This window comes from Panthera pardus, unplaced genomic scaffold, assembly GCF_024362965.1.
Source record: "Panthera pardus isolate Hobbes unplaced genomic scaffold, ASM2436296v1 HiC_scaffold_6, whole genome shotgun sequence".
NCBI lineage: Eukaryota > Metazoa > Chordata > Mammalia > Carnivora > Felidae > Panthera > Panthera pardus.
The window spans coordinates 9,755,802-9,880,386 of NW_026526991.1; the positions used below are offsets into that span (position 1 = coordinate 9,755,802).

General features: G+C 58.0%; 4 protein-coding genes across 16 annotated transcripts in view; 2 read left to right on the top strand and 2 right to left on the bottom strand.

Annotated features, from left to right (window-relative positions):
- Window positions 1–12,300: 12,300 nt before the first annotated feature.
- On the bottom strand, window positions 12,301–54,956 carry BRD1 (bromodomain containing 1). 7 transcript variants are annotated; one of them, XM_053895245.1, is made up of 13 exons: window positions 54,841–54,953; window positions 50,189–51,569; window positions 37,307–37,463; window positions 31,373–31,504; window positions 31,009–31,137; window positions 30,247–30,559; window positions 28,295–28,498; window positions 22,463–22,567; window positions 16,087–16,222; window positions 15,616–15,743; window positions 15,060–15,169; window positions 14,616–14,770; window positions 12,301–13,483 (listed from the first exon to the last, which is right to left on the bottom strand). In XM_053895245.1, the coding sequence occupies exons 2-13, from the start codon at window positions 51,553–51,555 to the stop codon at window positions 13,300–13,302; spliced, it is 3,120 nt and encodes a 1,039-aa protein (XP_053751220.1). In that variant the 5' UTR covers window positions 51,556–51,569; window positions 54,841–54,953; the 3' UTR covers window positions 12,301–13,299. The 7 variants fall into 7 exon arrangements, 6 of the variants coding, with proteins under 6 accessions (XP_053751220.1, XP_053751218.1, XP_053751219.1 ...); XM_053895243.1 differs by having other exon boundaries at window positions 22,463–22,960; XM_053895244.1 differs by having other exon boundaries at window positions 28,238–28,498; window positions 54,841–54,952.
- A 57-nt stretch (window positions 54,957–55,013) lies between these two features.
- Window positions 55,014–97,620, top strand: ZBED4 (zinc finger BED-type containing 4). Of its 2 annotated transcripts, none has more exons than XM_053895248.1 (3): window positions 55,014–55,065; window positions 67,408–67,517; window positions 92,466–97,620. In XM_053895248.1, exon 3 carries the CDS (start codon window positions 92,813–92,815, stop codon window positions 96,314–96,316), a length of 3,504 nt encoding a protein of 1,167 aa, XP_053751223.1. In that variant the 5' UTR covers window positions 55,014–55,065; window positions 67,408–67,517; window positions 92,466–92,812; the 3' UTR covers window positions 96,317–97,620. The 2 variants fall into 2 exon arrangements, with proteins under 2 accessions (XP_053751223.1, XP_053751224.1); XM_053895249.1 differs by lacking the exon at window positions 55,014–55,065 and adding an exon at window positions 76,291–76,387 and having other exon boundaries at window positions 67,325–67,517.
- Window positions 97,621–109,861: 12,241 nt separating this feature from the next.
- Window positions 109,862–120,905, bottom strand: ALG12 (ALG12 alpha-1,6-mannosyltransferase). 6 transcript variants are annotated; one of them, XM_019447256.2, is made up of 10 exons: window positions 120,784–120,905; window positions 115,464–115,688; window positions 115,260–115,392; window positions 113,811–113,984; window positions 112,962–113,156; window positions 112,529–112,632; window positions 111,900–112,123; window positions 110,733–110,902; window positions 110,555–110,630; window positions 109,862–110,429 (listed from the first exon to the last, which is right to left on the bottom strand). In XM_019447256.2, exons 2-10 carry the CDS (start codon window positions 115,629–115,631, stop codon window positions 110,192–110,194), a joined length of 1,482 nt encoding a protein of 493 aa, XP_019302801.1. In that variant the 5' UTR covers window positions 115,632–115,688; window positions 120,784–120,905; the 3' UTR covers window positions 109,862–110,191. The 6 variants fall into 6 exon arrangements, with proteins under 6 accessions (XP_019302801.1, XP_019302797.1, XP_019302802.1 ...); XM_019447252.2 differs by lacking the exon at window positions 120,784–120,905 and adding an exon at window positions 119,139–119,248; XM_019447257.2 differs by lacking the exon at window positions 120,784–120,905 and adding an exon at window positions 119,139–119,199 and having other exon boundaries at window positions 115,464–115,679.
- Window positions 119,495–124,585, top strand: part of CRELD2 (cysteine rich with EGF like domains 2) — a 9,439-nt gene continuing 4,348 nt past the window's right edge. Inside the window, 6 exon segments of the mRNA XM_053895252.1 lie at window positions 119,495–119,783; window positions 120,306–120,388; window positions 120,926–121,036; window positions 121,512–121,603; window positions 122,515–122,691; window positions 123,495–123,596. Of these exon segments, the coding sequence (XP_053751227.1) occupies window positions 119,652–119,783; window positions 120,306–120,388; window positions 120,926–121,036; window positions 121,512–121,603; window positions 122,515–122,691; window positions 123,495–123,596 (697 nt within the window). The 5' untranslated portion in view covers window positions 119,495–119,651.

Sequence of the window (124,585 nt, forward strand, 5' to 3'; positions counted from 1 at the left end):
GAGGGGTGTGGAGGGGTGGGGAGGGGGTGGGGAGGGGTTGGGGAGGGGTTGGGGAGGGGTAGGAAGGGATGGGGAGGGGGGTGAATATGGGGTGGGGGTGGGTGGGGAGGGGTGTGGGGGGTGGGGAGGGGTGGGGAGGTGTGGGGAGGGATGAGGAGGGGTGGGGAGGGGTGAGGAGGGTTGGGGAGGGGTGGGGAAGGGTGAGGAGGGGTGGAGATGGGTGGGGAGGGGTGAGGAGGGGTGGGGCGGGGTGGCGGTGGGTGGAGAGGGGTGGGGGCGGGGTGGTAATGGGGTGAAGCCGGTGTGGGGAGGGGTGGGGAGGGGTGGGGGGGGGTGGGGAGGGGTGGGGGGGTGGGGAGGGTGTGGTAATTGGGTGAAGCCGGTATGGGGAGGGGTGGGGGAGGGGTGAAGAGGGGTGTGGAGGGGTGAGGAGGGGTGGGAAGGGTATGGGGAGGGGGTGAATATGGGTGGGGGTGGGTGGGGAAGGGTGGGGAGGGGGTTATATGGGGTGGGGGGTGGGTGGGGAGGGGGTGAGGAGGGATGGGGAGGGGTGGGGAGGGGTGAGGAGGGTTGGGGAGGGGTGGGTGTGGGGTGGGAGGGGTGGGGCGGGGTGGGGATGGTGTGAATATGGGTGGGGGTGGGTGGGGAGGGGTGAGGAGGGGTGAGGAGGGGGTGAATATGGGGTGAGGAGGGGTGAGGAGGGGGTGAGGAGGGGTGGGGAGGGGTGGGGTGGGGAGGTGTGAGGAGGGGTGGGGGAGGGAGGTGAGGAGGGGGTGAGGGGGGTGAGGAGGGGTGGGGAGGGGTGGGGGAGGGGTGAGGAGGGGTGAGGAGGGTGTGAGGAGGGGGTGGGGAGGGGTGAGGAGGGGTGAGGGGGGTGAGGAGGGGTGGGGAGGGGTGGGGAGGGATGGGAGGGGTGGGGAGGGGTGAGGGGGGTGAGGAGGGGTGGGGAGGGGTGGGGAGGGATGGGGGAGGGGTGGGGAGGGGGTTGGGGAGGGGTTGGGGAGGGGTTGGGGAGGGGTGGGGAAGGGTTGGGGAGGGTGGTGAATATGGGGGTGGGGGTGGGTGGGGAGGGGGTGGGGAGGGGTGAGGAGGGTGGGGAGGGGTGGGGAGGGGTGAGGAAGGGTAGCGAGGGGGTGAATATGGGGTGGTGGTGGGTGGGAAGGCATGGGGAGGGGTGGGAGGGGTTGGGGAGGGGTAGGAAGGGATGGGGAGGGGGTTGAATATGGGGTGGGAGTGGGTGGGGAGGGGTGGGGAGGTGTGGGGAGGGATGAGGAGGGGTGGGGGAGGGGGTGAGGAGGGGTGGGGAGGGGTGAGGAGGGGTGGGGGAGGGGTGGGGAAGGGGTGGGGAGGGGGGTGAATATGGGTGGTGTGGGTGGGGAGGGGTGGGGACGGGGTTAATATGGGGTGGGGGTGTGTGGGGAGGGGTGAGGAGGGATGGGGGAGGAGTGGGGAGGGGTGGGTGTGGGTGGGAGGGGTGGGGCGGGGTGGGGATGGGGTGAATATGGGTGGGGTGGGTGGTGGGGAGGGGTGAGGAGGGGTGAGGAGGTGTGGAGACTGGTGGGGAGGGGGTTAGGAGGGATGGGGAGGGGGTGGGGTGGGGTGGGGTAGGAGCCCCCACCTGAGCCCAGGAGGGCAAGCACTGAACTGTGTGGGTGGGCTCGGAGGCGGCTGGGCCCGGAAGGAGGTTCGAACCGCCAGCTGTCTGGACTCCGGGGGGCAGACGGCTGGATACTCAGAAGACGAGCAGGGATGGACAGGGATGTAACTGGACACAACTGAGAGCCGGCAGCCAGCAAGCCTGGTGGCCCCCAACAGGAGGAGACCAAGTTCGGTGCCGTGGGACCTTCCAGTGTCGGGGTGCGGGTCAGGGAACGGACCGTCTCGGGGGTCCCCTGGCTCCCCCAAGAAAGGTCGTCTTTCTGGTTATTGGGCTCTGTGTGTTGGCGTCCATGCCTCAGGAGGGCAGCCACGGTCGCCGGACACTGAGACCCAGGTCGGAGCCGCGGCAGCCGCAAAATGAGCAGACAGCCTCGTGGCCACGTTGTGTGTCCTAGAGACGAATTCTTTAGGTCTCATATGTCTACAAAGTCTTTCCTTCGCCTGCAATTTCGAGAAATATTTTGACAGGATAGAGTCCTAGGTTGGCAGCATTTGTCTTGCCACATTTTAATAACGTGGCGCCGCTGTCTTCTGGCTTGCGTTGTTTCTGAAGACAAATCGCCTGTCGTTTTTACCTGCGTCCCTCTACCCGCCTCTGGGATTTTCTCTTTAGCATTTGTTTTAAGCAGTGCACCTTGACATGATTTTCTTCATGTGCTTGGAGTTTATTGAGATTTTTAAATGTGTGGTTTTGTAGTTTTCATCAAATTGGGGAAATTTTCCACCATTATTTCTCTAAAAAATTGAAAATACCAAGTGCTGGCAAGGAAGCGAAGCTGCTAGAAGTCTCTTCCATCCTTGGCAGGAACGTAAAATGAGGGCAGCCAGTTTGGAAAACAGATTGGCGGTTTTTCCTGAAGTTCAACATACACTTGCCATATCAGCCAACAGTTCCTGGGTGTTGACCCAAGAGAAATGAACACACGCACCCTGCACGTGATCTGTACATGCACATGGCAAGTGCTGGAAACAACCCAAAGCTAATGAGAAAATAACCCCAGGTGTCCATACGGTGGAATCCAGCAGAATGAACTTCCGAGGCAAACAGGAACGTGGATGCGTCTCCGAGGCGTCGTGCTGAAAGAGAGAAGCCAGACTCAAAAGGCAACGCGCTGTATAAATCCCTTTATGCTGTGTTCTGACACCGGTCAATAAACGTCTTAAATTTTGCCCCTCACCCAGATTTGGCTCCTCCTTCCAAAAACTCTTTGCCTGGACTGCCCTGCAGAACTGACCTCATTCCTCTGGGGTGGCGTCACCCCTCCTTCAGCACACATTTGCTGCACAGAGTCCCCCGCCAGGCTCAGGGACGGCGAGCCCACCATCAAAGAGCTCACAGCCTAGAGCAGCAGCGGACATACGGATGACAAGTCGCCGTGGACCCCAGATGAGAGGCCCCTCACTCGAGGGAGAGGGAGAGGGGTGTCCAGAGCCTTCCTGGAGGTGGTGACTCTGCACTGAGCCTTCAAACACAAGTGGGAAAGCGTCTAGTCTCTCAGCATCAGGGATGACGCTCCCTGTGGGTTTTTTGTCCGAGTTGGGGAGGATCGCTCCTATTCCTGTTTTGCTGAGAGCTGTTGTCATAGTGGGTGTTGGATTCTGTCAAATATTTTTCTGCATCTACAAGTATGATCGTGTGGTCTTTCTTCTCCAGCCTGACGATGTGATGCCGTACATTTATTATCGAATGTTGATCTAGCCTCGCATGCCTATGAGTTGGGTTTGATTTGCTCATATTTTGTTAATCATTTTGCATCTATGTTGGTAAGAAATATCGGTCTGAGTTTTCTTTTCCTGTAATGACTTTGTCTTGGTAGTAGGGTAATGTGACCTCATAGAATGTGTTATAAAGTGTTCTCTCTGCTTCTATTTTCTGGAACAGATTGTAGAAAACTGATAAAAGTTTCTTCCTTAAATGTTTGCTAGAATCTACCAGTGAAGTCATCTGGAGCTGGTGCTCTCTGTTTTGGAAACTTATAGGTTATTGATTTAATTTCTTTAATAGATATAAGCCTATTCAGATCGTCTACCTCTCCTGTGTGCCTTTTTGTAGATCCCATCCTTCAAGGGATTAGTTTATTTCATCAAAGTTCTCGAAACTTGTGGCATAGAGTTCTTCATTAACATTTCTTTATTATCCTTTTAATGTCTATGGGATCTGTAGTGATGTACCATCTTTCTGATATTAGTAACTTGTGTAATCTCTCTCTCTTTTTCTTAGTTGGCCTGCCTAAAGGCTTATCAATTCTATTAATCTTTTCCAAGAACCAACTTTGAGTTTCACTAATCTTCTCTTTATTTTTCTATTTCTAATTTAATTAACTTCTCTGTTTTTTGTGTTTTTTTTTTTTTAAGATTTTATTTTTAAGTAGTCTCTACACCCAACACAGGGTTCAAACTCACAACCCTGAGATCAAGAGTCACATGCTCCACCGACTGAGCCAGCCAGGAGCCCCTCTGCTCTGTTTTTTGTTGTTTGTTTTCTTCTACTTACTTTGGATTTAATTTGCTCTCCTGTTTTCTTCTACTTATTTTGGATTTAATTTGCTCTCCTTTTTCTAGGTTCCTGAGGTGAAAGCTTAATTATTGATTTTAGATCTTCTTTCTTATCTAACATGTGCTTTCTTCTATAAAAGTCCCTCTAAATACTGCTTTTGCTGTATCCTACCAATTCTGATAACTTGTATTTCCATTGTCATTTAAATTTTTAAATTTCTCTTGAGACTTTTCCTTGACCTATGTGTTGTTTATTCCCCAACTATTTGGGGACTTTCCAGCTATCTTTCTGTTACTGATTTCTAGTTTAATTTCATCGTGGTCTAAGAACAAGCTTTGTGTGATTTCTAGGCTTTTGTTAAGGTGTTAAGGATGTTGGTCAATCTTGGTGAATGTTCCATGTGACCTTGAGACAAATGTGTGTTCTGCTGTTGTTGGATGAAGTTGTCTACAGATGTCAACTATATCCAGTTGATTGATGGTGTTGTTGAGTTCCACCCTACCCTTACAACTTTCTGCTCGCTGGTTCCGTCCACTTCTGGTAGAGGCTGTGGCCATCTCCAACTCTAACAGCAGACTGGTCCATTTCTCCTTGCAGTGTTGTCAGGGTTTGCTTTATATATTTTGACCCTCTGTTGTTAGGCGCATACATGTCTACATTTGCTGACAGGTAGGGCAGTCAAGGAGGGGAAGGCATTATAGGGAGAGACATCAGGCCCAGAAAGTGAGGCAGGGCAGGGAGAAGGAGCTGGGCAGGGAGCGAGGTGCGGTTCAGGCCAGTTTGGCAAACCTAGCAAGGGGTGCCATGGCCTTTCCATCCCCAGGAGGCATATGGAGCTGTGCAGGGGGCTCAAACCACTGGGTGGTAAGCCTCGCCTGAAGGAGCCTGGCAGACAAGCACCAGATCCTCACATCCTGGTGTCTATGCCTTTGTGTGGCTCCCTCCCCTTGAGTGTGGGTGGGACCCGTGACTTGCTTCTAACCAAGAAAATATGGTAAGAGTGATGGGGGTACACGGATTTGTGCGCGTGGTCACATTATGTTGGACTGCAACCCCATCTTCCTGGGTTGCTCTCTCCTCGGCTGAGGGAGGCAGCCTCACTGGGAGCACCACATGCTGGGACCAAGGAGCAGTCTCTGGCCAACAGCTGGCAAGAAACCACAGCCACCGTCCTACAACAGAGAGGAACTGAACGGGGCCAGCATCTTGAGTGAGCACGGAGCCCGTCCTCCCCAGCCAAGCTCCCAACAAGATGGCAGCCGCGCGAGTCCTGTGCGGGGGACCCAGCCTGTGTGCCCGGCCGCCCCGCCCGCAGACACCCCGAGACGGTAAGCGAGCGTTGCCCGAGCTGCTGCCTCTGTGGCTGTTTGGTTTCATAGCAAAGGACAGTGAGCACCACCACTCATGCAGCTGGTGTCTAGGTCCAGGGCTCCGATGGCCTTTGAGAAACCTCAGTGGAGTCGAAGACAGCCTGGCCAATGCCACGGGGCACCTCGACGCTACTCGACACTCACAGCACCAAGAGCCATCGCGGACTGCGGCTGGGCTGGCTTCTGAGTCCTTACGGGAAGGAAGTGGGAGAGAGAACGGGTCCGGGCCATCCCCGTGAGTGGAATGACGCACGTGGGGTCAGCAGGGTTGGTGAGGGTCCCACGAGGCCGCGGCGCCTGGCCCCCCATCCCCAGCCACCCGCGGCCCCACCTCCCAGCTCCCAGAACCGCGTCCTGGGACAGTCACTGTAAGCCTGACAGCAAACGCCACCCCCGACATGACTTAACGAAGGCACAGCGACCGTGAGATGGAGAAGTGCGCCGTGTGGGGGTGCCGGGCTCTGGCGGCCAAGGCGTCCGCGTCGCTCCACGTTCGCCACACGAAGGCGTCACGATGCACATCGTTTGGGGAATTACGATCGCTTTCAAACGCCTTCAAGCGTATTCTCCACCCGCGTCTCTGCGTTGGCTCTGGCCCCACTGCTGACCAGCTCCAGTTAAACCTGCCTTTCCGGTGCGCCCCAGTTTCTCACACTGCCTGGAGTCGAGAAGGGGGGCCCCACCGGGCCTGCCCTTGCACCAGCCGGGCGCACACCTGTCTCCAGGCTGGGGGAGCCATGCGTGTGCGCAGGAGAGTGGGGGAGGGCCCATCACCGCCTCTGTGGCGGTGCTCTGCCTCCCTGCTCTGCCTCCCGGCCCGTCCCTCTCCAAGTCAACCCGAGGACCCCCTGCCCCGCCGCCGCCAGCAGCACGTGGCCCCCAGGCGGCAGGGCGGCTCGCAGAACCTCGCCGTCCTCCGCGAGCCCCACCCTTCCACACACCCGTCACACACCGCAGCCCGGCAGCCCCCAGGCGCCCCCGAGCCCCTGCCCTCCGGAGCCATCTCTTCGTGGCCACGAGGCCCCCACGGAACTCAGATGGTGTCACCCTGCTCGGGCCCCGGCAGGTGACTTCCCGGCCTCACCCCGCCAGCCCCTCTCCCTCTCCGCCTGCCCCACGGCCCCCTCGCCGAGTGCTCCGAACACAGTCCCCCCTGGGGTCTCTGCACCTGCCTGCCTTCTCCCCAAGACTGGCCACGTGACCAGGTGCAAAATGAAAAGGTCCCTGGCTCAAAAGTTATTAAGAATTTCCAGATGCCTACCCTCATAGCCCCACCTGGCTGGTTCCTCCCGCCCTCATGTGGTTCCTCTGCCGCGTTGTCCGAGCCCCTCTGCCTCGGGACCCCGTGGTGGCAGGACGGTGTCCACTGCTGGGGCGGCCTGGTGCCCCACCCGCCTGTCTGGGGGCCTGACGGCCTTCTCCGAGGGGCTCCTGCCACCCAGCCTCCCTCTGTCCTCCTCAGGCCGGTCCACTTGCCTCAGGCCGTCCGCCCAGGAGCAGCCCTGGCCTGCACGTGCTGTAAGACGCCTCCTCCAGGCAGCCTGCCCTGCACGCTGGCAATTCCTTCGTTGCTCAGCTCTTCTCTGGGAGGGGACAGAGGACGCTCACCCTTTGTCCCCATCTGCTGTCCTGACGCAGAGCCTGGCACACAGGAGGTCACAGGAAACACCTGTGGACCCGCACGGATGCGTGAAAGGAGTGAGCGAGGGAGTCTCGGGATATAGGAGACTTGAGAAGGAGCCAGAGGTGGAGGTCAAAGGGAGAAGACAGAGACAGAGCCACCCGGGCAGGAGGCAGGCCAGGGGCCAGACTATGCAGGATGTGGGCCTTACACAAAGCCCAGGACAGACAGGCGTGGAGGGTGGGCAGGGTCGGGAGGGAGCTGGGGCCGGTGGCCGGCAGGGACAGTGTCGCTTAGCCCCCCCAGGAGAAGGAGAGACAAAACCTGGGACCTGGCCGGCAGGTCTGGGGAACAGTGACTGGTGTCCCTGGTGCCCCCAAGCCAGACGTGGGCTCCCTCCCGGGTGACCAGTGTTCCCCCCCCCACCGCCCTCGTCCCGCCCATCCACACGGCTCCGCTGCGGCCAGTCCCGGCCCGTCTTCCCCTGCCGGCCCCTCCCGACCGTGAGCTCGCTTGTCGCACACACGAGGGGAGGTCCCCGACAGGGGAGGCCCGCTCAGGACGAGGGCACACTGACCGACCCTCGGGGGGCACGACCTACGGGCGTTGGCCACCGAGAGGTCAAGACGTGGGGGGACGTGGCAGCGCAAGACCGGCCAAAGCGATAAGACAAGAAAAACACTAAAAGAAGTACAGATTTGGAGGAAAAGACGGACCCGTCATTACACACAGGACGTGGCAGGTTTACACGGAAAACCAACGGGACCAATTAACTGTCAGAACAAAGAGCTTGGGGGCTTCTAAACCCAACACCGACCTAAGCAACGAACCTGTGCTTCTCTACGTCTGGAAAATGTCACTGAGAGGATGTGGGCAGCGACCCACATGGGCCCGAGGGCTCTCGGGGGCCGCGCTGAGCTCGGCTTAGAAGGCAGGGGTCAGCACGCGCGCGGCCGTGGGAGCCCTCGGGCTCGGCCCCCGCGGGGCCGGGCCTGGAGGCTCGCTTCCTACAAAGAGAATACGGCCAGGTGACATGATGTCACTCCCACAGAGAGCTCACTGGACACCGAGGTCCCCCCACACCCCTGAGCACATAACCTCACCCGCTGGCCCCCCGTTTCTCATCTGGAACACGGGGGTGATAACACCAGGGCCGCAACGGTTAAGGCCTTAGAGGAAATGAGGTGACCCGTGTGGCGGGCTCCCGCCCTGGCCACCGCCCCCAGCCCCTCCCCCACAGCTCAGGCCGGCCGAGGCCTCGGCCGAAAGCAGGCGGAGGCGGGCGGCCTCTGGCAGCGGGCTCAGGCAGCGAGGGGCTGAGTCCCCATCGCCGGCGCCCGCCACCGTTCCGGCTCGTACCCCAGCCCACTGAGCCCCAGGGCCCCCAGACGGCCCAGCCCGCTGCCAGGGCCCGCAGGCGCCCTGCCCAGCGGCCTCGCCGGGCGGGCAGGCCGTGGCGGGGCTGGTCAGCGGTCTGTCGATGGCCTCCTGCCCGCTTCCCAAGCCCGGCTCCCCTCTGCGGCTCCCAACCTGCACCGCCCCGATGCCCCGGAGCAGGGGGGGTGGGCAGTGGGGCCAGGCGGGAGGGGGTGTCCAGGGCAAAGACGATGAAGGGACCACCCTTGGAGGCAGCGGGAAGCCTGTGGGCAGCCGGGGGCCCCTGGCTTGCGTCTGAGCGGGGCACGGGGTGTGCGGCCGTGTGGGGGCAGGGGCCAGGGGTGGGACCGCGACGGGGGGCAGTAGATGTGCCCAAAGGGCCGAGTGGGAGCATCTTCAGAAGCAGAGTCCGTAGGTCCTGGGGACGGTACAGCCCAGGGGGCTGAGGGGCTCCAGGAGGCCAAGGTTGAGCATTTTCTTGGATGTTTGGGGCCATGTTAGATACTTTTCTGTGGAATGAGTCCGTAGTTGCCCCTTTTTTTCTATCCTTTGAACACTATTTGTAAACTTCTATACGTTAAGGAAAGCCCTTTTCCAGTGGTTTGAATTGCAAACACTCTTTCTAATTGTCTTTTGACATTGTAAAAGATTTTTGGAGGGCCATGCATGCACAAATTTTTTGATTTTACCTTGCTAAATATATTACTATTTTCTTTTATAGTTTCTGGAGGTGCGGTCATATTTTAGAGGATCGCACCCCCTCCACGGTTATAGACACTTCATGATTTTCTTCTGGAATTTTAATGATTTCATTTTGACCCATCTGAAGTTTACCTGCTGTAAAGAAAAATAATCGCGGCCTTAAAGGGGTATACATGTACGTTTCTATCACAAAAAGAAAAAAAAAGTCTCAGGACCGGTAGGAAAGCTCTGCGTGCCTCCCGAAGACCCAGGCTCTGCCATTCTCCATGGCCCAAAACAGCGGCCCCAGCGCCTTCCACCACGTCCACATTCCAGCCAGTAGAAAAGAAAAACCAGTAGGGAGGAGTACTCCTCCTCCTGCAGAGGGCATTTCTCTGAGGTGACGGGGACGCTTCCTCGGCCTCACCTGCTACAAGGGAGCCTAGGGGGATCTAGGCATTATTCCAAAAGGCTTCACTAGAGAATGAGGGGGGCGGGGCGGGGAGGATCAGTTGGGATCTGGGCCACAAGCATTGCTATGGTGTTGTGGGAAGGAGAGCCTGCTCCCACCGAGGGGGAGACCCCAGAAAGGACGGAGCGGGGGGTGGGGGGCTCCCAGAGAGGGCACGACCAGGGGGAGAGGAGACACAGGGATCCCCGTCTGCCACGGGGAGCTGGGGAAGGGGCCTGACCAGGGCAGAGGGGACGCAGGAGCCCTAAGCCACACGGTGAGCATCGCACACACCACCGCGACACGAGGGGCTGGGCCGTGGTTCTGCTCCTTCGCGCTCGGAGCAGAGCCTCACCACCCGGCGAGGAGAAGCTGAGTGGGTCCGGGCGTGACTCCAGATGCCCCCGTGTCCAGCCAGTGTCCGCTGAGACCGCAGGACCCTGCACCGGGTTAACGGGAGAGCAGGCCAGCAGGGCTCCCAGGGGAGGTTGGTGCCTGCATTTACCCACCCCGGGCTGCCCAGGCCCCCGCCTTCCAGGGCTCCCAACGCGTCCGCTGGGCCCTTGCACACCAGCACACCAAGTCGCCCCGGGGGACTCCCCTGCCCGCTCGCCCAGAGGTCCTCCAGCTCTGGCCACGCCCCCAGCAGCAGCTCCCAGCAGCCCACCCCCAACCGCCCCTGCCCAGGCGGGGCCTGTCTCCACCGGCCAAGGGTGCGGGGCGGACCCGGGACCCTGGGGCCAGGGAGAGGGCCCGACAGGGACTTGAATGCCTGGACACCAACCCCCTTGGCCCTGAGCCAAAGGAGACCCCGACACGGGTGTCCTCGCCTTAATCACCCTGCAAGAGATACGAATCCAAGAAATGCCTCAAATCAGCTTGAAAAGTGGGTCAGAGATAACACACACACACACACACACACACACACACACATACACACACCCTTGTGGAAAAGAGCAAGAACCCGTGGAAAGTGCCACTGCCCCCCACCCCCGGGGACGCCTGCAGAGGGACCAAGGAGCCTGACACCCGCACACGGGTGAGCACGATCTCACTGCACCTGCTTTTGCGTCTGTATCATTTCACTTTGGGATTCATGTCTGAAATAGTAACAAGGTAATGAGCAGCTGAAGAGCGGACGCCACGATCCCATTTTTATAAACTCCAGGAGGGGGAGAAGGAACAGACACATCGTACCTGTGTTGTAAAACAGCTCAAGAAAGGAAGAAAGAAAAAAAAGCCACAAGAGCCCAGGGCCCCTTGGTGCTTCACCGAAGCAGGCAGTGGGGTCCCAGAGGTCCCAAACGGTGCCCTCGGCCCTGGGCAGCTGGTCACCGCCAGTCCTACCCAGCCCCAGGTTTGGGCCAAGGCACAGCCACACCCCGCTAAGGGCCCTCCGGGAGGCTTCCAAGGAGACGCCGCAAAAGGTCAAAAGAGCCCAGGCAGGAGAGTGCTGCCTGCTGGGGGTCCCAGGTGTGGAGGGACCAACCACCCGAGTGACCTGGGACTGAGGAGGCTCCCAGGATGTGGTGCTGATGCCCAAGTCCTGGGCAAGCAGGGCAGATGGTCCCCCTTCCGGTGGGTGCAGAGCGGGCCGCTCCCAGGAGGTGGCCCGGCGGAGCCCCAAGGAGATGGCAGGTGCCAGCTCCAGCAGGGGGCAGGCAGGAGGAGCCTCCTCACCTCCCTCAGCCCCGTCCCTGACCCCTGCCCTGAGCGTGGCCCAGGGAAGGGCTCCGGGGGCCAGGCTGGTTTCTAATGAAACCTTCAGAGCAGCACCCGGGGTGGGGCTGGGGGTGTCTGGGGCACGGCCTCACGGGGGAACCATCTGCCCTCCTCCCTGACACCCCTGCAGCCTGTCCCAGGTGACCGGCCAGGCGCCAGGAGGCAAGAGTCCCTCCAGGAGATGCCACTAAGAAAAAGCTCCCTCTGCTCAGACTCAGGGACCTCCAGCATGACTGGGACCGGGAACAGGACCGGAACCGGGACCGGGACCAGGACCAGGACCGGAACCCGGATCAGAACCAGGACCAAGATCAGGACTGGAACAAGGACCAGAACCGGGACCGGAACCAGGACCAGGATCGGGACCAGCGGGCCGGGGGGGGGGGGGGGGGAGGAGGTAGTACAGAGCAGTCACTCCAGGCCACCAGCCACCATCACCAGTGGGAGTTCTGGGGCAAACCCCAGCTCCTAACTCGACGGCAGACCCGGCCCTTCCCTGACCGCAGCCTGGGCCTTGTCCACAGCGACACCCCCCCCCCCCCCCGACAGGCTCTCCACAAGGGCCGGTGGTCCTGGGGGAGCCGCTGCTGGTAGAAAGCGTCTGTCAGACACAGGACAAGACTATCAAAGGAAGACATTTTATTTTTTCAAGTTTCTATGGAGATGTTACAAACAATGGAGACTGAAGGGGGGCGGGGCGGGGGGAAGACATTTAAAAATTTTAAACTACCAGTTTAAAATAAAAATATGATTAGATAAAATAATAAATAATGCCATCCATGACAATTTTAAGATGAAGGCATGTCACGTGCCTCAATGAGGTGGCCGGGGACAGGCTGCTGGGACCCTGACCCTCACCTGGCCTCCGGGCTGCAAGCCCGCCCCGGCATCCTAGCGATGGAGGAATGAAATGGCCACACCATCCAAATCTTGACTTTATTTTTTAATATAAAAACTGCATTTTTGGAAACCCACCCTACCTTTTCCCCTAACATAATGCTTTACCTCTTAAAAATAAAAATAAAGTACTAATTCTATATACATCACATGTACCATACAAAAATGTATCCAAAGTTTCTATTGCTACCAAAGTGTTCTAAATTAAAACAAGTTACAGAAAGCCCCTCATTGTAAACAAAAGATTACAAGTTACAAAATCAAAGAACACACAGCCAGAGTCATTTACACGACAACCAACACATCCTGCTCCCAAAGCAAGTCGAATCTGTATGTGCCTGTATAAAAATGCATATCAATATACTTTTGCAAATTTATTTTTCATTATAAAGCAAATGAATACACTTTCTACAATAAATAACCCGCTGGAGGCACACCCGTGGAAAGCTGGGGCAGACGGGCGGAGGCGGCGGACGAGGACGGTGAGGACATGGGGGAGGGGCGGGGGGGGTGGTAAGCGCCTGCCCCAGCCCCCACAGGGGGGGCGGAGTGTTTTTGGTGATTTGCAAGTGATGTACACAGCATAAATCTATTCTCCACCTCTTTCCACAAAGTACCATTCAAAATAATGTCATTTTCTTTCTTAAAATACACATTTGTCATTGTAAATTTACATCCCGTCTTATTAAATAGTGGTACTCCGTGTAAAGAGTATGATTTACAAAATTATTAAACATTCAAAAGTCTTTAAAAAAAAGCTACAGATCAAAGAAAGTGACGCAGGTGCAGCCTCCGGCGTGACCCGTGCCGGGCACGGGAGGAGCTCAGCAGACGCGCCCGCGCCATTCACAGAGCGCCCAGACGGGGACGGTTTCACAGAGAACTTGGAAATAAAACCTGCCCTCCCCGGGGAGGGGGAATTAAAGAACCAGGCCTAGAGATCAGAATAAGTTAAGTCTGGAACAATATACACGCATATACAGCTTATCCACACTATGGACAAGGCCACGGGAAGGCGGGCAGGTCAGTCGATGTCGCTGAGGTCGCTGGTGGGCTCCCCGTGCACACGGCTCAGGTGGCTCATCGCGCGGTCGAAGGCGACCCTCACGGCCTTCCTGATGCTGGAGTTTCTCCCCTCCATCATTTTCAGTTTGTCTATGGTCTCGTCCATGCCGAGGGGGACCATTTTGGACTTGGGGAGCCATTGCCTTTTGAAAAGAGAAAAGCCGGAGTGACCGGAGCCGTCCGCACGGCTACTCGGACGCACTTGACACGATGCCCTGGCAGCTCCGAGCCCCCAGTGGGGAAGAGCAGCCGACGTCAGGCGCTCAGCGGCCAAGGGAGGGAAGAGAGGCTCGTGCCCCGGAACCCGCGCCCCCCCCCCCCCCCCAGGGCGCGGCCCCATCGGCCAGCCCTCACGGGCCAAGGACAGGGGCACGGCCCAACCTCCTGCCAACCCCGGGAGAGTCCGGGGGACTCGGGGAAGGCGTGAAAATCAAGTCGTCCCCACCTCTCATCCACAACACTCCCCACAGGGCCACTGGATCCTGGAGGCTGGCGGGAGACAGGCGCCACCCAGCAGCCTTCCACGCCTTCCCTGAGTGGCCACCGAGGGTCACGCGCAGGAACGCTGACGCACGCACACGCTGCAGGTGCACGCACGGAGTGGGGGTGGGCAGGGGGCCCGGCCGCGGGGCAGCCGACGGGCCTCGGACCAGACAAGGCAGGCACAGGCCTCCACGGGGTCTGATCGGGAGCGCGGCACGGGGCAGAGAGACACGGGGCGCGGAGCGCGGTGGCCGCGCGTGGCCGCACACACCCGACCCAGCCGTACTCACCAGCGCCGGGGGTGCCCGGGGCGCTGGGAAGGCCCGCGCCCCGCCACCGGGCCCCCACGGCCACCCACACCGGGTAGCCCTGCTTCGGGCACCGCAGGGGCCGCGGTCCTGGGGGCAGAGAGCCTACGCCGGGGTCACCGGGGGCCCCTCATCAGCACAGCAAGCTTTCAGACCGAGAAACGGGGACACGGGCCACGCGCACCTCGTGAGCGCTCGGGGGGCAGCACCGGAACCCGGGACCGTCGGGGTCTGAAGCAGGGAGGGCCTCCAGGCAGCGCGCTGGGGTCCGGAGCCCACACCCCACAGCAGCATGGGGACCCACACACACACAAGAGGCGAAGAGACCGGGCCGGGCCGGCGGCAGAACCCCACGGGCCCGGCTGTTCGCACGCGGCTCCGTGAGAGGCTCACAGGCGGAGGGGGACGGCCCCCCGTGCCCTCCGCACACCACACGCGCCCCACGGCCTCTGAGCCAGCTCGGCACCCGGGCACCCGCACTCACCAGCTTCTCTTGTTGTCAAAAAAGAGAACGAGGAACAGCCTCTCGTCAGCCTTGGTCTGCATGTGCTCGCCGACCTTCAGCACGTCCAGCGGTGGGGCCGGGATGGTGACCCCGTTGTGGTGGCCGGGCACGCGCGGCATCTTGGGGTCGATGATCTGCCGAGGGAGGACACGTGTGGGTCACGTTTGAGAGCCCCCCCACCGTGCCCCCGGAGCTCTCTCCCCAGGCTCCGACTCGAGGTGGGTTCTGAAGCAGCTCTCCCAACACCAACGCCCTGTGCGGGCGGGCTCTCGGCGGGCGCTCACGGGACACCTGTCCCACGAGGGCAGCGGGACAGCCCCGGACCTGGGACAAAGGCCACACCGCTCGGTGCCCCGGCTCCCCAGAGGGCGGCCCCACGGACCCCCACACCCAAACCCCACGCCCTGCAACCCCGAGGCTCACCAGGGCCGGATACGAGGGGTAGCCGCTGCACTTGGCCCACACGACTTTCAGAGGCTCGAGAACAGAGGCCGCGGCGTCGGAGGAAATCCACATGCTCTTCTGACCGACCTCTGGGCAGAGAGAACGGGCGCCGTGAGGGACCTGCCGGCCCGACCACGGCCCGGGGCTGCCTCCTGCAGTGAGAGCTCCCCCCACACTGACAAGCCAGCACCAGCCCGTCCTCGGTGCTCCTCTAGGTGCTGCAATTGGGGGAGCCACCCCGCCCCGCAAGGTCCCACATCCGGCTGCAAATGACAGGCGAGCCTCACGTCGGGTGCGGGTGGCCTGCACAGAGGAATGGAGCATTCCACACAAAAAATGACAAACCGCGGGATGAAACTCTCGCTGTCCCCCTGTGACCGCTGTCCCCGTCGGGGGCGGGGGAAGGGGCGTCTCGCACAGACACCCCGGGATGGAGGCCCAGGGAGTGGGGGAGCCGGAGCCCTCCCGGCAGAACGGCCCCCCCACACCACGGCCACCTCGCGGAGACGCGGACACGGAGGGCAGGCGGGCTCACCTGCGGCGATCCTGGCCGCCTTGGCGTAGTTCCCGTTCTCGATGCAGGAGATCAGCTCGCTGCGGTCCTCTAGCGTGTGTCTGCGCACCAGAGCGGGCTTGCCCCGGCCGCACTTGGGCACGCTGAAGCTTTGGGAACAAGAGTGGAGCCGGGTCACAAAGCTCTGCCCCTTCCCCCCCCTCCGGCGGCGGCCCCGGAGCCGGGCCCTGCAGAAGCCGGGCCGAGGGCCCCCCGGCGACCCACACGGGGCCCCGGTTACAAAGAGGTGTCCACGGGGCGGACGGGCAGGGCCGCGCTCGCCACCCTTCCGGTAAGGGAAGACTTCGGGAGGGAAAGACAGAATAAACGTCACCACAGGCTGAAAATCGATTAATTTCCTCCGTGGTTGCCCTTCCCATTTCTGGTGAAGAGGCACAGGGCAGTGCCCCAGGGACGGGGCGGGTGGGAGCGGGCCCCCCAAGCCGTGCCCACCTGGAGTCACAGAGAGGGCTGCTGCTGGACGAGATGCTGGACTCCGAGGCGCAGCGTCGTCGGGGCGCAGCTCTCCTCCCCGGGGCGCCCCCCGGCTCCTGCTCACTCCGTGCGCCCCCAAAGCCGTTGGTGAGGCCTGCAACACAGGCACGCGGGCCCCGAGCTCAGCACCCCGGGGCCCACGACGCGCCACAGCTCTCCCCGTCCCCCGACCCCCCGGCCCCGCGGCGCCGACGACACGGGACACGCACGAGTGCTCCGCGGCACATCTCGCTCGGCGCTCAGAGCAGCCCGGTCTGAGGGTGGTGCTCCTCCCAGGAAACGGAACGTCCGACAGGCCCCGCAGAGCTAAGAGCGTGCGGTGACTCCTCCCCAGACCCGCAGACTCGCCTGACCGGCCCCCGCCGCGGGGGGACCGGCCCCTCCCGGGGCAGTGACGCCACCACCGAGAGCGGGTTCATTCGCGGGCGCGTCGCCAGGAACACAGGAACCTCAAACGCCCGAGACCCTCCAAAGCAGAAATCGCGCTCTCGTTAGCCGGGGCCGCCCTCGTCCCAAAGCACCGCAGCTACTAGCATGCGGTGGGGGGGGGGCGCGACCCAGGGCCGAGGCCACACGTCCCGGCTTCCTTCCCACAGCCCACGGGAGCGAACAGAACCCGTCGACTCACGATCTGGGAAGTGTCTGAAACTCAAGGCACGTCTCAGAGTCCAACCACTTCCTCCAAAAGAGCCCCGCCTCACGTCGGGCAACGGAAGGCGTCTGTCCACGCGCCCGCCCTCGACGCCGGGATGAGCCGGGCCGCCCCCTCCGGGTCCCACAACCAGACAGTCGTGCACGTTTCTTTCCCCAAAAAGAATCCCGTTCCCACACTTAAAAAAATTTAAACCCAGTTCTTTAGAAGTTGAGGCCAGATTACAGGATTTTCTCATCTGCCTCACGTGCTTCTCTGTGTTTTCTCAGTGACAAAAACGCATGTTAAACGAGGGCAACGAACCAACTCTGACGGTGGCTAAGAAATGAAAACGCGAGCAGTGGCTGAGCGCGGCGGCTGCTCACAGACTGAAGCCACGTCTTCCTGAAGTAAATTCATCAGACATCTCGCTCCACTTGTTAGACTCAACAGCACCCGCTTTAAAGAAAACTTACTATTTTTCACTCGTAAATCTAATTCACATTTTTCTAGCAGAAACTGTGGTCGGCTGGGGGTGCCACACTCACTTGTGGAATTTGGACATCCGTGGGCCCGTGAAATGCAGCAGGTGAGCAGATGGCCCAGGGCCGAGAGCCGGTTCCAGCCACACTCGCCAGCAGGCCGGGGGACCAGAAAGAGGTACAGCGACCCCCAGGGTCCCCCAAGGCCAAGAGGTCTCAGGAGACGCAGAAGGCGGCAGGTCCCCAAGAGCAGACAGACCCCAACTCGGAGGCAGGCAAGTCAGAGACAGCCCGCCCAAGCCAGACACGCCGACAGAAGGAGGGAGCCCGGGGTGCAGGATCCAGGTCCGAGAGAAGGGGCAGCAGTCCGGAAGGCGCGTGTCCAGCACCCAGAACCAGCGAGGCTACGAGGACGCAGCCTGCGCCCTCAGGGGAAGCCCAAGGACGGCACCGACTGGCCGGTGCAGACACACCCTGTGGCAACCAGCAGGCTCGGCCGCAAGGCCACACCTCTCGCAGCATCAACTTGGAGCTGAGGCCTAGTGGTTCTCGATGGCCTCACTCCGCGTCTAAACCCCCTCAGCCTTCTAGGGGCAGCTTCGCTTAGCCGGCAAAGCCGAGCCTTTCCGAGCAGAGCTGGCGGAGGGGGGGGGGGGGGGGGGAGCGGGGCCCGGAGGAGACCAGGTGCGCCAGGAAGAGTCCTGCAGGGGGCCTCTTCCTGTCCTGCCGTGAGGACGAGCAGGCGGCACCCAGAGCGCACCTGGCAAAGGTCCGACTAAGGCCGGGAGCCCAAGCAGCGGCAGCCACGGCCAAGGACGCCCGGCACCCACGGAACCAAACCACGGAACCTGGCACCTGCACAGCATGCCTGGCGAGAGCCAGCTGAAGCCACTCTCCCCACGCGCCGCTAAGGGGGAGAGATGAAAACGCGGCTCAGTGCTCGGTCCGAGAAACCAGAGAACGACCACGTCTCCCCCGACTTCCCTCAGGATTTAGGAGGACACGCACATCCACGGTGACTAGTTCCTACACACGGTTCTTCCCGGTGCCCAGGAAACGTCACCGAACACCCACTAAACGGCAGGCACCACAGACAGACCCAAAGCGGCAGGCCTCACGGTGGCCGGGGCGCCCCGACGCCTCCCTGCCCCCTCACTGGCCTCGACAGGCCGACAGGCTCCCTGTGCAAACAGACTCCTCCTGCCGGCTGCGGCCCAGGGAGCCCACCGGCCCCGCCCTGGAGACCCTGCAAGGACTTGCATCAGGTTCTGGGGGTCAGCACAGAGACGGGCCCACGGGTCACGTGCAAACAGCAGGCATCCGTACGGCGCCCGGGCCCCAGCCTAAAACCTACTTTTACCAAAACTATTTCAACAAGAAGTAATTTTTTCAATGGCGTAAGTCAAACTGGTACACCACAAAAACCAAACTGAAAGACAGGTGGCCATCTGGAGGAGGCCAGTGTCCCCGGGGCACCCGGGCCTCACGAGGACCTCTTAGGAGGCAAAAGACACGCTGACCTTCCCTCTCCGCCCCACAGGCACCACACCCCGAGCCAGGGGGGCCCTGGCCCAGCCGCTCCCCACCCAGTCGAGGCCTTCCCAGGGGACACCTGGGCTGGGCCGCGTGGCGAGGGGGGGCCCCAGGGGCCTCCTGAGACAGCCGACCAGCAGTGCCAGAAGCATAGCCCTACAGAAAGCTTCCTGAGGCCGCGAGCTCTGCTGTGAAAGGCTCACATCAGCCAGGTGGCAAGAAGCCGCTGGCGGCTCCCCCGGTGAGAGGCAGCCGAGACCCACACCTGCCACAGCCTCGCTGCTCCGTAAGGAACCTTCCGGCCGGCACCCGGTGAGAGGCCGAGCAAGCAGGGTGGGGCCGCACTCGCTGCTGTCCACTACAGGCCGTGCAGCGTAGACACCAGTGATCTCCCCGCCACCACCCAGGCTACCGCCTGGCTCCCCAAACAGGACGATCGGGGATGCGACGCAGGACCGGCCTCAGAGGCCGGGTGGGCACGGTGACCGCACTGGGCCTCCTCAAGTGCTGGGGCCATCCGTTAACCTGTTTCTACATCTTTATCCTCACTACTGGCGACACAACTGCATTTCTGTGCATTTTTCAACCTTTCCGTGAAAACACGGCAGATAAGATGCCAACCACCCTGCTTCTGCCTAGACCAACTCCTCGAAGACACAGCCGCGGCAGGGGAAGCTCCCACAGGACACCTCCAGGCCCCACGGGCAGGACTCCCGCTCGCTGCAGCAGCAGTGGGCACGGTGACCAGAGACCGAGCTGCCCAGCTCGCTCAATTCTCCCTGAGGGCCGACCAGCCGGAAGGAAGGGAAAGAGAGAGCGAGGGGAGGGGGGAGGCCGGGTAGAAACCCAGAAAAGAAAGATGCTAACGAGCGAAGGAGGCTTCACACATCCTCCAGCTGGGCCGCGCGCCTCGCACAGGGTTCCTTCCTGCGCCCGTGCCCGGCCCGAGACCCCCGGTCCTTTTGGGCCGGTACTGTGCCTGCCGAAGGCGGGATCGGAATCTCTGTCCATGTAAGTCATCGGCAGGTGCCGCAGGCGAAGCACCCTGCCCCGCGGCCGCCCTTGGCATCGTTCACACCTACCCACGGGGCCGGGACGGGCAGGGAGGCGTCCCTGCCAGCTGCAGCCAGCTCCAGGAGGGGCACCGGGCGGCTCCTCCCGGGGCGTCTGGCTCGGACTTACAGGAGGGGGTGGGCAGGGTGGGGCACATCTCCTCCACGTGTTGGTGTTTGGGCTTTTGTTTGGAAAAAGGCTGAACCGATGCTTCCAGCTCCTCCACAAGAGTTAAGCGACACACAAGGGTGCAGCGATCTTTCTGCGTTCCAAAATGACCGCTTAGCAGAACTCCGTCCGAGGTGAACAAGAGAAAGTGATTAGGGTCCAAAGAGTGAGCTACCCAGCGTGTTAGTAGTTAGAGTGAGAACCTGGAAAACAGCGAAAAAGCCATTTAGTCTGACCGGGGGCGCCGCCCTGAGCGGCCGAGGAGGAACGCGACTCCCTCTCGGTCTCTCTGCGTCTCTGTCTCTGTGTCTCTCTCCTGGACTGTCTGTCTCTCCTTGTCTCCGTCTCTCTCCGTCTCTGTGTCTGTTTCTTTGACTGTTTTTTGTCTCTGTGTCTCTCCCTGTCTCGTCTGTCTCTCCTTGTCCCTCAGTCTCTCTCTCTCCTTGACTCTGTCCCTCTCTCTGTCTCTCCCACGCACACACACACCACGTGCACACAGCGGGAGTCTCGGGAGCAGAGACCAGAAGCAGGAAAGTGCCGGCCCGGAAGCCCGTTCTGGGAATCACAGAAGCGTCAGGGAAGAAGGAAGCGGGGGACGGAGCGCAGGCCCCAGGCGACGTGGCACCGGAAGAGCGGAGTCGGGGGCTCTAACCCCGGCCCGCGGCGCCGCCCACAGCTCAAGAGCAGGGAGCCCCGGGGGGGGGCCGAGTGTCTCCAAACGAAGGGATCTGTGTTCACTCTAACTCGGAAATCTTGCGGCGTGCTGTGGGACGCCAGAAGAACCCCTACAAGGCAGAGCGCACGGATGAATCTTTGGGAAAATCACAAGGTTCAGAACAGTTCGAGTCCTCAGATGGCGGAGAGCGCCGCTCGGAGCGAGCGATCCGGGGCGCGCAGAGAGCACGGAGGCGGAGGTGAGGTGGAGCCAGAAATGGGAGCCGGATGCGCAGCGTCAGGCCCGCGTGCGGAGCAGGTCCTGGTGCTACTAAGACTCCCGGGCCGCACGGGAGGGCGACAGGGCTCATCCCGCGTCCACCGTATCTACTGCCAGTCTGGAACAAGAAAGCAAACACCCCCGTGTCAGTCAGGCTCCGGACCGCGGCCGGCTCGCGGACGCTCCTGCGGGAGCCGCGGCAGCGCCAGAAACCTGCGGGGCCCCGCTCAGAGGCCGGCCGGCGGAAGGAGGGGCGCTCCGCGCCGGTGCCCGCGAAGCCCCCGGCAGCGCGGCCGCGGCGGGACCCGCCTGGCACACGAGGGCGGCCGCGGGGCCCCCGCGGACCACTCCCCCGACGGCGCGCCCGATCGGCAGCTCAGCCCCGGGCCCGGCGCGCTCCCGGCTCGCCTCCTCGCGCCGCGACCGGACCCCGGTGCCCCCCCCCCCCCCACACCGCACGCGGGAGACGAGCTCCGTCCGCCGTCCACGAAGCCCCCGCGCGGCCGCACGTCGCTCAGAAACAAAACAGGCTTTGACAAATTATTTTCAAAGGACCGGCTCGGTATCCACCCATCCAAATACAAGCACGTGAACACAGAATTTCTATAAAATTAGTTAAAGATGCAATCAAGATAGAACTTACAAACCATCACTCGGGCAACAAAAAGAATTCAACCGTGCGCCACGGAGCAGGAAGCGCGACCCCTCGCCCGCACCAGAAACCACGCTGACGCTCGGGCGGCCGAAGGCGCTCCCGCGTCTCGATGTGACGGGTGGACCAGCACGCACCGCAGGCCTCGGTCCGCGGCGAGAGCCCAGAGGACAGGCACGTCCAGTCCCACCTCCGGGAAGAGGCGACAGAGGCACAGCCAGCGTCCTCGCGCGACGCAAGGGTGACAGCGGTCTAGCGGAACTGGCGGGGCCTCCTCGGCTTTCATCTGGAGGGGACACGGAGGCTGTGCCAGAACACAGGCCGCCTCCCTCCAACCCAGCACAGGGGAGACCCCGAAAGAGCCACTACCGCGGCACGTGAGCGGGAACCTCCCGGTGAATTCGACAAATTTAAGTTGCAAAAGCTCAGCAGTGACGCGACCTCGCGTCATTTCCGCAGACAGCGGTCCTCCCCCTCCACGCGCCCACAGAGCCACAGAACAGTGAGAAACGTCACCACGTGCTTTGAGCAACTGCCCAAAGGGGCGCCTGGAGCCCACGGGCAGGCCCCTCGCAGCCCCGGGCGCGCGCCACCGGCACCCCCCGCGCACGTCCCTCCGGGCGGGCTCCGTGAGCCAGACGCCGCCGCGCACGCACCATCGGGTTCCCGGGGTGCACGGGGCGTGCAACGCGACCACGCCGGGCCGCCCCCGCCCCCCCCCGGCCAGCCCGTGACGGCGCCACCCTGGAGGACGCTGCGGCGTCTGGCTTCTCGTCTGGGGATAAAGAGGCCCCTGGACGGTCGGCTGCGAACGAGGGCCCAGCCGCTCCGCGACACCCTGGGGGAGAGAAGGCGGCGCCGTGGCGCTCCGTGGCATTTACCTGTGTCCAGGCGCTTTCCCGGGGACCCCTCCTCCACCTCGGAGTCGCCGCAGGTGCTCCGCGACCTTTTTCTTGGCTGCAGAAGAGTCTCCAACCTCGGAAGGACTACAGACAAAAAGGTTTTGGTCCCTAGCTGAGGAGAAGTTGGCTGGGTTTCAGTGTTCTTGGCAGACTTTGGGGGGCTTACACTTTTCGATTTGCAGAAGAGAACAGAAGTGCGTCTGTTTACATCGCTTGATGGCTCCGCCACCGCGGAGGCCGCCGCCGCCGGCGCATCGCCACTACTGGCGAGGGTGGGCTCTGGAGGGTGTCCGATTACCAGTGCGCTCTGAGTGCAAGTGCTATGTGATTCATTATCAAATGTGACTCTTTTGAATAGTTTACTCTGCTCTGGGTTCAGTTCTACTGGTTTGAGGGTTGGTGGTTCTGAATTAGTCTCCGAGTTTGAAGGAAGAGGTAATGCATCTGATGGTTCAAGTTTAGGGGGAGATTTATCTCCTGAAAAAATTATAAATAAAGTGATTTTTGAAAACTGATAATTATAAAATCTATTATAAAACTTACTACAAATGTGAAGTCCACCAAAACACTAATTCAATTAGGAAACAAAGCATCACACATACTGGCTGCAAGCAGTGAAGGGCCCGTCGGGTCACACTGTGTGCGCTTCCCTAACACCAAAGACTGCGGTGGCCTGGCGCCCCGGGCCCGGGTGCGCAGGTGTAGAAAGCTCCTCTCTGAAAACAACTGTGAACGACTCCGTCACGTATGTCGACAGTAACACATCATTCGAGTTCATGACAATTTCTGCGACCAACAATTCACTTACCTTGAGGAAGAAAAACAGTTCACTCAACCAGGGAGCCTAACGCGGCATTCCCACACAGTCCTGACCTGGGTCACGCGGTCAGCAAACAGGAGGACACGAGCGTGTCCGTGTGATTTCTGACCGGCGTGTCCTAAGTCGATGACAAACCCATCTGACGAGTGGCGAGTGGCTGTGAACGGCTCAGGGAAGCAGGAAAACCCGCACTCAGCTCTCCAGATCCTTCACCCTCTATGCCACGTTCTGCCATGTTCTACTCTGGGCAGTTTTTCTAGAATCTGACTTTAAAACTAAGAAGTCTTTAGAAGATGACTATTTTAGCCTCATTTAAAAGGCTTCTTGACGCTACCGACATAAACACAAGAAGCCTGAAAAGCCCAGAGAACACGACTTCATCACCTGGCCCTGGGAGGTCGGTCTGCTGGCCACCAGGGCCCGGAGAGGAGGCCCTCCGGCGGCGGCGAGGCAGGCTGGCCGGCAAGGGCACAGCCTCTAGGACCAGCCGCTGCCTGGGGCTACAACCAAGAATAACAATTCATACGACCTAAGTCGATATATTATCACTAGGTATAGTTTTTATTTCGTTGAACCTGCAAACTGCCCCAAGGCCACTTGAAAAAATACAAGTCAGTACATCCAATCCAGTCATCCTGAAAACGGGAAGCTACTAAGTTCCGCTTCCGTCTCAGAGCAAACGTTTTGAGAATCCTCCCTTAACAATGTGACAGGTGCCTCAGCTCTGCGGGGCCACTCGAAGCTTGCCGGGCACGTCACAGGTGACCCAAACACCACGGGAGCGTGTCCTCAGCAGAAAGCCGTATTAAGGGTCCGTGGCCGCACCGCTGCCCAGCAAACCGCGAGGCACGCTGGCGTGAAGTGAGAGCCTTCCTGCTCGTCACTTCAAAGTCACCAACAGGTTTAGGCAAACAGCATTTACAAACCCCCCACCCGCAGGGGGCGCTCAGCAAACGGGACCCACATGGCACAAAGAGCTGCTCCGGGAAAGCTGCTCCCACAACCGGGAGCCGGGGTGGGGCACTCTCACGAGGAGCCTCGGCCACCCCTTCCCCGCGCACCGCCTCGGCTCACCCGCCACCTCCCGTCCCCGCCTCCAGCCTCTCCTGGGGCCCGCACACCAGGCCCCGTCCTGACCCTGCACCAGAGCACCTGCCCCCTCCCTGCGGCCGATGTCCTCGGCGACACCAGGCGGTGACCGCTAGAGGCCGAGGGAGCGTCGTCCCTCGCCAGGCTCTCCGGGCCCCTCTTCACGAGCCATCTCCACGCTACCAGTTGGGACTCCCATCCTGGCTCAGGCCCCCGGCCTGCCTGCTCCTGCCTGGGCAGCACCACCCCAAGTGCCCACGTCCCTGCCAGGCACACAGGGGCCCTGGACCGCCGAGGTCACCCACCCCTTCTCCAGCCTCTCGTGCTAGGCCCATACTGGGCGTTCTCCTGCCCTCGCGTCCCTCGCCAGGAGCAAAGGTCGAGGCCTCATCAGAAGGGCCTCCCTACCCCTCCTTCTACCCAAAGGCAGCCTGGGGCACAGCCATGACCACTCTGCTTGTCCATCGTCCCTGCTCTGCGGTCGGCCTGGGCAGCTCACTGGAAGCATCTCTGGGGTATGAACGGGGCAGGCGGAGGGGGCCAGGGGTCAAGGGCTACTCAGATGACCAGGTACAAACACCGCCACCTCCAGCTGCGAGACCCAGGTGGGTCGCTGAGCCCCTGAGCCTCACTTTCCTCATCTGTACGGTGAGACAGAAGACAGCACCGGTGCCTGGTGAACCCCACGGCACCCCATCAGCCAACACCTTGCGCTGCCCGGCCCTTCAGAGGCGGCATCCCAGTCAGGACCCTGAGCAGAAACCATACTGGAGTTCGTAACAAGTATGAACGTGGGGCACCTGGGGGGGTGCCCAGTCAGGTGAGCGTCCGACTCTTGATTTCAGTTCAGGCCATGAGCTCCCGGTTCGTGAACTGGAGCCCTGTGTCAGGCTCTGTGCTGAGATTCTCTCTCTCTCGTGCTCTCTCTCAAAATGAATAAACAAACTTTTGAAAAAATAACAAATACGAATGTTCTCACGAAAGCTCACGGGCTGCTAAGAATTGTATCATCTTACTGCATCTGAGAGATGCTCAATTACCTTCTAGAATGAACTCTATCCACCTCTCCGTTTGTAAACCTAAGCGACCACTCATTCACAACACAACGGCTCCCCGTTCAGGACGCCTACTTGAAACTAGCTACTCCGGAAAAATCAGCAAAAACGCAGTTACGTCTGCAAGACCAGCTGTTCCCCGGCAACACCGACCGAACGCGTCTGCATCGAAGCCACGGGAAGCTCGGGAAGACTCCAGTGTGAAGCATCGGCCGCTTCCGACCCACAACCGCGCGCCGCCTGACCAGCACCCCTGCCTCGGGCTTCCTCCGCTCGCGATCCCAGAGGGAGAAAGCGAAAGACACAACACCGCAGACCAAGGGAGACCTCTCGTAAACGCGACGGGGCCCTCGCACGCTCCAGTGTCACTCGTGTAGGGAAAGCAGGGCCCCGCAAAGCGCAACCCCGCGGCCGAGCAGAACCCCGGCTGCATCTTCGGGAAGAGAGAAAGGCACGGCCTTGGCCCGTGACGACAGAGCTCAAAGTACGGCCTAGATCCCAGTGACGGGACACGAGAGCCCCGGTCGGCGGCTCGGTGACAGCGCCCTGAGCCCTGCCAGCCCCACAGCTCGTCCTCCCAAAGCCGCGGTCTTCACTGCTCTGCACCCAGCCAGTCACCTGGAACCAGACTCCGGGTAGAAGCGGGCCAAGCGCCCCGAGCAGCTCACGAGCCCACCGGCGCCTTGACGGGGCCTGCGGCGGGGACGGGGCCCACCCAGCTGCGCCATCGGCACGGAGAGCCGAGGCCGGGGCCCTGGCCCCAAAACGGGGGGTGGGAGGAAGGGCTACGCCCCCGGGGACTCCCTTCAGAGGGGGCGCCTCGGCGGGCCCGACCCAGGCACGACCCCCGCCCAGTTACGACGCAGACCGCGTCCTGAGGTGTGCGGATGCCACCGACGTCCCGCACCTGGTCTCTCGGAAGACGCTTGCTTCTGGCCTCACGGGAAGGATGGCGAGCTGCCCTCTACCCCCGCTCACGGTGTCTGCCCTGCCCGTCTTCTCCAACTTCCGCGGGAGGACCCCCCCACCCCCGTCCAGAGGCCCTGCTGCTTCCTCAGGGCCTCCCTGAAGGCGGCCTCGTCCTCCCCAGCACCCTTCCCCCCAGCCACGAGGGAGACACCCTTTCTGCGTGTTTACGCACTTTTAACAAGAGACCTGATGCTCCACACGGATTCCAGGCCGTCTTTTGTTAGACCTCACCGCCGTCTTCCTTCAGAATGACCCCGGCACCACAGAGCAGCAAACGTGGGCTGCAGTGGGGGGCGCCCGCCCGGTGGGGACCCCGAGCCGTGCACCGAGACGGCCGGACGACTGGGGAAGACACCGCGTCCGGACCAGCCCTCCCGACGACCGTGAATGACCAGTCGACCAGCTTTCCCCCAACTCACTCTGTTCAGGGCAAGTAACGTGCCAAGAGTGGTTTTTCCACGACGAGCGAAAGAGCAGCTCAGCCGGAGCGCCTGTCGGGCAGCGGGAGGGGGTGGACAGAAGGGAGGAAGACACACACCCCACTGCAGGCCTAATGACTGCGGCTGCCCTGACCCCCAAGGGCAATGTGGGTGCCAACGGGGCGGGGGGGGGGGGGGCAAAGCCCCTGCGAGCAAGTGCTCAGACCTGTCCTTCCTTCCCCGGCGAAGAACGCGGCCCCTCCTCTCGTCCCCCACAAGGGAGGACCGAGAGCCTGCATCTGTCACTCGGGGGGCCCAGGCCAAGGCCCTGTGAGCGGAAACAAACCAGGCCTGGTGTGAGGGGAAGCCGCACAAGTCTCAGCTGTGCGCACAAGCGGCCACTCCCAGGAGAAAGAGGAGCTCGAGGGCCGGAGCCGCCCCGCGGGGCAGCGCCACAGGGGGACCGGGTCAGGTTCAGGGGGACGGAAGGTCATCACCAACGGCCCCCTCCTGGGACTGGCTGCACGCGGGGCCGCCCCCGCCGACAGACGCCCACGGCCCGCGTAAGCCCTTTTCCCACGAGCCAACTAGAACAACTTCGCGCGCCTGTCCCGCTGCTCTTGCGGTCCGAGTTTGGACGCGCCGAGAGAAAGCTCGGACTCTGAGCCGAACCGCCAGCAGCGCGGTGTGAGATCTCACTGCGCCTTCCCTTCCGGGACACCGAACGGGGCGGACTCTACGATCAGGAGAGCGCAGGACAGCGAGGAGCTGCTTCTAGCAGGTTCCACCAGGTTCCAGGTGCTCAAACCACTGACAGCGCGTGTCCCGAGCACAAGGCCCGCCACCTACAGCCACCGGGGCGGAGGTTCACGTGAGCACCGGGGGGGGGGGGGGGGACGCGCTTCTTCCCAACTACTTCCTATCCACGGACCCATCCCCAGTGTCCAGCTCCTCTCCCGGACGTACGCCCCAGTTAAGGTCGCCAGCTGTCACCGCTGGGTGTGTGACACGTCAGAGGCCCACCAGGCAGCTCCAGGTCAGCTCCCCGCTCCCTGGCGACGGCGTGTGCGTCACCGTCCACCCTGTGGACGCCAGAGGGGAGGATTCACGTGACAGTGGCATCACGGCCCTCTCGGGAGCTGCTACGACCAACAAAAACAGCCATCACTCTTGTCACAGAAGCCACGTCTACCCTACGACCATTCTGGGAGGCGTACGAGGCCTAAACCACCGTTTCTAAATAGTCTTTCAGCAACGAGTTGGAAAAAGAGGGCTTATTCTGGGTCTTCAACTTTGTGACCACCTAAAGGCCGAGATGCAGCACGGTGGCACCGACTGTGACAGGAAACCAGCCCGGTGGGGACCCCGGGCAGGGAGGGACGGACACTGAGCGTGTGCTTACCTTCCTCCCCCGTCTCCTGCCCCAGCTGAGCACTTTCCTCTTCAAAGCTTCCAATACCTGATTCCGCGGGCGGGGGCTGGCTGTGCTGCTGGCTCAGCTTGTTCCGAAGGACCGCGATCTCCTTTTTCAGGAGCTTGGCCCGCTTGCTCCGAGACCCGCTGGACTTCATGGCGCACGTGAGGTCCAGCTTGTCCAGCAGCTCCCTCAGCTGCTCCTCTAGGACCATGTGGGCCCTGTTGGCTGGGTTCAGCAACCTGTCCACTGAAGTCGAAGGACACCCCGTCAGTCATCGGCTACCGGTGCCCCCCGAGACCACCTCGCCAGCACAGGCCCTGCCCGCGGGGAGCCCCACAAGCCCCTCCACGCTCACTCCAAACCCGCGACGGGCACTGCCACAGGGAGACCAGCTTTCACCCCGTGGCTGTCCGGACTCCCCCGGAGGAAAGCTCGCACGCCTGTGGCTGGCCGGCCAGGCACACAGGGCCACAGTGCCCGGAAGGAGGGCTAGCGCCTCTCCCGGCGCGCGCCCGAACCACGCTGTCTGGTGAAGACCGGTGGAAGAGGCCCACCAGGGCCGCCCCCAAGGGAGGCGGGCTCCGCTGACCACAAGCCCGGGGCCACCCGTGCAGACTCTGTTTGGCCACCGCAGCTCCTGTCTGAGCTCACCTCTGGACCCAGACCGCCGTGTGGCTCTACTAAAACTGGGCCACGCCATACGCTGGTAGTTTTCCATTTCGGGCACGTTTACTACAAAAATCCCTAGGGTTCTTGGTTTCAACAAAACGACAAAACTTATGAAGCACAAAATTACCTTAGATCAGTGAAAGGTGGCCAAGAAAGAAACCACTCTTTAGATCTAAGATAAAACGGGGAGCGAGAGGGAGACAGAAGCCACGGCACAACCACCAGGAGCAAGCGGCACCTTCCTCCACAAACAAGTGTTGCTAAAGTATCTGTGCTTTTCACGAAGTAACGAGACACCGGTACCGTGAAATAAATACGTAAGGAAGCCTGAAGCACAACAGGCCGGCTTGCAGCCCTGCTGTCTCCAGCACCACTTCACAAATGACAGAGCCTCAAAACCATTCACGTAAACAAAAATCACGTCCTTTGAAGCCCTAAAGATAATGGCCTGGCCTGTGGGCGTCGGCACGGCGTGAAATCGGCCGCTGCCCAAGCAGACTGGATGTGACGTGCATCCCGCTAGCTCGGCCATCTCCCCGCACGAACGCTGAGGAGACACATTAGGACTTCTCAGCCATGAACTTACCCCTAGTGAAACCTGACTGTCAGACTTTTGCTGAGGAAACACCAGTCACCCACTCGCCCGTCTCCTCAAAGGGACCCGATCCGCGGCAGCCTGCGAGCCCCTTCTTATTCCAGGGAGGTGGCCTAGCGGCTGCGGCGTGGTGGCCAGAGCAAGGCACAGGGACCAGCCCCCGTCCCCAAGGACGGGAACAAGTGAACAGACAGACCACCGTGCCGCACCTGGGCCACACGCCCGCGCTCGGAAGCCCGCGCGGCCGGAGTCCAGCGGGCTCGGCACACGGCCACTCCTGAGGCCTTTCCTCAGCCACAGGCATCCTCGGAAGCAGACTGGGGCCCGCCCAGGGTGCAAACCCCAGCTGACCTGCTTCTCGGCCTGTAGCAGGCAGACCTAGGCTGTCCCCACTGCCCACACGGGTCCCTCTAGGTTCCCGAAACGTGCCCGCTGGGAACAGAAAGGTGCTAGGCGTGCAAAATACACAGCACGTGGTAAAGACAAAGTAAACGCCCGTGAAAAATATGCTCGGCAATTTTTACGTGGATGGCGTGCTAAAAGCACGGTACTTCGGGAGTGCTGGGTTAAAAACACGTCTAGGAAGTCAATTCCTTCCCCTCCTCACAAGGCCACTAGCAAACGTGCAGTACGCGTGCGGCCCGCGCGCTAGCCCCGCCGGGCCTCGCGGACACAGCCTGCGGGGAAGGACACTCGCCCGCCTGCGCCCGCGCCCGGGGCTGGTGCTTACCGTCTTCCCAGGAGAAAGGCCGCCGAGGGGCCGCAGCAGGCCGCTCGGGCAGGTGCATCCCCGAGGCCTCCTCGAAGCCGATGCTGTCGGCCTGGCGCCTGGCCTGCCTCAGAACAACACCGCCCTGATCGCGCAGCCTCACGGCGGCTCTATAAAACACCGTGTCCTTGGCATTGTACTTCATGCAGTTATCTACAATGAGATTAAAATCCTCCTCAAACTCAGTGAGGTGTCTATACCCTTGAGCTTCTAACCGTTTCCTCATTGTGGCAAAGTCCATGGGATGTTTAATGTGATCCAAATAATCTGGTACCTAATTTCAGGGAGGAAAAATAATCGTTTACAAACAAAGAAGGACGCTTATTCATCCTACACAAGCAATACACCCGCCACGTAACACACGAGACACGCGCACGCACACGCGCACGGCCCTGGGGACTCTCGCACCCCCGGGGGCGGCGCCGACAGGCGCCACGTACAGACCCCACGTCCCGCCAGGGGCCCCGCTCACTCAAGCTCCTTAAACCCAACACACGGCAACCGGCGCGCTCATCTGCGCGGACAGCCGCCAACCGGCTGCTGCCCGGCTGCTCGCTGAGAGGCGACTTTCACCTCTCGTTTTCACTGTCTTAACGAGACAGAGCTTAAACCCACGTCCAGTAGAAACCGACGCCTAGCGGCTGAGCAGGCTAACGCGCTACCTAGGGAACGGGTACCGGAGAAGCCGCGGGGCGACCCCGACGCCAGCGCGTGAGCACCCACCTCCTTCAGGCTCACCGGCTGGGCGAATATCCGAGCCGGGTCCTTCTCCTGCAGCTGGTCCAGCACGGAGCGCAGCAGCACCGTGAGCGGCGTCAGCCGCAGCTCCAGGGCCATCTGCTCTACCTTCACCTGCGAACACGGCCCGCGGTCACGCGGTCGCGCGGTCACGCGGTCGCGCTCCCCGCACCGCCCGCCGGGGAAGGCCGCGCCCCACCCCCCACCGCGGCCTCTCCCCAGGCGCGCCCCGCGCCGTGCCCCCCGCCCCCGGCCGCCTCCAGGCTGGGGGCCGACGCCCCCCCTCGCCCCGCCGCCCGGAAGCCCTCACGCTGCCCGCGGGGACCCTGAGAGGGGCGCCGGGCCTCACCTGCTCCCGCTTGAGCTTCTCCCGCTTGCGCAGGAGCTCGATCAGCAGCCGCGCGCGCTCCAGGTCGTGCCGCAGCCGCTGCCAGTACTTCAGCTTCTCTTTGGCAGCTTGAATCTCCTCGTCGTTTTCTCTCTGAGGAAATTAACCGGAAGTCGGCCTCAGACCCTCCCGGGGGGAGCCGCCGACCGTGCCGGCCCCGCGAGCCGGCCGGGGCGCCCACCCAGCGCGGACTCGCCCCGCGGGGCGCCACGGGGTCTCCGCGGGCCAAAGGGGCGTCTGCCGGCCCCGCTGGGCCAGGGGGAGCCCCCGCGCGCTGCGCGCACGGACACGGGCATCCCGACCCCGGCACCGGAGCAGGGGTCATGGGAAACCGGGAGTGGCCGGGACAGCCCGGGGAGCAGAGCCCGGGGCCGAGACTGCTGCAGGGGAGTGGGGGGGCGCCCACGCCCAACGGCTCTGAAACCGGCGGCCCGTGGTCGCCACTCGGTGCTTCCTTGGAGGAACACACGTGCCACCCACCTCAGACGACCATCCCTACTCCGGCGTCTTCAAACACAGAAACGCCACCTCCAAAACGCAAAGAGGCGGAAGGCGGCAGACAGCACACCGACGGCAGCCCTGCCCGGCGCACCTCCGACCGCAGCGCCAGGAAGAAACGCTCGGGCTACGACAGCAGACAGGGCCACCAGTGAGCAGGCCCGTGGCAGCCGAGGACGTCCCCGTGACGGCCAGAGAGGACTTCCCCGCACGGGGGGTGGGGGGACACTCCACCTCCAGAAAGTTACAACCCAAGGCCCCCCGTGCTCCCATCCAAGTGTCCCTCACTGCCTGGCCCGGCGCCGGGCCCTCCTCCAGGCTCCCCCGCAGCCCACCCTTCCCTCCCTGTCCCTCGAGGTCTGCCCAGGCCGAGGGGCCACCGTCTGCTCCTGCGGCGGCCTCCTGTCCTCACCTACAGACCCCACCTTCCACCGCGGCACACGGCGAGCACCACCACGTGCCAGGAGCTGAGACCCCTCTCGGTCTGCGCCTCAGCTGAAGATCACAGCTCTCGGGCAGGCCCGGGGCAGGCGGGGGAGGAAGAGGTGGTCGGGGCGTGGCGAGGGCACCCCTCCACCTGTCCCCGAACCTCAGCTCCACTAAGACGCTCCCATCTGTCCCCATGCGGGCTTCCAACAGCTGCCTGGGGCCCCCAGGCCACAGCAGCCCAGGACGCCTACTGCAACCGCATACGTGTGACCTGGGCCGAGAGAAAGTCCCCACCTCGGCTGGCATCACCTCACCATTCCTGCGGACGGACGCACACCCACGGCCTCGGGCAGGGTGCTCACCATCAGATTCCGGAGCGTGTTCCACGCTCATCGAACCCCCTTCTCGCTCTCTCTGGACCACTCTGCCCCTGGAGTCCCCCCCACCCAGACAGAGCTAAAGCAGCACACCCACCAGGCAGGGCTCCATCCCCAGGATGCCCCTCCCTCCTTGTCCGAGCGCAGAGCACCTGCCTCTGAGGCCACAAGCACGGGGCTGCGACACGATGCCCCAACCACAGGGCCTGTGGGCAGACGACCATCAACCAGGCTACGCAGACTCTCCCCACTAGCAAGGGGACAAGAAGGCTGGGCCGGAGCCTCCCCTCCAGGCGCTCTCTGGCTCTAGGGAGAGGCTGCCTCACCATCCATCCGCCAGATGCGAATCACAGAACCTCTTTTAATGTTACTGGAGTCTCAGGTGGGGGTGCGTGGCTGGCTCAGGCAGAAGAGTGTGCGACTCTTGATCTCGGGGTCGTGAGTTCAAGCCCCACGTTGGGTGTAGAGATTATAAAGAAACTTCAAATAAAGGTGTCAGGCATGGAACAGGGCAGTTAGTAACTCGGTTGGTAGAAAGAGAGTCTCTTCTTGAGGATGTGGGTTCCACCAAGCCCTACGTGGGGCCTGGAGCCTACTTTAAGAAAAAAAAAATTGTAAAAATCTCAGGCATTAAGTTAACATTAACAGCAGCTGTATAAACAGCTGGTCAGTAAATAAAAAAGTAGATTTAGAAAACCAAATCCCCCCAAAAGCATCTGAAAATCACCTTGTCCATTAGTCTGAATGAACAGTCTGAAAACATCAACCAAAAGGGTGTTCAGCCTGGTGACCCTACGCAGCAGGAGAGAGCTGGTGGGTGCCACCTGCTGTGTCCCTGCTGCACTCATGCCCCGCACGGGGGACGACAGGGCTGCCGCCGAGGGCCGCTCTCCTCACACGACGGCCTGCAGCACAGGACCTGACCCCAATGCGCACGGCTTCACCTACATAAAAGGGCCTGAGTTTCTGGACTCTGCTCTTCAGCAATCTTTGTTTCCTACATAAAAACCTATCCCGGAAGACTCCGGAAAGCAGGAGAAAGGCCAAGTGGTTTCTGGTACCGAAATGCTACCAGGAAAGAGAATGCTAGAAGATCACATTAGCCACCTTCCACCTGACAAATGGGAGGACGCCTGGGGGGGGGGGGGGGGGGCAGGCCAGGCCAGCCCAAAGGGGTGAGGGCCCCAGCACATCTACCCGAGCCAGGGTGCTACCAAGGACGTAAGACCCCAAAGAGGCAGGGCTCCCTGCCCCTAAGGCAGGGTGCACGGAGGAAACCAGGTCGCAGTGCTGAGCCTCACGCCTGCAGCAGCAGGGTGGGTGGCGAGAAGCCATGCCCCCAGCACAGGAGGGGGACTGTGCTGTCCTAAAGCCAGCAGAGAGGAACCAGAGACGCACCTGTGACAGCAGGAGGCACTGCTGGCTCCAGGGCCTGAGAACAAGACAGACAGGAGCCTCGCCCTCCCCCTGCCCACTGACCCTCACCCAAACCAGGATCTCAGGACGGTGAGAACAGGCTCTGGAGGGGGTCGCCATGAAGGTCCCCAGGAAGGTGCCCACAGGGACCCTGCGCTCAAGGCCAGCCCAGAAGAGCCCGGCCGGATCCTCGAAGACTGCCGTGCCCAGCAGCACCCGGGAGGCCAACCTGACGCCCCTCGTCTGCCCGGACGTGAGCGACCTCACCCTCAAACCAGCTCGTCCCGTCCACCCATCTGTCCCCCACCAGGTCAGCCACGGGAGGGAAGGGCTGCCCCCGACCTCCTCCACAGCCCAGCTCAGAGCGGCTGTCCAGAAATACAGACAAAGTTAAACCCTGACATCAAGTATTTCTGAATTTTCAAAACCACGTGAACATCACACCAAGCCCCACATGTTCCGTGCGGAACATTACTGTTCCGGACCCTGCAGAGAAGTCAGCCCCTACAGCGTGACGCAGGAAAGCACCGTCTGGGAGCAGAGGGAGGCAAACGGGGGTGCCTGTGCAAGCCACACGGGGGAGCTTCCGACAACCGTGCCACTAACTCGCCCCCGCGGGCCAAGCCAGGTGCGCTCCAGGGGGTCAACGCTGGAGTCATACAGACTCAAATCCACGCGGTTCCTCATGCCAAGGACGCGAACACTCCCACATGTCCTCTTCCTGTCCCTACACACTGATTTCATACGTGGTAGCCCCAGGCCGGTCGCTTCCACTGGCTCACCCGTCCCATGGGCACAAAGCCCCGAAGGGGAACACCAACTCCATTCCCAAAGGGAGGAGGGACACACAGCATGTGATCGAAGCAGTCGTCGCTAACAAAGACCCCCAGTGTGACGTAAGGTTAACCGGGGATCCTGACCCCCAGACCCAAGCGTGTGTGGGATGCACACGGTCCCCAGGGTGGGCAGCACGCTTAAGACACAAGGGATGTATCCACAGCGGTCCGCGACCCCAGTGCACCTCGGGACATTCGCACAGCCGGGCCTCACGTGCACATGCGCCCAGCGTAGCCAAGACTTCAGATTAAGTGGGCCCCCTTCAGTGTACTGGAATGCTCGACCCAGCACCTCTGCCCCAGCCACGCGGGACCGTCCATGGACGTGACTCGGATGGCGCTGCGGGCACCAGGCACTGGCCCGGACCACCACACCCTCAGAAGGGCATCGGGCCCAAGAAGCACACCCTTCCTTCCCCCAGATGGAAGAGGGTCAAGAGCAACCCCAGAGAGGCCCAGAATCTTCGATTTAGCTGTGGTTTTTGAAAGTATAAAAAAGATGTTAAGATGCGTAAGGTTTTTTAACCGAGCATTTAAACATGTTCATGTTTCACCTTTTTGTGTCACCATAGGACCAGAAAAAGTCCAGATGACAGGCTCCCTAGGGCTGGCCCCATCCCCCAGGCCAGGGGCAGGGAGGTGGAGAGGGACACGCTCGCCCGGGTCTCCGGCCGTGACCAGGAGGGGGATCGGCAGAGACGGGAGGGCCTCTCCCCGGAGGGGAGAGGGCGAACGAGCTGTCCGCGCGCTCCACGGCCGCACGCTCTCCAGGCCGCGGCTCTGCCGCACTGGGGGGGACGGGTTCGCACCTGCTACGGCCGAGCAGCCTCCGGGAAGCTGTGGCCCAAGCCCAGAGCACAGCAGAGGGGCTGACTCCAGCCCAGAGAACCCCACCGACCGGGACCCCGGTGGATCCGGTGTCCAACCGCATCTGCGTCCCCTCCGACACACTCAGCCACCTGGCAACCCAGGATCGAGAGAGAGCGAGAGCATGCAGACAGCCTCCGAGGTGACGGCAGCATGGCAGCCGCAGCCATCCGGTGTGAATGTGTTGGAAGGACAGTCCCCGCACGTGCCCAGAGGGGCGGACAGGCAACGCGGGGGGCCCGCTCTCTGCTGCGTCCTCCGGGCTTCGCAGCCCGAGGCCGATCGCGGACACAGCTCTTCCCCCCTACAGAGCTCCCCTCAACATCAAGTGCGCCAACCCAAAATTTTGGGCGATGCGCCGAAAAGCCATTTTTGTATTCAATTTATTTTTGTGACATCTCACAGAGCCAATTTCTTACTTTCTAAATTCATTCTTTCAGAACTGCTTCACACTATCAGATGGTTCTACAAACCAAATTTACTAAAATTCAAAGGCCTGTTTCATTTTGCTTTTAAAAAGCAACTCCTGGGGCGCCTGGGTGGCTCAGTCGGTTGAGCGGCCGACTTCGGCTCAGGTCATGATCTCGCGGTCCGTGAGTTCGAGCCCCGCGTCGGGCTCTGGGCTGATGGCTCAGAGCCTGGAGCCTGCTTCCGATTCTGTGTCTCCCTCTCTCTCTGCCCCTCCCCCGTTCATGCTCTGTCTCCCTCTGTCTCAAAAATAAATAAACATTAAAAAAAAATTAAAAATAAATAAATAAATAGAAAAAAAAAAGCAACTCCTGGAGCGCCCGGGGGGCCCAGTCAGACTCTTGGTTTCAGTTCAGGTCATGATCTCACGGTTTCCTGAGCTGGGGGCCCGCATCGCGCTCTATGCTGGCAGCACGGAGTCTGCTTGGGATTCCTTCTCTCTCCCTCTCTCTGTCCCTCCGCTGCTCGCACTGTCTCGCTCCAAAAAATAAATTAAGAAGCTTAAGAAAAAAAAGCAAGCCCCGTTTCTTCTCGCTCACCCAGCTTTCCTCTCCTTCCCCGCCCACTGCGGTCACCGCGAAACGGCCTTCAGAGCAAAGCCCTGAAAACGAACCACTCCTTGCACATATCCAAACCCCAACTCCCAGCCCAGCACACAGGCATGCGTCCGAGGGGCCCAGGCCTCACCTCCCGTGGCTCCCACCCGACGTGGCCAGCACGGTAATGACTTCCCTGGGCGTCCCCAACATGTCCAGACACACGAGGTGACACAGACAGAGGAGAGTCGTTCGCACAACCCGCAGCTGAGACAGCCCAGGGCACACAGGGTCCTCCTGCACTTCTAGAAGCGGCCCAGACCGGGGCTCGCGGACGGGGAGCCTGGGGCCTGGGGCCTGACGGGCTGGCAACACGCGCAGCCTCCAGCAGGCGCTGCTCCCGGGGGTCGCAGGGACCGCTCAGCGCATCAGGAGGGCAGGCGACGCTGAGGGCGGACGACCACGTACCTGCTGCGTGCTCCTCTGGGACTGCAGGCTGGACTGGAGTCGCCGCAGCAGGGGGGCGCCGTTCCTCGACAGCCTTTTGAGCAGCCAGTAGCTGTGGGCTCTCTCCACAAACTGCTTCTTCCGCTGAATGGCCACCTGATTCGCAATCCTATTTAATCTAAAACACGGAAAAACTCAGAGTTTAGCTTCAAAGGAGCGCATGAACGTTTCATCGTAGAAACCAGAAATGACGGGGTCGCTCTTCACAGACCGCCGTCCACACCTTCGCGGCCACTCTCAGCCACGCACACTGCCGTCTCATGCTGTCCCCCGTCTGCTGGGCCCAGCCCGACCTGCAGCCGCCCACAGCCTCCACCCGCTGCTAACTCACTCGAGGGCCTACCAGACCAGACACGGAAATACGCCGAGCAAACCTCTCAGGTCCTTACGCGTTATGTAGGCCACGCGTGCCGACCGCATCCAGCGACCGATTAAAACTGTTGCCAAGGGCGGGGGTGAGGGGGGCACGGGTGTCCCCTCCAGTCACCTCAAGAGGGAAAGAGAGGGGACAGCTGGGGGCCAGGGCTGACGGTGGCATCTGCAGGACCGTCGGGAGACAGGACCCTTGCAGGGGCCGTAAAATGCAAAGGGTGTGTGAAAACACTTGCGTGGAGGGAGTGCTCACTTCAAAACCCCTCAAAGGCCAGCCAAAGCGTTTCCACAGCCCTGTTATCCTTCCTGCTGAATCAAAGCAATGATTCATCAATTTGACTCACAAGGACACCGAAAGAGAATATAAATTCGGTCATAAACTAAACACTTAATGAAAATACAAATGAAACAAGATGTTCCTCATTGAACACCAAACGTCAAAATGTCAGGACGAAAACGAGAAATTTTAAGGCTGCATTTTTTAGAGAATGCAAATCTAAGTTTTACAAAATAATCGACGACAAAAAGTCAGAACACCCCCAGCTTTGCTGTGCCCAGACCCACAACGGTCTTTCCCTTAAAAACAATGGCTCTACGGGGCACCCGGGGGGCTCAGTCGGCTAAGGGTCCCGCTCTTGGTTTCAGCTCAGGTCATGATCTCACAGTCTGTGGGTTCAAGCCCCACGTCGGGCTCTGTGCCGACAGCATGCAGCCTGCTTGGGATTCTCTCTCTCCTCTCTGCCCCTCCCCCACTCTCTCTCTCAAAATAAATAAACTTTAAAATTAAAAAAAAACAATAGTTCCAGCTCATTTCCAAGACCGTTCCAAATCACGCTGTCGGTCGGCCTCTGTGCCGAGGTGGCGAAGGGCACGCCTCCTGCACGGCTGCCCCCCTCCTGGCGTCAGTAAGACCCACACGCCATGCGGAGAACGAGTACCGTGTCGACTGCAAAGCGCGGCTCCAGTGTCTGTCCCACACGGGGACCCGATACCAAGGAACCGGCTTAGGGGACCGGTATCGGGTCCCCGTGTGGGACCCTGTGTCAGACACAGGCCAGGGGCTTTGCCAGAGCGGCCTTGTCAAATCCCAGAGGAAGACACCGAGAGCTTTCTGGGAGCAGATGCAGAACCCGAGCTCGGGTCTGTCCACGGCCTGACCGTGACCACGGGGCCACGGGTCTGCACATTCAAGGACGCTGGGTCTCACGGCCTCAGCAGGAGGCCGGAGGAGGACAGCTGTCGGCAGCAGCCCAGAGCATCTCGGACGTTGCCGAGGGCGCCAGCAGAAGCCTCTGGGGGGCACCTGGATTCTGCTCAAGGCCCTACCCGCAGCGCTCCTCGTCCGCAGGTGGGGTTGTGCAGTCCCGTGCAGTCCCGGGCACCCCGTGGGTGCCGTCTTGGGCGGGGTCTTTGTCTGCTTCACCACCCTTAGCTGAGGCATGATCCGATGCAGTGAGGTGCACGGACCGGACGGACACAGTTCAGAGGATCTGTACGTACGCAGACAGGTGTTCTGACACAAGCACACGCTCCGTTATTTCAACGGTCAAACGAGGCAACGTAAATAAGAGTATTTCTTAACAGAAAGAAATGCTGTTTAACAACAGCTCAGGAAGATTCTGAACTTCACGAAACAAGCCACCAGACTCAGGATTTCTGAGCCACAATCAGCTCACAGACCTGAGCAACAAGGCTTTGATGAAAACCTATCACAAGGCGTCCCAGGGTATTTGCCGAAAAACCGCAACCTGAGCGGATTCTGCTTCACGAGCTCCAAAGAAGCAGGGCAGGCATGGGGCACCGAGGCAGCGGCACAGGCACCCAGCACGTGCCTCCTAGGACGCAGCGGGGCCAGCCCCGAGCAGACCCCCCCTCGGGCCCGCACCCGGCGAGCCCCCGGCCCCACGACCGGCGCACAGCAAGTGGAGGGCGGAGGGACGCGCTAAACCACACGAGAAACGCTCCCCACGCAAGCCTGCAAGGGACGGGGCCCCCCTCCCTCAACAGTGGAACTCCAAAGGGAAAGAGACCAAAAGGGGCCGTTACGAGAGGAGAGACAGAAAGGACTCGTGTGACTTTGAAAGCACAGCACAGCCTGGGGTTCAGAAAGAGGGTAAGAAGTTGAGTACCACACGGGTGAAGACAGGGGTAGACCCGGGGACAGGAAGGGGTTGCGGGAAGGGCTGGGGGGCTGCTCTGTCTTCTCCAGCACACGGTGGTAACAAGGGTGTCTACCCTGTAATTATGCACTTGTTTTACGTTTCTTTCTTGTTTTGTTTTTTACTCTGAATATTGTTTTAAGAAATCTGGTATTTGGCAAGGGGGCATCAAAAGGATCAAAAGTTTGATCTTCTCAAGCCTTTCTGAACAGATCTCATACACAACGTGCCTCCAGATGAAAGATAACCAGGCTTCTGGAAAAACTGAGGGAGGACCCAACGAACGGCAGATGACGAAACATCAGCTTAAAGTGAGCACCTCGGGGGTGCCTGGGTGGCTCATTCAGTTGAGCATCGACTTCAGCTCAGGTCATGATCTCGCAGTCCCTGAGTTCGAGCCCCACGTCGGGCTCTGTGCTGACGGCTCGGAGCCTGGAGCCTGCTTCGGATTCTGTGTCCCCCGCCCCACCCTTGCTTGTGCTCTGCCTCTCTCTGTCTTTCAAAAATAAATAAATGTAATAAAAAAAAGTTTGTTTTAAATAAATAAAGTGAGCACCTTGCTACGATAAAACTGCTCTTACACCATCTACTTACGTATGTGACCAGGAAGCAGACTCCCGTCCACGGTAGCGGGAAGCAGGAACAGAATTAAGGGAGAGCGTGTCTCACCGGAACAGGAAGGACATCCCTCCATGAAACACCCAGTCACCTCAGCCCATTTCCTCAGAGCTGCGCCCAGCACACACCGCTCACGGAAGAATCCCGCTGAAGCGCGTGCTGGCAGACGCGACGCCAGCCGATCAGGAAGAAACCTCCACGCTCGAGGCCCGGCGACAACCGCGGGACGGCAGTCACCCTTGGCGGGAAGATACCGACGCACGAGGCCCGACGACCCAGGTTCCACTGAACTCACTTTCAGAAATGATGGGCCTCGTGACACGCGCCTACGCTGAATATGCCAGGTGGCACCTCTCTGCTGTTCGCTCTTAGGGTGAAAACGCTGGATTTCAACTCAAAAACGTGGACGGCACTACAATGCTCTTCAGAACTATTTTGGCGGGTGATACGCCTCAGAAAGGAGAAAGGCTGACTCATAAGGCGCGAAGCACCCGGCTGGGGGATGTGCCCGGCGGCCCGGCCAGCACAGGAGGGCCTGGGCACGGCACGAGGGCGCACAGGGCAGGGGAGCCGGGACCCGGTCAAAGTGCCAATCGTGGCAACGGATGTGGGAAAAGCACCCGCAGGAAAACACAGCTCCCCAAAACAGAGCGGAAGCACGCAGACGACCTCAGCACGATCGCAGTACTGATTTTAGGAACGGAATTGACAGTTTCACATTTTCCTCCCGCCCCCAAAAGAAAAGGAAAGCAGACAGTTTTTCAGAAGAGCTCGGCCACTGGAGGACCAGGCAACGCAGCCCCTGCCGACAGCCGGGGGCGAGGGACGCGGACGTCCCGACACAGGGACGCAGGGCAAGGCAGAGGCCCGGCTCACGGGCGAACACACTCACGAAACAGAAACGACGCAGCAAACCGGGTCCGTTCGGGTGTAAAATGACACCGCCCACCACGAGCAAGGGGGTCTGTCCCAGGAAGCCAGTGTGCTCTTGAGATTACAAGTTCTATCAGGACTCACACAGCGACAGACTCGAGGGCAGAACATGACGATCTCAACAGGTGCGGAAAAGCAGCAAGTCAACCACCACCCACAACCCAAGACTCACAGTGAGGGGCAGGGGCGAGGGGCGAGGGGCCCGCCGGCAGGGCTGGGAGAGGCTCCTCCCCAGACCCGGAGCGACAGGCACGCAGGGAGATGCTTCCCAGGATGGGAACCAAGACCAAGAAGCCCACCCTACCGGCTCCCGCGAGAACAGCGGGCACGAGAGGCAAACGAAGGACCGGAAGTGCAAGCCTTCCCGAGGGAAGAAAAGTGTAAAACGTCACTGAGCGGCATCGAGGAAGACTTCCGCGGAGACGCTCAACGATCAGCAGTGCTGGCGAGAGAAGGACGAGGCATAAGAAATACACAGATCGCCTCCAAACCGGTCTGCACCCTCCGTGGAATTCCCAAATCCCGAGGGGCTCCGTCAGGAAACCTGACAAGATGCCTCCAAACCGTGCACGAAGGAACCACAGGTGACCAAGAGCCACACTCGCATCTGAAGCCTGCCCTGGAGCCGCAGGTGGCCGAGGGAGCAGAGCCGCCCGCCCACCGGAGGAAACCGGCCCGGGGCTGGAAGAGCTCACGGACCTCTCGGGAAAGGAGAAATTACTCAACGGCGAGCGAGAACTCAGCTCTCCACGGTGACGAATCGAGCCACACATATACCTCGTTAAGAAACGCACCCCCAAGTGACTGAAGACGTGGACTGAGAGACACAGATCCGACAGGTGGCCCAGGCCTCGACGGACGTGCTGGGACACGTCGGGGAACTGGCCGCCCTGGGCGCTGACCCCCTGCAGGGAGGCCAAGCACAGCCAAGATACAGCCAACAAATCAGGAGACTGGTCAGCGCTGGGGCCAGAGGAGACAGGAGGGACATGGACAGGGAAGCCGTGTGGAAGCTTTTAGAAGAAAACCCCGAGGTCTCCAGGGAAATGAAGGGTTATTTAAACAAGATATGACGGCACAAACCATAAAACAAAGCAAATACACACCGATGGAAAATAAAAGTCAAACCCCTGTAAAGTGCCAGGACCGAGGCAAGCATGTCCGCTCCAACCCCATCAAATCAACTCCGGGCTGGCGGACCTGGTCTGCACCGAAGTCAGATAAAGACCGGAAAAACCAACGGGTGGCAAAGCCTGCTCACACCGTCATCTTCTCAGACGCTGTCCACAAAAATAATCTAATAAACCACAACATATTATACTAATCCAAAAGAGTTAAAAACAAAAACAAAAACAAAAACACAAAAACCTGGACCTATACAAACAGCAAAAACACAGCTAATTGGAAAAAACACACTACTGGGGCACCTGGGGGCTCATTCGGACTCTTTTTCGGCTCAGGTCATGATCTCACAGTTCACGGATTTGAGCCCCACATCGGGCTCTGTGCCGGCAGCAAGGAACCTGCTTGGGATTCTCTCTCCTGCGCGCGCGCGCGCTCTCTCTCTCTCTCTCTCTCTCTCTCTCAAAAAAAATAAACTTAAAAAAAAACCACACTACATTTTTTATGAGAACACCATGAACTCCCCCAAGACATTAAAGCAGCCCTGGTGAGGCAGCGAGGCAGGCCTGCTCGTGTCTACGGGAGACCAGGGGCACGGAGTCCAGGCTTCAGCAGGGACGTGGCCATCCCGAGAAGTTAGGCCTGGACCCGCACGTGGGGAGGGTACTGAATAACAAGTGGGCCGGCCCTACGCGGATCGGGGTTCAGCAGCGATATGGCGTCCTCGTCAGGCAGGACGGCCAGAGGTCCGAGGACGGGACGTGAGCGCCGGAAGCCGTCAGAACTGGCCCCGGTGACCAGCCGGGAAGGACTCGTACTTGGGGGAAGACCCAAAACCAGACCCCATCGCCCCCAACATTAGGCTGCAGGAGGGCTACGGAGGGTTCCCTGCTGGAGGACGTCCAGGGGTGGGGAGGGAGTCCTCAGGCCAGACCCAGGACGAGACGGTAAAAGTAACAAAGTTCGGTTCATCAAGACACCGCACGTCACGGTCGTGTTCTTAAGAATTCTTACCTGTTCTCTACACGGACGTGTTAATGGATGAAACGAGATGACCGGGGTCTGTCTCCAAACGATGGGAAGGAAGAGACAGGCAAGGGTGGCCGCGAGTACAGTGACTGTTGGGGGCAGGCTCTCCCTGCTCTGCAGATTTCCAAATTTGAGAAGACTTTTTACAGACAAGGGCACCTGGATGGCTCAGTCGGTTTAGCATCCGACTCTGGCTCAGGTCATGATCTCAGGGTTCAAGGTTCGAGACCCACACCAGGCTCTGTGCTGACAACTCAGAGCCTGTCTTGGATCCCCTGTCCCCTCTCTCTCTGCCCCTCCCCTGCTCACACTCACTCCCTCAAAAATCAGTAAACATTTAAAAAAAAAAAACTTTTTACAGACCTAAATAAGAATGAGAAGTCAAGGGAAAGAGAAGTGGAGATCCGCGATGAGCACAGCGTAGCCGCCTCGCCACGCAGGCCTCCACGGCCACACGCACGCGCGCAACCCCCACCGTCCCCGCAGGCTGCAGCCGAGAGGACACACCAGCTCGCATCAGTCCCCAAAAACGCCTGGCTCTGAAGCCAGCCAAGAGAACTCCCACACCAGCAGCGTGGTCGTCCGTGATGCCACCCACCCACCTCCAGACCCAGGGTGACACCAAAATATGAGACGCACGACAGCACTGTGTTCAAAGTCAGCGTGTAAATCAGCAGCAGACCACATATGCACAAGCACACCAAGACCAGAATACGGACCGGAGGAAGTCACCCCGACTCACAGTGAGTGGCGGCCGTGAGGGGTGGAAGTGGAAGGGCCCAAAGGGACTTGGAAGTGTTCCTTTAACGGCATTTTTTTTTCAACGCTACATTTGATAAACACGCGTGTCAGTCTCCACTTTTCTTTTAATTATTTTTAATGTTTATTTCTGAGAGAGAGAGAAGAGAGAGCATGAGCAGGGGAGGGGCAGAGAGGGAAGGAGACACGGAATCCGAGACAGGCTCCAGGCTCTGAGCCGTCAGCAGAGACAGACGTGGGGCTCGAACTCATGAACCACCGGTTCATGACCTAAGCCGAAGTCAGACGCTTAACCGACTGAGCCACCCAGGTGCCCCTCTCATTTGGTTTTAAAACTTTTTATATAAAAACTGTGGGAAACAAAAAAAATGCAACTAAAAAGCTCCACGTGGCAGTCACTGAAAGACGGTGCTCGTGACGCCCTGGGGCCATCCCTGAAGAGTCTGATTTTAGATCCCACCCTCCCAAAGAACACAGTCTTGAGTCCTTACCAGGGACACAACTCACTTTTGCAACAGCTCAGAGGTCAAATGGAGGTCAAGGTGGCAAGAGTGAAATCCAACCCCTGTGGCCTGCAAAGGCCAGAAGTTGCCTTGGGAGGGAAGTGGTTCTGCACCATGTGGCTCCCAGGAGAAGCTCCTGCACGGTTCAACACAGGTCAAGACCCTTCTCAGGACCCCTTCGCAAAGCCCAGAAATGGCTGGGGCGCATGTGTCACCCAAGGTCACGGTGAGGTGGCCGTCTGCAGCTAACTAACCAAGAGCCGAGTTCCCCAAGGTCAGGCTGCCAGTGACAGCCAGCTGGGCCACCCACCAGATGCTCCCCTCCCACCCATCCAGGTCCTGCTGGACAGACCTCTGAAATCACAAGGTCAGGAGAGGGGAAGGAGCCCACTGACGAGAAACTGGAGGGCTGAGGTGGTCGACTCCGGGCCTCCTGGGGAACAGGACCAACAGGCGGGACCCTGGGCCAGTGTGAAGAGGTACCGGGCAGCTGGCGCCACTTCCAAGGGCCTCCCAGACCTCAGGCCGCGAGCCGGGAGAACACAAAAGCAGAAACTGTCCCGTGGAGGCTCCAGCAACACCTTGGTCACTGAGAAGCGGGGGATGTCACTACCTCCGGGGGGAGGGGGGGCACACGGCACCTCCATGGACACCAGACAAACCCAGAACAATGCTCACTGGCTCTGCGAAGGCACAAGGGCTGTCTTCTCCAAAAATGGCCAGTCTCAGAACCTTCGAGTAGCTCCGGAAGCATCCAGATCACAGCCGGCCAGCCTGACCGGGACGGGGCCTGAATGGAGGACAGGGAGGCTACGGCGAGCCTCACCATGTGCTCGCCCGGAGGCCGGCCCTGTCCCGGCACACACGTGCGGACACGTGGGCCACCTCTGTGTACAGGGTGAACCCTGGGATTTGAGTGTCTCTCTCCTTCTTATTTTTGTAGCATTTTATAAATTTAGAGCTATTTCCAAATAAAAAACCGAAATGATGACCCCCAACCCGACCCAGTCTCCACGTGTGCCTGTGGAGAGCGCGCCATTGTGAGGCCCCATCAGCAGTCCTGACACCATCCGTCCACCTGCCGCGGTGAACGGGTCCGGACTTGGCGTGCGCACCATTCACATTTTGCACTTTATCAGCCTAGGTGACACCCAGGCTGCGGCAGTGGTGACACTGGGTGGCATTCGTCCACGGCTAGTATTAAAGAAAACTTCTAAAAAGTTTCAATCCTGTTTCTGCCCAAAGTGAGCAAACACAAGGCATGTGAACGGAAAGGACCAAAGTCGCTACTCCGGCTGGTTCTTCCCACGGTCTGAGCGCCTGCTCTGCAGGCCCGGGACGCTGAGGGAGAGACCCAGGCCCCGAGAGACGGCGAGGACGCACGCGCAGAGCACAGCAGCTCCCTGCAGAGACCACCACCGAGCAAGGCACCCAGGCCGAGGGCCAGCGAGGCAGGGGCCGCACAGGGCACAGGCCGAGGTATCCAGACGCGCGGGTGACCGTGGACCGCGGCCCGCAGCGCTGCCCTCGCGAGCACAAGGTGCTGGAACACCTGCCCACACGCCGCGAAACACCGAGTCCCCACCAGAACTCTTCCCACCCGCCCCAGCAACGTGGTCAGAACCAGTCTGCACGGCAGCCGCAATCCTGCCTCCCGGGAAGAGCACCCTCCGCAGGCTGCGGCGCCCGGAGCCGGGGCGAAGCCGCACCCCGGGGCGGACGTACTCGCGGGATGAGACGCCCAGCGCCTCCATCCGAATTCACCTCCAAGGAAAGCGGGGAAGTCCACTTCGTGAAGTCACGGCGGGTGGGAACGAGAATATTCGAAGAGCGCGTGGGAAGCCCACCACCGTGGCGCTTTCTCGGCGTGCCAGCTTCCGAGCGGCGGGGGGCAAAGACGACCACCCTGCTTTTCCATGTAGCGTTCGATTCACAAACCAAACGCTTCGCTCTCCGGTCTGGTTCTCGGTGCTTCTCTCCAGAGCAGCTGCTTCTTTAGACACCATGCAGGCCCTTCCCCCGAGGACCCCGACGCCCCCGATGCCGGCAGGGGCACCGTGACCTGCCTCCGGCACCACGTCCAGGAGGCAAACCCAGGGGCCCGTGCAGCTGTGGGGTGGCCAGAGCAGGGCCTCCACCTGCCCGGAAGGGCCGAGCCACCCCCTCCCTCACTTCCCCAATCCACAGCCCAACAGAACTTTTCTAAATCATAGTCACGCTAAGGGCCAGAAACGTGGGGAAAAAAAGACATACAAAACTCAAGTCCGGACTTTCCACAGTTCTATTCAGCAAACATAAAATCCCTCGGTCGAATGGCTACTAAGCATTCACTCTCCCATTTCCGTCCTCACCCGGTGTCTGAGGGCGCAGCACCCTCCGGGAAATCGGGCTGTGGACCCGATCCTCCCTCCACCCTTCTCGTTGACTCAGGTAACTCACTAGGGGCGCACGTGCCCCGAGCAACGCACACGTAAACGACCCAAGTGGCCGAGAGGACCAGGCTAACGTCCGGACCAACACCGCACATCAGCCTCTGCTCGTTAGAGGCCACTCTCCTCCACACATAAAGAGCGACTCCCACCAAAGGGCAACAAGAGAGAATTACCAGCTCTGGAGCTTTGGGGCAACTCAGTGAGTCCCTGACCGCCCCCCCACCTGCACCCTCGCCTCACAAGCCTCAACCGGTCCCTCCCTCCCCCACGAAGCAGCGAGGAACGGAGGAGGGACCAGAGAAGGATCTAATCGGAAAAGCGGCTATTCAAGAGCTAGAACAGCACAGCCAAGACGCTGATCGTTCTCGGAAGGGAAGGCAAAAAGGGAGGGGAGTGGGATTTCGCGCACGCCCCCAGGAACGGGGGCCGCCAGACCGGCCGCACCGTGGGCCACGGCAGGATCAGCGCAGCGGCCGGCGAGCCCGGGCCACCCCAGCACCTGCCCCGACCACCCACAGGGTGGTCCAACAACAGCTTACCAACCGGCCGAGGGCGACCAGAAGACCTTCCAAGGATGGTGCTGTGGCCCAAAATATCAAGGTCGCCCAGCAGGTCTGGGCGATCCACACGGCAAGGCCACGAATCTCTCCCCAGCCACATCTTTTATCTCTACTCCAAACCGAAACCAATTTTATTCCTAAATTAAGAAAAGAAACAAACAGGGGCCAGACTACACTTTCAGTGCGTGGTTTACTAACTACATCATCCGCTTTCAAAGATTCACATCCGAAGCCGGCATTTTGTCCGTCGGGCTGGTCACCCAGGACCTGCGAGCGCCCACATTTTCCAACTGGAAATGCTTTCTCCTGCAAGTGGCCCCGCAGCCCCACAGGCCAGCCCCTCCTCAGCACCGCTCATCAGGAGCGGGCAACCACGAGGCGCTGGGCACGGCCAAGGGAGACCAGACCCTTCTGGATTCTCAATTTGTTAGGTCACGTGGCTTCCCTTTCATTTACTTCCATTACAGCAAACGCTAAGACCCGGGGCTCTTCCACAGAAGCTCTGGACGCAAATCTCACACTCTCTGCCCCACAGCTAGAAACGCAAGTGAAATGGTTTTTTAAAAGTCCAGCTGACTGATCTGCAAAGACACACCTTGGTTTCAACAATGGTTTCCTCCGGATAAGAAGGACGAGCAGTTTTGATCACTTCTGTCTGAATCTACTGATTCTACGAGAAGTATGTGCTGCTCTAGAAGACTTCACTTGGGGGGAAAAAAAAAAAAAAACGCACCTCTAACTCTTAATACAAAGTAAGTGCCCAGAGTCTTGGGATCGAACAGCACTCCAACGTGAGGTCCCACTGCCCCTTACAACCGAACCGGTGAGCTCGACGAAACTCAGGACCCGTTAAAACCACATTACGATGTCCAATCGCAACGTGCCGGTGTTCCCACCGCAGATACGCAGAAGCACGACACCAAAAGCTACCCTTCAATATGCTGAACGTTCTACTTCTCAACAACTGAAACACCCGCGAGTCTGTCACACGCTCAACTTGTGAGATGCGCAGGTTCGATCCCCACGCGACTCACTCACCAACGATCCGCAGTCCAGCAACAACAGGTGCAACAACAGGTACCCCACAAGCTGCTCTCAGGGGCGGACTTCATCACCTCAACGCTTCGCTTCCTTCACCGAAGGGTTTTAAAGCCCTCGTGCCCTATTATCAAGCGTGCTGCAGCCTCAAAGCTCAAGGAGCGTCTGAGCGAGGGGTCTGCTGTCCCACCCTCAGGCTCTGGCCTAAGACCAAACGACTTACCTCACATTCCGAACGAAGTAAGAGCGAGTCGGCAGCAGGAGGAGCAAGGAGGAAACAAGGGCAGGGACCAAAGTGGGCACAGCTGGGTGGGGACTGGCCTCTGTGACACGTGTAAGAGCAAGGCCAAGGGCCTGACCCCACTACCACCCCCCCCCAGCGCCCCACCCCCCCCCCCCCGCTGCGATCCTCAACCACCGCAGACTGCTCTGTTGGAGAGCCCTACACGGACCGGGCCACATCCACACCGCGAAGGAAATGGTCAGGAAACCCAGAAAGGCTGTCACAACAGGAAGGAGACCAGCGCCTCCCTCCGTGAAGCTCCCGTCAGCCCCACTCTGATCTCCGCGCCTGTCTTACCCTCCTTCACTTTACGACAGATTCATTTTAAACGCTACAAGGTTCTCGGGGGCTTTGGGTGGCTCGCCGGTTGAGCATCCTGAGTCTTCGTTTCGGCTCAGCTCACGAGCTCATGGTCCGTGAGACTGAGCCCCGTGTCAGGCTCTGCTCAGTGTGGGGTCTGCTTAGGATTCTCATTCTCTCTCATTCTCTCGGTCTCTCTCTCTCAAAATAAGTAAACGTTAAAGAATAATAATAAAGGGTGCCTGGGTGGCTCAGTCGGTGAAGCGTCCAACTTTGGCTCAGGTCACGATCTCGCAGTTCCTGAGTTCGAGCCCCACGTCGGGCTCTGCGCTGATGGCTCAGAGCCTGGAGCCTGCTTTGGATTCTGTGTCTCCCTCTCTGTCTGCCCCTCCCCTGCTCGTGCTCTGTGTCTCTCTCAAAAATAAAAACAAAGGTTAAAAAATAAATAATAGTAACAAAGCCAAATAAAGCGCCACAAGGTTCTCCAACTCAGTGGGGAAGCGGAGCGAGGACCGGCATCTTACCGCGTCAAAGGTGGTGACCGCACCCGCAGTGCTCGGGGCCCCCGACCCTAATTACTGCAGTCAGCGTGGCCCTGGGCTCCCCGAGCCCCGCGTGGCAGGGACCAGCGGAGGGCCACGTAAGCAGAAGGCGCGAGATCCTCTGACACAGCCGCGCCGCGCCCCGGCCCCCCCCTCCGGCCTCCTCCTCTACCCCACGCTGGCACGCACTTACCTCTGAGGGGGGATATACGGGGCGCACACGGGCGGCAGGACCGCACAGGGCTCACTCAGCGTCTTCTTCGCCTTTTTCGCTTTCTTCCTGACCTTGGACGTGGACCTGACCGTTTTGACGGAGCTCTCTTTCCGACAGACACCGTTTTTCATCTCCACCTCCCCGTAAATGTTCAGAGGCCTCCGCGTACAGCCCGGGGGCGTGTGGGCGTCACAGTAAGCGGTCTTCCTGACAGAGAAGGTCGTGGCGCCGCCCGCGAGTTCCTTCACGGGCTCCATCTTCATGTAGAGGCCGGCCCTCTGGGCGCACGTCACGTGGAAGGCCGTGTAGCAGTTTGCCTTGTGGCACTGGATGCAGGCGCCCACGCCCTTCTGCTTGCAGAGGTAGCACGTCAGTTTCCACCGGGCCGGGGGGATGTTCCTCACGCCGTCGATGGGCTCGATGAACACCGTGTTGGCAAAGCCCACCTCCGGGATCCACAGGGCGCACACCACGTGGCCCCAGCGGTCGTCGTCTGTCTTTTTGAAGGCACCTCCCTTGTTCGGGCAGAGCACGCAGTCGGCGGGCCGGGCCCGGGACTGCAGGCAGTGTCGGCAGAGCCACTGGCCCTCGGGGATGTAGGGCACCCCGTAGCACTCCTGGTGCACGGCCAGGTTGCACATGTCGCAGAAGAGGATCACGTTGCTGTTCTGGCACTCGCCGTCCATGCAGATGCAGCACACGGCGTCTTCGTCGATCAGGGACTGCTGCTCCCCCTGCTTCTGGTTCTCGCAGTAGGACTCCTTCTCGAAGCGGTCCATCAAGAACTCGAACACGCTCTGCGACACGGCCGACACGCAGTCGCCCTTGCGCTTCTCGTTGACGATCTCCAGCCAGGCGTAATCCTCCTCGTCCATGTCGTACTCCACCTCGTTGTCCAGCTCCTCGGCCGACTTCTCGATGAACTTGTAGTACACCGGGGGCCTCCTGGGGGCGGACGGCGGGCTGTACTCCACGATCCGCACCTTGGGCTCGGGAAGCGCGCTGGCCGAAGCCAGCGTGCCGTGGGCACTGGGGAGGGCTTCGTTTTTCTTTTTGACTCGGTTGTTTTTGTGGCGCTTAGTTCTTAAGCACACCGGTGGCCTCTCGCTATTTTCTTTATTGCTGTTGCACTCGCTCATTTCTTGCGCCGTGAGGTCATCTTCCAGTATGATCTCCAGGGGATCAAAAATACTGATCCGATGGAGGCGCCCCTCGATCTCTATCTCAACCATCCTCTGGGCCTGCGCGTAGGTCAGGGTCTCTCGCGTGGGGGAGTGCTTAGTACTGCACGGGGAGGAAGGGTGTCTCGCTGCAGCGCCGCGATGACATCGTCCTTTCCTCCTCATTTGGTACTGACTCCCTAAAACAGAGGGAAAGGCCAAGTTAGCTCCGTGCAGAAGACACAGGACGAGAAAACCACCAGACGCGCCGGGGGCAGAGCTAACCGACCAACCCAAGCTCAATCAAAACGAAACTCCCAGCTAACACCTCTCTGCGGAGTCCCAGATCACTCGTCCCCGGGACTCACGATCGTGTCCGACAACCTTCCCCACCAGGTCCCTCCCGGACCAGAGGAGAGGACGAGGACTGAGGAGGGGCCTCTGAGAGGGACAAGAGCCTCTGGGCCGCCCTGTGATTCCCACAGCTCGCCGAGCACCTTCCTGGACCCAGCTGACAGGTCACCACGATGACTGCAACATCCCTCACGAGTAAGGAGCCCCAGCCCTGAGCCCAGAGAAGCCCACACACAGGGACGGACCCCAGCAGGCGCCAAAGGCAGGACAGCAGGGCAGGCGTGCTCGGCGGCTCCTTCGCCCCTGACCAGCACTCCCCTTCGCAGGGTCTTCCCCTGCAGCCCAGTGCAACAGCCCCGCTGGGTGCCGGGAGCCTAGGCGGTGACAGCACAGAGCACAGCCGTCCGTCCTCTCCATGACGCGCCCTCCACACCCACGTGGAGATACAGGGTGACTCGAGCACATCGGGACCAGAGAGAGGAGCCCCGTACTGGTCTGGGGGGCCGACCTCACCCGGGGAGGCCCCCGCCCAGCTTCCAGAATGACCACCACAGAAACCCCCGCAGCCCAGCCAGCCTGCCCCGCCCCCACAAGGCCACTCCTCAGCTGCCGCCCCAACGGTGGCACCGGGCCGTGCCCTCCTCGTCCTCCGGCACACCCAGACGAGACGTGCCATATACCACAGGGGGCACCTCTGCCCTCGTGCCACACTGAGGGCCGCCCCTGAGAACCACACGCTGCCCGGGGAACCCCCACCCCAGGGTGGCCGGCAGGGGCTCAGGTGCCTGAAATCTTGGCCACGGAGCTTTAGGAGAACTTGCTCTTCTCAGAGCTCCACCCTCCGACTCAGTAACCGAGTCTATTTTCAGTCTCCCTCATGTGAAGACTCCGGGGTCTGGACCACCACCCGCCAAGCCAAGTGTCACCTTGGGAAATGATGCCGAGGACCGAGGACTCCTCCCTCCAAACAACTACACTGTACTGACAGGAAGCAAAATGACTTTAAGCGACTGGCTTACAAATGAACATTCCACAGTGGAGCCCCAGGCCCACTGCTACACACGCCAAGACTGGGAAAGCCGGCACGGGGGCGCCCTCGGGACCTGACTGCCTCAAGGCAGCCTAGCTGATCTCCCGGAAAAGTCCTCAAGGAGCGCTTGGTAAGCCCCAAAAGGCAATCCCAGCGAACCCTAAATGCGCTTTTTAAGACAGACCCTTCTGATCTTCGTCAAATACAAACCCACGTTTTACGTTGAAATTTAACAAGAATTCCCTGCAAGGGCAAGCCCGGAAAACACTCTGGCCGGCCAAAACCCAACTCACCTGCGTGGCAGGGGTCTCCAGGCGCCCACTCAACCCCGGGCCCCCCAGAAATGGGCCACAAAGTCACCGACCAGCCAGTCCTGCACCAGCAGTGCCCTCGGAAGGGGGCTGGGTGCAGCCCCCGGGGTGTCAGCACCACAGCCTACACGGAGGGGACCCTAATGCCCCCGGGGACGGACGTCATTACTTTAATTTTTACATTAATGCACGTCATTACTGAGATGGGGTCACGGGGTCCAAGTGACAACCGGCTACTCAGCGGATTAAAAGCAAACACGTAATTTTCTCCTCGCCGCCAAAGTACCAGGTAGCTCTATCTGTAACCAGCCTCCACAACCCACGCTCTCCCGATGGGCCCCTCAAGCACTCTGCACACGAACTTCGCCTAACAACGGTCACGGCAGCTCCAGCGTCTGAAGACGGAACCGTGACGGGGAAGGAGGGCAGTTAGCGGCACAGAGTGACCGACTGCTCCCGCCTCCTGGCTTCCCGACACCCTCTGTCACTGCCATGTGGCTCCAAGCACACTTGGCGCTTCTGCAGAGGGACAAGCAGTCCCACCAGGACGTGGTCAGCGAGGACCAGAAGCCTTTCCAGCCGTAATTCAGTGAAATACACCCAGAAAAGCCGCGTGGGCCGCCAGAGAGGAGGCCTGCACGCTAAGGAGCAGCAAACGTCTTCAAATCAGTTCATTTCCTGCCTGGCTGGGAACAAGTCACTTCAACTGTCCCGGCCCTGCTCCCGCTAAAGCAGAAACAGGACCAGAGCCGGCTCCCGCTGGTGTGAACACTGCCCGACCTCCCACGAGGCGCTCGGGGCAGCGCCTGGCGGAGCAGGTGAGGGCATATACCACCCTAACTCCCCAAGCCCACCCAGGCAGGGGTGAAACTTCGGGGTGACGAAAACCTTCGGGATGGGCGTGGCAGTTTCCTGGGCGGACGTACTTGTGTCAAAACTCAAGTGTGCCCTAACAGGGGCTGTGTCTTCCCCGAATCACACCTCGGTGAGCTCACTTCTCCTACGAGGGTCCAAGGGAGCCGAGCGGGGCTCAGTTCCCCACAGTCAGAGGGACGAAGGGACGAAGGGACGACCGACTGTCCCTGCAGCCCGGTCCGGGGCCACCCACCTCCCCACGGCCAGACCCGCGCGGCTTCCCCGGCTTCTCTGCTGGGAAACGTTTAAAGTCCGGCCCTGTTACAGGGAGTTTCCTGTCTTGGCAAAACAAACCGACTGTATCTGTTACATAATGCGACCCGCTCGGGCACAATGACTCCCGGCCGCGTTGAAACGCCGACTCTGGGGCAGAGGGGCCGCCGCGCCCGACCCACGGCCCACACGCGGGGCCGGCTGCCGGGTCCCGATCTGCCGCCCGCCATCGCGGCGGCCGGCACGGGGCGGCCTCCCGGACACCGGGGCCCCGGCGCCCCGGCACCCCGGCCCCAACCGCCCGGCCTCCCCGGCACCCCGGCCTCCTCAACAGCCCGACCCCAACACCCGGACTCTCGGGCCTCCCCGCCCAGCCTCCCCGACGCCCCGGCCTCCCCGATCTCCCCCGCCCCGGCCTCCCCGACGCCCCGGCCTCCTCGCCACCTCGGCTCCCTCCCCCCCGCCCCCGCCCGGCCCGGCCCGGCCTCCAGGCCGCCCTCAGGCCGCCCACCCGCCCGCCCGCCCGCCCGCGGACAATGCGCCGCCCGCCGCGGCCGCCAAACATGGCGTCGGCACAGGCACCCGAGAGGCCGGCGGGCGAGGCGGCGGCGGCGGCGGCGGCGGCGGCCCCGGCCCCCGCCCACTCACCTTCGGGGCCGCGGCCGCGGGAGCCCGGCGGCGGGCGCGGGGGGCCGGCGCGGCCAAGGCGGCGCTAATGGCGCCCGCGGCTCCTCCGCCAACGGCCGCGCAGGCCCGGCCCGCCGCCGCTCTGGGCGCGGGCTCCTGTCGGCGGCGCCCGGCCCGGCTCGGCTCGGCGGCCGCGGGCTCGCGGGCTCTCGGGGTCTCGCGGGCGGGCGGCGGCGGCGGCGGGCGGTGCGGGGCCCGGCGGGGAGGCCCGGCGCGGGGAGGGGGGGGCTCGGCCGGCGGCGACGGCGGAGGCGGCGGCGGCGGCGGCGGCGGCGGCGGCGGGGCGCGGGGCGCGGGCGCGGGGAGGGTCGGACGCCCGGGCCGGCTCGCTCGCTCGCTCGCTCCCCAGCGAAGCAAACAATGCGGCGAGCGCTCCGCCCGGCGCGCTGCGTGCGAGACGCGCCCCGCCCGCCGCCGCCATGACGCGCGCCGCCGGGGGAGGGGCGGGCTGAGGGGCGCCGGCCGGGGAGGGAGGGAGGGGCGGCCGGGCGGAGGGGGCGCGGGGACCCCGGGCTGGAGGCCTGAGGGGACCCCGGGCTGGGGCCTGCGGGGACCCTGGACTGGGGGCCTAAGGGACCCTGGGCTGGGGCCTGAGGGGTGACCGGACAGAGGGGCACGGGGACCCTGGTCTGGGGCCTGAGGGGCGCGGGGACCCTGGGCTGGGGCCTGAGGGGTGACCGGACAGAGGGGCGCGGGGACCCTGGGCTGGGGCCTGAGAGGACCCTGAGTTGGGGCCTGAGGGGTGACCGGACAGAGGGGCACGGGGACCCTGGGCTGGGGCCTGAGGGGACCCTGAACTGGGGCCTGAGGGGCGCGGGGACCCTGGGCTGGGGCCTGAGGGGTGACCGGACGGAGGGGCGCGGGGACCCTGGGCTGGGGGCCTGCGGGGACCCTGGACTGGGGGCCTAAGGGACCCTGGGCTGGGGCCTGAGGGGCATGGGGACCCTGGGCTGGGGCCTGAGGGGTGACCGGACGGAGGGGCGCGGGGACCCTGGGCTGGGGCCTGAGGGGACCCTGAACTGGGGCCTGAGGGGCGCGGAGACCCTGGGCTGGGGCCTGAGGGGTGAGCGGACGGAGGGGCACGGGGACCCTGGGCTGGGGCCTGAGGGGTGACCGGACGGAGGGGCGTGGGGACCCTGGGCTGGGGCCTGAGGGGACCCTGAACTGGGGCCTGAGGGGCGCGGGGACCCTGGGCTGGGGCCTGAGGGGTGAGCGGAGGGGCGTGGGGACCCTGGGCTGAGGCCTGAGAGGACCCTGAGCTGGGGCCTGAGGGGTGACCGGACAGAGGGGCATGGGGACCCTGGGCTGGGGCCTGAGGGGTGAGCGGACGGAGGGGCACGGGGACCCTGGGCTGGGAGGGAGAGGATTTTTGAGGTGGAGGTGACTGAGGGGCACTGTCTGGGCAGAGGTGAGCCTGAGGTGTCCAGGGAGAAGCCTAGGCGGTCAGCACAGTGACCATGAAAGGACCCTGGGGCGCTGGGGGAAAGGACCTGGCAGGGGCCCCCCAGCTTGTGGCTGCAGGGGAGGCCCCCCAGGAAGAGAGGGACACCCCCCCCCCCAGGGCAGAGGCTGGGTCCTTGTGAGCTGATACGGTCTTCTCCTCATATGGGCAAACAGGGCAGGGTCCATCAGAGGCCTTACCAAGAGTGGGCGGGCTGGCCCTGACCACCCACGTGTCCTCTTGCTGACTGCTGCTCGAGCTTCACTGCACCCAGCCTGTAGGTTGAGAGGCCACGGCTTGGAGAGTCGCTTAGGGTTGCAGCCAAGGTTCCCCCCTTGAAGCCGGTGCCCCCTCCAGACACACCCTTGGGTGGAGAAGGGGCTGGCCTGCCGGGGGGGGCTGCAACCACATGTGCACCCAGGCACCACGAACACCTCCTCTGCTCTGCAGATGTCTGCTTACCGCAATCCGAACTCACCAGGGCATCCAGTAGTGGAGGACAAGCGAGCTGGGCCTGCATCCCTTGTCCTCAACCTGGGGTGACCCGATGCAAACGGACAGGCTGGAGTATCTTACAACACGGAGCAAAAGTAAGAGGCTCACGAAGAAGACGACGAGAACCTCACAGAATAGGACACGGAGAATGATCACAGGAAACTTCTCAAATGACAAGTAATGCCCAGGACACGTGGAGAAAAAACACCCACAGAGGCACGTCAGAGTGACATTCTGGAATTCAAAGGGTAAAGAGAGTAACTCAAAAACCTGCAGAGAAGAAGGATCTTCTTTAATCAGACTGAACCTGATTGTCAACTGGCAAGGGAGCACAATTGTCAAAATTGTAAGAGAATTGAACCTAGAACTCCTAGTAGTGAAACTCATTTGTGGAACCACAAAATAAAGGTGTCTTCACAGTCTGAACATCCAAGTTCACCATACACATACACAAAGTCTATTAAAAAAAAAAAGCTGGAAGATAGATTCTAGCAAAACAAAAAGCGTATCCAAGAGTAAGACATGGATGCCAGCAAAGAAACCAGTTGGAATGGTTGAAAGAAAATCATATAACAGCTGGAGAGAAAATCCCAGATGAGTCCAACATGACATATGGCAAGGGGAGGTCAGAGCAGGAAGGAAAAAGCACGCTAAATTTCTTGTATTGTTAGAAGACTTCAGAGTTGGTGGGGAATTGAAATGAAGACTGACAGTATCAACAAATCAGAAAAGAGAAAAAGATAAATGCATGATCAGAAAGGAAGATAATATGAGATGACAAGAAGAAATCCAAGCATTCATGTAATCACAAACATGACTACATTAAGTTCATGTATTAAAAGAGACTCTCGAAATGGCATATATCATTAAATACTATTTACAGAAAAATATATCTGAGAAAGTCACACAGATTGAAAATAAAAGGATAGAAAGTATGTATCATACAACTCTTGTTCCTCAAAAGACCATAAGAGAATGGACAAAAACAAAAACTAGAAGATATTTGCAACATATATACCTTGCAAATTATTCAGTGTCCAGAATATATGAAGAATACGTTCAAATCCATTAGAGAAAAACAAGCCAGGGGTGCCTGGCTGGCCCAGTCAGTGGAGTGTATGACTCCTGATCTCAGGGTTGTGAGTTCAAGCCCCACATCGGGTGAGGAGCCTACTTAAAATAAAATTTTAAAAAATTAATTTTTTTTTTTAAAGAAAAAAACAAGCCAATCGAATGACGGGGAAAACCCATAATCAGGGTCCTTGCAGAGAAGAATGTGGAAGGGCCGATAACCTCACCAGTAATTTCAAAAATGCAAACTAAAACCACCAAATGAGCACAAATGTTAAACTAAACCCAGGGATGGCAGGAAGGTAGATCAACAAATATGCATACCCTGCTGGCTGGAATGTCAGGTGGTACCATTACCTTAGTGAAAAATAAGGCATTACCCAGTGAAGTTGGACACGTGTATCAGTTATCTATCGCTGCATAATAAAGCACCTGCAAAACTTCATAGCTCAAAACAACAATAGTCGTTCCCTTTACACACAGATCTCCTAGGGTACTAGGGTATCCCCACTGGGGACTGGAGGGCCCATGTCCAAGATGGTGCATGCATGGCCAGTAGGCCGGTTCAGGCTATGGGCTGAGCCGGATGGTGGCCAAGTTCCAAGAGCAAGAATTCTAAGAGAACTAGTAAGGACCTGTTATCACTCTTCATACCATAGCCCCAGAAGTCACATAGCATCACTTCTGGCCAAGCCTGTCCGGATTCAAGAGACACCTCTGCTTCCTGGGGATAGAAGTGTCAAAGTCCTATTTTAAGAGGAAGGAATACATGAGCACATGTGCACACCAATTCCCAGCTCGAGGGTTAAGCTGATATATTCCCAGGTACTTCCGTGCCTGAAAGTATGCCAAAGAAACCTGCCCTTGTTCATGGGGAGATGTGCATCAAAGTTCAAAACAGTATTGTTTTTAGTAGCAAAAATACTGGGAGGGAAAATACCTTAAATGTCCCTGGACGATAAGACAAAGTGATGTACGTCCATCTAATGGAACAGCACACGATGGCTGCAGTGAATGAACTGTACCGCTTGAGCCATGTGGCTGAATCTCAGACACGATGCCGAGTGGGAGTAACTCAGGACCGTAATGTAGAGTGTGATTCCATTTACAATTAAACAGAGTGAGGTAGGAAATATGTGGCTGAGTATGTACCCACAAACCCCGTATCTTTTTTGATACCTGTTAACAAACCTTGGCGTTCACACTGGTAGCTCCACTTCCAATCCAACAGATTTCATTCCATCCTCTTTCTGTCGAACTCTTTCAACAATGAAAAACCTACGCATTCACTTCACAGCTGTCTCCACGTGTGTTGAGGCTGTACCAGCCGGAAAGTTGGCCCAAGACACACCAACCACCACCCCCCACCCCGCCTCTGTTCGATGCACCTCCGAAAGATGTACAGCCGAAAGCCTGAGCCCCACAAAAGCAAGGAGAGGGCATTGGTGTTATTTTGTCATGTTCTGTTTTCTGGCAGAAGTCAGATAATACCCTTTCTCTTTGTGCTCGATCTATCTCTATAGTAGATTGTGCTTCCGTAAACAAACACAACATACTCAGAACGTCTCACTTCAGAACTCAGGAAAAATAGTTTCTACTGACGCTTTTAATAAAATTTAGTTATTTGCATAGTTTCAATAAAAATCAGTCCTTTTTACCAAGATATAATTAAACAAACTGCCACCAAGGCTTTATGCGGGTGTCTCATTTGAGAATACGTTCAGTATGACCCACCCACCTTAGGCACAAGGTTGTAGCATCTGTGTTGGGTCAATGCCCACAGAATCCTCTGCCCCGCACTGCTCAGGTGCCTGTCCCACAGTGTACCATGTCTTAATCGTACAAGTAGTAAGGAAAATGGGAACTATGACAGACACCGTGGTCTTTGAGAAGGTACGAACTTCCCTATTTGCACAGGTATTGCAGGCAAATCAGAGGGAGATTAGTTTGGTTCCATTTCCTAACCTAGGAATAGAAGGGCAAATGAGAGAAAAATCTCAGGCATAATAGAGGCTCAACCTCACATTCCTAATGATGACATCTCCAAACAGAAGTTGATTTTCTGGCCTTGATCTTTGGGTAGCACCATATGACTTAGATGTGCCAGCCCAAAAAGGAGGCTCATACACGTTAATTACCACATCTTACAGCACCTGTGTAGGTGAATCAAGGCCAAACACAGGAAGACCAGCTTTGTGTGGTCAAGAATAACCCTCGTAGAGAATTTATCATCACAAGTAGGGACTAATAAAACTTTTCCAAAACTTAAGAATGGGTAAGAAGGATGGTGGCGGGTCCCTTGGTGGGAGGCTGAATGTCGTCTGGCAGAACTGCCAAGGGAAATTTGTTTTTATTCTCTAGAATGTGCACTTGTTCAACTTGCTATTTACTATCGATGATGATTTTTTTTTTTTTTTTTTTTTTACAACTCATTGAGGGTAGACTTCACCTTGTAGAAAACACACAGCTAGGTAAAATGATCCTTGTCTGATAACAATGCAAATGAATTTTGCTCAGTAGTAAGTGATAGAAATGATTTCTGTCTGGTGAAAATGATTACAACTAGAAGAGGTTGCAGTTTTACGGCCCTACAGAGTATTAACCCGGTTTTAATCTAAATCAGCAGGTTTACTCAAGCAAGCTCGTCTTCAGCCACTGTCAATACTTCCTTCCGTCTTCAGTATTTGAAACTAGCCTCATCATCGCGCCGGGTTCCTCATTAATGATTTAAATAAATCTTTGACGCATTCTCACTTTAGAGCTGTGGAGTCATATTTTTAACTTTTTGAAACTAATGCTTTGATGGCTCCTATATCTAGCTTCCCCTCAGTATCCCCCTACAATGTCTAATAGGCATCTCAAACTCAAGACGCCTGATACTCAGCTCCCGGCCTTCATCCCCAAACTTCTCCTCTGTTGCCTCCCCCGTCTCTCATGGGTTGGATTGGGTCACCCAAAAGATACGGTGACATCCCAACCCCAGTAGCTGTGAATTGGGCCTTGTGGCAATGGGGCCTTTACAGATGATCAAGGGAGGGTGAGGTCACTGGGGTGGGTCCTTATCCAATGACCGGTGTCAAAATGGGAAGAGGGAAGTTTGGACACAGGCCATGAGAAGGCCATGTAGACAGAGGCAGAAACTGGATAGATGGAGCTGTAAGCCTAAGGAATGCCAAGACTCACAGTCACTGGAAGCCGGAAGAGGCCAGGGAGGATCCCGCCCTGCAGGTTTCAGAGGGAGTGCTGGCTTCTAATCTATGAGACAATACATTTCTGTTATTTTAAGTCACCCAGTTTGTGGCACTTTGTTATGGCAGCCACAGGATACTAACCCACCTTCTCAGTAAACGGTAACCCCGTGTTTCCTGCGCGAGAGGCATTGCCTTACTGGGCACATCTGATCCATTAGCAAATCTTGTTGGCCCTCCCTTCAAAATGTGTCTGGAACCAGCCCTGTGTCATGACTTCCTGTTACTATGCCAGGGCCAGTCACTATTATCTCACACCTGGATTATCTCAGTATCTTAACTAGTGTCTGTTTTACCTGTGAAACTATGTACTTTTTCTCTACACAGCAGCACAAGTGATACTGCCACTTCTGTGCTTCGAACGTTCCAGCGGCTCCACATCTCTCTCAAAATAAAAGCCAAAGTCCTCAACAACCAAAAAAAAAAAAAAAAAACAAAACCAGATTAAAAATGGGTAAAGAACTTGAATAGACACGTCTTCAAAGAAGATACACAAATGACCGATAAGCAAATGAAAAAACGTTCAGCATCATTGGTGTTTTGGGACATGCAAATCAAAACCACAAAGAGAAACCACTTCATACCCACTAGGATGGCTGGAATCAAAAAGTCAGATAATGGGGCGCCTGGATTGCTCCGTTGGTTAAGCATCCAACTCTTGGTTTCAGCTCAGGTCATGATTTCATGGCCGTGGGATAGAGCCCCATGTTGGGCTCCACACTGAGCATGGAGCCTGCTTGGGATTCTCTCTCTCTCCCTCTGCTCCTCTTCCCCGCTCACACATGCTCTCTCTCTCTCTCTCTCTCTCTCTCCCAAGTAAAAAATTTTAAAAAAGAAAGTCAGATAATACCAAGTGTTGGTGAGAATATGGGGAAACTAACCATCACATGTTGCTGGAGGAAATGCAAAAAGGTACCTCTGCTTTGGAAGATGGTTGGACACAGTTTCTCAAAATGCTAAACTGAGAGTTACCATATGGCCCAGAAATTCCACTCCTGGCCATACACGCCAGAGAAATGAGAACACATGTCCACACAGAAACTCGTACAGGGAGATTCACAGCAATGTTATTCACAATAGTCAGTAAGTGAAAATAAACCAAATGGCCGTCAACTGATGAACAGACGGATAAAATGTTATGTGTCCACAAACAAAGGAACAAAGTACTGAAATTACATGGGTGAATCTTGAAAACATTACGCAAAGGAAAGACGCCCACAGGCCACATATTGAATGATTCCATTTATGTGAAATGTCAATGATAGGCAAATCTATAGACACAGAAAGCATATCTGTGGTTGTCGGGCCTCAGGGGAGGAAGAAATGGGGACTGACTTTTAATGGGTATGGGGTTTCTTTGGGGATGATGGTGTTCTAAAATTGAGTGGTGAGGGTTTCACAACCCCACACATACACTACAAACCATTAACTCGTACATTTTAAATGAGTGAATTGTATGGTATGTGATTTATATCTTAAGAAAGCTGTTGTAAAAATACGTTGAAGAAATAGTTACATAAGTAAAACGAAAAAATAACACCAGGGACTTCTGGTTCAAGAGTAGATGATGTGGACTCATCTCTCTCTGTACATCCAACTAAATACAACTTTTAAAACGGGGAAGTAAGAGGTGCCTGGGTGGCTCAGTTGGTTGAGCATCCAACTTAGGCTCAGGTCATGATCTCACGGTTCATGAGTTCAAGCCCCGTGTTGGGCTCTGTGCTGACAGCTCAGAGCCTGGAGCTGGCTTCGGATTCTCTGTCTCCCTCTCTCTTTCTGCCCCTCCCCTGCTCACGCCCTGTCTCTCTCTCTCAAAAATAAACATTAAAAAAAAAAAAAAAAAGAAACCTGGGCAAGATACACATCAAATTGCTTTTGAGATTACCCTTTTGGGGTGGGATTGTAGAGTTCTCACTTTTTATTTTCGTGTTAGCTGGATTATTTATACCTGTTATGGTTACATTTGCTAGAGGAAATACGGTATACCCAGATAAACTTCAAATTTCAAATAAGTAATTTTTTAGTGTGAAGATGTCCCACACAACATGTGTACTTTTATTTGCTACATCCGGCAACCCTAGAAATGGCCATAAACTGCAAAGCCATTTCCACCTTGGAAGATAAAATGGAGCCAGCTGCCGCAGGCTGGTGTCCTCCCGAGCGAAGGCCGGGGCCAGTGCGGGCGTCCACCCGAGTCCCTGCACCACTCGGGGTCTGCTCCCACCGGCACATCCCTTCCGAATTCTTATCTAGGACGCCTCTTGGGTTCCCTCGGCTCCCTCCAGCAGCAGCCACAGCTGCTCCCCCGGGGTTATGTCACCATCCAGTCTGGCTTTACCGCCTCTCCTCCTCCCTGGACCCTTGCCCTCTCCAACCTTGGAAGACCCTCAAGCCCCTTCCTGATCTGGCCTCTTCCTGCTCGGCTTACTGGTTCCTTAAGAAAGCTGTAAGGAACCACAGGAGCTGGTTCCTGGCCCAGGGCCCTGGTGCTTGATGCCCTGTGTGCTCCCTAGGACCCCATCCCAGCCACAAGGCCCCTCCAGGTAGGTGCTGCTGTAAGCTTCCGGCTTTCACTCCATTTCCCCTGAGGTCATCACTGCTGCTGGTGCCCCATCTGCAGCTCCTGTCTGCCTGGGTCCCTTGCCAATTCTGGCATTTCTCTCCTTAGGTCCCTGCAGGGTCTGCTGGAGATGCCACGGTCCACCCCCTGGACCATCACCTCAGCACCTCCCCGCACCATGAGCGACCTGACACGGTCATCCCCAGTTCTCCTCCACTCCCCTCTTCCACACCCCAGGAAGGGGCCAAACCCCAATGGAGCCTCCCAGGGCTTATTCCCAGCTGCTTCCTCGTCCTCACTTTCCCAGCCAGCCAGGTGCCCCCCCCTTTGGGCCCCTACCTGAACAGGACCCGTCCACCCTCGGAGCAGAGGGGCAGGTCTGGAGGTGTGGGGGTTCCAGCGGGCACAACTCCTACCCTCCTGCTTCACGCCGTCCTCATGCCCCTCACTACATCACCTGAGAGGTGGGGAAAGGGAAGCCCCGAGGTCTCAGCGGCAGGGCTGTGGCTGGGGACTGGGGGCTGGGGGCGGGGCGGTGGCCCCGGGCACACTGGGTCGCCTGTCCTGATGTCAGCTATAGGCAGCCAGTGTTCACGGCACACCTACTCTGTGCCAGGGGCCTCTGGACCTTCCTGTTTCTGGCCGCGTCACTCCCCAGGCTGGCGGCATCATGACATCAACGTCACCAAGGCAAGAACGATCTGGCACAGCTCCGAGGTTTCAGGGCTGCATGGCAGGCTTTCCGGAAGCTCATCTACCCCCAAAAAGGAAGGTCACTCCAGGCCAAGAGTCCCCGGAGGCAAACTGTGGGGACACCCTCACACATCTACATCAGCGGTCTGGAGTTCTCTAGCCTCTAACAGCGAAGGGAAGATGAAACACTTCACAGGTGGTGGCCGCAGGGGCGCTCCCTCTTGCTGGTCCCGGGGGCCCTGCAGCCTCCGTTCCAGCCCCCACCCCAGGAGGCCTGAGAGGTCCCAGGGAGAGCAGCAATGGAGACACCCGGATGCGGGGAGTACTGAGAGCACGTCGATTCCGGAGTACAGAGCTTTGGGGTTCAGCTGCTGTCACTGTCCAACTGCACCCCGGCGGCCGCAGCTCCCCCTCCCAGGCCAGGCTTGGCGTCCACCTGCCGCCAGCCCTCACCTCTCGACCCTGCCCCAGTCTGGCACAGGGTGGAAAGTGCTCATCAAAGATTTACTAAATGGATGGACACAGCCGTTCAATGCAGTCACCGTGCATCCCGACTCACTGGGACGGTTCCAGTTTGTGCTGGTGCTGGCTTCGCCACTAGAAGTAGCACTCCACTTCGTGCCCAGAGTGCCCCGTTCAGGCATTAAGTTACACGGCCGCCATGTGGACTCAATCATTCCTACGAAGGGTCAGCGCGGGCCACACCTGGCTGACCTGTAGGAGGGACGAAGAGTCGCTGCCGTTCTGCTAGCAAACCTTTCACGTCCCCACCTAGCTTGGTTCCTGGCAGTCGTGGGGACTCAGTCAACACCTGCCACGACTTAGGACGTGCTTGGTCTTCTCGTGCTGGGTGGCACACGTCAGTGCACACGACAAACGAGGCCCTCCGCTCTCGGAGCATTGATTGTAGTCAGGGAGGCCGGCCACGAAGCTGGGAGAGGGGGTGAGGGGAGGGACGTGCCTCACAGTGGTCAGAGAGAGCTTCCCCAGTACAGTGACATGTGGGCAAAGACCTGAAGAGGTGAGGGGGGAGGCAGCCACAATTGAGGAAAAGCTTTCCGGTTGGGGGAAACAGCCAGAGCCAAGGCCCTGAGGCGGGGCACAGAGGACAGTGTGGCTGGAGTCAGGTCAGCGAGGGAGGGCAGCGCGGGCCTGGTCACCTCGACTGTAAGAACTCTGGCTTTGGGGGAAACAGAGAGCCCCCCGAGGGTGTCAGTAGACAGGTGACCACAGCAGGGATGAGGCAGGAGGCTGTTCGTTCATCCAGAGCAGGAGTCCGCAACTTCTGCAAAGGGCTAGATGGCAGGTATTCAGAGCTGTTGCGGTCACGTGTCTCTTTCGACTCCTGAACTTGGCCTGTGCTTTGGGAAAGCTGCTGTAGGCAGGACGTGAGTGGGCGGGCTTGGTCCTGTTCCAGTACAACTCCATCAGGACACTGACGTTTGAATCTCCTGTAATTTTCACGTCATGAAATATTATTCTTATTTTGATTTTCCCCCAGCCATTGAAAAGTGAGAAAACATTCTTACCTCCGAGGCCATAAAAACAAAACAAACAAACCAGACGGCTGGCTGGATTTGGACGGTGGCCATAATACGTATGCTGCCCCCTGAGCTGTATGACAAGGGTCCACCAGGACTCTGTGCCAGCAGCATTCTAGAAGGTGGGACCCATCAGCGAGAACAGAAGAAATCAGTCGCTGCCATTGGGATTTGGTAGCAGACAAGCGCGTTACAGCGGGTCTGTGAAGGTCCTAAGGCCGGTCGGCCTCGCTCAGTCACGGAAGTCAAGCCCCCACCCGCCGAGGCTGGAGAGGAAGGAACGGCCCAAGAGGGCGCAGCCCGGGAGGAGAGGGTCGTGGAGGCGTGCCGGGCGCTGGGCGGGAGCGGGCACAGCCTACTCACCTAATCGTTCAGACTTTGTAAAGTGCACGCTTGTCTCACGTTCGCACAACACAAGGTAAATTCAGTGTGCACCATCTGTGCGGCCCGCACACAAGTCTGTATTCGGCAACTGCACGTTACACGTCCAGAGGCGTACACACCCCGAAGCCCGCCCGCGTTCCCGCGCGCTCAGCACCTGCTGGCGCCGGGCCCTCCCCCGAGGGGCTGCTCAGGACGAGGTCGCCGGGGCGCCGGGCGCTGCACAGAGGGTCTTTCCCCGGCCCCCCGCAGGGCTTAAGTTTTAATCCCCGTGCTGCAGTGAGCGAGGCCGCGCATGGAAGCACCTTATCGTCTTAGAATTAAGGGCTTAGACGCACGGCGCACGAAGCCGCGGCAGCCCTCGCAGCACCATGCACGAAGGAGGACACTCGGCGCGGCTTCAGGGTAAGCCGGGCTCCCGGCGCGGCCGTCCCGCGACCGTGGGCCCCGCGGGAAGGTCGGCCCCGCGCCCGCCGCAGGTGGGGGGGGGGGTGTCCCCGCCCCGAGGCTCCGAGGCTCTGCTGCAGGACGGGCCGGGCGCCGGGCCACCGCGAGCGGGCCGCCGCCAACAGGCGACCCAGGAATGCGGCGCAGGCCGCCAGACCCGCCACCGCCCGCAGACGTTCCAGCCGCCCACCCGCCAGCCGACCCGGGGGCGGGGCCGGGACGCCCAAACTGCGCCTGCGCCGTCGCCCAGTCGGGCCCGGGGACCGGGCCGGCGCGAGAGGACTGCGCCTGCGCCGTTGGCTCAGCCGGGCCCGGGCACAAGGCCGGCGTGCGGAATCGGCGCCTCAGAGGCCGGTCCGCAGCAGCCCGGGGGCGGGGCCGGCGCGCGGGGACTGCGCCTGCGTGGCAAGCCCGCTCCGGCCTGGGGGCGGGGCCGCGCCTGCGTGGTCGTTCCGGCCGGGCGCGGGGGCGGAGACCGCGCCTGCGCGGTCGGCTCGGGCTCGCCCCGACAGTCGCGCCTGGGTTCCCTGGTGCCGCCCGCCCGCCCGGCCCCGCCCCCGGCCCCGCCCCGCGCCGCGCGGGGCTCTGGGAGGGGCGCAGCGTCCGGCGGCGTCGCGGGCGGCGGGCGGGCGGCGGCGGCGGCGGCGGGAGGGGCCGGCGGGGGCAGACAAAGCCGCGGCTAATGAATGGGAGCGTCCGCCCGCGCCGGCCGTCGTCCGCAGCCGGGCGGGAGCCGCGCCGCCCCGAGCCCAGCGCCCGCGGTGAGTGCGCGGCGGGCGGCCGAAGCGGGCTGTGCCTCGGCCGCGAGCTCGCGCCCCGGGCCCGACCGTCCCGGTGCGCCGTCGGAGGTCGGGGTCCGGGACGGGGACGGGGGCAGGGGACGGGGGTCGAAGTGGGGTCGGGGTCGGGCTGCGGGGCTGGGGGGCTGGGGGCGCCGCGACATTGTCTGCGCCGGGCCGGGGGCGGCTTTGGGGGCGCGGCCTGCGGTGGCCTGGACCCCGCCCGCGCCCCCGACTCGGCCGCGGTGCCCGGAGGGCTGGGGTCGACGCCGACCCCGCCCCCCGCCCCCGGGACCCCCGGCCCCGGCCCCGCGACCCCGGCCCGCGCCCTGCGCCCCCCGGCCCCCCGGCTGACAGCTGGCGTGTGGCGGGCCGCGCCGGTTGCGCCCGAGACGCGTCTTCCGGACGGCAGGATTTTGTTGACAAAACATCTCAAGTGGTAGAAAGTTGGTGCGGCCGGGACGGGGTGCGGAGCCCCGAGGTGCGGGGCCGGGGGCCGGGGGTCCTGGGCGCGCCTTCTCCCAGCGCTTGGCCCCCATCACCACAGCGAGTTGCCCTACAAATCGCATTTGGGGTTTTTTCTCGGTGTAGCTCGTCTTCAGGGGTATTTCCAGGAAGAGACGGCCCGTCGTCCTAGTGTCTTAGGAGGCGCACGCTTGCGGGGCCCTCGGTCGTCGTGCCTCTGGGCACCGCCGTTCAGATTTAATCAGTAAGGCAGGAATCAAATGGCAAAGCGTAATTTCACACGGGTTTCAATTGTGGTTGTTGGTCTGGACCCGGACCCGGGCATTTGTGTCTCTGTCCCGCAGCGCCTGCAGCGCGGGGGCTCCCCCAGCCCAGCCCTGGCGACCCCCTGGCGCCCTCCGCGGGTGGCGGGTTTGGGGTGACATTCGGGGACCCCGCGCGCCTCTGTGGAAGAGGTCTCCGCCAGGCATCAGGACCAGCTTCTGTTGGCATTCTTCTTTTTGTAAAAAAGGGAAGTTATTTGTTTTGAAGTCAACTCTGAGTAAATCGAGTGCATGGTTTAAAAAAAAAAATGCTTTTCAGGCTTGAACGAGGCCAGTTCGTTAGGGCAAGGGCATCCTGGTGACTTTTTATTAGAAATATTAATGTTTGTTTTGTCTGTATTGTGGTGATAAAATTGGGAGGCTTGGAAGGAGTTAGTTGGAGTTTTTAAAAAAGTGCTTTGACTAAGTCAGATTTCACTTAGGAGTTAATTTTGGTCACTCAACAAAGTTTTCTTTTGAGAGGAAAGTGCTCACAGGAGCTGAACTCTATCTCCTTGGAGGGCTTCCTGTGGGGTGTTGGCGCCCATCCCTGTGCTCACCTCCCTGACCCTTGCTCGGGGCATATCTGCTTAATGTTTTCTCGCTGAAAGACCTAGCACGGGGTAAGAGAAGTTCTGGGCGTCCTCAGAAGTTCCATGGGACCCGGTCAGCCTCCTGTGTCAGAAGGGAGCTTGGACTCAGTCTACCTGACAGGTAGTCTCCTTGACAGCTACCCCTTCCTGATACCGTTCTGGCTATTCCTGGTATTTTGGGTGTGAAAACACTGTTCTCTAACGTCCCTGCGTGCAAGTAAGGAGGTTGGCGCAAAACACAGGCTGCGGAAAGAACGTCCTAACAGCTCGGAGGGAGATTTAAAGTAAGTTATTGGAGCGGTTGATTGCATCCCATTCCGCTGCGGTGCAGCGGCACGCAGGGTTCACGGAGCAGAGGCAGCGCGAGGACCTGCCATCCGGACCCCGTCCCCACGGCGCAGAGTCTGGAGACTGAGCGGCAGGGGAGGCCTCTCTGCACCTCGTGTCGCGGTTTTCCTTGCCTGGCGCCAGCTCCTGTGGTCTCCAGACTGCGGTCTGACTCCCTCGCGGCAATGATCGCGTGGTGAGGGGAGGGAAGCAGGTGCGTGACGCCGGGCGTGGCGCGGACCTGGTGCGGGGGGCCTCGGACGGGTGGCGAGCGGCCCCTTGGACTCCTCCTCACCAGCATTCTCTGCACACGACACACCGTTTCGAGGCCGGACTGCCTTTCTTCTAATTACTGTTTGGCGTTGAAGACACTACTTGAATCTCGGGGCTTGAGAACAGAAGCAGCCGGAGTCCGTGGCTCTCACTTACCTTCTGCGTTTTACTGAATTTAGCTGCGCGGAAATGTCACAGTGCGCCGCCGGCCCCGACCGTCCTGCGGCCTCGGGGTCTGGACTCCACGGGGTTCCGGTCCTCTCCCCTTCCAGGGGCTCACCCTTGGTACAGCCCTGTCTTTCCTGCCCTTCTCCCTCACCCCGCTTTCCATCGCCCGGATTTTTCTTCATTCTGAAATAGCTCACGTCACTTCCTTGCCGGTTATTTGACAACGAGCTGTGGGTAGTTCAAATTCTGGAAGCGTTGCCGGGAGAAAAATAAAGCCTTTCCTTCTCGTGCTCCGTGTTTCTGAGGCAGGGGTTCCTGAGAGGGACAGGTGCTTGACTGTGAGGTATGCCGGCCTCTCACGCGGTACCTAGCAGGGTTCTACCTGCGGGGGGCAGTAGTGGTTTTGAAAAGGAGACCTGAGCGGTGACGCTGGGCATAGACTTACACCAGAGAAGAAGGCCCGGCCAAGAAAATACGGGCAGGTGCAGGCAGAGGTGAGGGCAGTTTCTGCTTGAGAAGTACGTTCCGGGAAGACCCCTTCTTGGACGGAGTCCGAGCCCAGGGGTCTGGGGGCTACAGACGGAGACCCCGAGGAAGAAGGGGCAGTGTGGCGGAGAGGCTGACCCGTCTGCTTGAGCCCAAGTCCCGCGGGTCCCGCCCGGTGTGCGGCAGGCTGCGCCCCTCGTGGGCACCTGCCGTGTGAAGGCCTGTCCGCGGCCGCACCCGGCCCTTCCCCAGTGGTCCGAGTGCCCTGGAAACCGCTGCTCCTGGGCTGGGGAGCGGGGTGAGGGGGCTGTGCCCTGCTGGCCCACCCGAGTGCCCTCCGTGCGATGGCTCTTCCGTCTGGGTGGCCCCGCACGTGCTCTGTCCTGCTTCAGCGCCCCCACAGAGGTGAAGCGTGAGGGGCTGCGTTTTACCCACGGCCGCCGCAAACTGACCGTCCCCTCGGGGTCTGCTCGCTTGCTCTCCACTCGCGGGAGCGGCGTCGGGAGCAGGGAGCTCTTCCCGGACGCCTCCGGTCTCCCTGTCACAGAGGCCGTGTTCCACATCCTGTAGGTAAAAGGACGCTTTCAGGACTCTTAGCAGCTTCAGCCTGTCCCTCGCGGGACCGCCCTGGACCGCACGGGAAGGGGGAGGCAGCGAGCGAGGGTGCTGGTGTTGGGTAAAGGGGACCCACGAGACGAGTGAGCGGAACCGACCAAGGAGCCCTGGTCTGCCACCCAGAACGTTTCAGGGACAGCACGGGGACCGGCTGACCTTAGCACAGTCTGTTTGCTTGCTTTGGAATGTGCTTTGTTTCCAAGGTAGCCTTATCGCCGTGTCTGACCGCGTCTCACGGGAAGGGCTCTGGTTCTGGGTTTCTGAGGTTAACCCTTAGCAGCTGTCTGTGCTCTCGGATCTGTCCCCCACATCCGTGGAGCTGGTACTGGATGATCCTTTTCCTTTGTGTGAGCGCAGCGGCCCTGGTGGAACTTCCGGCTTTGAGGCGCGTGGTGCTGTGTCCAGCCCTAGAACGTGTCGGTTACGGTTACTCCCGCTCGGGGTGTGTAAAGTGACTCGCCCACGTGCACCTGGTCCCGGTTTATGACCTTGTGGGAAGACGGTCGTGTCCAGGTGTGAACCGGGCGGGCTGTCGCTGTGGCTCATTGATTCCCTGGGCGCTGGACGGCTCACGGAGGGCTGGATGCAAATACGCTTCAGTGTTTTCAAGGTTACGTGTGGAGTTTCTGACAGCGCTTGGCGGCGTGTCGCCATCACCGCCACCTTCGGCCCGTCTGGCGCTGGCCGCACTTCTGCAAAGGCGATTGCGTGTTTTCCAGCGCTTCACCCCTAAATGCCCTTTTCTCCCAAGAAGAGGCAAAAGGAGACTCTTCTGTGTGACCAGCAGCACCATCGCTGATCACGTCTAGAACGTGGAACAGTGGTCTCTTCGCACCCGTGGGCCGGCCGCTCTGAAACCAGTAGCTGATTTCTCCAAACCAGAGCCTACTCTGTGTCATTGCATTGGCTGTCATATCTCTTTAGTGTCTGTTCTTCTGGAATAATACCCCCCACACCCCAGTTGTTTTCCGCGACATTGACTCTTTGAAGAGGCTAGGACGGTCGTCTTGTGAGTGCCTCGTGTTCGGGATCTGTTTTGCACTGTGTCATTTAACTTGGCTCCCCGTGTGCTGTGATCTGGCGGGAAGAGGGTGGGAGTCGGGCGGCACGTTCTCCCAAGGGGGATGCCGCCTGCCGCGCCGTTCTCGGAGGCCGTCCTGCCACCGAGGCCGGCTTCCTTATGTTGTGTATTTTATCCGTGTCCCTCTCACCCGGGCATCCTGGGAAGAGGGGACAGACGCCGGGCCCTCTCCCTTTATCACCGCTCGTCAGGGGGGCAGACGGTCATACCTTCACCGTGGCAAACACTTTTGTTTTTCCTTTTTCTGTTTTGAGTATCAGTGCAGACTGATGGATTTTTATTTACTCATTGCATTAGAGTCTATTAATGTCTTCTGTGTTTCGGCGTTCACGCGGTGATAGCTGAGCAGCTGTGAGCCCCCGCGATGTGGCCCCTGCCCCTCACTCGGCATCTTTGTGAGAGCACCTCTCTGGCCCTTTCCTTCCCTCTCCCGACCTGCCATCAGCCACTGCTCCAAAGTGCTTTGCTCCCTGTTAGTGCAGAAAAGTGTTTAGAAGCCGAGACCTGGGTGTTGGATGTGTTCACTGTGTTTGCGCATGATTGCTGCTCTAAGCACCTGTCTCGTGGACAGAACTATGAAACATTTTTTTAAAACATTGTAAGATCATCCTGAGTTTTTCAGTACAGATTTGAAATTATTTTAAAGTTTTACTTAATTTCTTTGATTTATATACATACATTTTTTAAATTAGAGCGTGCGTGCACAGGCTTGTGGGGTGGGGAGGGGCAGATGGAGAGAGAGAGAGAGAGAGAGAGAATGAGAACCCCAAGCAGACTCCATGCGCAGCCTGGGGCCCAGTGCGAGGCTCAGTCCCACAACCTGGGATCATGACCTGAGGCGAAATTAAGAGTTGGACACTCAACCGACTGAGCTACCCAGGCGCCCCAAAAATCTTGATTCTTAATATCATTGGCATAATTACTTGTTTTATGGACAAGTATACATAAAATAGGGTGTGATGTTACAATACTGGGTTACTACTAACGACACTACTTAGCCGAGTTTAAGGTGCTTTCGCGTTTGTTTGTTTTTAAGATTTTATTTTTAAGTAATCTCTATACCCAATGTGGGGCTCGAACTCACAACCCTGAGATCAAGAGTCCCGTGTTCTTCCAGCTGAGCCAGCCAGGCCCCCATAAGGTGCTTTTGTTTTTGAGGGTTTTCCTTTTGTTCTTAGTACGTATTAGTAATAAAACAGTGCGTTTTAAAACAAGCCTCTTGATGGATATTCTTTTGTCTGTCATTATGTTGCTCGTTTGATACAAAAAATTCGGTTTGTTTGTTTCAGATGAGGAAGTTTTAGATTTTATTTTTACGTTCAAAATAATTACCCGGCTCAAAAGTCAAAATCCTATGGAAGACGTCAGAAATTCTACCCCGTCCCGTTTCCTCTACTGTTTACAGGCGGTCATCTCTGTGTCTGCTTCGTCCCGCAAAGCCAAGTATTGACACGTCTGTGTGTAGCTCCCGGCTGGTCTTTCATAAAAGGTAGCAGGTACTCTTACACTGCGTGTGTGCCTCGCTGTTCTCTTCGGCACCTATGAATGTGTCCGTCCTTCCCGACGGGTGTTGGAGTGGCGGTCCGGCCTCGGTAGGACGCTGCAGTCACCAGCCTTGGCAGGTGTTATTTTATATTGCATGAGGGCTGTCTTTGGGGTCTGGTCCTCGCGGTGGGATTGCTGCGTCCGAGGATGTCACTGTAGCAGCGGTTCCCAGATTCCCCTCCAAGCGTGTGGTCCCCTGAAGGCTTGTCACAGCCCCGCAGACGGAGGGTGTGTCCGGCACCCGGTCTTTGCCGGCCCGACCCAGTGAGACCTGGTATCTCGGAGGGGTGTTCGTTTAATATGTTTCGATGTGGCTGTGAGAAATGAAAAATACTAAAATGGCTGTTTGGCGCCCAGAGTGTCTGAGATCGGTAAACAGACGGCTGTGTTAGCAAGCGGCCCGGGGTGACAGCCGGGCAGCTCTGCCCCCCAGACGCTGACTCTGCTCTGGACTTCAGCGCGTGGAGTTGGAAGGTGGTTTCTTTCGTCCCGTTGGTAAAAGAACAGCAACTTCTCTGAGTCCGAGCACGTCCATACGTCTTACTTTGTCTAGCCTATGGAAAGGAACCTCTGAAGCTACCGTTTACTTTTTGGTATTTTTGTCTTTGAAGCTAAGAAACGTACCGTAAGTTGAAGGAACTTTGGTTTTGGGGTGCCTTCTTTCTGTCTCCCCCCGCCCTTCCATCGCTCTGGAAGTTGAGATTGCTGTCGCACCTTCCGAGGGGGCCATCGCTTCCTTAATCGCTCAATGTTCAGTCAGCATCAGGGAGCCCCAGGGGCTGCAGAGACCTGGGACGGCCTCCTATCTCGGGGGCCCGGGGGCCCTGGGCTGCAAGCAGCGGCAGCCAGCCGTGGACAGGGTGATGAAGTTTGTTCTAGAAGGATTCTGGGTTTGACACGTTGTCATTGGTCACCCTGTTTCTGTTTGCTGGAGAGTAGGGTCAGAACCATCCAGAGAAATCCTCTCCAGGGGTAGGTGGCAAAAACCTACTGGTCCTTTTTATCTATGCAGACTGATCAAAACTGCCACAGTAGCATAATCCTTTTGTGGTTTGAAAACCAAAGATAACACGCTTCTTTTTTTCCCCTTTAATTTGTACCAAAATAGTAGGAAAAGCTGATTTTCTTTAGTAGTAAGCTGCTAGATCAGATGACAGTGGTTTTCTTAAATTAGCAATATCATTGCTACTTATGATTATGAAATAATATGCACAAAATTAGTCAAGCAACAGAGGACTGTATAAAATAGAAAGTGAAAGCCTTTCACGATGACTGCAGTTAAGTTGCGCATCCCCTTGTAGACGTGTGTCTGTGTGGGCGGCCACCTGCACCGGGCACGGTCCTGGCCGACCTCCCGTGCGCCAGGAAGGCAGCCGTGGTGGGCACTGGGGGGCAGCTGCCGGGGCTGTGTGGGTGATTTCCAGAGTGTAAGTCTTGTGTCGTGAAGCATAAGACACGCGGACAAGTGCTCATCTCTGTGAATCGTCACCAGCTCGAGAGATGGACGCCACCCCCGTGCTCCCCAGTCCCAAAGTCCCTTGTTTTCCGGGCCTGTGCCACTGTCGTTCATATACGGGGGTCATGCAGTGCGTGTTCTGCTCACTGTCGTGGTTGCTGGATATTAGGACAGTTTCTTCGTTGTCGTGGCTGTGGGCTATCCCACGCACGGATCTATCGCAACATGTTATCTGCGGTCGGGAGCCACTCACACCTCTGTGATTACTGCCACAAACGTTTTTGGATTTGTCCTTTGTTGCAGGTCTCCAGGCATCTTGTGGGCGTGACCCTGTGACTGGTCACACGATAGCGTGGGGGGCTGCAGTGTGTTCCAGGGTGGCCGGGCTTGCGTGTCCTAGTCCGGCCCCTGGCACTGTTGGCTCAGTGTGTGTGTGTGTGTGTGTGTGTGTGTGTGTGGCCGCTTTACAGGGTGTATGGTGTTCTGGATTTCATTTGTATTTCCTTGATTTTTAAGTTTCTTAATTTTAATGTGGCCTGGTTTGTCCATCTTCCCTTGGTAGTTCTGTTTTGCTCTAAGTCAAGGTCGTAAGAATGTTTTTCCATCTTACGTTCTTTATTGTTTTGCCTTTAGCGTGACCGTCGATTTGGGGGATGGCGTGAACTAGGGTCAGCTGTCATTTTTTCCACACGGAGATCTAATTGTCGTGGCCCCATGTATTTAAAAGATCCTCCTTGCTCTCTGCTCTCCAGCGTCTCCAGCGTCAAAAGTCTGCCGTGTGCAGACCTTGTGCGTGGGCCTGTCCCCGGGCTCTCCAGTCTCTGCCAGTCTCTTGGCCCCTGGAACCAACACCACAGCACCCTCGTCAACATGGTTTCATACGGTTTGGGTTTTTAAACCTTTTTAAAGTATAGCGCAGACGCGGAAACCAGGAAGTAAGCGTGTGGTTTGATGGGTTGTTATAAGGTGGACACTTTTGTGACCATCACTTGGGTCAAGAAACGGACTTCTGCTGGCTCCCCAGACCCCTCATCCGTGTCTCCCCCACCGCCCCCCGCCGTCCTGACTGAAGTAACCGCCAGCCTGGCTTTTGTGGCAAGTCCGTCCTTGCTTTTCTTCGTAGTTTTGTGACCGAATCACGTACCTCCAAGTCCTAGTTAAGTTCTGCCTGTTGACTTAGATGGCATTTCAGTATTATCTGTAGCTCGCCCCCCACCTCCCGTGGAAGTTTTTTGTGGTTGGGCTTGTGGTTCTCACAGTCTGGATTTCGCTGATGGCGGTCCTCCCGTGTAGTGTCATCTCTCCCTGGTTTCCTGGAAAGGGGTAGTTGGATATAGAGGTTTGATCGGATTCGGGTTTGACTCGGCAAGGCTCCTTCACGGGGGTGTTGTGGTCCATCAGGAGACACCTAACGCGCAATGTCTTTCTTTTTCGATGTTGGCAGCCAACGACGCACGGACGACGTGCGTTAATTCCAGACAAGTGACAAAACGGTGATGCTCCTGCCGTTACTGCAGCTGCGTGTATGAGCTGGACTTCCAGTAAGAGAACCCTGTCATCGTCGTTTGGTTATCTAGGGCTCGGGTTCACATAGGACACCCGAGATAAATGCTTGGCTCTTCTCTCTGCCAGGTTTCAAAATAATCCATCTTCTATCTTCCTCCAAAGGTGACCAGTTGAAGATTTTATTGTTGACGTATTTATTTTTTATTTTTGAGAGAGAGACAGACAGACAGAGCATGCAAATTGGGTAGGTACAGAGAGAGAGAGAGAGAGAGAGAGAGAGAGAGAGAGAGACAGAGAGAGAGAATCCCAAGCAGGCTCTGCGCTGTCATTACAGAGCCCGATGTGGGGCTTGAACTCATAAACCATGAGATCATGACCTGAGCTGAAGTCAGATGCTTAACTGACTGAGCCACCCAGGCGTCCCATGAACTCAGATTTAAGCATATTAAATGCGTTTTAAAGATTTTATTTTTGGGGCGCCTGGGTGGCTCAGTCGGTTAAGCGTCCGACTTCAGCTCAGGTCACGATCTCGCGGTCCGTGAGTTCGAGCCCCGCATCGGGCTCTGGGCTGATGGCTCAGAGCCTGGAGCCTCCTTCCGATTCTGTGTCTCCCTCTCTCTCTGCCCCTCCCCCGTTCATGCTGTCTCTCTCTGTCTTAAAAATAAATAAACGTTAAAAATAAATAAATAAATAAATAAATAAATAAATAAAAATAAAGATTTTATTTTTAAGTAATCTCTACACCCAACATGGGGCTTGAACCCAGGTGCCCCAATAACAGTTTTTACGTGTCCTTTGCAATTGAAAGTCAGTTTGACTGGGGCACCTGGGTGGCTCAGTCGGTTGAGCGTCCGACTTCGGCTCAGGTCATGATCTCACGGTTCATGAGTTTGAGCCCCACGTTGGGCTCTGTGCTGACAGCTCGGAGCCTGGAGCCTGCTTCGGACTCTGTGTCTCCCTCTCTCTCTGCCCCTCCCCCCCACACACACACATTCTCTCTCTCTCTCTCTCTCTCTCTCTCTCAAAAATAAATATAAACATTAAAAGATTTTTTTAAAAAGTCAGTTTGACTGGATATAAAGTCCTCGGCTCACATTTTCTTCCTTTGAATATCTTAAATATGTTATTCTCTTCTAGCATAAAACATTGTTGTCAAATGCATGATAATTTTACTTTCTTTCCAATATAAGTGACTCTGTTTTTGGCCAGAATGGCATTCTCTTTTAGTGTTAATTGTTGGGCATGGATTCTCATCCACACGGCTTGCTCTGTCAATATGTAGGTTCACAAGTTTTACTTCAGGAAAGGTTTTTGAGTTTTCAGTGTTCTGTTCCCTTGCTTTGTCCCCTCCGACTTTACGGGGAGGAGAGGGGCTCTCATTACGTGTGTGTTGTTGGATCTTCTCATCAGCCTTTCAGTCCATTTCTCTAGTCTTTTTTAGTCCTTCTTTTTTTTTCCGTTAAAAAAAAATTATTTTTCTTTGCTGTTTGTCTTAAGTGATCATTTGTGGAGTTTACTTGTTCTGATGGTGCTTCTAGCTTAGTTTTTATTCTTTTTTTCTTTTTAATGTTTGTTTGTTTATTTTTGAGAGAGAAAGTGTGTAGGCAAGTGGGGAGGAGCAGAGAGAGAGAGGGAGAGGGAATCCCAAGCAGGCTCCATGCTGTCAGCATAGCTCGAAGCCACGAGCCGTGGGATCGTGACCTGAGCTGGAGTCAAGAGTGGGACACTCAACCGACTGAGCTACCCAGGCGCCCTGTAATATTTTCTTAGGATCCATAATCTCATCTCTGTATTCTCCTATCCTGACTTAGGTGGTTCATTGTTTTATTTTTAAATATCTTTAGTTTCTTTTGAAATACATTACAGTTTTCATATGGTTTGATTTGAGGTTATGTTTTTCTGATGTGCTTTCATTATCTGTAGAGATGCTTTCTGCCTTTTTTTTTCCCCCCCAGAGAGAAAGAGAGAATGAGCAGGGAAGGGGCATAGAGGAAGAGATTCCCAGGCAGGCTCCGTGCTGTCAGCATGGAGCCGGACATGGAGCTCGATCTCGTGACCCTGGGATCATGACCTGAGCTGAAATCAAGAGTCAGAGGTGAACCACCTGAGCCTCCTAGGGGATGCTTTCTGCTCTTATTTTTTCTCTCATCCTTTTGTGAGATTTGGCCATAATTCTCTCTGTCGCTTATCGTGTTAGTTTTCTGGTGCTGCTTTAACAGACTATCACAAACTTGGCTGAAATCAGTTTGGAGGTCACATCTGAGACGGGTGTCACTGGGCTTGAAATCAAGGTGTTGTCGGCAAGCTGCCTTTCTTTCTGGAGGCGCTAGTGGTGAGTCTGTTTCCTCACCTTTTACGCTGTCTGGAGGACGCCCATATTCCGCGGCCGATGGGCACCCGTCGTCAGAGGCAACAGGGCCACGTCACGCGGCCCTCCTTCTGAAGGCGTCACTCCCTGTCTCTCTCCTGCCCCTTCCGCTGTAAAGACCCTTGCGATCACACTGGGTCCATCCAAACAATCCAGGATGATCTTACTGAACTCCACGTGCAGCCTGGTTAAGAATTCCTCCTTGCCGTGTAACTCGGCATACCCTGTCATTCTGTCTGCCACGTTTATTTTTATATAATACTGGCTTTTCTGAAATGTAAGGAGATACGACTCACATGACGTTTTCTAGCTTCCTGGTGCCCCCTCCTCTGCAGTCCTGTCGTACTGTGGGAAAAAACGTGGGGCTTCCTTTGCGTATGTAGTGAGCTGTTCTTTCTTGCTGTTTTTGCCTGACTTTGGTATGGAGGTGGTGTGGCCTCTTTCTGCTCATTCTACTGCAAAGGCTTCCATCCTCTTCTGTTTTCAAAGAATTCATGGAGTGTCGGTAGTGTTTTTTCTGTAAGTGTTTGATAAAATTCACCAGTAAAGCTATTAATCGGGCCTACGATTTTCTTTATGGGAAGATTAAAAAAAAATTTTTTTTAATGTTTATTTATTTTTGAGAGAGAGAGTGTGAGCGGGAGAGGGACAGAGAGAGAGGGAGACACAGAATCCAAAGCAGGCTTCAGGCTCTGAGCTGTCCCCACAGAGCTCAACGCGAGGCTCGAACCCATGGACCGTGAGATCATGACCTGAGCTACAGTCGGACACTTAACCGACTGAGCCACCCGGGCACCCCTCTTCTTTTCTAATACAGGTATTTAAAGCTATAAATTTCTCTCTGAGCCCTTCAACATCTAAATTTTGGTGTGTTACTTTCATTTGGATGAAAATACTTTCTAATTTCCCTTGTAATTTCTTTCTGACACTCGGATCATTTAGAAATGTGCTTTTATTTCCAAATATTTATTGATTTCTCAAGTTCCCTTCTGTTATTGTTTTATAACCTAACCGCATTGTGGGTGAAGGACACTTGTATAGTTTTGGCCCTTTGAAGTGTAACCCGTGTTTTCTGGCCACGTGGGCCATGTTGGGCAGGTGTGTCGAGGGCCGTGCTCCCCTGCTGGCTTTCCACGTGGCTGTTCTCGCTGACTTGCCTTCAAGTGTGCTGGTTCCTCTAGTGAATGTGTCCATTGTCCTGCAGTTCAACATCCCGTAATTCCTGCTTAGTTCTCTTTTATGATTTTTCTCTGTATGTTGATGTTTATTTGATGAGATGTTATATGTTTTATACATCGTCTGTGTACATTGTTTCCTTTAATTCGGCTCACACATTTATAATGCCCAATTTAAGGTCTTTGTCTAGTAAGTCTAACATCTGGGTCCTCTCAGGGACAGTTTCTTTTGACTGTTTTCCTCTGTGTATGGCCCATGCTTTCCTGCTTCTTTGCATGTTGTGTAATACTTTTGATTTTGTTGAAAACGACATCAGATCCTCCTCCCTCTCGTGTTTGTTTTTGTGGCTGGAGTTTTGTTTTGTTTTAGTCTATTTCTTCCATGGCTTTCCCGAACTAATTCTAGAAAGTCTGTGTTCTTTGTAGCGTTTGGCCACTGCTGTCTCTGCTTGGTGAGCCTCATGGTCAGTTGGTCCGAGACTTCCTCCCCCCGACCCCCCACCCCTGGTCCGAGACCTCCTTAAACGCCTCGAATCGGTGTGTCTGCCGTCCCTGCCGGGGGCTGTGTGTGTGCGTCTGTTCCGGAGCACTCTGTCGTCACCTTCACCCTCTGCTTGCGGCCAGAGGGCAGGGGTTGGGGTGGCCGCTCACATCTTTCCTGGGCTCATGCACCGTTCTGCACATGCGTGTCCTCTGCATCCCTGGGAGTTGGCCGGAGTTTTTCAAAGCTCCCTGTAGACCTCTTGTTCCCCGGATCTTCCCTTTACACCTGTGACCAGGCGCTTGCTGGCCCTGGCAGCTGTTTTCAACAGACTCCCCGGGGAAAGGGTTTTTGTCACAAAGCGAGCTCTGAATCGGCTCAGGTGACAGCCGTGCCCTGTGAACGGGGCTTTTCGAGGGACCCGTGACGGAGGTCAGGTAGCGGTCGAGCTGCCGAGTGGGACTCTGCAGGGCCGGTGCTTCCATGGCTCCCGCGGGGAAGGGGGATGGCAGTTCCGACGCCACAAGTTGTGTCCTGAGCCTCCGGTCCCGCCCTGGAGCGCTGGCTGGTCTGACGCGGACGACGCGGATTCCAGAGGCCCTCGTCCTGACGCTCTGGAGCAGCGGCTGGCTTTCGGAGGCCCCTTCTCGACCCTTTGCTGCTTTTCTCCCCAAGCTGCTCCGTTTAGTCTGTTCCCAGCAGTTCCACGCAGCTCTCTGCCCCGGAAGGAAGTTTCTGGCCGCTTGTTCCGCTCCAGCCTCTTTGGACCTCACCTCGGACCGCCGACACACATCAGCTTTATCGTGGGGCGGGAAACGCCGTCCTCCGGACGTCCAGTGAATACCTGCGGCTGCTTTGGGGTTGCCATCGTGTCAGACCCCGGGCGGCTCCGTCCCGTGCAGGGCTGCTACCTCGTACACGTAGGCCTTGGACACGTTTTTGGTTTGTTCTCTGTGCTTCTGTTTTGGAGTGAAGGAAATTGCTTGTTGGTTTTGCCTCGTTGGTGATGTCCTCCTCGAGATCTTGGTTTTGCTGTTCTAGTTCTGTGCTGTGTTATCGACAGAAACAAGTGAACCTAATTGTGTTTCAAAGGAATAAAATAACTACGTTTAAGAGGGAAGACCGACCCAAGAAACTCTTGGACCCAGTGCTAAACCCACAAGCCCGGACACAAACGTTTATAAATCACTGTCTCGACTTCAAACGCTTGTTTTTCCTCGGTGGTCCGCGTTAGTATTCTGAAACTACTTTCTAGATGTTGTAGGATTGAGCAAATGGGCAAATCTTTAAGGATAGCGGGAGCCAGAAAAAGAAGCCACAGATGCAGAAAGGGGGAGACTAGAAGGATCTGTGGTGTTGGGTTGAGGTGGGAGCTATCAGGGTGAACTACGGTTTTTATTCACGATGCACATGCGCGTAGGTTTGCGGGTGTCTTGATGGCTTTAGTTGATTCCACTGATCAGTTTCGAGAAGCACGGGTCCCCAGGTGTGAGGGGCGTACCGAGCACCCACCACTATTTTTATTATTCTTGTCGTCCTCTCCGCATCACTGAGCTTCCCTGTGGGGCTGCGTTATTCCCGCCTGAAGGAACCCCGTCCGCCTTTCCTTCGGTACAGGCACATCCGGCGTTTGCCTTGTCTGACGGGGTTTCTATTTTAGATCAGTTTCTGCAGGAATATTTTTGCTGAGTGTTGAATTCTGGTTTGGCCTTTTTTCAGAACTTTGAAGGTACCATTCCTTTGTCTCCTGGTTCACATTGCTTCTCTTGAAGAGTCGGCAGTCCGTCTAATTGGGGTTTTTTTTTTCCTTCTTAAAATAATTGTCACGGAAGTGAGAGATTAGGACGCGCCGTCACCCAGCTGCAGCAGCTGCTCGCTCGTGGCCATTCGTTTAGCTGTATCCCCCCCTCAGTTATTTTGAAGCAAACACCAGAAATCCTATTTTACCTGGACGTGTTTCAGTAAGTGTCTTGAAAAGATAGCATTCTTTCAAAAGTTGTATCTGCAATACCTTTATCACAGCTTTAAAACTAATAGTAATCTCTATATCACATACCTGGTATCCAAATTTCCCACATTGTCTAAAAAATATTTTTATATAGATTTGCTAGTTCAGGTCAGGTTTCAAGTGGAATTTGTTTGTTAAGGAAACTGGGTTGTTTCCTGAAGAATTTCCTGTAATCTGGGTTTTGCTGATTTCATCATTCTGGTATTTTTGTTTTGTTTTTTAAACTTTTTAAGTTTATTTATTTTGAGAGAGACAGAGACAGCACGAGTGGGGGAGGGTCAGAGAGAGAGGGACACACAGGGAGAGACGGAGCCGAAGCAGGCTCCAGGCTCTGAGCTGTCGGCACAGAGCCCAACGCGGGGCTCGAACCCACGAGCCGTGAGATCTGGACCTGAGCCAAAGTCGGATGCTTAACCAACTGAGTCACCCAGGCGCCCCACAAATTTAATTTCTTAAAGGCTATTCGGGTCATCTCTCTATTGAGTTTCGGTAATGTGTCTTTCCAGGAGTTTGTCGGTTTCCTAGAAGTTGCCGATTTTGTGGTCATACAGTTGGTTGTGTATTCCCCTATCATCCTGACCATCTGCGAGGTCTAAGGTGGCACCCCTCTTTCGTTCCTGGTGGTGGTGATGTCTGTCTTTGTCTGTGTAGAAGTTTGTCAATTGCATTGATTTTCCAAAGAACCAGTGTTTGGTTTCATTGATTTCATGTCTTTATTGTTTTCTTCTCTCTCTGCTTCCTTTGCGATTAAATTTGTTTTACTGTCCTTGTGATTTTTGTCTTTGACCCTTGGCTTAATATAGAAGGGTTATTGATTTGAACATATTTTGGATTTTTCTAGATATCATTCTGTTGTTGGTTTCTCGTTCAGTCCCCCTCTTATCGGAGACCTTTCACATTTACGGAGGTTTGCTTTATTGTCCTGGAACAGTTGATCTTGATGAATGTTCTGTGTACCTGTAAATAACATGTGTTCTGTTTTTGTTGGTTGGACATTCAATAAATGTCACTCGGGGCATGTGATATAGTGTCCGTAAAACTCCTGTTATCTTTACTAACTGCTCATTGAGCTAACTGTTGCATTAGACGTGTTGAAATCTCTGTAATTGTGACTCACTCTAGTCTCCCTTTAGTTCTGTCCGGTGTGCACGTCTGATGAGCTGGCCCTCTGTCACTTTACGTAGCATCCCTGTTGTCCCTGGCACGTCCCTCTCAGTCTCCATTGGAGGCTAATGTGGCCACTGCAGCTTTCTGTGGATCAGTATCAGTGTGGTATGCCTTTTCCATCTTTGCCTCTTAACCTGTTTGTGTCTTTATGTTTAAAGTGTGTTTCTTGTTGGGGTGCCTGGGTGGCTCAGTCGGTTAAGCGTCCGACTTCAGCCTAGATCACGATCTCATGGTTCGAGCCCCGCATCAGGCTCTGTGCCGACAGCTCAGAGCCTGGAGCCTGCTTTGGATTCTGTGTCTCCCTCTCTCTCTGCCCCTCCCCTGCTCATGCTCTGTCTCTCTCTCTCTCAAAAGTATAAACATTAAAAAAGAAAAAAAGTGTGTTTCTTGTAGGCAGAGTTAGTCTTGCTTTTTATTCAATCTGGCAACCCCTGCCTTTTATTTTATTTTATTTTTTTATTTTTTTATTTTTTTATTTTTTTTAACGTTTATTTATTTTTGAGACAGAGAGAGACAGAGCATGAACGGGGGAGGGGCAGAGAGAGAGGGAGACACAGAATCCGAAACAGGCTCCAGGCTCTGAGCCGTCAGCCCAGAGCCCGACGCGGGGCTCGAACTCACGGACCGTGAGATCATGACCTGAGCCGAAGTCAGACGCTTAACCGACCGAGCCGCCCAGGCGCCCCAAACCCCTGCCTTTTCGAAAGCATCTTTTTATCTGTGTGTCTAAGGAGGCTCTCCGGTTTGTCCTTTACTCTTATTCTGAGCTCACAGAATACTTCACTTCTGGCCACCAAATGTGTGGGTGCTTTTCCCCGCAGTGACCTGTTCTCCAGCCCCCACGGGGTGTCCTACAGCTGAACTCCGTTCTGACACCGTCTGCCCGGAGTCAGCGTCCCATCCCCCAGGGAGCGGCTCAGTCCCACGAGACTGCCCCCCTCTTCAGACGCCATTCCCAACTGGCAGGTTCCGGGTTGCCCACGACTTCTGTCCGACTCGGCTCCAGATGGCATTCCCGTGAGCCCCTTCTGGGGTTCGGTAACCTGCTCGAGCAGCTCACAGAACTCAGGGGAACGCTGGCGCCATTTGTCCGTCGATCGCGTAGGGAAGGGTTCGACGAAGGACACAGACGAACAGCAGACGGAGAGGTGCAGGGTGTGTGCGGGGAGGGTCCCGCGCACAGGAGCTTCTGTCCTTGTGGACTTGGGGCGCGTCACCCTCCCGGCACACGGACGTGCTCACCGACCGACAAGTTCCCTGGAGCCCACACTTCGGGGATTTTTATGGAGGTTTTGTCACATCGGCGTGATCAGTTATTAACTGGATCCCCCAGCCCGTCCCCCTCTCTGGAGAATGGGGAGCAGGGGTGAAAATCCCAGCTTCTAATCATGGCGTGGTCTTTCTGGTGACCAGTGCCCACCCGGGAGCCCACCCAGAGTCGCCTCATTGGAACAGAAGACACTCGGGGCGCCTGGGTGGCTCGGTTGGTTGAGCGTCCGACTTCGGCCTAGGTCACGATCTTGGCGATTCGTGAGTTTGAGCCCCGCGTCAGGCTTGGTGCTGACAGCTCGGAACCTGGAGCCTGCTTTGGATCCTGTGTCTCCCTCGCTCTCTGCCCCTCCCCCACTCATGCTCTGCCTCTCAAAAATAAACAAACATTTAAAAGAATTAAAAATAAATAGACATTTAAAAAAAAAAGAGAAAACACCCATCCTGGTAAAAGCTCAGGCAAATACTTCACAAAGACGCAAAGGGCAGAAAGGCACGTAAGAGACGCAGCCTTGTCAGGCTTTGAGGAACGTCACTTCGATTTCTGCGCATCTTCGTTAACACTTTTTCTTCATCTCTTTCTGACTATTGTGTTTTAGTTCTAGCCCTCCTGGTGGGTACAAAGTGATCTCTCCCTGTGTGTTTGGTTTGTACTTCCGTAACGATTGATGGTGCGGAGCATCTTTGTGTATCTTCCTTGGAGAAAGTCTAGTCCAGCCCTCTGCCCGTTTTTGAACCGGGTCCTTGTTGAGTTGTAGGAGTTCTTTGTTTCTCCTGGGTATTAAGTCCTTCTCACATACATGATTTGCAAATATTTTCTCTCATTCTGCATTTGTTCACCCAGTAATCTCATTTAATACACAAAGTTGTTTGATTTTTTTTTAAGTTTATTTTGTGAGAGAGAGCGTGAGCAGGGGAAGAGCAGAGAGAGAGGGAGAGACAGAGAATCCCAAGCAGGCTCTGCTCAGCATGGAGCCCGATGTGGGGCTCGATCCCATGACTTCGAGATCACGACCTGAGGCGATAACAAGAGTTGGATGCTCAACTGACTGAGCCACCCAGGTGCCCCTGATGCACAAATTTTAAATTTCTCAGTTGTTTTTCTTTTTGTTTCATCCTGTTTTATTTTTTTTTTAATTTTTTTTTAACATTTATTTATTTTTGAGACAGAGACAGAGCATGAACGGGGGGAGGGTCAGAGAGAGAGGGAGACACAGAATCAGAAGCAGGCTCCAGGTTCTGAGCTGTCAGCACAGAGCCCGACGCGGGGCTCGAACTCACGGAGCACGAGATCGTGACCTGGCTGAAGTCGGACGCTCAACCGACTGAGCCACCCAGGCGCCCCCATCCTGTTTTATTTTTATCACTGTGTCTTCATAATTATTGATCTTTTGTTGTGTTTAAATTGCTGTTAACCCCATCTGGTATATTTTTCATTTCAAATACTGTATTTTCGTCTCCAGAAATTTCATTTATAGTTTCCCCTTATCACATTTATCATTTTGTTTACCTCAAATGATATATTCATAATACCTGTTTTAACGTTCTTCTAATTTTATCATCTATGTCATAGCTGGGTCTCTGTCTACTGATGGTTGTCTCCGGTTAGGGGTCATGTTCCGCTTTTTCGTGCATCTGGTAATTTTTGTTTGATGTCGGCCATTTTGAACACTCATTTCCTTTATTGGGCGCGGGACGCCATACATTCCTTTCGGTGCCGCTGAGGCTTGTTTTGGGGTACGACTCCATTAGCTGCAGTGCGCCCCTCTTTGGCTTGTTCGGGCGGCCTTTCTTCTCAGCCTCCTGCTGGGTTTCTTGCTGTTTCCTCTTGGGAGCCCAGGCGGTCCTTCCATCGGCTTTTCCCACTGATCCTCCAAGAACGGTTTCCTTAAATTGACGCAGATCCATCAGCCTGGGACAAGGGAACCCTGTACGGATCTCCCGGGCTCTGTGTGCAGGTTCCAGCCAGACTACGCAGGGGGAGCACCAGGGCCGCGTCGGGTCCCGCTCCCTGCACGGTAGGCTGTGCTCAAGGCGGCGAGCTTGACCGTCGCTCTCCGCGTCCTGGATCGCCGTCCGGTGCTTCCAATTTCCCTCTCGTCCCACGTCTGGAAAACATCGTTTTGGGTGTTTTATCTGGTGCGCTAGTTGTCGAATGTGAGCGGGTAAGCCCCCCTCCTTCGTGGCCAGAAGCAGAACTCCCTGTAGGTCCTCCAGTTCCATTCTTCTTCAAAATACACATAACCTGTAAAGTGTGTGTTAATCGGCTGTTTGTGTTAACATTTATCATACACCACGTTCTTACAGTAAGGTGAGCTAGAGAAAGGAAAATGTTAAGAAAATCCTAAGGAAGAGAGGAAAATGTTTAGAAAATCCTAAGGAAGAGAAAATACACTTACAGCGCTGTACTGTGGTTACTGGGAAGCAAATCTGTGTATAAGGAGTCCTCAGACCCATGTTGTTCAGGGTCACTGTGTTTTTCTGGTCAACTGTAGGCTGTTTGTAGTTGTTTTGGGGGAGTCAGAAGTTACATGCAGATTTTTGACTGGGGCTCGGCCCCCCGCACCTGCCTGTGTTACACAAGAGTAAATTATTATTTTATTTATTCCTGGTTCTTTATATTTCCATATAAATTGTCAGCTCTGCTTATCAGCTATGGCAAAAAAAGAAGAAATTGGGGGATTTTGACTGGAATTGTACTGAATTTATAGGTCAGTTCAGGAAACACTGATGTCTTACCAATATTGGATTTTCCACATTGTGAACTCCGTCGATTTAGTATTGTTTCACTGTTCAGCCTACAGTCTTACGCACATTTTCACGTTATCTGTACACATTTTATATTTTTGTATGTTAAATGTAGAATTTAAAAATTTTTTATCTTTCAATTATTTCCCTATACAAAAACAATTGCTTTGTATCTCATAATTTTCTAAATGACTTATTATTTTTAGTAGATTCCTTATGATTTTACCCACACAAACATGTTTAATATGAATGAAGACAGTCTTACATCTACGTTTTCAGTTCGTACGTCTTTTGTTTCTTCTGTTTGACTCACCACCCTGGCTCCTGCTGCCAGTGTGGTGCCAACTGGACGCAAGGAGAACAGACACCCCTGTCCTGTGCTGATCTTGGGGGGGTGGCGCTCCGCCTCTGTCAGTAGCATGCGTGATATTGGCTCCAGGCTGTTTTTGTATGTCCTTTATCAGGTTGATAAAGTTTTCTTTTGGTTTTCATTTGCTGAGAATTTTTATCATGAATGGGTGTTGAATTAAAAAAAGGTTTTTTTAACATTTATTCACCTTTGAGAGACAGAGAGTGAACAGGGGAGGGGCAGAGAGAGAGAGAGAGACACACACACACACACACACACACACACACACACACACACACACAGAATCAGAAGTAGGCTCCAGGCTCCAAGCTGTCAGCACAGAGCCCGACGTGGGGCTTGAACCCACGAACCGTGAGACCATGACCTGAGCTGAAGTCAGACACTTGACCAACTGAGCCACCCGGGTGCCCTTGGGTGTTGAATTATATCCAATGTTTTTTCTGCATCTACTGAAATGATGGTATGGTTTTTGTTCATTTTCCTTACTGTGGTGAATTGTATTGACTTATTTTCAAATGTTAAATGAACTCTGTAGTGCTGGATTAGCCCTGTTTAGTCCTGGTGTGTTACACGTTTTTACTACTGAATCTGATTTGTTAAAATTTTAAAAGGAATTTTCATTTACTTTTAGGAGAGTCGTTGGTCTTTGATTTTAAAGTCTTTTTCTTTAAGGGGGCGCCTGGGTGGCTTTAGTCAGTTAAACATCCAGTTCGTGATCATCCACTCAGGTCATGATCTCAGGATTTGTGGGTTCAAGCCCCATGTCAGGCTCTGCGCTGACAGCATGGAGCCTGCTTGTGATTCTCTCTCTCTCTCTCTCTCTCTCTCTCTCTCTCTCTGCCCCTCCCCTGCACTTATGCTCTCTCTCAAAAATGAACATTACAAAATATCTTTTTCATTATGGAAAATTCGAGCATACCCACAAGTAGAGAGAACCGTAAAGTGCCCCCAGTGACCGCCACCCTGCGCCTGCTCCATGATCGTCCGTACGCGGTCAGTCTCGTTCCATCTGTAGCTTCTGCCTGCCCCCACCCCAGACTGGATTATTCTCAGGCAAAACCCCAGCAGCGTATCGCTTCATCTGTCAATACTTGAACATAAAAGACCAAACACCATTTTCACTCTCCACATAAATACTTTCTTAATAGATTCAGAGGCTCACTTAGTGTTCAGGTTTCTCCAGTTGTCTTCATAATTTTTTAGATTTATGTTTTTTGGATTCCAGCTCGTCTCACCGCTTGACGTCTCTCTCCCACCTTGTTCTTCGCTTTCGTTAACGTGTCAGTTTGGATCGAGATTCAGATAATTGTCCCTCGGTCTGTGTGGTGTAGTTTATGCTTGCATGTATTTCCACATCTGTCCGTCGTTCTGGACACTGTCGGGAGCCCATCAGATGCCACCTCTCCGTCCCCGCCTGCTTCTCAACCGTGTGACTAGCCGGCGCGCCGTGTCTCCCGTCTGCTCCCGTGGCAGCGCTGCCTTCTTGGGAACTTCTTTGGATCCGTCTTCAGTTGATTATTTTTTCCTTCGGCTGCTTTTAATCACCCGTTTCCCTTTACTTTCATTCTGTAGTTACGCATTTATAATTTCTTTTTATTGAGATGTCATTCACACACCACAGGTAAACCTTTCTGCGGTATATTGGTAAGGTTGCAACTGATCCCAGAATTTGTAATCGCCCCGAAGGAAGCCCCCAGCCCGTCAGCAGTATTGCCGTTGTGCTCCCGCACCCCCTGGCCTCCTCTCCCCTCCTCTGTCTCTCTCTGAACATTTCGTACGAATTCGGGCACACGGTGTGCCGTCTCCTATGTCTGGTTCCTGTAGCTCGATGACCTCGAGGTTCGTCGAGGTTCGTCTGTGTCGTGGTGAGCACGGTCTTGCCATTAGAGGAATACGTCACGTTTTTCATCTACTCATGGGTGTGGGGGGGGGGGGTCGTGTCCGCTTTTTGTCTGATGCCGTCCACATACAGGTTTTTGAGTGAACACACATCTTCACTTCTCGGTATTTACACAGAAGCGGGATTGCTGGGTCACGGGCGACTTTACGTTTGAGACGCTGCCGGAGTGGTTTTCGAAGAGGCCGCACCGTCTTCATCCCCGCCGGTGGTGGAGGAGTGTTTTTCCACATCTGTGTCCGTGCTTGTCACTGGCTGTCTTTTTGATTTCAGCCGTCCTGGTGGGTGTCTCATTGATGTTTTGATTTTATATATACTCGTAATTCTACTTCTTAAAAAGTCTCCTCCAAATCTGGGTTTTCGTTTTTATAGCGTCATACTTTTTGCTCATTTTTCTTCGTTCTCTGTGTTCTCTGTGTAATTATACGTGTGAACCGTGTAATTACATGCAGTGTTCTGGAAATGCAGTTTGTGTAGTGATCTTGCACTCTTTGCCGACTCCCGCCCCTGGTGGCCTGCTCCTGTGTGCTTACTGATAGGGATTCACAAGCTTATTTTTTATTCTGACCATGTGGCCGAACTTTGTGGAGTTCGTTCTTTGGGATGCCTTCTGAAGAACCTGTGTTTGCTTCTGGTGAGAGTAGCCGCTTTGAAAGGCGTGCACAGTGCGTCAGGGCGACCGTCCACCCTGCTCTGCCCGCCGGGCTCGCGTGAGCAGGTCTTGCGGCATCACCATCGACCGTGCTTCCTTCTCTCAGAAGCGCGCTGGTCCGGAACGCCTTCTGGGCCGGCGTCGCCGCTGTGGCTCCTGCGCTCGGCGATGGCTCGCCTGCTCGGTGTGGCCGCCGGTGGGCACTGCCCGTGGACAGCCTCGGTCTGAGCGGCAGGGCCCGGCTCAGCCCCCGCTCAGGCGTCCGTGTCTGTGTGCCCGGCCACACGTTGACGGGTGAGGTCGAGGGGCCGGGCGGCTGGCCGAGGCAGGGGCACGGGCAGGGGTACAGACCGGGTGGCTCTCGGCACTCACATCCCACCAGCACCGCCGCCCGTGGCCAGAGGCCCCGGCAGGAGGGCCGTCCGCCCCTGCGGGGAGTGGCTGGCTGGCACTGGCTCCGGCAGACCCGAGATGGCCAGCTGGCCCTGGCAGGGCCTGAGCTGGAGCCCCAGGGCCCGGGCTGTCCTGCAGCTGCTGTGACGAGGACGAAGTGTTCCTCACCATGTGTTGGGACGCAGGCCCCGCCGGCTGGCACCTCATCAGATGGTCGGCCCTGGGCACCCGGTGCCCTTTGGCGGCCTCATCCAGGCCGTGCCGGCCCCGGGTGGGCCGGGTGGGCCCGTGGTGGCCGAGGACGCTGTGTCTGCCCAGACGCTGGAGGCCACGGAGTAAGTCTGGGGCCAGACAGTAACCGCGTCCTCTCCCCGGGCCGCTCGGATGCTGAGGCAGCACCTGGGCCAGACCCCAGCCCAGCAGGCCCGGGCAGCCAGCAAGTGACCCCACGGGGCTGGCGCGCGAGCGCTGCTCTGGGCTTGGCACGGCCTCCCAGCCAGGCAGGGCCCCAGCGCCCCGGGCGGCTCGGGTTTGGCCGAGTGTCGCTGAGGGGGCCTGTCCTCCCTGACCCGGGGCCTCCGTGGCCACCCCGTGTGACACACACCCCTCTCTTCCCGCAGGTTGTTCGCTTCGCGCATACTCGATTTCTCCTTGTTGGTCTTTATTTGGGGGCTGGCTGAGCCAAAGCGTCAGACGTCAGCCTTTTGTCCTCCCGTGGGCCATTCTGGTTTTGATTTATGTATAGTTTTAAGTTTTTGTGCAGGTTGTATTTATAACAAACCCCTGGTTGTTGTAGCAAAAAAAGTAAGCTTCTTGTACTTTGCCGGGGTCCACTCTTCACTGGCAAGCGCGCTGGTGCTGGTATTTGTGCCCCCTTCCTGTACTTTCCCATTAGCTGCTCCTTCCCCCACGTGAGCCCCACGTGAGCCCCACGTGTCCACTTTGTCCCCGTGTGCTGACCCCACCTCCTGTTCCCACCCATCCTGCCCACGCGCCTGCCTTCGCGGTTGCAGACCGGCTCCTGACGTCTGCGCAGCGTTCGGGTTCCCAGGGGCCGATCCCACCCCCTGCCCGGTGCCCGGTGCCCGTGCGGCACCGCGGCACTCGGGGTGGATGCTGCTCGGCCCTCGTGGACTTGGCTCCCCTCTTAGATGCTGGGAGTCCCCGCTTTCTCTGTTCTGTTCGGTGTTGAGTCTGTGACCTGATGACCTGACAGGTTAGCTGGGTTCAGTCCCTGCTCTGCGTATTGGCTCTTACGGCAGGGCGGGAAGAGGGAGGGTCTCCGGCGGCTCCTTACACCGGGGACCCAGCGGCCTCTTACGCCATGTTAGCGTGCTTTCAGTCCTGCAACCCTTTATGAATAGGCAGTTGGAATTTAAATCCATGTCTTTATTTTGTGCTTATTTTGCAGTTTTAAGGTATTTGCCTCGTATAAGTGGACTGTAAAACGTCAAGGAACAAGTTTTTTAATTTTAATTCACCGTCATAGAATCTTTGCGCGTTGCCGATCTGTTCACAGCAATAGGATAGATTTGAAATGTATGATTCAGGTCAGAGCTAACCTTCGTCTCGTCTTCTTTGATAGATCATGCACAAGGGTCATCGTGCTGTCGGGATGACGGCGCTCCGGTCTCCGAGACAGGACGCGGGTCTGCGCTGCGTCAGCTGGTGTCTGTGCCGAGCGGCGGGCCGTGCCGGGGCCCCTGGCAGGCGGTGCTCCGCGCCCTGAGATGAGACGGCACGCTCGCCGGTCACAGGCCCTCTTCTCCAGTCAGACTGACGGTCGGCCACACTCATGCGCGTCTGGGAAGACGGCATCGTTTTGAAAAAGCTGAAGGCGACGTACGTCTGGGGGTGCGGATGAGCCTTTGGATCAGGTTTACGCCCACCTAAGGTGACGCGACGAAGCAGCCAGAATAGTTATGGTCAGTCATGGAGAATAACCAGGAGCCTCGTCCCAAGGGGGATGGCCAGTTTGTTTCTGCTAAAAGAAATTTTAAAATAGAAGGGGAAGATGTTCGACTCCCGAATCACGGTCTGGAAGGAGTGGAGTTTAAAAGCGAGCAGGACAGGAAACGGGCCGGCGGCGGCGGGGAGCGGGCGGAGGCCGGGGGGGCGGGCGGGGGCCGCGAGCCCCCCGGCCAGCGCCTCCCTGCCGACCAGGAGGAGGAGTACGGGTCCCTGTTCTCCCAGTACAGCGGCACGCTGTACGACGTGGCCATGGAGGCCGTGACGCAGAGCCTGCTCTCCGGCCGGGGCGCGAGCTCCCGGAAGAAGTCTCCGGCCTGGAAGCATTTCTTCATCTCGCCCCGGGACAGCACGAAGGCCATCTGCACGTACTGCATGAAGGAGTTCAGCCGCGGGAAGAACGAGAAGGACTTGAGCACCAGCTGCCTCATGAGGCACGTGAGGAGGGCGCACCCCACGGTGCTCGTCCCGGAGAACGGCGGCGTGCCGGCCCCGCCCTCCCTCTCGCCGCCTCCGCCGCGGCTGCCGCCGGCGCCCGCCGACACCGGGGACCCGGGCGCCGTGCTCTCGCCCGCCAAGCTCGCCCCCGGACTGGCGTCCAAGGCCCCTTCCCGCGACGACGCGGCGGAGGAGTCCGCGGTCTCCCCCGAGGAAGTGCCCTCCGACGCGTCCGCCTCCGAGAAGGCGGGCAGGGAGGAGGCCCCGGGGGGGCCGCCGCCCCTCCCCACCCTCCACTGCGAGGAGACCTCGGACAACGGCCCGGAGAGAAACCCCCCGCTCCCGAAGAGCGCGTCCGGGTCCCGGCGGCGGTCTGCCGTGTGGAAGCACTTCTACCTGTCGCCGCTGGACAACTCCAAGGCCGTGTGCATCCACTGCATGAACGAGTTCAGCAGAGGGAAGAACGGGAAGGACCTGGGCACCAGCTGCCTCATCAGACACATGTGGCGGGCGCACCGCTCCATCGCGCTGCAGGAGAACGGGGGCGGCCCGGGCATCCCGCCCCCGTACGCCGCGCCCCCCACCCTGCTGCCGGCCCTGCCGCCCCCGGAGGGGGGCCCGGGCTCCGTGTCGTCCTCGCCCGGGGCGCTGGCCCAGGAGTCCCCCTCCGCGTCCCCCGACCGGCCGGCCGAGGACTCGCAGGGGCGTCCGAACCCCGGGGACGCGCTCCCGGAGGACGCGTCGGCCCTGTCCTCTGACGACGTGGGCGAGGCCTTGCTGGCGTCCTCCCCCGAGAAGCCGCAGGGAGACGGGCTGAGCCCCGGCCTGTTGGAGTCCGGCGCCGTGTTCCAGCAGAACAAGAAGGTCATGAAGAGGCTGAAGTCGGAGGTTTGGCATCACTTCTCGCTGGCGCCCACGGACAGCCTGAAGGCGGTGTGCCGACACTGCGCCTGTGTCATCAGCCGGGGGAAGAGGGGCGACGTGGGCACCAGCTGTCTGATGAGGCACCTCTACCGACGCCACCCCGAGGTCGTGGGGAGCCAGAAGGGCTTGCTGGGTGCGGGTTTGGCAGATGCTCCGTACGCGACCTTGGCCTCCGCGGAGGGTTCCTCCTCCAGGTTGACGGACCTGCCAGCGACGGTTTCCAAACACAGTCAAGTTATGTTTCCCATTCACAGCAAAAAGACCTCCAAGCTATGGAACCACTTCTCCGTCTGCTCCGCAGACCCCACGAAAGTCGTGTGCTTGCACTGCGGCCGCACGATAAGCAGGGGGAAGAAGCCCACCAACCTGGGCACCAGCTGCCTTCTGCGGCACCTGCAGAGGTTCCACGGCAGTGCGCTGAAGGCCGACGCGCCCAGGGCCGCGCGGCCCTCCTCGCCCGGCCTCCGCGGGCCCCCGGGCGCAGAGCTGTCGGGGGCTTCTTCCTTGGATGACGCCGCCGAGAAGTTTTATGATTCCCACCCGGTTGCCAAAAAAATCACAAGTCTCATAGCCGAAATGATTGCACTTGACCTCCAGCCATATTCTTTTGTAGACAATGTTGGCTTTAACAGGCTGCTCGAATACTTGAAACCTCAGTACTCCCTGCCCTCGCCCTCCTACTTCTCCAGGACCGCCATCCCAGGCATGTACGATAATGTGAAGCAGATAGTCATGTCCCACCTGAAGGAGGCGGAGAGCGGCGTGGTCCACTTCACGTCGGGAATATGGATGAGTAACCAGACCCGCGAGTACCTGACGCTCACCGCGCACTGGGTCACCTTCGCGTCGTCGTCCCGGCCGTACCGTGAGGACCGCCACTGCTCGGCCCTGCTGGACGTGTCGCAGGTCGACTGTGACTACGGCGGCAACGGCATCAGGAAGCAGCTCGAGTGCTGGTGGGAGGCCTGGGTGACGTCCCCCGGCCTTCAGGTCGGGATCACGGTCACCGACAACCCGAGCATAGGGAAGACGCTGAGCGAAGGGGAGCGAGCGAGCGTGCAGTGCTTCAGCCACACGGTCGACCTCGTGGTCGGCGAGGCCATCAAGAGCCAGCGGATGGTCCAGAATCTGCTTAGCATCGCGCGGAAGATATGTGAGCGGGTCCACCGGTCGCCCAAAGCGAAGGAGAAGCTGGCGGAGCTGCAGAAGGAGTACGCGCTGCCCCAGCGCCACCTCATTCAGGACGTCCCGTCCAGGTGGAACACGTCTTTCCACATGCTCGAGCGGCTCATCGAGCAGAAGCGGGCGATCAACGAGATGTCCGTCGAGTGCAACTTCAGAGAGCTGATCAGCTGCGACCAGTGGGAGGTCATGCAGTCCGTGTGCCACGCGCTGAAGCCCTTCGACGCCGCGAGCCGGGAGATGAGCGCTCACGCGTCCACGCTCGGCCAGGTCATCCCCATGATCCACATCCTCAACAGGAAGATCGAGATGCTCTTCGAGGAGACCATGGGCATCGACACCATGCTCAAGTCTCTGAAGGAGGCCATGGTGAGCCGGCTGGCCGCCACGCTCCACGACCCCAGGTACGTCTTTGCCACGCTGCTGGACCCCCGCTACAAGGCCTCCCTGTTCTCGGAAGAGGAGGCCACGCAGTACAAGCAGGATCTAATCAGGGAACTGGAGGAGCTCAACTCTACCTCAGAGGACGCGCCCGTCTCCAACGGGTGCCACCCAGGCTCCCCCTCCAGAGACTCGGTTGGGGAGGAAGACCTGTGGTCGCTCGTGGCCAAGATGACCAGGAAGGGCCCCAAGGAGAAGACGAAGGTGCCCGAGGACATGGTGCTTGCGTATCTGGAGGAGGAGGTGCTCGAACACAGCTGTGACCCCCTCACCTACTGGAGCCTGAAGAGGTCGGCCTGGCCAGGCCTCTCCGCTCTGGCCGTCAGGTTTCTGGGCTGCCCCCCGAGCATCGTCCCTTCCGAAAGGCTGTTCGGCACACCCACCGAGAACGGAGGCTTTGGCCAGTCCAGGCTCACGATGGAACACTTCGAAAAACTCATCTTTTTGAAAGTGAATCTTCCCTTAATATACTTTCAGTATTGAAACTCACCGCGGAGCCACCGAACGGAAAATACTGTTGGTTACTAGGCACCAGCTGTTTGTCCCCGGGTGGTGGCGCGCTCGGGGGGTGGGGGTGGGGGCGCGTGGGACACCGCGGCCGGCACCCTGAGGTGGCACGAGCCTCACCGTCCAGCTTCACTGTAATGTCTCCGTGTGCCTTACTCCCAGCACCGCAGGCCGGGTGTCACCGCGGGCTCTCGGCCCGCTACAGAGAGCCTGTCTTGCCGATCATGAAATACGATGACTAGGGTTTCATTCGTAACTGTAAAGTTTTTTAAAAGTTGGGGGTTAGTAATTTGTTTTACTAGACTGGCAGAGAAGATGCAAACGATTTTATCCTGTAGGCTTTTTATTCAATTATGTAAAAACCACAAATCAGGTACTGTATTTTAGTTAAAAAATTGCTTTAATTCAACAAAACAGCTTTTGTGGCTGTTTAATGAAATCTGTAAATAGGAGGTGGAGTTCAAGCCATCCTGGCTGAGCAGTTTTTAACTGCAGGCTCTATAAAGTATGTCGAGGAGTACAGAGAATATTCTGGAACATACCTGTTTACTGCAACAGAGGTGTGGCATTTGAAGACAAAACTAAGTTTAGATGTGTCCCGCGATGTTGGTTGTGTAGTGATGTGGTAAAGAGAGGGTTCCGGTTCATGCTTTTCATTCAGGTTTTACACGGTCGGCTCGCTCCGAGATGCCCCGACCGCTGATCACGAGCCCCCGGACGCCTGCCGTCGGCCGCGCGCAGTGGCCAGTTCACGGCGGTCCTGTCGGGGACGCCCCGAGCCTCGGACCTGGTGTCGCGACACCACGAAGCTATCCTTTGAAATTTGTGCACTGACCCCGCTGACCCCACTTTGATCAAATTATGTATAAAATTCTTTTTAGAAGAGATGGCTTATTAACAGGGAAGAAGATTGTTATATCGCAGTTGTAAGAATAGCCTTAGGTGTTTAGATTTTTTTATATATAATAGGGAAGAGTCAGCCATCACGGGGGCGTTTCAGAATCCCAAGGACATCAGAATGAAGCGTCAGTTGTCAGATTGTTTGAACAATGATACGTCTTCAGAGTTTTTGCTGCAACGTCCAGAAAAGGGTTCATTTTCCTATGTCAAACCAATTAAATGTTCTGGATGAAGCAAGTCACTTGTTTGCCTGTGACCTTTTAGAAAAATTGTTTTGTTAAAAACCTGTACCTGTTATTAATCTGGATTTGCATTGACTATGTTTTAGTGTATTTATAAACGGCGAACTCAGTTTCTGAAATTAAACTTTTTATTTGCAATTTTCTGCTGGAGGACTCTGGCTTTTTTTTCTTAGGGTGACAGAAGGGTCCTGCTCTGTGGGGAACCACACTCGTGCAGCCTTTGACACTGGTTCCATCCTGGCCCCAGACGGCGGGGGCCGGGGTGGGGGGGGGCGGGTGCGGTGGAGACACAGTTCTCACAGTGGCGTTTCTGATAACGGGAACCACCTGGCGAGACCTCCGGGTCTTGTGTCCACAGCGAGCCCTGTTACGCATTTGGCGCGCGGGAGAAGAACCTGGTGGGCAGCACACGGTCGCCTCCGCCGTGTAGCCTGAGCGCGCGTGCACGCCCGTCCCACGCGTCTCTGCCGTGTGGCGGTGCACGCGTCTCCCGATGGCAGCTTCTGTGCCAATGTCCAAGGAGCGCCAACCAAGGACACAGCAGGGGATCGCGCTGCCATGGTTTCCGCACGAATTCCCACGGGTGTCGAGAGCGATGCCGTATGGAAGGCTTTCACCAGTCTTCCCCACCCGGGGTCTAACCAAGCTCCACCAAGTGAGTCCCGGAGGCCAGGACGGATGCTGCCAAGTTCAGTTGGAGCCCCCGGCTCTCCCCACAGGAGTTCTCGCGCCCCCCACTTGGGACACGGAGAGCAGCGCGCGGCTGCTAGTGAGTTCGGGGGGGCGGGGGGGGGGGGGCCGGGGGGGGCTGGGTCGGGGCCAGGGCAGGCGCCGTGTGCTCCTCTGCGTGCAGGCGTGCAGGCGAGCGTCTGGGACGGGTGTTGGCGCACTTTCCTCCTCCTCTGTTCGCGCTTCCAGGATTGACTCCGGTCTCCGCGTGTGGGAGGGTCCGCCCAAGGACCATGGACCCTGTCGTCCCCGGCCCCCGCTGGGACAGCCTCCCAGTTTGGTGAGCAGGGCTGCACCCCGGAGGCGCTTGGAGCCCAGCCGTCCTGGCTGCGGGGCTGCCCGAGCGCAGGAGGGGGCAACCCGCTGACCTGCTTTTCTTAAGGTTCTGTCCCGAGAGGGAACATCGTGAGAATCGGGGGACGCTGAGCATCGTGGATTGTGCCCCCAAATCAAGGGAGCACAGCGTACCTGCAGGATGTAACCGGTCCGCTCTGGGACCGAGGGGCCCAGGCCGGCCGCTGGCGCGGGGTGGTGCTTAAAGGGGTCGTGGTCCCTGCTCCTCGGAGCCCGCCGGCGGTCTGTGCTGTTGCTCAGGGAGGTTTTCTTGGAGCGCAGCCCGGCCGTCCACCCCGCCCCTGAGCTGCGATGGCAGAGCCGCTGGCCCACAGAGCGCAGCGTCCACAGGACAGACTTGTTCTCCTGCTTCTCAGCGCGTCTGCCTTTCTGTCCAGCCCTTAACTCACGTGGGCCGGGCTGCTGTTGTCCGGTGAGGCCGAGTGACCGTGTGCACGGGGGGCGTTCAGAGGGGCTGCGGACAGCGCGGGCTCATCCCGGGGGACGGAGCTCGGCCCCCCGGGTGCCGGCCGCACGGAGGTTCACCACCTCGTGAGCACGTGCGCTCGTCCTGCGCCAGGGCCGGCAGGTGTTTATGGAACTGGGTGCCGCGGGCACTGTGGGAACAGCAGACCGTGTGTGTTCCTGAGCTGCTGACGGTCCTGCAGGAAGGAACGGCCCACGTTGACAGCAGTGAGCGAGGGGGACGTGGCGAGACTTTTCAGGAAAGTGGGTCTGTCCTCCCGTGTTCCCGCCTTTGCTCTCCACGCAAACCCAGATCGTGAGCTGCGTGTTTCAGATGCTGCTCGATTTCTCCAGTCACTCGTAAGAGAAAGCCCTTATGAAATGAGCCCGGGATCTCATTTCAGTGAATAAATGTATGTTAAACAAACACTGGGCCTTCTTTAAAGTTAAAATTCCCTTCTCCTCCACTTCTGGCTTTGAGGCAGCAGCTGGTGGCAGACCAGGGCTCCCTGAGAACCAGCCAGGCCGGAGGAAGCAGGGTTTTAAAAAGGGCTTTTTGAGAACTGCAGAGGGCAGGCACCCAGGATCTGCGGGAAGGGTCCAGCTTCAATGTGGGCCCTGCAGCCACAGCGTCCCCACGGGAGCTGGCGGGCCAGCGGGAGGCCAGCCTGCACGTAGCGGGCTCGACCGCACCAAGGTAACCTTTCCGCCCAGAGGAACGTTTCTGTTTCTTTCGGTGAAAAGATCCAGAGCTTCTGTGACTTTACGGAATTCATTCGGACTCTTGCTGAGAAAATATAAGAGTCACGGGTGATCCAATCCAGTTTTCAGACTCGGACTTGTGATTAATCCACTTGGGAAAGTTGACGGAAGGGTAGGGATTGTCACCAGCGAGTGACAATCCGTCAACACAGGGACATCTTAAACTGAAACGGGACAGGTCAGGGACCCAGTGGGTGCCGGAGGAAGCGCAGCAGAGGCCGTCGAGGGTGGGGACGCCCGGGGCTGTGCCCGGTTGACCCAGACCTCAGCCGTCCGCGTCAGGTGCCTTGAGCCCCAAGCAGGATAAACTAAAACTAAACATCACAGCTGAGTGCCGGGAACCAAAGACAAAGAGGAAATCTGAAAAGCAGAGAAAAAAGACACGTTCACGTTCAGAGACTTTTCTAACAGAAGCCGCGGGGGCTGTCGCTGTGGAGCGCGTCTGCCAAGGGTCCTCAGGAGTAACGGCCAGCCCAGTTCATGCTCCTGGAAAGGGGCCTCAAGATGAGACAGGATTCGGGCGTTGAGACAAAACAAGCCTGAGAGAATCTGTCACCACCAGCCCTTCCCTGAGATGCCCCAAAGGGAGCCCTCCAGACAGAGGGCAGAAGGGAGAACGTTTCTGGGTAAAAAGTGGGGAGATCGAAATGACTCCGAAACAGGAACATCTTTCCAGGGTTGAAATACAGCCAGACTTAAAAGCTTGTCACACAGGTAGCAGCGGAGAAGGGACCGTGTGGGGCCCTTGCGGCCCCAGAGGCGGTAAAGGTAGGAACCCGAATTCTAAAGACTCAGATGCACATACTCTCAAAGACAGACACTAAAGGCAATAAACATGTTTAAGAAACTGACCAGGAGAAAAATGGATTAACAATACTTCAGGGGCACCTGGGACGCTCGGTCCATTGAGTGTCCAACTCTTGGTTTTGGCTCCGGTCATGATCCCAGGGTCGTGGGATCGAGCCCCATGTTGGGCTCAGTGCAGAGCCTGCTTGGGATTCTCTTTCTCTCACAAATAAATAAAGTTAAAAAAAAGAAATTTAACAATCACTTTAATCCAAAAGAAGGAAAGGAAGGAACACATGAGATAGCAAGAAGCAAACAGTAAACGGGGGCGAGTTCGGCCCAGAACGGGGGGGCGTTTGGCCGCTAGGAAAGAGCCCGTCAGGTCGTGCTGGGTTGTGCACAGCAGTCAGCGGGCTCCAGGCAGGAAGCGCTTCCAGAGAGCTGCACGTTCGGTGGACGACACCGTCCTCGGACCCCCAAACCCCAGAACACGGCCGGCATGGGCCGTGGGCTTCAGTGTGGAAACGGGTCCCGCCCCCTCTCCCCCCCACCTGGGCTGCCTCAGTTTCCACCCCTCACCCGGGCCGGGCACTGGCAGTGGTGCGTGGCCCCCAGGGGACGAGGACGGTGCAGGGGAGGAGCGAGGGGTCGGCCTCCACCCTGCAGAGGCACTGCTGGGCCGGGCTGGTCAAGGAGAAGCGGAGGTGGGAGAGGTGGAGGGAGAGGTGGGGTGAAGGCCGAGGGCGTCGAGGAGGGAGGCGAGCGTCCACACGCACGAGTGTCGCAGCCCCGTCTTCCTGTCGCTGTCAAAGATCCGGCTCCTCCCGTGGGCCCGTCTCTGGGCCGTCGCGCCCAGGCTCCGATGGCGCGGCCTCCCGGCGGCACGGCCGTCCCCCCTCCGTGCTTCGGGGCGGACACATCGCGCTGTCGTGGCGCCTCATCCTCGCTTGCATACTTTGTGACGTAGGTTGGGCTTGTACCCGGGAATTTTTCCCGTGACGTTTTCAGTTGGCGCTGGGGTTTTACAGTTCAGTAAGCACTCTGTCACGGTCACCAATTCAGAACCGTGAAAGGAGTTTCTTGTATTTATAAACCTACTGAATTTTAACCTCGGGAAGTGAGTCGCTGAGCGACAGCTGGGTGGGGGCCGGGGCGAGGTGGGTGCGGGGACACAGCCCCCTGCCGTGGGCACTGCCGGGCCCCACTGCTGGCGGGCTGGCCCTGGCGCCCGTGCCGGCCCCTCCAGGAACACGCTTGTCCCGCACAGGCCACCCCACCACTGTTGGCGGGCCCGGGTCTCGAGCACAGGCTTCTGGGGCCACAGGGCCCCGGGCCTGGACCTCCAGTTGTCCTCCCTCCATTTCCAAACAGCTGCCACAGATCCAGGCATCGTGCCTTCGTGCTCGCGTCCCGAGCGGGGACACCTAGGCTGCCGCTCCCCTCGAGACTCAGATGTGGTCTCCGGGGTTGAAAGCTTCTCCAGAGACCGACTGTCCTGCGCGCCCCGGTCGGCTTCTGTCCACTCTGCCGGTCTCTTCCCATTTGTCCCCCTGCCCCCGGCACCGTGGCCTGATCTCCAGAGTGCCACGCCTCCCCCTCAGCTTTTCAATTTTCCATGGTACTTTATGCTCTAAAAGTTCTAAATTGATTGCCAAGTTCCATGAAAGATCCCAACAGTATTTTGATTGTTTAATTGAATTTACAGATCAATTTGGGGCACATAATTGTGTCATAGGTATACTTCAGACGACGTCTTTTTTGTACTGTTTACTTCTGATCTCTTTAGAAACGGAGTGGGGCCCTTTAGGAAACAAAACAGGAACAGAAGGGAAGGCAAGCAAAAGTAATATAAAAACAGGGAGGGGGACAAAACATAAGAGACTCTTAAATACAGAGAACAAACTTAGGGTTGCTGGAGAGGTTGGGAGTGGAGGGATGGGCCAGATGGGCAAGGGACGTTAAGGAGGACATGGGTTGGGATGAGCACTGGGTGTTATGTGTAGGGGATGAATCCCTGGATTCTACTCCTGAAGTCATTTTTACATAAACTACCTTGGATGTAAATGAAAACTAAACAAGTGAATTCATTAATTTTTTTAAAAAAGAAATGGCTCGGGGCCTCTCCCGGCGTTGCCAGATGGCTCGCGAGGACCGACCCCGCCGTGGGGGCGGCGCGGGCCTTGGCGGCTCCCTCACCCCTCTGTGGCAGGCGGTCTTGCTGGGCCATCCCTAACGGCTTCTGGAGTTTTCAGAGAGGGAAGTGGAAGAGCTGCAGGTTCTGTCCCCACGGCAGCATTTGCCAATAACCATCGTAACCGTGGGGTCAAACACCCCGCCACTGGGCACCAGGGCTTGGCGTCCTCACGCGTGCCCGATGCAGCAGCAACTAAAGTCCACGTGGGAGGTCCTCGCGCCAAAACGATCTAGCCTGAATTTATTCAAACCCTTAGACCTCATCTCCAGCCCACAAGGAGCACAGGGAGCCCGATGCCAGGAGGACGCCGTCGACAGGACGTCTGGACACCCATTTCTGAAGCTGGCGTCGGAGCGAGAGGGGCCCGCGGAGACGGCGGCGTGGGCGCCGGGACGGCAGCGGCAGGAGCCGTGTGCGGTGGCTCTTCTGGAGCCGAGGAGAGCATCGAAGGTTTGCGCTTCCCGGCGAAGACGTGCACGGTTGTGTGCGTTCTGCTCCGTGTCTGCTCTGAGCACAGGAGCAGCCCCCCGCCCCCACCCGGCCCCCGGCAGGCAGCCGCACGCCTGTTCCCGGAGCGGCTCGCACACGGCTTGTGGGAGCCGGGCTGGGAAACGGGCCCCGGCCTCCAGGTGCCAGAGGCCCGCGCTCTGAAGGCTGGTCACTCCTGATGAGGGAGGTGCAGACAGAGACTCAGAGGCAGGTGGCCATGCGGCGGGCCCCTTCTCCTGAAGCGACCTGCAGGGCGGTTAGAGGAGGCAGACACAAAAGACGTGCAGTTAAATGCAACCACACGTGCGGGAGAGTTAGAACGGGACCCTGCTGTTCCAGGTAAAGGCTCTGAAAGGCCATGAGAAGGCACTAAGTTTACCCGTCACGCTGCTCCTTGGCCCCAAGACAGCCTACGACCATCAAAACATTTAAAAATAACCAAAAACAGCAAACCCTGGGTAAGGGGAACTCTGAGTTCACAGTTACGGCACCAGTGGGTTAAAATGTCCCTGCACGAGGCACAGAGACAGGAGAAGATCACCGCCCGAAGGGGAAAGAAGTCCACAGCAGCTGTTTGTGAAGATCTGATGGCGGACCTACTGGACAAAGACTTAATGGCCGAAGATCCTCACAGAGCCACACGTGGATGTGGAGAAAGCCAGGAAGGTGACACGGGAACAAGATGGAATAAACAATACCAGACCTAAAAAGAAAGCAAAAGGAGATTAGGGGCTGGCAAGCGCCACGACTGCAGCGCCCTGTCACCGGGACAGACTCGGGCAGAAGAAAGAACGTGTGAACTTGAAGACAGGGCAGTGGGGTTTAGCGAGTGTGAGAAACAGAAGGAGATGAGACCGGGGCAGCGAACAAAGCCTGGGGACCCATGGGACGCAGTCAAGACAGCCACCGTGCGCATCGTGGGGATCCTGGAAAGAGAGAGAGACATTGGAAAACAGAATGGCGGAAAACTTCCCAAATGTGATGGAAAACACGAATATGAACATCCAAGAAGCGTGGTGAACTCCCCATGCAGTGAACTGAAGGAGATGCACGTGGAGACACATTGTATGATCGAACTGTCAAAGACACGAGTCCTGGAGCAGCGAGCATCCTCACACATGAGAGCCTCCACAGGCTCACCAGCAGACCTCCCCCAGAATCTTTGCGGGACAGAAGGCACCGGGCCGCTGCCATCAAAGTGCTACAAGAAAACACTGCCCATCGAGAATCCTGCATCCGGCAAAACTGCCCTTCCAGACCGAGGGAGAAATGAAGATGTTCTCGGCACCCAGACGCCGAGGCAGCACGTGAACAGCACACCTCCTCTGGGGGTCACGCCGGCGAAGAGAAGGACACGAGCTGGAGCTGGAAGCTGCACGAAGAAGCACAGTCACAAAAGGTAAGCACACGGGCACCTGTTGTAAAGATGCTTTGTAACTCCTCTGTTTTCTTTTTTCTGTTTTATGTCCAAAGTAAGCAGAAGAAATAAGAATCAGAGAAGAAATTCATGAAATAAAACAGGAAATCAATAGAGAAAAGCAACGAAACCAAAAGCTGGTTCTTTAAAAAGATTAATGAAATTGATAAGCCTGTAGCCAGGCTAACTAAGAAAAGAGAGAGAAAGGACACTAATTACTAATAATACAAATGGAAGAGGAGACATCATTACAGATCCATGGACTTAAAAGGATTATAAAGGAATATTATGAACACCTATGCACACAAATTTGATAACCTAGATGAAATTAACCAATTTCTTGAAAGACACAGTCTGCCAAAAGTCACACAAGAAATAGACAATCTGAATAGGCCTATATCTATTAAATAAATTGAATCAACAATTAATAACCTGAAACAGAATGCACCAAGCCCAGATTAGTTTACTGTTGAATTCTACCAAACATTTAAGGAGAAATGATACCAATTCTCTACGATCTCTTCCAGGAGATAGAAACAGAGAGAATTCCTCCTACCTCATTTATGAAGCCAGAATTTCCCTAAAACCGAAACCAGGGAAAGACAATGTAAGAAAACTACAGACCAAAATCACTCATGAGCATAGATGCAGGAATCTTAAAAAAAAATATTAAATCCAACAACGTATTAACAGAATTATATACACCATGACCAAATGGGATTTACCCCGGTTATGCAAGGTTTGTCGAACATTTGAAAATCAAGAATGTATTCCATCAGATCAACAGGCAAAATGAGAAAAATTACATGATCACAATAGATGCAGGAAAAGCATTTGACAAATCCTACAGCCATTCATGACCAAAGCTCTCAGTAACCTAGGGATAAAGAGGAACTTCCTCAACTTGATAAAGAACATCTACAAAAAGCCTACAGCTATCATTACACGTAATGGTGAAAAACTCAGAAGTTTCCCTTATGCTCCAAGGATGTCCTCTCCAATCCTTTTCAACACTGAACTGGAAGTGCTAGCTAATGCAACAAGACAAGAAAATGAAATAAAAGGTATACAGATTGGTACGGAAGAAATAAAACGGTCTTTGTTCACAGGTGACACGATCATCTAAATAGAAAGTCTAAAAGAATTGATGAGAAGACTTCTGGAATAAAGCAGTTATAGTAAGGTTGCAGGTTGCATGGTTAATATACAAAAGTTAATAGCTTTCCTATATACTGCCAATGAACAAGTGGAATTTGAAATTAAAAACATAATACCATTTACGTTAATTAGCACTCAAAAAAGTGAAATATTTGGGCATAAATCTAACAAAATATATACAACATTTATATGAAGAAAAGAACAAAATTCTGATGAGCAAAATCAAGTAAACAATTGGGGAGGCATTCTATGTTCATAGATAAGACTCAATATTGTCAAGATGTCAGTCTTTCCAACTTGATCTGTAGATTCAATGCAATTTCGATCAAATCTCAGCAAGTTATTTTGTGGCTATTGATAAAAATTCTGAAGTTTACACGGAGAAGCAAAAGACCCAGAATGGCCAACAGAATATTGAAGGAGAACAAAGTTGGAAGAGTGACACTACCTCACTTCAAGCCTTATATAAAGCTACAGTGAATCATAACAATGTGGTGTTGACAAAATAATATACAAATTGATGAGTGGAACAAAATAGCCTAAAAATAGATCTCCATAAATCCAGTCAACTGATCTTTGATGAAGAAGCAAAGGCAATACAAGGGAGTAGAGATGGGCTCTTCAACTAATAGTGCTGAAACCACTGGACATCCACTCACACACTGATACACACACACACTCACACACACACACACGCACGCGCACACACAAGAATATAGACACAGACCTACACCCTTCGTAAACACAATGCAAAATTTATCACATACCTAAATGTAAATGCAAAACTATAAAATTCCTAGAAGGTAACGTAGGAGAAAGCCTGGGCGACCTTGAGTGTGGAGAGGAGTCTTCAGATACAACCCCAAAGGCATGATCCGTGAAAGAGAGAATTGATAGCTAGACTTTGTTAAAATTAAAATTCTCTGTTCCGTGATGGACAATGTCAAGAGGACGAGAAGACACGCAGACTGGGAGAACCCCTGTGCAAAAGACACATCTGATAAAGGGCTGTTATTCAAAATGTACAAAGAACCCTTAAAACTCAACAATAAGGAAAGAGTTCAGTTGGAAAATAGGCTTAAAGACATTAACGGACACCAGAGATGTACAGACGGCAGGTGAGCATCACATCATGTGCATCCGGCAAATGCACGTTAAAACGAGGGACACCACGCATGTCAGAACGGCCCAAATCCAGAGCACATACGGCACCAGTGCTGGGAGGATGTGAAGCACTCCTTGCTGGCGGGATGCAAAATGGTGCGGCCACCGTGGAAGGCAGTTTGGCGGCTTCTTGCAAAACCAAACGTTCTCTTACTTTATAGTACTCCTGCTTCCTGGTACTTCCACGAAGGAGTTGGAATCATGGGTCCTCAAAGGAGCTGCACCCAGATGTTTATAGCAGCTTTATTCATAGTTGCCCAAACTTGAAATGTGCATGTTCGGCGTGTGACTTCAAATCTCTGAGGCAATGATGGGCCTTCAGTAAGCGGACGGCCGCTCGGAGAAGGATAAAATAAGGCCCACCTTCACACAAACAAAAGTGAGCTCCAGACGGACCCGAAGTCTACATGCAGAAGAGACACTAAGCAAACGTGGACAGAAAACACGGCGGAACTGACTGTGGGAAAAGCTTCCCAACCAGGACTCGGCACAAAACGAGCAATAAACCTGCAAACAGGAAACCGGAAACTTCCACACGGGAAGGTACTTCCCACTCAGAGTGGAAAGAAAAGTGATAGATGGAGGCTGTGCGGCATATACCGGAGATAAAGGGCAGTCACCCAAGCGTGTGCACATAATGTGAGAGGAATATGCCCCGAGTCCGATGGGAAATGGACAAAATATATGAACAGACAACTTATAAAAACAGATGGTTGGTTCTCAAACCTATAAAGATGTTCGCCTTCACTCATGAAGAAATGAAGCAAAGGGGCGTCTGGGGGGGCTCAGTCAGCTAAGCGTCTGACTCTTGATTTCGGCTCAGGTCACGATCTCACGGTTCATAGGTTCAAGCCCCGCATCAGGCTCTGTCTGCGCTAACAGTGCGGAGCCTACTCGGGAATCTCTCTCTCCCCCTCTGCCTGCCCCTCCCCCCCTTGCTCTCTCTCTGCCTCAAATAAACATTAAAAAGAAAAAAAAGGATGAAGCAAAGTCCAGAGACACCACTGCCCCACCACCAGACCAGCGAGGGGAGAAGGGCAGGGCAGTGTGGCAATACCCAGCCAAATGGATCCACGCTTCCCCGTGACCCCGCATTCCCACTTGTAGGACTTCACCATAAAGACGCACCTCGAACAGCATGAAAACACACGTGCGTGAGGTTATTCAAACAGCTCTGTTGGGAGTCATGAAGTCCCGGCAACCACGAAAATGCCAGCATGCGGGAGGCTGGCTGAGTCGGCCACGGTTCATCCACACGATGAAGCACTACGTGGCTCCAAGAGGGAGTCGTCCCCGAGTAGAAGAGTGCTTTCCAGGAGAAGAAACAACGTGCAGTCAGCACACAGGCATCTTCACAAAAAGGACAAACCAGAAAACTGACGCTAGTTGCAAAAACGTGGAGGAGGGACAGGAGGGAGCCATGTCCCTGAGCGTGCCTTTGTGAAGAGTCCAGACTTCTGGAAGCGCGATCACGTTCTACCAATAAAGAGGATGGGAAGCCAGATCCTGAGACTGAAAGCAAACGGAAAGACGAGAGCCCAATCATATTTTAAATGAAAACCACCACAGTGAAGCAGGAGGGTTCATCCGAGGACCGTGCACACACGGTATTTGACCACGAACCTGAAGTCACTGGGGACGGAATTCTCACTGTGGAGGGCAGATGTACAGATACAGACAAGGCAGGCAAACGAGCCCACGGAGGTGGAACTGGAGGTGTCGGCATGGCACCGTGGTCTCTCAAAAGTGCACATAGGTGTGTGCGTGTGGGTGTGCCCGTCCTCCCTCGCTGTCCAGACACGGCCTAAAAACAGACATCTTGAAAGCAACACGCAGGTTTTGCACCCAGGCCTCAGTCTCCACGACCATTCCCCAAGAGGAGGCAGGGCCCCTCGGACAAATGGCTGATTTCTGGGCTGGGACAGAGGGACCCGAGAGCCTTGTGCCGGAAAGTAGGGAAGCAATGACACGTCACAACATGACAGCTCCCCGTGCGACCCCGGCACAGCGTGAGGCCCGGCAGCGATCCACGGATGCATGCTGATAACCGATGACAAATATCTGAGCCCCGACCAATTATAAATGAGTGATAAATGCCGGTAATACGTACATAATAAACACTGGGACAATGAGACAAAAGGGGAAAGGCGGGAGCTGGCTCGCATAGAGTGTTGGGCACCAGCCGGAGGCGGGAGGTGCTGCAAAGGCCAGCTTCCACGGGGATCGTCAGACGACATCGAGTCGGGGAGAGGCTGGAGCAGGTGCGCCCAGCGGACATGTCTGCGCCCACACTGCCTGTCGGCTGCGGTGGAGACCCAGCAGCTACAGGGGGGAGAGGCCGTCGCCTCCCTCCTAGGACACGCGGACGTGCTCCGTGCCGAGAGCTACTCTCTCGAGTGGCTCGGAAAAGGTAGCCTTTCTTTGTGCACGTGAGCACGTGTGTGTGTGTGGCACGAGTGCATGTGGTAGGGTGCACGTGACGTGTGCGCGTGTGCGGCATGAGCACACGGTGCACGCGTGTGTGCAGTATGAGTACGTGTGTGTGCGCATGGTGTGTGTACACACGTGGTACGTGTGTGGTATGAGTGACGTGGATGAAGTGTGAGCACGCGTGGTGTGATGTGTGCCTGTGCGTGGTAGGAGTGCGCGTGGTGAGTGTGCACGGTACGTGTGTGCACATGGCGTGAGCACACGCGGTGTGTGCGTGTGTGTGCAGCGCACCCGTTTCCCTGCATCGTCTTCGGCGTCTGGTGGCATCAGATGCATTTTGGGTCCTTAATAAATTCTCGGGCGATGAAGCGTAAAGATGCCGAAGTTACCACATAAAACGCAACCTACGCGGAGGCAGCCTCTAGAAATACCACGTGTCGTTAAATCTCTAATAAGGAAACATTCAAATTTTTATTCTCCATCCTCTTTAAATTCCCACAATTTCACGTGAGCTGCCACGCCATGGCGTGTCTGTGCCCACGAAGGATTCTCCCTGCGGCTCGGGGCGTGGGCGGGGGACGCCGTCCAGCGGTGCTGCCTCGACACCAAGTCTCACACGAGCTCCCCCGAAGGGACGCTTTTTCAGGTGCTCCGAGAGGCCCCCGGGTGAGGCCCGCGGTCCCCGCTGGCCGTGCTCGGTCTGGGCTGGCCGTGGAGGACCCCGGCCTGTTCCCTGAGGGCTACGTCCGGGGCACGTCCCCGGTTCGGCTCTCCGCATCGTCTCATTTGCCAGGAGGCCGGCGGAGCCTCTCGAGGAGCACCAGCTTTGTCTGCAGGTTGACGTCAAATGGAGGCAGTCGGGTCAGGTTCAGACTCACCCCGGTGGTGCCCGCGATGCTGGCCAGGACCCGGTGGGTGTCCCTGTAGAGGGCCAGCTGCGCAGGGGCCGCCTCCACGAGGAGGTGCGTGTAGGCCAGCATACGCCCCGACCCAGGCTGCACATCTTCCTTTTTCTCGTACCTGCGAGGGAAGAGCGTGACCGTGCACCTGTGGCCCCACGCCAGTGCCCGGATGCCCCCAGGGAGCCCCCACGTGGCCTCTGCGAGGAGCGCCACCGCCCGCAGTCACAGCTGGCGGGAACGTACCTCCAGGCGCTATTGACTTCTAGAAACCGAGACACACCGGTCTGTGCGGCGGCCACGTCGATGTGCACGACGACGTCTGTGGACAACCACGTGTGTTCAGTCAGCATGGCGAGCTGGGGTTCCCCCTCCCCACCCGCGCCAGAGCCGCAGCTGGCCCAGCTCGGCCCCAAGCACCCACCTGTCCCGGGGGCCACCAGCTCGTGCAGCCGCTGCATCGCGACACCGCCAGGATAGTTGAAGTGGGACACGTACAGGGCCGTGGCCGAGTACATGGCATTCACCACCAGGTGTCCTACCACAAGGGCGGAACCCACTTTATACAGCCAAGACTTCCTGTAGTTGTTCAGCCTGGAAAGAGCGCGTTTCACGGAAAGGCTTGCTCTCCCCCGGCAACACCAGCCTGTGGAGTCTGCGGCCTCGTTTCAAGAACTGAACCCCCTTCCCGCACAGTCACGGACTCCTCAACAGTCTGTCCATGGTTCGCCCCAGCTTCGCTAACCTGAGACGCCCAGATTTTCCATGAACGGAGTCCTCCTCCCTCCCGTCCCAGCCCTCGAGATGGAATCCGCCCGCTGCTCTGAGCAGCTCCCCCTGTGGCCTCGGGCCGGGTGCACGTCCCTCCAGCACCACGCCCGCCAGTGAACCCAGACGGAGCCCGAGGCTGAGCCCGGGCTGAGGCCCGGAGCAGAGCGGGCACAAGGCGCTTCCTGCCCTTCACGGGCGTTAGTTCTCTGACAGCACGGCCTACTCCTGGCTCCCGGCTCCTGCGGGGGCCGTGCGGCGGGGCCTCCTCTCCCGGCCACACCCTCTGCGCCCTCAGCCCGGCCGAGCGGCCGCGTCACTCCTGTTCCTACCGTGGCAGTGACCGCCTTGCTCCAGGGAAGAGGGCAGCCCCGCTCGACCAGCCTGCCTTATCCCGGGCGCCCTCCTCGGGGCACCTTCGTTCTGTCGCCGGGCCATCCCCCTCCCTCGGAAACCCCCACACCACCTTGTGCCCCACGCCCGTGGGTCGAGCGCTTCCCTGACCCTTCCCCTGTCATCCGCTCTGCCGCTCTCTGCTCGGTGGGGCCTGGCCCTTCAGCGAAGTCAGCCCTGGAGACCATCCGCCCGGCCGAAGCCCGCTCGGCCGCCCCGCGCGGGGGCCACTCCGGGCACGTCCTCCCCCAGGTGACCGAGCCCGGGACTGTCAGCACAGCCACGCGGAGACCAGCCCGACTGACCACAGCCCCACCGACACGGTGGGTGGGAGGCCAGCCCGTCCCAACCCCGGGCCCTCCTCCTTCAACACCTCCCCACGTGACAGCGGGCGCGTGCGGCGCGGCTGCGGGGGCGGCGGGACGCTCACAGGCAGGCGCAGCCCCTGGCGGCCACGATGTTGAGCACAGGGAAGGAGTAGATGATGAACCGCAGCTCCTTGTGCGGCAGCAGCGAGTACAGGGCCACGAAGCCCAGCGAGGGCAGCAGCAGCGCCAGGGCCCGCCTGTCCGCGGCGCCCAGCGGCACGAACAGCAGGCTGCAGCCCAGGCCGCGGGGCAGGGCCGAGTAGAAATACCACAGCAGCGGCGAGGTCTGCGGGGGCAGGGTCAAGGAGCCGCACGCCGGCGAGCCACGGCCGACAGGCGCTCCTGCCCGCGGCACCTGGGACCCCCCGCCACCCGTCCCTCCCCCTGGCTGCAGAACAGCTCGTGCCGGTGGGACGGGTGTGCCGGGGACTCGCGCGCTGTCCTACCCGCCCGTGTGTACGCTGTCGGGTTCCGCAGCAAAACGCTACGGGCTCCCGCTAAAGACCGTCCCGAAGGCTAAAGGGGAAATGGCGCCCAACAGCAGGGCGGTGTCTCGGCAGGTGCGGCTGCCTGAGGACCGGGGAGGGGAGGAGGGGAGGGGGGGAGGGGAGGGGGGAGGATGAGGGGGGGAGGGGGGACGACCACCCCGCCCCACCCTGCAGGCTGCCCCGCAGACACACGGGAAGGATACTCCCCAGTTGGAACTTTTGTTCAGGATGGTGTTGTACCAAAGCACCTTTCCCTCCGGCCACACGAGACTTCGCCAAAAACAGGAGTCCACGGCGACGGTCAGTCCTGGTAAGATAAAGGAGTCCCTCAGGAAAGAACACGGCCACCTGAGCCACTCGGACGTCGCCGCCGCGGCGTGAACAGCAGCCCCAGAGCCCCAGGTCGCAGGTCAACGTCCCGTGAAGCAGCCGCGTCGGCCACGAGCCCCCTGCTCCAGAGGGGCATGGCGCGTCGGGACCTCGGCTCCCCCGACGGGGCCAGCCGCCCCTCCCGGCCAGGACGAGGGCGGCCCGCGGATGGAGGCGCCAAGACATTTTATCTCTGCGGGACATGAAGGCCAGCTCTCCCGAGAGCCCCGCCTTCAGTCACAGCAGCCCACGGCGGCTCCCACTCACCTAAGCAGAGAGCCCCGGCCGGCAGGGCGCAGCGCAAGGCCCGCGCCACCGTCACCCTCCGCGAGCGCAGCAGCAGCAGCAGCACGAGGCCCAGGAACAGGCTCAGCTCCGCCCGGAACACCAGGATGGCGAACGCCGAGAGCCGGATGAAGCGGGCCCACTTCAGCTGCAGCCAGGCCGTGAGGGCGGGCAGGACTGCAAGACACGGGGTGACCGAAGCAGGCCGACTTGCTTCCTCCCGGCGAAAGCCACGCAGAACCCGCCAGAGGACGGCACACGCCGCTCAGACCCAGATCTGCTGACACGGGGCCGGCCACGGCTCCCGCGCCACGGCGCCACCACACAGCCTGGGGCCGCTTCTCAGGCCTGACGGCACCTGGCCCCCGCGTGCCCTGAAACCCCCCAGGCTCCACGCGCCCAGCGCCTCCCCTCCTCTCCTGCGCACCCGGGCCTGCGGCGTGTCCCGCTGGCCCCCCGCGGGGTTCATTCGGACGGGCACCCTGCCTGCCACCTTCCCCGGGCACGCGGACGTCCGGGCCACACCCTGCCCCGATCGGCACAGACCCCCCCCCCCCCAAACCCACGCCATCCACGGCCCCCCCTCCTACCCACACTTGGCCTCCCCCCGTCTGCCTGGGTCACCCCCAGGACGCTCGGACAGAGCTGTCCACAGGCCGGGGAGACCCTCGCAGGCGGCCCCGGCCACGTGCGGGGAAGCGTGCCTCCATCCGGCACCAAGAAGAGGCCCCCGCTTCCCGTCGCCGGGCATTTCTGACAGACACCCCCTCGCCGGGCCGGTACGCCCCGCCCCGTGGTCCCCAGCGAGAGTGCGGCTCGGCAAGCGCCTACCCACGGACAGGGCCAGCACGTTGGGGAGCGTCCGGGTGCAGTAGAACATCAGGTGGAACTGTGTGGCCGTCACCCAGCAGAACATGGTGGCCACCGTGGCCCCAAACTGCCGCCTCACTTCTCTTTGTAAAGTCCAGAGTCCCGAGATCACGCCGAGTCCCAGGACGGCTCTGACTAAACAAAGAGGGCACCGTGAGTGACCCACAGCGTGCAGGACGCCGGCAAAGCAGGTCTCCGCCAGTGCCGCTGGCGGTGCAAGTTGACGACCAAGTAGCAGTGAGACCACCTCGAAGGAGGGGACCCTGAAGCTCTGCCGGGACCATGCGGCCTGGGGAGGGGGCTCGGGGGGACACGGCCACCGGGCAGAGCAGGCGGCGTCTGCAGGACCGCGTGACAGGCGCGGCATCATCAGCACTGCCCACGCCACAGGGACAGGACGTGTCCAGGGCCACCCTTCCCCAGGCGGGGAGACTATCCGGGGCTCCCCGACACCCCTGAACCAGCCCAGCCTGTGCAGCCGCCCCCCGTGGCGGCGGATTTCCATTTCCTAATCTGTTCTCTCAGGAAGCAGGCCTGCTTCTCCCCCGGGGATCTGTGTCTTTAACATCCTGCCCGTGAGGCCGACAAACTAGCTGGAGAGCGTGTCTGACTTAGCGGGGGAGATCCAAATGTCGTCTGGGTGCAGCCACGATAAAAATTCACCGAAATGGGGCGCCTGGGTGGCTCAGTCGGTGGAGCGTCCGACTTCGGGTCAGGTCATGATCTCACAGGTTGTGGGTTCGAGCCCCGCGTCGGGCTCTGTGCTGACAGCTCAGACCTGGAGCCTGCTTCTGATTCTGTGTCTCCCTCTCTCTCTGCCCCTCCCCAACTCGCACTCTTATCTCTGTCTAAAAAAAATTTTCTTAAAATAAGTTTTTAAAAATTCACCAAAATGGAAAACTGGTGACTATCGACCAAAAATGACGTTTCAGAGAGAGATACACAGAATGTTCTGAATTTGGTTTTAAAAAATACATGGGCACACAGCCCCAGAACGCTCTGCACAAAGCCCTGTGGACGGTGGCCTCCAGGTGGGGGAAGTGAGGCCTCCAATGCAGGCGCCGTACCGCCTGGGTGGACGGCTCTCCAGGTGTGGCCGCCGGCCCCTGTGCGGCCACCCCCGGAGGTGCATCTCGCCCGCTTCCCCTCCGGCCGCCGCGGCCGGGGCAGGGCCGGCTGGCACCCCCACCTCATGGTCTCGGGAACAGGTGGACAGGTGCCCAGTTACCTGTCCCGGGTCACGGCCCAGAAAGGGCTGACTTCGGGCCTCCACCCGAGCTTGGACCACCGCACGAAGCAGCCTGGGTTCTGACGGAAGGACGGCCCAGAAGGAGGGGGGCCTCAGCCCGGCCGACCGAAGCCCCGACTTCGCACGGCTCCTCACCTGTCCTCGTCCGGACTCCCCCTTACCTACTAGCTGAGAATAGAACTTGGGCGCTTGCAGCAGGGACAGCACACAGACCGCAGGGCTGGACAGCACCGCCACGGCCAGCGGCCCGAGGAACGTCCTGGGGACCACGCCGGGGAACTCGAGGTGGTCATACTGCAGGGAGAAGGGGGGAGTCAGCGGACGTCTCGCAGGGGTGCCGCACGGCCCGGGACGCGGGCGCTCACCTTGTCCACGTCCAGCCGGTGGTAGAGCAGGTCGTGCACGGCCTGCAGACTAAAGCTCTCCTCCACTTTGGAGTAGGGGCAGGTGAAGAGGTGGATGGCGCCCACGGCCGCCAGCAGCCCCAGCAGCCAGCGCTGCCGGCCTGGGCCCGACGGCCTCTTCCCCGCCATGGCGATGTCCCGCTTCACGTGCCTTCAGCGACCATCAACGCTGCTGCCCTGTGAGCACTGGGGCAAAACGAAAATGCAGATCGCTGAGTTTCCACAATCACACGTGAGTTAACACCCGGGGATCCAGGTGAAGGGGGAGTGTGAACTCTTTGAACTACTGCTGTCACTTCTGTAGATCAGAAGGCCTCCAACTAGAGGATTCAAGGAAAAATCACGCCTGAGCGCCTTTCACGTTTTTTTAAAAGCAAGCTTCACACCGAGCGCGGAGCCCCACGCGGGGCTTGAACTCGTGACCCCGACTGAGATCAAGACCTGAGCTGAGATCAAGAGTCGGACACAGCCTGAGCCACCCAGACGCCCCTTCCACACTTTAACCGGCTGGCTCAGGCTTCAAGCTGTGTATTTTTCCAGGAAGACTTTATTTGCAGAACTGAGTCAGTCCTCCACGTGGCCGGGCCCCGGGCGGACCCAGGCTCTGGAGGGCAGCGGGACGGCCCCTGCAGTTGAGAGGCTCAACCCCGGCGGGACAGCAGGGCCCCACGGTACGGGCTGAGAGACCCCGGGACAGGCAGCTGTAGGGTGGGAGGGATGCGTCTGGGGGATGACAGAGGGGTAGCCACAGGAGGGCAGGAGGTGGCACACAGGGTCAGGACAGCCCACGAAGCCCCCGCAGTCCAGGTACAACCGGACAGGAGCTGTGGACGCCTGCCCGCCGGAAGCCGTGGGGAGCCCCTGAGAGGCACCACGCCGGTCACCAAGGTGAACATGCAGGTGACAAAGAGCATGAGCGTGTCCCTGAGGTGTTCAGACAGACGTGTCTGCAGTGGATCCCCGAATCACCCAAATACAGCAGGACGATTTGGGGAAGAGCCTACAGCACAAAGCTTCCCGGGAGACACCGAGATTGTCCCGCTTGTGCGGGGGGAAGACGGCACATTCTTCTTCGTGTTTCCGGCTACTCTTAAAACAGGTTGGGTTTTATTTGATCAGAACCAGAAAGGCCAGAAGAGAAAGGACAGAGTGCTTACTGTTTGCTGAAACTACTTTTTTTCTTATTTATTTTTTCATTTGAGAGAGAGAAAGAGGGAGAACACGTGTGCACACACGCATGCAGGGTAGGGGCAGAGGGAGGGGGAGGGAGAGAATCCCAAGCAGGCTCCACACCAAACGTGGAGCCCAGCACGGGGCTCGATCTCAGGAACCGTGAGCAGAAACTGTCAACGCTTAACCGACTGAGCTACCCAGGTCCCCCTAAAACTACCTTGTGATTAGAGAGAGATTTCGGAAGTCTGCAGCCTCCAGGAGCGCCTGGGTGGCTCAGTCGATGAAGGGTCTGACTTCAGCTCAGCTCACGATCTCACGATTCGTGGGTTTGAGCTCTGAGCTGTCAGCACAGAGCCCGGACCCTGCTTCGGATTCTGTCTCCCTCTCTGCCCTTCCCCTGCTCACTCTCTGTCTCTGTCTCTCAAAATAAAGAAACAATTTTTAAAAATTAAAAAAAAAAAAAAAAAAAGAAGAAGTCTGTAGTCTCCAAAGATGGCAACTGGGGGGGAATCAACAAGGGAAGGACAACCCATGGAATGGAAGGAGCAGGAATCCTGCCTGATGTGGCAATGCTGGCGGTGGTGAGGTGGGGCCAGGAAGGGGGGAAAGGGGCTTTAATAATTAAGAACGACCAAAGTAGCAGTTCCCTCAAAAGTAACCTAACTTTTTCTCTTTCCAGATATAAAAACCATGGATGAACAAGGGTGTTATAATTTGTCTCCTTCTTTCTTTAAACCTTTTTTAAACGTTTAATTAATTTTAACAGAGAGAGACAGAGCACGAGCAGGGGAGGGGACAGAGAGAGAGAGAAGGAGACACAGAATCCAGAGAAGACTCCAGGCTCTGAGCTGTCAGCACAGCGAGGCTCAAACCACGAACCGAGAGATCATGACCTACGTTGAAGCCAGATGCTCAACCGACTGAGCCACCCAGGCGCCCCAATTTGTCTCCCTCTTTCTAACGTGTAAGCTCCTTGATGGGATTTCTCTGGTCCACCACCCCCCCCGCCCCGCCCCCAGTACCCTCAGCAAGGATGGACTCTGGTCATTACAGGAGCCCACATGTGAATGAAACGTGGCTGACTGTCTCCCTGCTGGGCTCATGTCCTGGGGGCAGGGCCTGCGTGGCTGATTCACGGTTCTAGCAGCAGAGCCTGGCGCACAGTAGGTGCTCAACAAACTACTTGGAGAAGAAATTCGGTAAAACTCTTCAACGTGGGTCTCATCACGCCAGCTTACGTTTTCATTAAAAGTACATTAGCGCTGGGGCACCTGGGTGGCTCAGCCGGTTAAGCATCTGACTCTTGATTTCGGCTCAGGTCATGATCTCACGGCTCCTGAGTTCGAGCCCCGAACGGGGCTCTGTCTGCGCTGACAGTGTGAGCCCGCTTGGGATTCTCTCTCTCCCTCTCTGCCCCTCCCCTGCTCATGCGCGCTCTCTCTCCACATTAAAAAAAAACAAACAAAAAACCAGCATTAACGTTTTAATTTCCAGTGAAGCCAAGGAGACCACAGAATATTCACACACTATTCTCTGTTCCTCTTACTGGTATGGAAAAAAAAAAAAAAAGGTTAAAGAAATAGAAAGCATTTACACACCAAGCTGTGCAAACGGCTGCAGGAGAAATGCTGCTTGGCGGGAACCTGACTCCGGCTCACAGCGGTCCCAGGTCAGCTAAGAACCCGCCTGCCCACAGACCCCCTGTGTGTGGGGCCCAGAGCACGCTCCCCTGCAGGGAACCCCATTCTGTCCTCTCACAAGCTGTGAGGGGCACACGTGTGTGCGGGACTCCGGGCTCCCTCGCCACAGGGGCTTCTCAGCCCCAGGACTGTGTGTTCTCGGCTGAGGACCGACCACGGGCACAAGCAGCAGGTGCGCCCCTGATCCCGGAGGACGCCAGCACTGCCGACGCTGGGCCGGGACGCTGGCCGGGCCGGGACGCTGGCCGGGCCGGGACTGGCGGGCGGGCAGCGGGCACAGAAACCGGGCGGAGGGCGTGAGCGCATGTCCGGCCGCGCGGGTCAGCCCGGGCGCGCACAGGTGGACAGGCCCGGTTCGTCTCCGCTGAGGAGGCGACCCGTGAAGGCCGTCCGGCCCCTGCCACTGCGGGTGCTGAGGGCTCCGCTCACACCGGGCACACAAGCGGCCCGGTGCACCGCAGACCAGTAGCCACCCTGTGGAGCGTCCTCCTTCGGCGCTTCGTCGCTGGAACCCAGATCGCGCCCGTCTCAGTTCCATTTCCACCTCGGTTCCCGAGCCAGCGGCCTCGGGCAGGCAGGGAAACGCGGGACCTGGGCCCCAGGACACTGTCCCCAGGCTCCCGGCGAGGAGCACCGGCGCTGAGGACGGAGGAGCGCGACGCGAGCGCCGGTTCGGGGTCCCCGCCGCCCGCACCGAGAGCCCGCGTCCCGCCCCCGCCCTCCGCCCGTCCCGAGAGCCCCGGCCGCGGTACCGCGCGCTGACCTCGCCTGCCGCCGGCGGCGTCCCTCGATGCGCGGCGCCCTAGGCAGCCCGCGGCCGGAAGCGGGGTGGCGGAAGCGGAGAACGGACGCGAAGCCCTTGCCCAAACCTAACATGGCCACCAAAACCTCGCTACCACCGCAGCGGGACGCCCTCCCTGCCCGGAGTAAAGATGGCCGCCGCGGCCGGTGCGCGCGAGGGGCAGGCTCCGATTTCCACGCCCCCGTCCCCACCCCCTCCCCGCTGGACGCTGACCCGGGGTCTTCTTATTGGTCGCTTCTCGTGGCGAGCCCGGATTGGGCCACATGAGGACGGGGTGGGTCCCTCCGACCAATAGCGGCGCGAGGGCTGGCGCGGGGCGGGATCCCGCCCGGCACCGTCAAGTAGCCCCGGGAACTGCCGGCACCGCGGAGCGGTGGGCGGCCGCAGAGGCCGAGCGCTGCGCCGCTTCCCGCCGGACCTCGGCCAGTGCCCGCGCGGCCGCGTCCTGCGCAACGCTGCCCGCCTCGGCCCGCCATGCGCCCCCCTACCCCGGCCGCGCTGGGGCTGCTGCTGCTGCTGCTGCTGCTGCCGCCGCCGCCTGGTGAGACCGCCAAGAAGGCGACGCCCTGCAAGCGCTGCCGGGAGCTGGTGGACAAGTTCAACCAGGTGGGCCGGTCACCCCACGCAGACGCGGGGTCGGGGTCGGGGTCGGGACCGGCCTTGGGGGGCGGCGGGGCCGGGGTCGTCCCGCGATGGATCGGGGTCCTGGACCCAGGGTAAGCCTGCGGTGGATCCGGGTCGGCCCACAACGGTCCAGGGTCACCCCGAGATGGGCCGGAGTCACTCCACCGTGGACCTGAGGTCAACCCACAACGGACGAGGATCAAGGATCCAGGGTAACCCCTCCGTGGGCCGGGGTCACCCTGAGTGGGCCGGAGTCACTCCATCATGGACCTGAGGTCAGCCCACAAGGGACCAGGGTCAGGGACCCAGGGTAGCCCAGAGATGGGCCAGAGTCAGTCCTGACACGGACATCACCCTCGTGATGGACCCAGGATCATCCACGCAATGAATGGCGGCGACCTGTCAGTGGGCTTGGGGAGTCACCATGATGGACTAGGGTTGCTCTCACAACGGACGTGGGTGGGGGCCGCGGCACTGAGCCCCGTCTCCACCGTGTCCCCGCAGGGAATGGCGGACACCGCAAAGAAGAACTTTGGCGGCGGGAACACGGCTTGGGAGGAAAAGGCGCTATCCAAGTATGAATTCAGGTGGGTGCCACCACCCCTGCTCTGGGCAGCCCAGCTTTGGTACTTGACGTGTTCCTGTGAACGTTGTCACCCGCGTTGATGACAAATACACGGAAGGGTCCCTCCCATAGCGTCACCTGTCTGCTGGCCCCTACATGGCCTTTTGGCTTCCACACTTTTCCCCGTATCCAGTCCGCACACAGTGGACTGGGTGGTCTCTTAATGATGCATCCTGGACGGTGAGTCCCCCCACGTGAAATGTCACTGGCTTCCCCTGCTGGTGGGCTTAGCCCTCTCTCCTCCACCCAGGACTCCAGCCCCTGCCCCCAACTTCAGGGGCTCCCCTGGTGGGCCCCACACCTGCCGCACGACCACCTGTTCTCTGAGTTTCATTCGTCACAGGGCACCCAGCCCACCTGATGTGTCTGCTGAGGGTCTTTTCCTACTGAAGTGCCACCGTCCTTCCCGCCTTGCGCCAAGGGGGGATGTCCTGTGGGATGCACACCGACGCCTCGACTCGCCTTCTCACTCTGTGGTGCTGATGGGCTTGTGTTTCAGCGAGGTCCGGCTGCTGGAGATCATGGAGAGCCTGTGTGGCAGCAGCGACTTCGACTGTCACAGCATGCTAGAGGAGCATGAGGAACGCCTGGAGGCCTGGTGGCTGAGGCTGTGAGTGTCCCACACCCCTGCACCCCCCACCCTGTTCCCCAGACCCCAGGGCCCCCCCATTCCCCAGCCCTGCACCCCTACACCCAGTGCATCTCCCGCACCCCCCGCCCCGTTACCTGGGGCCCCCTCGCGTGCCCCAGCCTGGCTCTCCGGCCCCCCCACCCCAACCCTGCTCTCCCCGGGTGTTCGTTGAAACACACCAGTGGCTTCTTATTTTTTAATTCATAATTTTGAAATAATTTCAGACCTCCGAGAGTTTCCACACGCGCGTCTTCTCTCTTGTCCGCACGTTAGCATCTCTTATTACCTTAACACGATGATCCCGGTGAGGTCCGTAACTGGAGAAGTCCGTCCCGCCTGCACTGGTGTTTCCCTGACGTTACGATACCCTGGAGCACACGTCGTCACAAACTATGATTTTGTGTTGAAGAAATCTGTCACGTGAGCTTTAACGAACGCGTTTTCGATTCCTCAGGAAGAAGGAGTATCCTGACTTATTTGAATGGTTTTGTGTGAAAACCCTGGAAGTTTGCTGTTCGCCAGGAACGTACGGGCCGGACTGCCTTGGTATGTTTTTCTCGGGGAGTCTCAAGTGCCCCGGGTCATTGCCGGTGCCCGTGTGGTGATTCCCGGGCGGGTGGGAGCAGGGTCGGCAAAGGGACAGTCCATGCCACCTCCACCTGGCCCTGGGGCTGCTGTGTCGCTGCTGCCCTCACCCCAGGGACCTTCTCCTTTGGGCCGCACCGCTCTGAGCATCTGATCCCAACTGGGCTTCTAATTCAGGGTCTACAGACCTCCCGTAGTCCACCTGTGGGCCAGTTTTAACCTGCCCGCATGGGCGCTGCCCCCTGAGTGCAAGGAGTTGGCTCTGTGGCTTGCGTGGCCCCCGGCCCAGCTCTGCCCACGGAGGAGCAGAGACAAGTCTGGGGCGGGGGGGGGGGGGGCAGTCACATCTGTCGGGATGGATGCATCGTGCCAGCCTTAAGTAGGGAAGCCACGCTCTTACGTCAAGACGTGGACTTCGAAACCGAAGCCACCAAAGTCACTCATCTTGATCAGCTGGATCAAGTGGCACATTTTCCAAGTTCAGATTCTCTCCCTGGCCGCGGCCCCCTCCTGCCTACCTTTCCTCCCGTCCCGCTGCCACGGGGCTGCAGCGGGCCGATGTCATGGTCCCAAGCAGTCCTACTCGCTCCACGTGTGAGCATCCTTGTCCCCGGGTTTCAGGTGAGGCTGCCCAGAGCCCCCGGCTGGCTCCCGGGCAGTGACCCACATGCCCACAGGCCCCCCGGGTCGCATGCAGGCTCCTGTAAATCCCAACCCCAGGCGCTTGTTCTGGGGGCGAAGCGTGGCTTGGATTTTAGCGGGACTTCCAGAAAGCTACTTTGTGAGCGGGGGGTGGGTGGGCGTCCTCTGGATGTGAGCCCAGCCCCCGCCCCGGGGCTGAGCTGTGAGCGGTGGGTCTGTGTCGCCCCCAGCGTGCCAGGGCGGGTCCCAGAGGCCCTGCAGCGGGAACGGGCACTGCAGCGGGGACGGCAGCAGGCAAGGGGACGGGTCCTGCCAGTGCCACCCTGGGTACCAGGGGGCCACGTGCACCGACTGCGTGGACGGCTACTTCAGCTCGCTGAGGAATGAGACGCACAGCATCTGCACAGGTACCGCAGCAGCGCGGGTGGCCAGGGCTTCAGCCCACGGTCCTCGGCGCGACAGACGCATCCCTTGGCTCTTACCCACATCCCGGGAGCCCGGGGGGCACGCAGGAGCCACGGGAAGGGAAGCAGGAGGATGGGCCGCGGTGCTCTTGCCTCCCAGCCCTAAACAGCCCCCGGGAGGGAAGTGAGTCCCGTTCTCCCCGACGTCCTCCGGAGAAGGAGGGGAGGGTGGACGGTGTGTCACAGCCATGCTCATCGGGCTCCTGGTGACCTGCTGCCTTTAGTGTCCCCTCGCGGGCTTGCCCTCCCTCTGCAGCTGTCGTCAGCGCGCGGTCACCGAGGCGGAGCGTCTGGAGTGAGCCAAGGCCACTCTGGGCCCCGGCCCGCGTCGCTGCAGGAGGTGGGGTGGGGGGGGCACGTGCGGGAACGGGGGGCTGAGGTCACGTGGCGGGACCTCCCGGCCCCAGGTCCCCTTGAGAGGACACAGCGTCTCGGCATCGAGTACGGGGGGCTCTCCTACCTGGGTCTTCGGAGGTGTCCTGGGCGCTCTGGGTGAGCGCTCAGGCCCTCAACTATTTCCCTGGAGTCGAGGAGAGAGCCCCCCGTCCGGATCACGAGTCGCAAGAGTGGTTTTTTCTCTCGTCGACCGAGGGCCGCTTTCGGGGGTTTCTTCCTCATTTGTTTCTGGGTTTTGTTTTCGTTCCACTGAAGGTAAATCCCTACTTTCTGAGATGATCTCTGCGTCGCGCTCGTTACTCAGAGCGGGATTTACGCTTACTGGCGGCCGTCCCGCCTCTGCTTTCCAGCCTGTGACGAGTCGTGTAAGATGTGCACGGGCCCCACCAACAGAGACTGCGGCCAGTGCCAAGAGGGCTGGGCGCGGGAGGACGGCGCCTGCGTGGGGTGAGGCTGAGGCTGCGTGGGCTCCTGGGGTCTGGCCTTCCCTCCCCCTCTCCCCCCTCCCCCCTCCCCCCTCTCCCCCCTCCCCCTCCCCCCTCTCCCCCTCCCCCTCCCTCCCTCTTCCCTCCTCCCCCCTTCTCCTTCTCCCTCCCTCCCCCCTCCCTCCCCCTCCTCCTCCCTCCCCTTCTCCTCCCCCTCCTCCCCCCCTCCTCCCCCTCCTCCCCCCTCCTCCCCCTCCTCCCCCCTCTCCCCCTCTTCCCCCCTCCCCCCTCCCCCTCCCCCTCCCCCTCCTCCTCCCTCCCTCCTCCCTCCCTCCTCCCTCCCGCTCCCTCCTCCCCCCTCCTCCTCCCCCTTCCCCCCTTCCTCCTCCCCCCTCCCCCTCCTCCCCCCTTCCTCCTCCCCCCTTCCTCCTCCTCCTCCCCCCTCCCCCTCCTCCCCCCCTTCCTCCTCCTCCTCCCCCCTCCCCCTCCTCCCCCCCTCCCCCCCTTCCCCCCTTCCTCCTCCTCCCCCTCTTCCTTCCCTCCTCCCCCTCCTCCCCCTTCTCCCCCCTCCTCCCCCTCCTCCCCCTTCTCCCCCTCCTCCCCCTTCTCCCCCTCCTCTTTCCCTCCACCCCCTCCTCCTGTTTTCCTCCTCTCTTTCTCCCCTTTTTTCTCTGTTCTTCTTCCATCCTTTCCATCCTCTCTTCTCTCTCTTCTTCCTCCTCCTTCCCCTCCTACCCCCCGACTCCTCCCCTCTCCTCCTTCCCTCTTCTCTTCTTTTCTCTCTTCCTCTCTCTCTCCTCCCCCTTCTCTTCTCCTCCAGCCCTCGTCCCCTTCCTCCCACTTCTCTCCCTCCCTCCCTCTCCTTTCTCCAGGACCTGCTGGTGTGTGGCCACTGGCAGGGAAACTGAGGCACAGACCTCCCTTGTGCCTGGAGAGCCACACACAGGTGCTTCACAGCCACAGAGAGGAGGCATGCCTTCTGACACACACGCTCCAGAGCTGAGGCCCCGAGCCTT

Coding starts and splice junctions, on each gene's coding strand:
- ALG12 (XM_019447256.2), bottom strand. CDS start 115,631: ATGGCGGGGAAGAGGCCGTCGGGCCCAGGCCGGCAGCGCTGGCTGCTG. Junction 115,393..115,463: donor ACCGGCTGGACGTGGACAAG/GTGAGCGCCCGC, acceptor TTCTCCCTGCAG/TATGACCACCTCGAGTTCCC. Junction 110,631..110,732: donor GCTGGTGGCCCCCGGGACAG/GTGGGTGCTTGG, acceptor GGTTGTCCACAG/ACGTCGTCGTGCACATCGAC.
- ZBED4 (XM_053895248.1), top strand. CDS start 92,813: ATGGAGAATAACCAGGAGCCTCGTCCCAAGGGGGATGGCCAGTTTGTT.
- BRD1 (XM_053895242.1), bottom strand. CDS start 51,555: ATGAGGAGGAAAGGACGATGTCATCGCGGCGCTGCAGCGAGACACCCT. Junction 31,505..37,306: donor CCCAGAGGAGCACGCAGCAG/GTACGTGGTCGT, acceptor TAATTTCCTCAG/AGAGAAAACGACGAGGAGAT. Junction 16,223..22,462: donor GGGAAAGCGCCTGGACACAG/GTAAATGCCACG, acceptor CCTGTGTTGCAG/GCCTCACCAACGGCTTTGGG.